At 33.8% G+C, this 144,179-nt stretch overlaps 1 protein-coding gene and 1 pseudogene across 5 annotated transcripts; one reads left to right on the top strand and one right to left on the bottom strand.

The window, feature by feature from the left end:
- The first annotated feature begins 24,380 nt into the window (after window positions 1-24,380).
- TECRL (trans-2,3-enoyl-CoA reductase like) lies at window positions 24,381-106,192 on the top strand. 5 transcript variants are annotated; one of them, XM_066386188.1, is made up of 12 exons: window positions 24,381-24,753; window positions 41,888-41,939; window positions 68,500-68,544; window positions 71,997-72,085; window positions 80,902-81,017; window positions 83,038-83,143; window positions 84,660-84,732; window positions 85,728-85,771; window positions 91,131-91,188; window positions 95,760-95,845; window positions 97,703-97,748; window positions 105,783-106,192. In XM_066386188.1, the coding sequence occupies exons 1-12, from the start codon at window positions 24,520-24,522 to the stop codon at window positions 106,025-106,027; spliced, it is 1,194 nt and encodes a 397-aa protein (XP_066242285.1). In that variant the 5' UTR covers window positions 24,381-24,519; the 3' UTR covers window positions 106,028-106,192. The 5 variants fall into 5 exon arrangements, with proteins under 5 accessions (XP_066242285.1, XP_066242284.1, XP_066242288.1 ...); XM_066386187.1 differs by having other exon boundaries at window positions 24,382-24,753; window positions 71,997-72,100; window positions 105,783-106,190; XM_066386189.1 differs by lacking the exon at window positions 105,783-106,192 and adding an exon at window positions 98,600-98,761 and having other exon boundaries at window positions 24,390-24,753; window positions 71,997-72,100.
- Window positions 106,193-110,463: 4,271 nt separating this feature from the next.
- On the bottom strand, window positions 110,464-111,075 carry LOC136406471 (transmembrane protein 101 pseudogene; annotated as a pseudogene).
- Between the last annotated feature and the right edge of the window lie 33,104 nt (window positions 111,076-144,179).

The following is a 144,179-nucleotide window of genomic DNA, read 5'->3' as shown; positions in this document are numbered from 1 at the left end:
ATTTCATTTACCATATTAAACTGATTCTAAGACACTTTTGTACATAACATTTTGATATAAGGATGCATTTATAATTGACAATGTCATGGTTTCAGTGAGTTTTAGGATCTATAATAATAGTTTATAGAATAATGGTGCAAAAGCAAAAATAAGAATAAAGTAGCTGTTGATTATTTTCTATGCAAAAATTTCTGAGTAGAAAGAGGGCACATGTGTTCAGATTGTCATCTTGACTGGAATGTTCAAAACAAGAAAGAAAACAAACATCACCACCACCCCCTTTCTTTCCAGCTTAGAATTAAGGCTTGTTGTTGCCACTCTGTGTTTGAATGAAACATACCTAATATTTAATTTGAAAGTTTCATATTCATAATCTCAGGACTGGTCTGGACTGACATGCTGCTATTCTAGGATAGTGTCAAGTGCTTCCTTTTAGCAGTGTCTGCTTACGTAAGGGTCGAGTCCTGGGCTTTTTTGAGCATGTTGTAACAACTGTCTGTTACTACTTCTGTCTCCTAGTGCCAGCATTCTTCTCACAGTGCTATCAGAGAGATTAATGCAAGAATGTAATCACTCCTCTCCATTAAGTCAGGAGGCAGTGAAAAGAACAAGTGACAGAGACCCATGAAGACAAATTTACATTTCCTTGCTAAGTGATGCAAAGTAAGGCTCTTAAAATATTCCCCATTTGTGTTTCTATAAAATTGAAAGTAGTGTAATAAAACAAAACATATAGAATGCAAAATTATGTGGTAATAAAAGAAACCCTAAGATATGTTTCTTTTTTAATGGAAAGTTACTCATGCTGAATGGATTTTCACAGGACTTGTGTTGATGCTGATGTTGGTGATATCATTTTTGATGCAGGCGGTTTTGGTCTATCCTTTGTTACTCATACATTCAAAATGTTATATTAAAATTACTTTAAGATACTGTATTTCTAAAGGAAGAAAAATAGGAAAAAAAAACACACAACTCAACTCAAAACTATATCAGATTCCGCAGGGACTAAGTAAGAACTCCAGGTGTGATTTCTTTTGTATTTTATGGAATATCAGATGATGTACAGAAAACAGGACAATCTCCACTTGGTGTGACCATTCCAAGCTACCAACACACTTTTCCTCAAGCAAGGAGTATGTTGTGATCTTGTCTTTCTGGTTTTGTCGTGTGAATTTTTATTTTTCAGTGGGCATTAGCCTCGCTACAGCAGACCAAGGATCCAGTATGCTTGTGGTAAACGAAGGGAACTTATAAGCCTGAGTCTGCTAATATGGTCCTAATGCATATTGTCAAAAATCCATAAATAGCAAAATTAAAACCACCAGATCAATTGAGTAGAATTTAGTAAGTATATACTGTACACATAAGAACATTTCTTAAACAAAGAATTCTCAAGCACACTGTGGAATGAGGCTCACAGGTAAATTGTTATAGGACAGTTTATAATATAAACTTTATATAGTGAAAATATAGTTTGTTTATTATTTACAATGATGGGTAATAGCAGTAGTGTTTTCCTAGCGATAGAGGATTGTTTACAAATGTGTACCTCTTGCCATTTTGGAAGGACAGCTTAAGTTCTATTTATGATTTCTCAAGTATTCATGAAAATAACTTGTTTTACTCAATGTTTTAGAAATAGTCTAGATTTATTTTGCTTAACGTGACTGAACTGGTTTGTCTGTTCAGAGAATTTTTAAGTTTCCATTTTGCATTTAATTTTATCTAGAGACTGATGGTTGTCTCACTTTTGTGACTTATGTTTTGGTTTACCTTGGTAATAGAGCCTTGCCTTGAACCCTGGCCTCCTTTATTAGTTCCTGGAGGTCTGCTTAGCTCATGCTGTCTTTTTCCCTATGCTCTGTGATCCCAAATTACTTTAATTTTAGGTTAAAATTTTTAAGCATTATTATTATTATTACTATTAGTTATTATAATTATTATTTTATTAAGTGAGAGTCAGGAGGCAGGCCGACAGACTCCTGAATGAGCCCAGACCAGGATCCACAGGAAATGCCCCATACAGAATGATGCTCTGCCCATCTGGGACCACTGCTCCATTGCTTCGGCAACGAAGCTATTTTAGTGCCCGAGGAGAGGCGAGACGATGGAGCCATCTTCAGCACCTGAGCCTAACTTGCTTGAACTATTCAAGCCATAGCTGTGGGAAGGAAAGAGAGAGAGAGAAAGAGAGAAAGAGAGAGACAAGGCAGAGGGGGAGGGGGTAAAGAAGCAGATGGTTGCTTCTCTTTCGTGCTCTGACTGGGAATCAAACCCAGAACTTCCATAGGCCAGGCCAATGCTCTCTCTACCATTAAGCCAACATGGCAGGGCCACAGTTATTATTTTTTGATCCAATGATTAGTTATAGTGTTACCAATATCACTTCTAATATTGCCTTCTTGCCATAATGTCCATTATTCTCTACCACAGTAAACTTATTGGATATAAATCAAGCGTGCACGCGCACGCACACACACAAACACCAATCAAGATATAAAATCAAAATGTGACATAGAGGAATTAAGGTTTTTTACAACTCAAAGGCCATCCTAAGTGTTGGTTCAGTGCTAAAACCTCAATTCTATTTCCGAATTTTTCCTCTTATTTATCCTCTTATTTACTTATCTAAATAAGAAGTCCTAGAATGCTTCTTAGTCAGGAAGTGGTTAGACCTTCCTGACAAATAGGTTAGACCTATTTGTCACATTTATATCAGAGAATATTAATTCCAGATTCCTAATCAAATTCTAATATTCTCTCAGAGGTTGTCTGAAATGTGATGTGAATTTTATTGTATTTTATTTTATTTTTTATATTTTTACATGGCCTATCTGGAATACAATACAATTATTATGATAAATCTGCTACATATATCAACTTCAGCATATTACGTACTTATTAAAAACAAATAATAGAAATTGTTTGTGGATACAATCTACTATCCCATATTTAAAAATGTATTTTTTATATATTTAATTTGGTCTCACAAGTATTAACAGAATAAAAAGAGTTAATATAAATGCAATGATTTTTCAATTTTGTTTTACGTTAATAAATGAGAAAAGTCTCCAAACTTTCATATTCACTTTTGTATGCTTTCAAAATATACTTATTTAGGTTCTATTACATGGTAATGTAGAGCAAGAGTAAAAGAAATTCATAGCTTCAGTGTTTTATTTCTGAATCTAGAGCTCTGACCATAGAACATCTGCTACTGTATTTGTAGCTATCATATAATTGGTTCTGCTCTTTGGCCAAAGGTTCCCCTGTGATTAGTGTGAATACAAATATTCATCCTTTGGTACCAACATTCTTATAATTATGGCTCAAAGTTGTTTTACAATTTCTAAACACATTTACAATTTCTATGCAAACTACATAAATATCATGCAACCTAGAAAATATTTAAAAAAAGAAAAGTATGTCTGATTCATTCTCAAGAACACCATTACTATTAGGTTTTGGTTTTGTCTCTTGAGCATAGTTAATTAATAAAATCTGTATTATAAATACTTCATTACTGTTAGTAATATAAAGAAAAGAAAATAATTACAATTTTCATTTAAAGATTTACCTTAGTTTGACAGGTGATTTTCAACTGTGTATAGGCAAGTAACCTTAGAATACTAATAGTTATAACATAAAATATGTAGTCATGAAACATGTAATTATATTTAGGTCAATGATAGACTATATGTACAATGGTGGTCCCATATGATTATAATAGAGCTCAAAAACTCAAATCTCTTAGTGACACTATAGTCACTGTAATGTAATACAACACTTTACTCACATGTTTGTGGTGATGTGGTATTGCTGGTATAAAAAAACCTACTATGCTGCCCATTGTATAGAAGTAATGTATTCGTATTTTTATTGTACCTATTTTATTCCTAGATATATTTAGATATACAAATGCCATTGTGTTACAAATTGTCTAAAGTATTCAGTACAGAACATTTGGTACAGGTTCGTAGCCTAAGAGCAATAGGCTATACTATATACTATATGGTGTATATATATGTGTATGTGTACACACACAAACACATACACACACACAGAGTAGATTATACTATCTTGGTTTGTGTAAGTGCACTCTATAATGTTCACAATAGGATGAAATCACACAGAGATGCATCTCTCAGAACATATTCCAGCCATTAAGTGATGCATGATTTGGGTAGTAACTAATTAATTTTCTATGGAGCCTCTTCAACAAATATTTTATGAATGTTCTTTTAAAATTAAATTAGCAGATAGTTATTGTGTGTTTTAACAGCAATTTTCTAAAAACCATCAACAAAGATTTCACAAAAAAATTTTAAATCCAAATACTTTATATCAATTTATTAAATGAAAGATAGCAGTCAGAATATTTCTGTATTACAATATTTCAAAATAAATATAACATAGCCCTGACTGGTTGGCTCAGTGGTAGAACGTCGGCCTGGCGTGCAGGAGTCCCGGGTTCGATTCCCGGCCAGGGCACACAGGAGAAGCGCCCATCTGCTTCTCCACCCCTCCCCCTCTCCTTCCTCTCTGTCTCTCTTCCCCTCCCGCAGCCAAGGCCCCATTGAAGCAAAGTTGGCCCAGGCGCTGAGGATGGCTCTATGGCCTCTTTTCCTTGGTGCTAGAATGGCGCTGGTTGCAACAGAGCAACGCCCCAGATGGGCAGAGCATCGCCCCCTGGTGGGCATGCTGGGTGGATCCAAATCAGGCACATGCAGGAGTCTGTCTGACTGCCTCCGTGTTTCCAACTTCAGAAAAATACAAAAAAACAATAAACAAAAAAAATATAAAAAAATAAAAATAAATATAATATAAGCCAATTTTATTGATATATATTTAGATTTTGTATTAAAATGGGGAATATATAAACTCACTTTTATTTTCTGTAAGTTGTAAAAATTACAGTGTTTTTAGTGTACAAGAAACACATAAATCCCTTTGTCTTGATATAAAATCTGTATTGTAGCACTAGTGAGGCTACTCTCATTTACATGTTAATTGTAAAGAACGTAGTGGAAAAATGTTAGTAAGATGATAAATAAAGAAGCTTATTTATCCCACCTAAGCTTAGGTGTCATTTGTTCATTCAGTTAGATAGGAAAATGACAAGACCATCCAATTAATTACTCACACAGATTGCAATTTTGCAATATCTGCTGCCAAAAAATGAGAAATCTATTAATCAATGAAAATGAAATGAATCATAAGCTCCCCCACTTCTACACACAATTTTAAGTTTTGTCTCATATAGACTGGTATTTTCATATAGATTTGAAGATGAAGAAGCTCATTTATTTAGTCAGCATTCAGTCATTAAATTGTTCCCATCAATCTATGTTGCTATGAAGTCAAACTACTCTCGACAAAATCTTGTTCAGTTTTTAAGAGAGTGGGTTTAGTATTGCTAAACAAAATATGGCCAGGATGCTGAAAACCAATATGTGATATGTTTATAAATGCCTTGTTTTTGTGTAATTTTGAAAATACTATTTATAAAGTAGTGGAAATAGTAACTGAAGAAAACCTGGTGAAATTAATAGTAAGATTTGCTATATCTAATAGACATTGTGTATTTGTGGGAAAAGTAGTCTAGCTAACTGTTTTTGCTAAGTAAAACTACCTATTAATTATCTTTTGGTGGGAAAATACATTTGTAAGGACATACTTATTTCAGGTTGATTATTGTTTCAACTTCCACATACTCTTGTTATAATTTTGAGATAGACTGAAATGTTTTTCATTCAAGCCTGTACCTGATTGTAACAATAATTTCAATATTGTATCAAAATAGTAAGTGACAACATGTATAAATCATTTTAAGTTCATTAAAAAAAATCACTGTGATTTAGAAAGGGTACAAATGAAAAAATACCAAATCATTCCATAATATTAAAATTAATATTATTAAGCAACTGTATCAAACACCAAGTGGAGGCCTGACCTGTGGTGGCGCAGTGGGATAAAGCGTCGACCTGGAACACTGAGGTTGCCAGTTCGAAACCCTGGGCTTGCCTGGTCAAGGCACATATGGGAGTTGATGCTTCCTGCTCCTCCCCTTTCTCTCTCTCTTTCTCTCTCTCCCCTCTCTCTAAAAATCAATAAATAAAATATTAAAAAAAAAAACAAGTGGAGATATAAAATCTAACGAATAACATCAAATTTACATCTCTGGAATTTCATAAAATATATTAAGATTGAGTTAGTCTGATGATATAGATTTTAGAGGTTTTTATCAAATCTATTAGAAATATCAGCATAAGCTAGGTCTCTAAATCAGGGGTCTCAAACTCGCAGCCCGCGGGCCGCATGCGGCCTGCCGGACAATTTTGTGCGGCCCGCAGACTAATCCACGAAGTTCAAAATATTTTGGATAAAATTAAGTAAGCCTAGGAGCCTACTTGTATTTTTTCATTTCTCCAGCATCCTAGCTAGATATTAGCTTAGTTAACAGCAGTTGTGATGCGAACTACAGTTTCTGGTCGTTTTGTGACACTGAGTAAATTGCATGTACGATTGTGCTTGTTGTACTGATTTTTTTTTGTTTTCAACTGCAGTGAGAAAAGTGTTGCGTAACAGTTGCCTTTTGTAGACCTAGTGCGGCCCGCCGAACGTCTGTGACCTTGCTCTGCGGCCCACATGCTGAGTTGAGTTTGAGACCCCCTGCTCTAAATTGTTTGGAAATTTAATAGTAAGAAAAAAAATGTAGTCAGTTGACAATCGTTTCTATATCATGGGAAATTTGTTCTTACTGTCCCAAATCTTGAAGGCAAAATCTCAGTTCTTCTTATACTATCAATGCCTAAAGATAATTCTCTGAGAAATGTGTCCCCTCTCATGCCCCGCCCCCTCCTTTTTCTTCATCGTGTATCCATGCAGATCTCAGTAGGATTCCCCTTATTGCAACTCCTCGACCACTTCAGGTCTTCCAGCTCCCTTTGCTATTTTCATGCTACCCTTAGGCTTAAAATATTTTTTTCCCCCAGTACTGGTAAATCTATAAGGCTAAGATCTCCTCATATACACATAGTAAATCAACTTATACCTGGCATTTGCTTTATCCTTGGAGACTTAGCTTATAATTGGGACAATATCCTTTGTTTTTAAATTGCACAAGTGTTTCTAAAAGCTTTACTTACTTCTTTGTTTTTGACCTGCGGAGCAGTATATAAGTAATTATTTCTAATATCAAATCCTAACTCTAATCTACCCATCTATCCATCTATCTGTTATTTTAACAATATTTATTAAAAAAACTACTGTCTGTTGTGTTCCTGTCACAGGGGTTACATCATTACACAAAACAGAAGGGGAATATGATGTCAAGCAAAGTCTTTATTTATTTATTTCTTGTGTACAGGGATATTAAGTACCTATTGCTATCATTTGTGGCATTTGTGGTTCAATCAGAGTGACATTTTGGACAGATATAATGGTAACTAAGAGGAAGAATATAATATCTGGATTGTCTCTGGTATGCAAGAAGGAAGAGATCTAGTTTATAAAGAAAGCCAGCCTTGAGATTATAAAAGATGACCTTTCCTAACAGTATTTAAAGCAATATATATGGGAGCAAATATGTTTATTTGTGAGTTAAAGAAACATATGGAATATCTTTTTTGATTAGTTTTACTGTTATATAAGTAGCATGGTTATCAATACAGTTTTAAGGAAGTTCTAGAGGCTTGAAGAGATGACAGAACTTGTGAAAATAACATTGAAAAAAGTGAAAGAGTGGAGTAGGAAAATGTAGTAAGCAAGTGAAAGACACTTAGAGCTTATTAGATATTAGTGGTCCTCAATGTAAAGTTAGTACAATCAGTGAGGTTTTCTAAGTTTTTCAAAAATATAAACCTCTATGTTTTTCAAACATATACATAAGTTTATTAGGTACAAAGGGTGTAATACTTTGGAGTTAACCAGAGCCTGAATTAAAATAGGTAAAAATAATGGTTAAATTGATATGTGTGACTTGTAATTGATTGCTCTTTGGGCTCAACTGAATGAACTCCAATATAGTTTCTATATTACAAATTAATTTGAAGTTATTTTTCTAGAGAAAAGAGATTTTCCTTTTCTAAATTTGGATAAATAAAATCTGAGAAAAATACATATATTGAGAGAGAGAAATGGAGAGTAAGATTTCTCTTCTTTATTTTAAACCATTTTTAGTCATGTGTTATTTTAAAGCTTAACTGAATTGAAATCATTTTATCCTGACTGACTGCATATTGGGTTAGTTTTCCTAATTTCATCAGTGAATTTAAGCTCAACCCCAAGACTTTTTTTCTAACTTCAAACAGTAAAATTCTTCAAATACTTCATCTTTAGTTCAACATAAATTAATGTCAGTGATTAAAATAGCTACTTATATGTAATGATGAATCAAATCGGTTAACTTTGCTAGGTCATGATACCCAGATACTTGGTCAAACACTAGTCTAGACATTTTTGTGATTGCATAATTTTAAACTAAGATTAACATTTAAATTCATAGACTTTGTGTCAAGTGGACTATCTTTGATTATGTGAATGGGTTTCATTCAATCAGTTGAAGTCTTTAACATAGAAATGACAACTCTCTGGAGGAAGAGAAACTGCAAATTTTCCTGGGGTCTCCAACCTCCTAGCTTGCAGATATTGGACTTGAAAGCCTCCAAAATTACCTATCTGAGCCAATTTCTTAAAACCTCTCTCTGTCTCTCTCATTATATAGATAAATAGATAGAAATAAATATAGATATATGTACACAGGTATACACACATACACACACACACACCCTGTGCTCTGTTTTTCTGAAGAAACCTAATATATAACGAGCAAAATTAATTCCATTTCAAGGGAAACTTTTATTCTCTCCCTGCCTTGTCTGCTCCATTCTGGACACTGTAAATGGGTATAATTGGTTTTCTCACTAATTTTGTCCACTTTTATGCTTCTTTTCTTCACAAGTTCTCTCACTTGCTAAACATGGTTAATGATGTTTTCAATGTTGGAGCAGTGGCCCAGTCAGGTCCTAGCTGCCTAGCACTGCATGGCCTGTAAGTTTGGTAGGTAATCAGACTTGACCTCTGTGTAAAGCTTTCTGAACTGTTAGACTCTGTCCTCCATTGGCGATCCCTCACCTGAATTTCATTTGGGGGTAGATATATTTTTACCTGAGGGCCACTTAAAATTCTTCTCTTAACTTTTCTGATATACCTCTTTAAGGCAGTCAATTCAGAAAGATTTGAAAATAGTTGCCTTCTAGTTCCCCTACACTTTTTTTTTTTACCCTTGAGAGACAGCCATCCACATTCGTTGTCCCAACAAACTCTAGGAGCTGTCATCATGACTGCACCTCTTATGAAACTCTCATAAAGTCTTCATGACCTCTCCCGGTTAAGTAAACTGACTGCAGCAGACAAATATCAAATTCTGTTTGATGTTTTCATAAAGCTCCTTTGACAAGACCTGGTGTGAGATCGAAAATAATTCTCTCCAATTTTCCATTGTGAGAGAAAGGACTATATTACAGAGCTGTGATATTTACCAAAGAAATTTCAACATACAGTTTATTAAGATTTCAATTTCTAGCACTTTATGTCTAAAATATGAAAGAGCCACTTGTGTTACAAAATATTATATAAATGTTAAATCAAAGTGAAGCAAAATGTTTTCTTTTGATAATGTGTTTCTTTTGTGTGATTCAAAATTATAAATTATAAATTAAATGCTATAATATGCAATTTTAAATATAAATATATTTCTGATTCTTTCTATTCCAAATAAAAATTGTTTGGTTTTTTTTGATATGTATATGTGTGTTTATTCTCATTTTTAAATTTGGTCAATTCTGGTATAATGTTACTCTACTTTATTTTTTAGGTTTAATTATCTGATTCTATCAACCATTTGGGAGAAAAGTACATAACCACATATGAGAATAACTTAGATAACAATTGTGTAAGGAACCTGGCAATTTCTGCTGATGATCTGTAATGTGAGTGAACTCAGATGAGTGACTTTATGGCCACTCAAACTTAAAGAATTAAATTGGGACTTGGGTGTAAAGAACTTTATATAAATAATGAATTTGTACACGTTAATAAGAAATACAAAATAAATTTCTGTTGGAAGTTAAATTATGCATTTCTCCTTTTGAGTGTTTAAATATATATTTTTTTCTCTAAGAAGTTTTCATAAAAATTTTGGGTAGCTGTATTTACTTAAACGTATTATCCTGGCCCTGGCTGGTTGGCTCAGTGGTAGAGCATTTGCCTGGCTTGCAGGAGTCCCGGGTTCGATTCCTGGCCAGGGCACACAGGAGAAGCGCCCATCTGCTTCTGCACCCCTCCCCCTTTCCTGCCTCTCTGTCTCTCTCTTCCCCTCCCACAGCCAAGGCTCCATTGGAGCAAAGTTGGCCCAGGGCGCTGAGGATGGCTCTGTGGCCTCTGCCTCAGATGCTAGAATGGCCCTGGTTGCAACAGAACAATGCTCCAGATGGGCAGAGCATCGCCCCCTGGTGGGGATGCCGGGTGGATCCCAGTCAGGCACATGCAGGAGTCTGTCTGACTGCCTCCCCATTTCCAACTTCAGAAAAATACAAAAAAAAACAAAACCCAAAACAAAAAACACCCCATATTATCCTTATTTCTATGCTGATATTTTTATGGAAAAAAGTTCTCAGTTGAGAAAAGATTATTAATCAATGTATTATGAACATGATCACTTTTTAAAAGCTGTAGTTAGTACCTCTCTCACATGTTGTGTTTTATGAGAATGTAGCCATATGTCTTATCTTTTGAATTTTCCCAGAAAATAACCTGTTGGTCAAGGAGTAGAAGAAGGTTGAAGAATCAAATTCTTTACTAGTAAATGTGTACACTGTTATATATATATAATTTGTGTATTGATTTATTTTGCTTAAATTTAGCAAAATGCTTTTTTTATTTTTTATGCTACCAGTTTTACTGTTGAGATATGACCTAACAGTCCATTTTATTTTTTTTTTCAGAGTAATCTGAAAAAATCCCTACCCCTCTTTTTTTCCTTCAGGATTCTTTAAGGATCCTCTCTTTATTTTTGTTCCTGAAGTTTCGCTAAAATCTGCCTGGCAGTGGATTTCTATTTAACATTCTTGTAAGTCGCTGGGTTAACAGACTATGAGAGTTTATGTCATTTAGAGCAGAGATAAGTTAAATAGAAACTAGAATAACAATAGAAATATTTTCAAAAGTTAAACAAAAGTGACAAGTCTTTAGCTAAGCTAAGGAAAAAAGAAAAGTCTCAAAATAAGAAATAAAACAGGAAACATTACAACTGATTCTACAGAAATATAAAGGATCATATGAGATTACTATAGACAATCATACACAAACAAATTGGATATCCTAGAAAAAATGGGTTAATTCCAAGAAACATACAACCTACCGAGACTGAATCACAAAGAAATAGAAAAACTGAAGAAACCAATAATAAGTGGAGAGATTGAAGCAGAACTAAAAAATTTCCCAACAAAGAGAAGTTTAGAACCAGATGGCTTCTCTGGTAAATAATCTACCAAACTTTTAAAAAGGAATTAATTCGCCTGGCCTGTAGTGGCGCAGTGGATAAAGCGTCAACCTGGAACGCTGAGGTCACCGGTTCAAAACCCTGGGCTTGCCTGGTCAAGGCACATATGGGAGTTGATGCTTTCTGCTCCTCCCCCCTTCTCTCTCTCTCTCTTTGTCTCTTTTCTCTAAAATGAATGAATAAATAAATAAAAATAATTAAAAATAAAATCAATCAATAAAAAGGAATTAATTCTTCTCAATTTTTTTCAAAAATATGAATAGGAAAAAACATTTCCAAACACTTTTTACAAGGCCAGCATTACCTTGATACCAAAGCTATATAAGGACACTACAAGAAAACCATAGACCAATATTCCTGATGAATACAGACGAAAAAATCATCAGGCTAGCCCAAGATTCTAGTGACCTGTGCTTTTCTAGATCCCTGCCTTTATTCTCTGTGGGCCCCTGAAGATTAGGGTGTGCCAAGTCCAGTCAATACCCCAAAGGAGGGGGAAATCTGCACGCACACGAAGGCTCCCAGAGGGCTAATTGCCTGCACTGTCAGCTCCCAGATACAGGCTAATTGGAAGGCTGGCAGTAAGGCAGCAGCTGTGAAAAGTCAGACATTGCAGCTATGCAAAGTCAGCTATGCAGTTATCTCCTCTCCCGGAGGAACAGGCAGCTGGGTGTTTTTGGCTACTAGCTCTGTGCTAAACCTGGGGGAATAGCCACTGAAAGTGCTTATGTATACATATAAAACTACCTCTTTGTTCTCTGTGTCTTGGGTTACTGAAAATTACAGAGCTCTATTAGATGCCAGAGCTAGGTAATTTGGTATCTAGTCTCTTGGGTGGTAGCTTTACAAGTTGGGTTTCCGTCTGTTTGAACATGCTCCTACAGGGAGAAGCTGAAGACTGTTTTATTATTTGAGAGCACTAGGAGGAGAAGGCAGGGGAAGCATCCACAGCCCTTTCAGGCTCCCAAAGGATCCCAGTCAGCTCCCAGACGCAGGTTGATTAGAAGCTTGACCCCGGCAGCAGCTGGGAAGGTTTGAAGTCAAACCCTACCCTGGGAGAAACAGAGAGCCTTGCATTTTTGTTTGCATTCTGCACTGGTGGTAGTGGTGAAAAATTTTGTTTAAAACTGCTTCTTTGTTTAATATAATTTCTAGGTGACTTGCAAATGCAGAACCTCATCAGGTGACTTAGGAGCCAGTTCCCTGAGTGGCAGTCATAAAAGTCAGAGTACTGCCTTGGCCAGTGGCTCAGCAAATAGAGTGTCAGGGCACACATGAGAAACGACCATCTGCTTCTCTCCACCACCCTCTCTCCCTTCTCTCCCTCTTCCCCTTCTGTAGCCAGTGGATTGATTGATTCAACCAGGTGGTCCTGGGGGCTGAGGATAGCTTGGTTGTAGTGCCTCAGCCTCAGGCACTGAAAATAGCTCGGTACTCAAGCATCAGCCCATGTTGAGGTTGCTGGGTGAATCTGGGTCAGGGTACGTTCGGGAGTCCACCTCACTATTTTCCCTCCTCTCACCTAAAAAATAAATAAGTAAATAAATAAAAAATAAATATATACATATTTATTTAATATATAAATAAATATATATTAAATATAAATATATCATATATATTTTCTTTTATATTTTTATTGCACCTCTGTGAACATGCACAAATACATTTATTAGAGCCTATCAGGATAAAATCCTTAACATATATCTTCCATCAGAAAGGGAAATCTTTCTTTTGCTTTCAAACCTTTTTCACTTCTTCATTGTCTTCTACTAAACAAAGTTTTGTGTTGAAATACTTTTTATCATACAGTCATTAATTTTTTTTCTCAGAAAATTTGGAGTCAAGCCCAGATGTTCTCTCTATAAGTTTATCAGATTGATTAACTGTACTGTTTGCAGAATCTAATTCTATTTAATCAAAATAAAAGCTATTATATATGATTATTCTAAGGAACAATAAACATAGTAATGTTTTGTCTGAGATGTATATGAAATGGCATTACAAAAAATGTGGTGATTTTATTTTGTTTATTTTTCCTATTGGGATACCTCAGCAACATATGTTTCTCAGCAACCTATGTACTCTTCTGAAGTACATTTTGACATTGTATTAACATACTCTGAAGCAAGGACATAGCTATTCTTTTTTTTTTTCTATATTAAAAGCAAGCATTATCTCATAGCACATGACTCAGTCATTTGCAACACTAACAATGACACAATCACAATAACGTCAAGTGCTGGGAGTATTTCCACACAATGGAGCTTTCAAAGTGCAACTTGAGCTGCCACAAACAGTTTAAGATTATGATTAATGATAGTGCCTGAGAATTTATCTGTTTTGTGTTGGCAGGGGATTTTCAATTAAAATATGTAGTTATAAAGTAATACACAGAAAAATATGTATTTGTTTTTCAAAAATATCAGTGAAATAGAGTGTCCAATTAAATATGATCATTAAACAATATTTTTAAGTGAGCTTAGTGTTTTCTTAATTAAATTTGAACCAGAAAAATAAGATTCTATAACTCTGACAGGATTTTCCTTTAATCTCTTTAGACACAGAATTTATGAATTATGAAAAATAATATAAATAGATATTGCTGTTAATCTAAAGTGTGTGTGTGTGTATATATATATATATATATATATATATATTTAAAGTTAGCCAGACTTTATAAACTAGGGTAGGATGAATAGATAATTTTGAACAGTATGTATGTATAATATATATGTTGTTTTGAGCTAATTATATACTATACCATAAAACTAGTAGAGGCGAGCTTATAAAGGAAAGCAATTTTAAAACTTTAAACTGTTGCTTAATGGATTAGTTACTTAGTATTTGTCTCTGTTCTAAAAACCAAGGTGGCTATATTCATGTTTTTCTCACTTATTTTTATGGAAAGTTTAAGATATCTGTTTAGATTTACCACTAAAAAATAGTGGTAGAGTGTTGGCCTGGCGTGCAGAAGTCCCGGGTTCGATTCCTGGCCAGGGCACACAGGAGAAGCGCCCATCTGCTTCTCCACCCCTCCCCCTCTCCTTCCTTTCTGTCTCTCTCTTCCCCTCCCGCAGCTCCATTGGAACAAAGATGGCCCCGGCGCTGGGGATGGCTCCTTGGCCTCTGCTCCAGGCGCTAGAGTGGCTCTGGTCGCGACAGAGCGAAGCCCCGGAGGGGCAGAGCATCGCCCCCTGGTGGGCAGAGCGTCGCCCCCTGGTGGGCGTGCCGGGTGGATCCTGGTCGGGCGCATGCGGGAGTCTGTCTGACTGTCTATCCCCATTTCCAGCTTCAGAAAAATACAAAAAAAAAATATTTTTCTATATTATTCTGTTGCATAATATAATAAAGAGAAAACTTTGAATTTCAGTCTTCTAAAGAAGTAACTGCTACTAGTTTTTATTTTAAATATAAACTGTCACTGAAAAATGTAAGCAATCTTTTTTTTTTAGTAGTAGGGGAACAGTTTCATGGCTCCCTATAGCCCTGATTGTGTCAGATATTATTCAATATATTTATTTCCCACTTTAAATGGATTCAAATTTTTATGTCAAAATTTAATCAGTAATTTTCTTTATCAGAGTAATTGGATTAGCAGATAATTTACTTTTGACAATCAAGTAAGCATCAATGTAGAAAATATAAAATATTGAAGAATGAGAGAGATTAATTTTTATGACAGCAAATTATTATTTAGAAATTTGGTGAATAATTTTTATATAATTAGGATATGGAATAGGGGAAATTCAGAGGCTGTGAGATGGTGTATTAAAACATAGTATGTGCCTGACCAGGTGGTGGCGCAGTGCATAGAGCATCAGACAGGGATGCGGAGGACTCAGGTTCAAAACCCCAAGGTCGCAGACTTGAGCACGGGCTTATCTATTGATAGTTTGAGCAAGGCCACAAGCTTGAGCCCAAGGTCACTGGCTTGAACAAGGGGTCACTCGGTCTGCTGTAGCCCCTTGGTCAAGGCACATATGAGAAAGCAATCAATGAACAACTAAGGTGCTGCAATGAAGAATTGATGCTTCTCATCTCCATTTCTTTTGTCTGTTCCTATGTATCCCTCTACCTGCCTCTCTCTGTCTCTTTCACACATGCACACACACACACACAAAAAAAAAAAAAAAAAGGAAAGAAAAGAAAAAGAAAAACTACTACTAGGTGAAAAGTTCATTCCTTTCATAACTTTCTGTTTTTAAAAGAGTTTCTAGATATTTTTTTCTGATTCTTTTGGCTGACTAGATTATACAAATAATAATATAGAAGAACAAATATTTCTTAGTGATAAATCTAAAGAGATATATTGAATTTTCCATAAAAATAAGTGAAAAAAACATGAGTATAAGCCACCCTGGTTTTGAGAACAGAGACAAATGCTGACTAGGTAATCCATTAAGCAACAGTTTAAACTTTTAAAAAATGTTTGTGTCACTATTCATAAAGTTTTTAGTAATCATGAAAGCTTGTTAATTATATTATGTACATTATGTGTTTTATTTTATTTATTTCATCTTTAGTGAGAGAGAGACAGACAGGGACAGATGGGAAAGGAGAGAGATGAGAAGCATCAACTCTTAGTTGCAGCACTTGAGTTGTTCATTTATTGCTTTCTCATATGTGCCTTGACCAGGGGGCTCCAGCTGAGCCAATATCCCCTTGAGACTAAGCCAGCAACCTTAGTCTCAAGCCAGTGACCTTTGGGCTCAAGCCAGTGACCATGGGGTCATACTATGATTGACCCCACACTCAGGGTGGTGAACCCATGCTCAAGCCAAATGAGCCAATGCTTAAGCAGGCGACCTTGGGGTTTAGAAGTTGGTTCCTCAGTATCCCAGGCCAATGCTCTATCCACTGCGCCACTGCCTCGTCAGGATAAAAGTTTTTCTCATGGGGACAGCTATGTCTGTTTTTAAGTGTGATTTTTTATTTATATTTTTGGTCTATTCTGAGAGCAGTGAAAGAACTAAAACTTTGCACAATAGAATACTACTCGGCTGTAAAAAAGAAGGAAATTATACCTTTTGAAATAGTGTGGATGAACCTGGTGATTATTATGCTAAGTGAAATAAGCCAGTCAGAGAAAGACAAGTACCATATAATTTAGCTTACATGTAGAATCTAATGAACAAAATTAGCTAACAAACAACATAGACACAGACTCATATATACAGAGAACAGACTGACAGCTATCACAGAAGGAGGGTGTAGGAGGCTGGGTAAAAACGATGAAGGGATTAAGTAAGAAAAATTAGCTCATAGACTTTTCTCTAAAATTAATAAAATAAACATTTAAAAAAATAGAGAGAGGAAGGTAAAGGGAGAGAGACAGGAACATCGATCTGTTCCTGTATGTGTCCTGACCAGGGATGGAACCCACAACCATCGCATGTCGAGATAACGCACTAACCAATGATCAGGGTTACATTGTTACTTTTGAGGAATTTAGACTAGATATTTTATTTATTTTTATCTAATATTTCCTTATGATTAAAGTGAACAATTATTTTTGGAATCAATTTTATAGAATTACTATGTCCTTCCAAGTTCATCATATTAAGAGCTATTAGATAATAGTGTATCATACTTGTTTTGGTATTATCATAGGTCACTTATGGGAATGGTCCCCAACCCCTGGGCCACAGACCAGTACCGGTCCGTGGGCCATTTGGTATCGATCCGCTGAGAAAGAATAAATAACTTATATTATTTGCATTTTATTTATATTTAAGTCTGAACGATGTTTTATTTTTAAAAAATGACCAGATTTCCTCTGTTACATTTGTCTAAGACTTACTCTTGACGCTTGTCTTGGTCACATGATACATTGCTGCTAAAATTAAACCCATAAACTAGCAAAATGTGTGAAAAACAAAATTCCATCGAAAGTTTTTTTGCAAAGTAGAAAAGGGTCACTGAGGAGACAGTAGAAGAACCTATGACCTCGAAGAAAAAGAAGGCTTCATTTAACAGACAATACCAGGAGTCCTACTTGAAGTATGGATTTATCACAACTGGCGATTCTCGCGCACCAAGGCCGCTCTGAATAATATTATATGTGGCTACCGGCTAAGTAATGAGACAATGAAACCTTTAAAACTGCTTCGCCACTTGGAGACCAAGCACCCTACTTTAAAATACAAGCCTTCTGAATATTTCAAAAGAAAAAAGCATGAACAAGAAGGACAGAAACAATTAGTATTGATGTAGTGGTGGCCACTACATCAATAAATGCAAGTGCACTGAGACCATCATACTTGGTGGCTAATCGTATTGCTAAGGCTAAGAAGCCATTCACCATTGGTGAAGAATTGATCCTTCCAGCTACTAAAGACATTTGTCGTGAACTTCTAGGAGAGGCTGCAGTTAAAAAGATAGCACAGATGCCTCTTTTGGCTACCACTGTCACACAGCACATGGAAGAAATAGCAGAAGACACTGAATCACAGTTGTTGGAAGGATTAATAAATCACCGTGGTACGCTCTCCAGGTTGACAAATCTACAGATATTGACAACAAGGCAATGCTACTTGTTTATGTGCATTATCTTTATCAAGAGGATGTGCATGAGGATATGTAATGTGCACTATCATTGCCAACCAAAACCACAGCCGCAGAACTATTTAAATCGCTGGATGACTATATATCAGGAAAACTTTTTGTGTCGGCATATTCAGAGATGGAGCTGCTGCCATGACTGGAAGGATGTCTGGTTTAACTACTCGGATTAAGAAGTTTGCACCTGAATGCCAGTCTATGCATTGTGTCATTCACAGGGAAATGCTGGCTACCGAAATATACCACCGGAACTTAACAGCATATTGAATGATGTTATTAAAGTTATTACCACATCAAAGCACACGCCCTTCACTCGCACCTGTTCGAGCAGCTTTGTGAGGAAATGAACACGGAGCACAGACACCTTCTCTTATACACAGAAATAAGATGGTTATCCCGAGGGAGGTCTCTGGCCAGAGTGTTTGAATTATGAGAGCCGTTGCAGAGATTTCTCTCAGAAAAAAAGTCACACATCAGTGACAAGAAATGGGTCGCAAAACTCGCTTACTTGTGCGACATATTTAACCTCCTCAATGAACTCAGTCAGTCACTTCAGGGGAAAATGACAACTGTCCTCAAGTTGGCAGATAAAGTAGCTAGCTGCATTTAAAGCCAAACTGGATTTGTGGGGGCGACACATGAACAGGGGTATATTTGACATGTTTCAAACATTTGCGGGAATTTTGGAAGAGACTGAGCCCAAGCTTTCATTGTCCCAGCTGGTGCTTGATCACCTGTATTTGCTTTTAAAAGAGTTTGAATGCTTCTTCCCAACCACAAAAGACCCACGAATTGCCAAGGAATGGATCCGCAATCCATTTGTCAACGAACCAGGTGAATCTAGGGTGTCTATGCAAGAAGAGGTTCAACTACTGGAGATTGCAAATGACAACGGCCTTAAAAATACATTAGAGACTACAACTCTACCGGTGTTCTGGATTAAAGTCATGGCAGAATACCCCGAGATCACCACAAAAGCACTAAAAACCCTGCTGCCACTTCCGACCTCTTATTTGTGTGAAGCGGGATTTTCTGCAGTGACAGCAACCAAAACAAAATTACAGAATAGACTGGACATAAGCAACACACTTTGGGTGTCATTGTCTCCCATTACCCCTAGATGGGACCATCTCTTTGCAGAGAAACAAGCTCAGGGCTCCCACTGATTTAGTGTTATGGTTAAGAGATAGGCTACTATCTCTCATTCTATATAAATATTATAATAAATAACCCTTAACTTACAATATTCATAACAATGGTGAGTTGTATTTTTCATGCACTTTATATTTGTTTTTGTGTTGTATCTTATTTTTAAGGCATGTTTATTTTTTTATTTTTTTAAATTATTTTTATTTATTCATTTTAGAGAAGAGAGACAGAGAGAGAGAGAGACAGAGAGAGAGAGAAGGGAGGGAGGAGCAGGAAGCATCAACTCCCATATGTGCCTTGATTGGGCAAGCCCAGAGTTTTGAACCGGCGACCTCAGCATTCCAAGTCGACATTTGATCCACTGCGCCGCCACAGGTCAGGCTTTAAGGCATGTTTAAATGTTACCATAGCAACTGGAAAGTGTTTGGAGGCAGAGAGGATGTTACTCATGTTATGTTGTTGGTGCGATGTTAAGAGGACCCTTCTAATAAAGTTGCATATGAGTACACAGTGGATTCATGTTTATTTTTATTGTCGTAGATTCATGATTGGTAGTGAGCCTGAACCTATCATATTACATATTGATGTCAGACATGAAACGTTGTCAGAATAACAAATTTAAATACAGCCTGAATAATGAGGACATGCTCGTTCCTCCTTTAACTTAGCTCAATAAATATCGTAAGTTCGACAATTATATTTAAAAATACCAGTTTTTACGCTGATCACATAATTTTATTTTGTGCATTTATCTGTCCCACCCTAAAGGCCAGTGTGAAAATATTTTCTGACATTAAACCGGTCTGTGGCCCAAAAAAGGTTGGGGACCACTGACTTATGATAATGTTTCTTAGGTTTTATCAATGAAACACTATCATTTGCTCTCTTTAATTATTGTTTATTTTATGGGAAGATACTTGAAACTATATAAATATGCTATTTACTTGTCCACTGAAGATTATTTGCTAATAATTTTTAATGTGATGGTAGCAAAATACTGTCTTTGTGTCTCTATTATTCCTAATTAGTTGACATTTTACTGTAAAAAATTGTTATTCTTCATTATTTACGTGATTGTGTAGACTTATAAGACAGTGGATACAAAAAAATACTGAAATTTTATGTCGTCCTACTATATGATTCTACTTAATTTATCTATGCTCAGCTCATTCTATCAGGAGACAGATATGTCAAGTTAGTATAATTATACTTGACTGGATATTTTTAAAATATAATAAAAGGAATATTCTGGTCTCACACATATGTTATCCCAGAATTGGTGTTCACTGGGTGAATGGACAAAATTAAATCCAATTTCTTCTTCACGTAACTTATGGTCTGGTGAGTGACAGTTATTGGTTAAATGTCACAAACATATATAAATAATTAGAATTTCCATTAGTGGACTAGACTACTGACTTAAAAAATATTAGTACAGTGAATTGAACTACTCTCTAGAGAAAGGGACAAGAATCATTTATCTAATAAGAGGCCATAAATCTTTTTTTTTTTTTCATTTTTTGCCAGTGATTCTGAGAAAAGGTATATCAATTCTGAAAATTCACAACACTATAACTGTATGAGAATATCTGTTGTCAACATGCACCTATTTAGAAAAAAAGCTATAATTTAGAAAAATTTTAATGTCATTTTAAAAATAAATGTAGTATTTATAATAAAACAGAAGAAGTAAAAGACCTAGAATAGCCCTCACAACAAGGTTGTGTGAATGACATTACCCAAATTCAATCCTTATAAAAAAATCTACTGTAATAAAGAGAATGTAGTATTAGCAAAAGATTAAACAGATTAATAGAACAAAGTAGAGTCCTGAAATAGACCCACATAAATGGAATCTACCCAATACAGACAGTTCAATGCAGAACAGATACACTTTTTTTTTCTTTTCTTTTCTTTTTTTTTGTATTTTTCTGAAGCTGGAAACGGGGAGGCAGTCAGACTCCCACATGCACCCAACCAGGATCCACCCGGTATGCCCACCAGGGGGCGATGCTCTGCCCATCTGAGGCATCGCTCTTTTGTGACCAGAGCCACTCTAGCACCTGGGGCAGAGACCAAGGAGCCATCCCCAGCGCCCGGGCCATCTTTTGCTCCAATGGAGCCTTGGCTGCGGGAGGGGAAGAGAGAGACAAAGAGGAAGGAGAGGGGGAGGGATGGAGAAGCAGATGGGCGCCTCTCCTGTGTGCCCTGGCCGGGAATTGAACCCAGGACTTCCGCACGCCAGGCCGACGCTCTACCACTGAGCCAACCGGCCAGGACCGAACAGATAGACTTTTTAACAAAAGGTACTAGAACAACTAGACATCCACAATTAATAAGAAAATGAATACATACAAACCTTACATCTTTGACATAAATGAACTCAAAATGTAGTGTAGACTTAAATGTAAAATCATACAATTTATAACAGATAATATATGAGAATGGCTAAGTGGTCTTGGGTTTGGGCATGACTTTTCAGATACAATGGCGAAAGCATGATTCATGAATTATAAAAAAATAGATGTTAGAATTTTTTGAAAGTAAAATCTTTTGTTCTGCAAAAGGTTTTCTTAAAAGATGATAAGACACAACTGGTATTTGGAAAACTCATATGATTAAGGACATATATGAAATATACAAAAACTTTTAAAGCTCAACAGTAAGGAAACACTAAATTACAAAATGGACAAAATATCTGAACTGATACCTCACCAAAGAAGATCTACATTTGGCAAATAAGCATAAAAAAAGTTGCTTTAAAAAGTGCTCTTCATTTATTATTAGAGAATTGTATATTTAAAAAAAAACACATTAGGACCATGTCATACCTATCAGAATGGTCAAAATCTGGAATGCCAACACCAAACACTGGTAAGGAAGTGGAGCAACAGAGCTCTTATTCATTACTGGTAGGAAAGCCAAATGGTATAGCCACTTTAGAAAGACTCTGACATCTTACAAAGCAAAACATAGGTCTACCATTTAACCGGGCAATCACAATCTTAGTTATTTATTCAAATAAATTAAAATTTATATTCAAACATAAATCTGAATATGAATGTTTATAGCAGCAACTAAAATATCCTTCAATAGAGGAATGGATAAATAAACTATGTAATATCCATGTCATGGATATTAAGTGATTAAAAAAGAAAGCTCTCAAATAATAAAAAAATCATAGAGGACCCTTAAATACACATTGCTAAAGAAAGAAGTTAGTATAGAAACACAACATACTGTATGATTCCAACTAGTGATATTCTGGGAACGGCAAACTATGAAAACAATAAAGAGATCAGTGATTGCCATGGGTTTAGACAGGAGGGGGTGAGGACAGAAGGATAAGTGAATCACAGAGCATGCTCTGGTTAGTGAGACTATTCTGTATGATATTGAATGGTGAATATATGACTTTACGCATTTGTTAAAACTCATACAAAAGTGAAAAACAAATCTAAACTTTACATGTAAATTTCAATTAATATTTATTAGTATAGTTGATCAATTATAAGAAATATTCCACATGAATGCAAGATATTAATAATAATAGAAATTGAGGGGGATGGGGAAAGGTTATATATGAGACCTCTGTACTCTAAATTACAGTACTCAATTTTTTTGTAATTTTTTTTTTTTAAATGTAAGAGGAGGGGAGATAGTGAGACAGACTCCTGCATGTGCCCTGACCAGGATCTACTTGGCAACCTGAGCTATTTTTAGCACATAAGACTGTCACACTAGGACCAACTGAGCTAACCTCAGTTCCCAGAGGTCCACACTTAAACCAATTGATCCACTCACTAGCTGTGGGAGGGGAAGAGGGAGAAATGAGGGAGAGAAAGGGGGACAGAAGCAGATGATTGCCTTTTTGTGTGCTCTGATCAGGAAATGAAACCCGGATGTCCATACACACAGCCAGTGTTCTATCCACTGAGCTAGCCAGCCAGGGTCTGTAAATTTTTCTAACTAAAATTGCTCTGTAATTAAGGCTATTAGTTCTTTAAAATAGCTTAAGAAGAAGTAACACTTTAAATGGTAAATAAATTAAAATATAATATTTTCTGTCAAAAAGATATGCACAATATGAGGGTAATGGGTACTGATAGCCTAACTCCTTCTTCATATTTGACTACTGATAAATGCAGTTAGTATAAAAATTCCTACTTCAAACTGTGTCATTTATGAGTTTTTTATTTCATTTAATTATAAAGTAAAATTAGTCTGCTATAGATATACAGATTTCACCTTCAATAATTTTAGCCATTTTCCTTTTAATGTTTTTACTGAAAATAGCTTCTCAAAATATTTTTTTGTAATATCTCTTTGAATCAGTGGCAATATATTTTGGATTTTTTTAGTTGTCTCTTCACCGGATTTCCATGTTTCAGAGTACTTAGGTCTTTTTCATAAACCTGTCTTTCTGGATTGTTTATTATTCATCATTGTTTATTGGGACTATTTAAATTTCCAAAACTTAGTGTTGTGGTAAATATAATATTTAGTACTGATTTGGCAGATATGTTCAATGATTTTCCAGTAATATGAAATGTATCATAATGTTAAATAAGGCTTAGTTCCTTTTCTTTAAGTTATAAAATTAATCTTTACATATTCCAAACTCATAGACAACTCACCATATTTCTTATCCCATATGGGGCAAAGTAGTTATCCATTTCGGATCATATATATATATATATATATATATATGATCATATATATATATATATATATTAAAAATATGCCAGAAGTCTTTATCTTAGGCAGCACTTATTAAAAAAAAATTTGTTATGTTATAATGTAATAGGTGTTTGTAAATTTACTATGAGGTAGCACTAAGCTAATTTAAAATATGTTTAAATATGAATATGTGCATAATTATATACATGTTTGAAGATGAGTGCATCCAGAATTTAGAGATAATAAAAACTCTGTCTATTCCTTTCTTGCTTCAGAATTTGCAATACCAGAGCTCCTATGAAGAGGCAGAGATAAAAGGAGAAAGCAAGAAATAATTTGAAAGCCGGTAAAACAATCCTCTACCCGGCAGCAATTTACAATGGTGTGTTATATATAGAAATAAAATCAGTCATTGTCTTCAATCCTGCTAAATAAAACTGAACTATTGGAATGGCATGCCACTTGACCTTCTGGTTTCACCAGAAGTATTTAAGTGGTGAGAAGCAAACACACTTGCAAAGTGTCCCCTGTTGACATGTAACATTCTCCTGAAAATTCACACAATGTTGAACAGGCAAAAGTCCCTTGCTTCAGAACGCAAAAGAGATTTTTTCCCCCAAGGAGCTACACGGTCCATACCGAAGAAGGATACGAGAAATTTTCACTCTTTTTCGCAACTTGTGCTTTCAGCAGGCCCTCTAAAGTCAACTGCAGCAGCTAAACAGTCAAAGACAACTTACTTTGAGATTGAAATACTTGATGCTCAAACAAGGAAGCAGATATGTATCGTGGATAAGGTGAGTTTATTTATTTAAATTTCTCTTATCTGCCCCCACAATTATAAATCTCTTAATGAAATGCTGACAAGATTCTTGGTTAAATATATTTCTGGTTTTATTGTTAATTTTTTGATGAGCAGAATAGACACTTAATATGTTGGTTTAATAGAAGATATTTACTGCATCTTAAACAATCAACTTAAATGGTAGCTAATAATTACTAGGTTCTGGTTTTCCTGCTAGCATTCACCATTGTCAAGAGGCAAATTGTCAGTACTCACCTTCTCACTGTACATTGAAGAAATGCCTGTAGGTTTTTCTCTTTATGCACTTTGTTTTATATTCATATTTTCATTAATAGTATGTGCAGAAAATAGCAAGCAAAATCCACTGAAGGTACCAAAAATTATACTTCACATATACGATGAAATCCTGACATTAATTATTTTAAATTAATTTAAGTTCATCCTGAAAAATGAACATCTTACTTTAATGAAAGATTTACTTATTTCAAAGCTACAGGATTCAAGTTTCTAAAGAGAATTTATTGCTTGACGTTATCCACTTATATTCATATCTCAGTTGTTTTACTAAGATAAAAATATATACTTCCAGTATCATATAAGTACATCTACATTGCAGATGTACATGTGTATGTATAATATTCTAAACACTTCTAGTTTTCAAAAGCTTGAAAAGATACTAGTTAATTTATCATGAGAAAGATTAATATTTTAAATAACTATATTTTCATTTATATTTCTTTACTGACATGTTAGGTTTTGTGATATTGTTCTAAAAATAAAATTGAATCACTGATTCCACTTAACTGTGCTCTAGCCCTCTTCCTAGATAAGGATGAGAAGGACCTGTTTACTTTTTTAGTTGCCAAGAAATTATTATACTTTCATAATTAGAAATTATAACATTATTATAAGCCTATTAGTTGGGAAATATTCACTGTTTTTTTACAGATGGAAATGAAAGATAGAATTTTTACAAGTTCATATAAGACATAAATGGAACGGATTTAAAACCACTTTTATGCAACTTTAAATCATATTCTTTTTCTATAGTACTACCGGGCCATATGTAAATGATGAATACATATATTATGTATAAAAATTTAACTTATGAATAACATCTCAGTAAAGTTTTTATAGTTTTGAATCATAAAAATAAAAGAAAAAAATTATCATTCAGAAGTTACTGACATATGTAATATCTCACCATTAAAAATTCAAATATTTTAAAATAATACATTTAAATTAAGGGAAAAAAGGCAATCAATCAAATGGATATTAAATCAGTCAAGGATTTACAAAAATCAATATTCTAAGATGAGATTGGTTATTGTGTCCTTTCTGATATATATCTAAACCTTGACACAAAGTTATCTTAAATAACGAGAAATAGACGGGCTCCTAATTATTTTCCTCAAACATTTACATTTCACATTTGAAGCTAAGACATGGCATTTTACATTCTAGTAATATTAAATTGCAAAAAACCCAAATTCACCATGCAGAAATCCAGCATTTTTTAAAGATAAAAATTTTGTTCAGGAATCTCATATTTGAGTTGTAAGAGTACTAGTATTTGTATTTGTAGTAGTAAAACCTTTAGGCAAACTCAGTAGGTTAATTCTGGATTCTCACCAGACTTTATTAGACATTCAATACCATATAATATGCAACTTACTATATCCAAATCTTTGAACTGTCAGTGAAACTGAATTTTATTTTATCTTATTTTAGCTTTGTAATTTGGTAAATTATCTTATAACGATGACCAGTTATATTTTTAAAAATCTGAAATAATTTACTTTCTTTTTTCATTATGAATCTTAACAGTTCCAATTTGTAACTACAAGAAAAAGATTGACTTTGTTTGCTATTCAAGAAGTTATCTTTATTAGACAACTTAACAGCTATATTAATAGTAAGGTTATGTTAAGCATCTTTCATTGTATTTGGTTCTCTCCAGTATACAAGACGTATTTCTTATGATTTATCCCTTATATTTCAGTAAGTACTGTCTAATAAAGTTGTAAAAGTTAAAGGTCGTGTACATTAGAAGCAAACATATCTGAATTGAATCTCTGCTACATCAATCCTATTTATCAAAGCTCAGGAAAGTCATTTAATAGTGGGTCCCAGGACTCTTAGTTAGAATATAAACTAATACAATCTATTTTGTTAGCATATAGTAAATAGATAAGTGATATGTAATAGGCTTAGCATAGTGCCTTGAACAGAATAGGGAAATATTTTTGTAGTTTTAATAAATATTTGGAGAGATAAATTTAATATATGTACAAATATGAGAAATAATAAGTGAACCTTGTGATACTGGCACAAAATTTCAATTTGACTTTTTAATAATTATTCGATGACATTTGTTATAATACTTAGGTTAAATAAAAATATTTATATATCTTGAATTGGATGTCAGTATCTTAGTAATATATGCTGAGTTCTTGTAGAAATTGTGTTTTTCTTCTAGATATTAAAATCTTAACTTCAGAATAAACAAAGTATGCACTCATATATTCATGAGACAAAACCATTGAGAGAATTCTTAGGATTAAAGAAAATATATTGAATCATGTTCTTCTACACACACACACACACACACACACACACACACACACACACACACACACACACACACACCATACAAACTAAACACTTTCTATTGCCTTAAGTATCTTCTCCAGCTTCTGTCGGTTCCTCTCATTACTCTAATTGTGTTTATTTCATCTGCTCCTATTTTTCTCTTCTCATATCATCCTAAAAACACTCCATTCAAACATTTGCCTTCATTACTTTCTAGAAGATGAACTTGCTGAGGTCACCAGAGGCCGTGGTAAATACCTTGCTAAATCCAAAGGCCAGTGTTTGTACTTTCTCATATTCAGTATATCAGAAACATCTACCAGTTAAGTACATCCTTCTTAACACAACTTTGCTCTTTGAGTTCCAGGATCATACTGCACTCATTATTCAAAACCTCCTTTATTGGTTTTTCTCTTTCCTCTCGCTGTTTGTCCATTATCTGACTTATTTGTTGTGAACTGCCACCAATTCTGTCATTAGGATTTTTCCCATATTAGGTCATTTACTTTATTGAGTCCCATAGTTTTAAATATCATCTGACTTTTGATAACTCATAAAATTTTAACTGCAATTTACACTCTCCCCTAAACTTCAAATCAATTTACGTATGTATGTATGTATTTATCTATTATCTATCTATCTATCTATCTATCTATCTATCTATCTATCTATCTTTTTATCTAAATGTTTACTAGGCATCTCAAATTTAGTATATCTAAAACTGAACACTTGGTCTTTTCAAAAAAGTTTCCACAAGATTTTTCAGGTCAATAGGGGAATCACATTCTTCAAATAGCTCAAGCCAAACACTTAGAGCATCACAACTCATCTAATCTTACAATATATATACAATGTATCTTCACAGTGATGCCTTATCATATATCTAGACAATGAAAAATTTTAACTACGTTTCCAGATAGAACTCCTAAATTTTACTTGTTTCTGCCTTTAATACTATACAGCACAAGAACTAGCCTGTTAAATTGTGTCAGATAATATCATTCACCACTCAAAACTAGTCTATGTCCTATTTCAGGTCTTGATTTAACAGTCACATTTTTTCTTGGGAAATATTCTTACTGCTTATTTAAAATTGCAAAATCTGGCAATATTTTCTATTATCCTTCCTTTCTTTATTTCTTTACTAGGACTTATTTATTAATTGCTTTTATTATTTACCCTTCCTTTTGTTTGCCTGTTTCACAAAATCAGGGATTTAGTTTTTATCATTCCTGTATCTCCAACATTGAGAACAGTGCTTGGCGTGCACACACACACACACACACACACATAAAAAATAAAAATATTTAACGAACATGTATTAAATATATAAATCAATGCCTGTTCTATAGACATGTGGATTATACAATCCTCACATGTTTGGCACTGATAATATTAAGGGAGAGAAGTATGATATCTGAAAATATTTATACTTTTTCTAAATCATATTATAATTGAAATAAATGTAAATATGCTCATAGAAAAAAAACATTTAAATAATCCATTTTATTGAATGCTTATATTTCTCCTGAGTTGCTCCCAACAATGATGTATAAAATTTAACTTTGTATCAGTGTATAATTTACTAACAGATCATTATGTTATGTTTACAAAATCTAACAAGATTTTCATAAAGAAGACAATACAGATGGGAAATTTAATTAATTTAATTATTTCTCATGAATATTTAAAATAATATGACTGACTAAAATGATAAACTGGAAAACATTTAAAATATATTCTTAAGTGTTATTTGTAAGTATTAATTGGAATATCAAAAATATATTGCAAATATACATTTTAAAATTTTAACAATACATTTTTTTCTAGTTTCTAACTATCCCTGTCTCACTTCTATTTCATAAAATGTCAAAAGCTTGTCTTGTGATAAGTTGATGATTCAAAACCATAGCAAGAACTCTAAAAGGTAGAGTTGATAAATGTTTCCAATATCATCCTCTTCTTTTTTTGTTAATCTTTTGTTCAAGGAACTTGACCACAAGTGCCTTCTTTCAACTATTGTTTAATTTGCTCTATGTCAAAACTCTCAAAAGTATTTAAAAACTCTTACAAATAAAATAAAGCACTCAATTTTCCAATCCTTCTAATGGTAAAAATACCAGTTTTTACCAGAAACAGTAGAGAGATTTATAGTATAACAAGACTGTATAAAAATTTCACTTTTAATAATTTAATTAGACATTTTGAGAATTCTCAGTTTTTGGCATTACCACTTTTAATATTTTCTTGGGCCAGTTAGTTAGCACCTCCATTTGTTCATATGTAACGTGAGATGGCACCTGTTTTAAAATGGCCTCATGACAGTTTTCTGAATTTCATGTATTGTAAATGACATTTTTTTTTCTTCCATTCTCCTTCTCCCCCTACTCCTCCTCCTCCTCCTCCTCCTTCTCCTCCTCCTCCTCCTTCTTCTTCTTCCTTCTCTTCATTGTTTTTCTTTCTCCACTCTCCCACCCTTTCTTCCCATTCCTGTCCCTTTTCACTCCCCTTTTCAGTCCCCCATATTATGTAGTATGATGTATTTGAAAGTTCATAAGCTTCCATATGATTCTGTATCTCTGACCTTTACAATTCTTTTCTATAAAATAATATAAGTACTATTAATCTTGTCCTTTACAGAGGAGAAATTGTAGTACACAGAGTTGAAATGAAGAAACTAATGTGAATTAGAACTAAGTTTTGAACCTGGCTAATGTATGTTTAGTACCTTGCTCTTTTTTTTCTGACAGAGAGAGACAAAGAAAGGGACAGATAGGGATAGACAGGAAGGGAGAGAGATGAGAAGCACCAATTCCTTGTTGCGGCACCTTAGTTGTCCATTGTTGTGCCTTACTCTTAACTATTATTCCCCCACTTGACAGATACTGAGTTGTCATCAGCCAGAGTTCTCATGTTCAGTTTAATTTCTTGACTGGGGTGTCTGATACCTGACAGAGACAATGTGTTTCAGGATAGAGATCATGTTTTTAAGGGATGTCTACCTGCCCTTCCATTTGAGACAAAAGAAAGTTTTTATGCATCCTTTCTATTTTTTTATATGTAGACATAAAATAACATCAGTTGGCATTCAAACCCAGAAAAAAAGAAATGTGTTTAAAGTCCCTTTTAATAATAAATTGCCTATAAAATGTACTATCAAAATTGAATATCACCAAATATTACAAAATTGAGAGTTTCTCTCAAAAGAGATAATGGCCACGATCATTTTCTGTAAAACTAAATCAAGTGCATGCTCTATTAGAAGCATAGGCATGACATATGTACTTTTCTAGAATTAGCATAATGATGGCATCTAAGTTCAACACAATCCAAAATGATACATAAATGTGAGTGATCTTAGATTCATGTATATTTATATTATATCTTACCTTCTGTGGTGAAAATCATGTTATTTTCATGACTATATTACAAGAGCTCAAATGTTTAAAAGGGCAGTCATGTTTGAAGCCATTACTTCTTAAATACTTTCAATTGATTTCGGTTAAATACTACCTACTAGAATAGGGACATAATCCTAGAAAGGCCTGGTCCTTCGACCTTCGCTCCCTTTGTTCTTTTCTTCATTGCTGCTTGTTTTTTCTTCATATACATTGAAAAAGACCAATCTTCCTGGAAACACTAGGATAAAAAACAAGCCAAACCAAACCAAACCAAACCAAAAGCGTATTCTTTTTTCTTCAGATGTTCACTGTATTGTGACCTCTGATGAAGTATAGTCACAAACAAGATCATATAAACATTCAAAAACAGGCATGAACAAAGTGTTGCTGAGCCCAAATAAATAATTTTCTTTCTTACTGAAGAAATAGAGAACGAACGGCTATAGTAATCTCTTCCAGTTATAAACAATCCCAGCACTCTGTAGGATCATCACGGGGATATATCTGAGAGAAGAGGGTAATCTCAGAGTAGAAATTATCTCCTCTAAATGCCTCACATTCTCAGCCTTTCAGGCTTTGACTGAAGGCACGTTGTCAGAGAGACACCTCCAGAGAATTTAGGAAGGAGGTGAAAATGAATTCCTGACCCACTTCCTACTTTCAAAGGCTCAAACTTGTCTGCTTTGATACATTAGTATATTATATTTTATTAGTGGATTTCTAACTGGCAGTCATCAAATAATTTTCAGTCCCTGTTGATCCACTGGGATTCAGCTGAGTAATCTGAGCTGCCAGTCTGTAGCCACATAAAGCCTATAAATGTCATACTCATTTATTTTCCTATGAGAAGTTAATTCTCTTTTAGGCAGATTTATTTTGAACTGCCTACTACAGCTAGATAACAGATATTTTATTGGAGAATTAATCTTAGTCTTAAATCAAAGAATGCTGTACCTCTGCCTTCTTATAAACTCATCATTCTAACATCATTTTGTGAAAAGTATAATATAAATCAATTATTACTTTTCTCATTTTAATTGTTCTCATTTCATCATATTACTGATTTCAAAATAAATGTTTAATATTGCTTCATGTTCGGGTGTTTTTAACTTTGCAATTATTAGGGGTTTTTTTCCTTTTTAATAAATCAAAGTGTAATTAAGAATTTATTTTAGCAAAACATTTGATGAGTTGCTGGCTGTGTAAATGAGTCCTTTATGTGTCAACTGGTCTCTATGCCATTGAACAAAGATTTATTATCCACTTCTCATAAATTTCATTTAATAAAATTCTGTTATAATCTAAACTTAATGCAATCAAGAATTTAACACTGAATCCTGAGGCCTTTATTCAGATAATATATTCATTTTTTTAAATAGAAGGATAGTTTTTAATACCTATCCAAAGAAATTACTTTTATCTCAAGAGCTATTTTATGTAAAATTTTTAACTCTTTACATTATAGAAAGAACATAAACAGCAGAGCAGTCACAACACCTGGGTCTTGTTTGCTAAAATAAAATCGGATTCATTTTAATATATGAAGATATAAATCAAATACATTTATATAATTAAAGTAGATTCATAAGTTTACTAATTTGCTTTTAGTTTTCAGTCAACATATCGGACATCGTATAAATATAATGTCTTCCTAGGCCTTTGCTGATAATAGAATCTCCATAATATAATGGTCCATGTATGTCACAGTTTAAGTATGTAGACACAATTTGACTAACATACATAATTTTCAGGCTAACTGTTCTTGGGTCTATACAGTGCTATTATAAAAAAAAAAATCTGTATTCAAAATTCTTTGCTTCTACACACAAAGATATCCATTTCTCTTTTGCCTGATTATGTCCCTTGTAATTATTCACACAATCGAATCATTCTTAAAAGTAAGAGACAATGTGTACAGCTGTATGATACATAATGTATATGTGATGGAATAAGCAATTGTTTTTCAGATCTTCCCATAGCCTCACAATTATTTATCTGTGAGATTGAAGAGGCCAAGACACGGCAAGTGATTGCAAGATGATCCAAGTGTGCCCTTCAATGAAGAATTCACCTATGAAACGAATTCTTTAATTAGTTACGGAAAAAGTCTTACCTTAGTTTATCAATCTTCTGACTCTCTAGAATCTCTTTCTGTTTGTGCTGTTGTATTTCCCCATGTATAGAGCACATCTTTTTTTTTTGAAAAATCTGGGATCTAAAACCTGGGTGCGTCTTATACAGTGGTTGTAGGAGTGTGGCATTTCAAATGCCACAGATGGAACTGAGGATGAGGCAATATATGAAGACAGTGATTCGTCATCAGACACAGATGAGAACAAGTTAATGGATAGGAGCTTTATCAGTGATGAGGAGTTATATGAATTTTATGATGAATAAAACTTGAGTTCAATAACTTTATGCAATACATTCTTTTTTTTTCAAATTTCGGGCCCCAAAATTAAGGTGCATCTTATACATGGGAACATCTTACACATGGGGAAATATGGTATATCCAATCAGTCAATATATCATTTTATTATATATATATAATATATCTCTGTGAACTGTTACCATCCTAGTTTTAGTCATCATCACCTCTAAAATATGATCTAAGTGAGTCCTTGTTGAACACTCACAGTGTATATAGGAAAATGGAATACATATACTATAGAATATGTTTATAATGATCAAGTTACTATCTGAATATATCTGTATCTATCAAGTGTGTAAGATATAAGGTCTCTTATCATTAATAAATTTAATCCATTTACTGAAAATAAATCTTGCTACTATTTGAATATAAACAATATTCAATAAATAACAGTACTGTTCATGATAGACTAAGTAATGACTAAATAATCAATGATTTGTAACAACAAAGGTTTATTGTCACTCACATGACATGCTCAGAGGATGAGCTGGGGCTTTACTCAGCTCCATTTATTCTGGAACCAGGGAAATAAAACAGTATTTGTCATTGTCACAGTTCCCAAGTAAAGTGAACAGAGAGGTGGTATCTTCAGGGCTACTATAATAAATCATCATAGAGTGGTGGTTTATAAATAACAGAAATTTATTTCTCAAAGTTCTGGGGGCTGGAAGTACAAGATCCAGACACCAGCATGGTAGGACTCTGGCAAGTATCATTTTCCCAGTTGCAGACTGTCATCTTCTCATTGTGTCTAGAGGGCTAAATAGTTCTCTGGATTCTTTTTCACAAGGACATTAATTTCATTATGAGAGCTCCACCTTCATGACTTAATGACTTCCGAAAGATCCCACCTCGTAACACCATCACGTTGCAAGTTAGAATTTCAGTTTGTAAATTCTGAAGGGACACAAATATTCAGTTCATAATGGTTGAGGAAGAACATATTGACTCTTAAAGCTTCTGTTTGGATGTTAAACAGCTTGTTCTCACATTTAACTGGTTATCAAGTCACATGACTAAATCAGAGTTCAACATGGTGGATATACAAAACATTCTTTTGAGTGGCTAATTCATTGAGGGAAAAAATATATTTTAAACACTATAAATCCAGCAAAGTAAGCAAAGACTACAACAAAGATATTTACTTTAAAATTTATGTGCTTAAGTCAGGGGTCCCCAAACTTTTTACATGGGGGGCCAGTTCACTGTCCCTCAGACCATTGGAGGGCCGGACTATAAAAAAGACTATAAACAAATCCCTATGCACACTGTACATATCTTATTTTAAAGTAAACAAACAAACTGGGAACAAACACAATATTTAAAATAAAGAACAAGTAAATTTAAATCAACAAACTGACCAGTATTTCAATGGGAACTATGCTCCTCTCACTGACCACCAATGAAAGAGGTGCCCCTTCTGGAAGTGCGACTGCGGGGGTGGGGAGGGGCGGATAAATGGCCTCAGGGGGCCGCATGCGGCCTGTGGGCCATAGTTTGGGGACCCCTGGCTTAATTTATTCGTTTTAATCACATATGGAGTCTCATTTTTTTTCATTTAAAATTCCATTAACTTATTTGTTTAGTTTTAGTAATCTTAACTGCCTGGTTTCTAAGCAGGAAGATAAGTAAACTTGTAGCAAGTAAGTGCAGGGACAAGTCCCAGTAATAAGAAGAGCAAGCAACTTCCAGAACAAATGAGTATCCTGGTAGGTCCCAGATGGATATGTGAAAACTCACATTTTTCAAACCTATTACTTAAAATGGACAAACTGCCTCTTCTGCCTATATTTCATTTCCCAAAGTAAGCCAGGGAGTGAAGTCCAACATGAACCAACATCACTTCTGACAGAAGTGGGGTCCAGGAATGCAACAAATATGTGCCAAAATAGTCTATTTGCCACAAAGCTTCAGATTCTAAGAACCGTTTAAATTATTCTTCTCTTGGTAGGGCAGGAAAGAGAAATATTCAAACTAGATAGCTTAATAATATTTGATGTTTATGTAAAAATCCTACTTTTTGATATAACTAGCTACCTATTTTAACTCACTTCTCAAGATATACTCTGTCCTAGAATGAGAATTACCTTGATTCATCAGGGGAATAAACTACACACTTTAATATTTTATACATAATAAGTTTGTATGTGTCTGCTACAATTCAGTTTAACTGCAATGTGCATTTTTTAAAAGTAAATATTATATAAAGTATCTTGAATACCAATATTAACTATCTAATATTTGTGAATCACAATAGTTATAACTAAATGCATGACATATTTCACAGTGCTATAGTTTTTGTACATTAAATTTAACTGTTTGGTGTATTTTTTAAAGGTAATTAACACATCTCTTAAAAATACCATCCTAGAACAAAAAGTAAACAAGTTAATTACCCAACAGAATTAACCTTTCAAGTGATTAATAAGTCTAATATACATATTTAAATGTAAAGTCATATTTTTTAATTTGTTTGTAATTTGTACAATAAAATAATTGAGCTATAGTCATGAGCTACTTAAGCAGGGGAATCTTCAAATGAGTCATTAGGTCATTTCATTGTTGTATGACTGCCATAAAGAATACTTATACAGGCCCTGGCCGGTTGGCTCAGCGGTAGAGCGTCGGTCTGGCGTGCGGGGGACCCAGGTTCGATTCCCGGCCAGGGCACATAGGAGAAGCGCCCATTTGCTTCTCCACCACCCCCCCCCCTTCCTCTCTGTCTCTCTCTTCCCCTCCCGCAGCCGAGGCTCCATTGGAGCAAAGATGGCCTGGGCGCTGGGGATGGCTCCTTGGCCTCTGCCCCAGGCGCTAGAGTGGCTCTGGTCTCGGTAGAGCGACACCCCGGAGGGGCAGAGCATCGCTCCCTGGTGGGCAGAGTGTCGCCCCTGGTGGGCATGCCGGGTGGATCCCGGTCGGGCGCATGCGGGAGTCTGTCTGTCTCTCCCCGTTTACAGCTTCAGAAAAATACAAACAAACAAAAACAATACTTATGCAAACCTAAATGGTCTAGTCTAAATGATTAATATATATTTTTTCTTTTTCTCCTTTTTCCAAATGAGAGGTGGGGTGATTGAGAGGCAGACTCCCACATGCACCCATACCAGGATCCACCCAGCAACCTCCATCTAGGGCCGATGCTTTGCCTCTCTGGGACCATACTCACAACCAAGCAATTTTTAGCACCTGAGGTGGAGGCTCCACAGAGCCATCCTCAGCGCCCAGAGCGATGCTCTAGAACCAATCGAGCCATGGCTGCAGGAGGGGAAGAGACAGAGAGAGAGAGAGAAAGGTATGGAGAAGCAGATGATCGCTTCTCCTGTGAACCCTGACCAGTAGTCAAATCCAGGACAACCAAACCATACACTGGGTTGATGCTTTACCACTGGGCCAACCGGCCAGGGCTTAAATGATTAATATTTTTAATAATTCTTTATTGGTTAATAGCAAAGTATTCACCTGACCTGTGGTGGCGCAGTGAATAAAGCATCAACCTGGAAACACTGAGGTTGCCGGTTCAAAACCCTGGCTTGCCTGGTCAAGGCACATATGGGAGTTGATGCTTCCTGCTCCTCCCACTTCTCTCTCTCTCTCGCTCTCTCTCGCTCTCTCTCTATCTCCCCCCTCCTCTCTAAAATAAATAAATAAATTAATTAAAAAAAAAAGAAAAAAAATAGCAAAATATTCAAAAACTTAGTAGCTTAACACAAAGCCCAATATTTATCACCTTATTCTGTTATTTGGTGATTTAGTTCTCTGCTGGACTCACTCATACATTTGTGGCCAGTTGCCAAGTAGGTGGGTGACCCTCACCAGGGAGTTAGCTGGGGGAATAGGAGCAACAGGGCTGTGTGTCTGTTATCATTTGGGAGGCTAGCTCAGGCTTCTTTATATGGTGCTGATCAAGGGTGTTATCAGAAGCAGTAGAAATGCATGGCATCTTGTGTCTTAGATCTGCAACTTATGCATTCTCACTTTCAACACATGTTTTGATTAAAGCACATCAGAGGTCAAGATAAATTTAAGGTCTGGAAAAAATTTTCTATCCCTTGATGGGAGAATCTGCAAAATACTGTGGCTCTTTTCAAAATTACAACAATAGAATAGTATAATATAGTATAGTAAGTATACTTTTATTACAAATAAATAGTATATATACATATAAACAAAAGAGATTCATAGATAATACTGTAACAATTTTTTACCACTCCTCACAAATCCTATTAATACTGAGCCAACTATTACTTATGACTCTCATTTTATTTTCACTGTATTTGTGCCTTTATTCAAAATATAACTCATAGCAATACTAATTGAAGGTATCTATAAATGTTATATTTTCCTTTTACAATTGAAGACAATGTGACTTTGGCAAATGTCCCTGTCATTTTTACTGTAATCAACAATTAGAAACCAATGCTTTAATAAATAACTTTTTAAAAAATTATTGTTCAGTGAGGGGCAGGTAGGCAAAGAGACAGACTCCTGCCTGCGCCCCAACTGGGATCCACTGGGCAAGCCCCCTCTGGGGCGATGCTCTGCACATCTGGGGCTGCTGCTTCGTTGCTAGGCAACTGAGCTATTTTTCACTTCTGAGGCAAGGCCATGGTGCCATCCTCAGTGCTCTGGGCCAACGTGCTCGAATGAGTCATGGCTGCAGGAGGGGGAAAAAGAGAGAGAAAAAGAGAAAAACAGAGAGAGAGAAGGAAGGGATAGGGGTGGAGAAACAGATGGTCACTTCTCCTGTGTCCTCTGACTGGGAATCGAACCCGAGACTTCCACATGTGGGGCGACGCTCTACCACTGAGCCAACCAGCCAGGGCAATCAATAACTTTTCAACAGACTTATAAATCCTTTCTGATTCTAAAAAGTCTTTTTATTCTGGTCACTAGGCAATTATATCAGTTAATATAAACCCTGAAATTTTACAGGTTATAATGAAAAAAATTCAAACAAGATATAAAATTTACAACATAGATACTTTCTTTTTCCAGTTTCATCTGTACTTATATTTGGTAAACTATATTATCAATATAGAAATTTTGTATTTAAGAAAATATATCTTTTTAAACAAAATACATATAAGTTAACTTGGCATATACACATGTACATTATGTCTTTTTCCTATAATCATGAAGCTTAATAATTAATCCACGGATAATAGACCAGTCATTTGTTGATTACTTTCTTCACACTGCAGTTAATTTTCATATAAAATTCCTGTAACATTTTGGGAAAAAAAATGACTGTCATGTGATACTGGTGTTTTAGCATATTTTTAAATGATTATTATTTGGTACTCATAGAGGTAATACTATTTTATTTGAAAGGGTACCTCAGTGTTTATATAGAAATTATTTAATTTAAACAAGGCTTAGGTTTTCTTACTTATTTCAGTAATACAATTTACATGTCAACTTCTCTGAGTGCAAGCATTTTCTTGGTTTCATAAACTTTTTTTTTTTTTTTTACAAGGACAGAGAGAGAGTCAGAGAGAAGGATAGACAGGGACAGACAGACAGGAACGAAGAGAGATGAGAAGCATCAATCATCAATTTTTTCATTCCGTGTTGTGACACCTTAGTTGTTCATTGATTGCTTTCTCATATGTGCCTTGACTGTGGGCCTTTAGCAGACCGAGTAACCCCTTACTCGAGTCAGCGACCTTGGGTCCAAGCTGGTGAGCTTTTGCTCAAACCAGGTGAACCTGCACTCAAGCTGGCGACCTCGGGGTCTTGAACCTGGGTCCTCTGCATCCCAGTCTGACGCTCTATCCACTGTGCCACTGCCTAGTCAGGCTGGTTTCATAAACTTGCAATAAGAAACTATAATAAAAGGCATCTGAGAAGTAATTATAAATGTTAATTTCACTAGGCTTTATTTTATTTTTTAAAATGTTTTTAATCCTGTGTGTTCTCAAAATCTGAATGTTTCTAATTTATATAACATTTGTCCTTTTTGTATTTTGTTAGGATCTCAAGCTCTAATATTAATCATAAATTTTTATTTTTATTATTTTAAAAATATTTTAAATATGTTATAATTTTATATACATGTTATTTTATTACAATATCAATAATGTGTGAGCTATATTCCTGAATAAAATTTACACATAATTTATTAGGAATAATAGTATTTACATAAAAGTACATAATTCGGATGAAAACTTTTATAAAAAATTTATGGTGCCTATTGTAAAGAAATTTGTTTATACATGAATGTTATTTTCTCTTTGAACTGAAACTACAATAACCAAATGTGTTATTGCTATATATAAAAAAATATTTGTTATAAAAAAAATTCTAATATATATATATGTATATAAAACTTTGAACACAACAAAGAACTCATTTTAAATAATTCATTGGTATATAAATAAATAAAATTATTATAATTTTCCAGTTTCTTAAATGGTAACTAAAATCGAATGAAACAATTTTATTTATTTTTTTGTATTTTTCCGAAGCCAGAAACGGCGAGGCAGAGAGACAGACAGACTCCCGCATGCGCCCGACGGAGATCCACCCGGCACGCCCACCAGGGGACGATGCTCTGCCCACCAGGGGGCGTCGCTCTGCCGCAACCAGAGCCATTCTAGCGCCTGAGGCAGAGGCCACAGAGCCATCCTCAGCGCCTGGGCCAACTTTGCTCCAATGGAGCCTTGGCTGAGGGAGGGGAAGAGAGAGACAGAGAGGAAGAAGAGGGGGAGGGGTGGAGAAGCAGATGGGTGCTTCTTCTGTGTGTCCTGGCCGGAATTGAACCTGGGACTCCTGCACGCCAGGCCAACGTTCTACCACTGAGCCAACCGGCCAGGGTCAAAACAAAATATTTTAACCCTATTAATGCTGATTTTTTTCCACATACAGTGGTGTTCATTTTATTCATAGTAAAAAATTCTTGATATTCTATAAAATACCATATATATTCTTAACATAAAAAATTCAATGATTGTAAAACTGTCTAAAAAGTAAAAGTTATTATGAATAAACTTCTGGTGAAGCTACTGCACTATTAATTAGCAATCATAAAGTCTTACATGCTCCATTAACTATATTTTTGTTTCTTTGTTCTCTGAATACATCTAAGGGCCTGACAGAGTTAATCAAACACAGACTTGTGGCTACTTGAACAACAACGTCTAAAACAATTAATGGTTAATCTTTTTTTTCCTGCTGTATTTAACTAAAATTGCTCCAGAAAGGGCAGTTTTCAAAGGTTTATTCAAAATCTGAACTCTCCTAACATGTGAAAGTCAAGTGTAATTAAAAATAAATAAATAAAATTAAAGATTTTGTTTAAAACTTGCAATAACATCTATCTCTCGTGTAGGTTTCTTTCAGGAGCACATAATAATCTTGAAAGTTGGTAAATTCAGAGAAAAATTCATATACATCATATTAGAAGATTATAATTTAAATTATTCTGGTTTTAAGAAAATCACACACTGTTTCCACAAAAATCTACCCATGAAAGAATTTTCATATGAGATTAAAGTACTTCAGTTTTCACACATGTATAGCTTCATTTTTCATTTTAATAAAAGTTATTTTAAAATTATTATGTTCTGGTCCTGGCTTGTTGGCTCAGTGGATAGAGCATCAGCCTGGTGATGGATGTCCTGGGTTCAATTCTTGCTCAGGGCACACAAGAGAAGTGATCATCTGCTTCTCTTCCCCTACTTCTTTCTCTCCTCTCTCTCTTCCCCTCTACCATCCAGGGGCTCGACTGGTTCGAGTGTGGCCCCTTGCACTGTGAAGAGCTCAACTGGTCCAACATGACAGCTTCAGGTGCTAAAAATAGTTCAGTTGATTTGAGCATTGGCCTAAGAGAGCGGGTGCCGAGTGAATCCTAGTCTGAACGCACGCAGGCTTCTGTCTCCCTAACTCAGTTCCTCTCACTTAAAATAAAATTATTATGTGCTATATGTATGGTGACCCTCGTTTTGAAGGGCAAACTACAGTAACACTAGGTCTGGACCTTCATAGCTTCACAGATTGATTACCAGCCAGAGTGCAAACACAAGACTTGTGCCTCCTTAAAGTGACAGCTGACACATAGCAAACCTTAATTGAGGAGTTATTGATAATGATTATTATTAATTTTTCTAAATTAGCTGGTCCTTGAAGTGACTGATGTACAGATATTTGTTACAGTAGAGAATTGCATGTGGATTTTAGGCATCCCTGTTAGAGGAAGCATTAAGATTGCCGGTATAAAATATTTGAAAATTTTATACTCAAAGAATTCTTTAGAGTCCTTTTGTTAGTTACAACATGACACAAACAAAAACTAATGTCATTCTTCAGTGCTTAAATCTTAGAACTTTTTTACTTAGAAAATCACATACTATATAGAATAATTCAGAAAAAAAATTTTTTTCAGTAGTATAGCACACCTTTGGTTATGGTTCTATTAAGCAGTGAGTGGAATATGGTACAATTAATGTATTTATTGTTATACTTTTAATATATTTTAATAATAAAATATTAAATATAATATACTAATGTTAATAAGACCTCGCCAGGTATTATTGTTATTATTTTCTTTTTAATTTTCAAGTTGTCAAAGCAATAATGACTAAAAAGCAAAGAACAGAATTTTTGTAATAACTTTCAATATATTAAATTATTGTTAAACAAAATATAGCAAACAGATGAATATGTTTTCCTTATATTTCTCTCTATTTTCTTTTCCTTTACAGGTGATGCAAACATCTACTATTCATGATGTTAAACAAAAATTTCACAAAGCATGTAAGTTTTATAAATACTTTAGAATTTATATTACATTCTTATTTTTATCAAATTGGTGCAGAATTATCAGTAAAAATAAGCTCAATATTATGACAGAAAGAGCATTTGGAAACCATATTTTGATGTAGAATTCAGAGATAATATTATGCTAAATACCTCTTAATCATGAACATACTTGTATCTTACTCTCTAATGCTTAAATTCTCATTTTTTTTTTCACAAAACTCTTTTTTAGTTTATATCAGAACAATTTTCATCCTGACAGGACACTTCCTGTATATAAAAAGCAGTAATCAACACGAATTATTTCTTTATATTTAAGCAAAATATTGTTTTCAAGTTTGTAAATGGTATTTTAAAAAAATTCTTACTTTTAATTTCAAAAATTACATGTTTTTACTTTAGATTTGCACTGTTTAGTCTGTTTTTTTTTTCAAGTCTCCTTCCATCATCATTTATCTCTCCAGTACCCTCCACTCCCTCCCTCCACCGCAACCTCCCCCCAGCAATCACCTCTCTGTTATTTGTGTCCAAGGGGATTTTCTTCTTTATCTTTTAAAATATTAGGCAAAGTTTTTACCCCATGTGTTTATACTTGTCAAACTGCTTCCACATATGAATTCTTTGTACATTTAAATTATATTTTTAATTTGATTAACAGCCAAATATATCCTATTAAAGTATCTCCTATTATTATTTACTTGGACATATTTATATGGAGTTTGTATAATTAGATTTTTATTTTTACAATTTTTTAACATAGTTAACTCATAACTAAAAAACTGAATACTGCCCCTGGCCAGTGGCTAAGTGGATAGAGCATCTGTCCAGCATATGGACATCCTAGTCAATTGCCGGTTAGGGCATATAGGAGAAGCAACCATCTACTTCTCATTGCCTACTTTCCTCCTTCTCTCCCTCTTCCCCTCATGCACCAGTGACTTGATGGGATTAAATGTGGCCCAGGTGCCGAGAGTGGTTCCCTTGCAGCACATCAGCCTCAGGCTCTAAAAATAGCTCAGTACTTGAGCATCAACCCTTAGATGGGGTTGTCAAGTGGACCCCAGGTAGATCCTAGTTGGGGTGCATACAGGAGTCTGCTTCACTAGCTCCCTTCCTCTCACCTAATAAATAAATAAATAAATAAAATAAACAATTGAATGTTTTTAATTGCTAAGGATAATTTTAAAAATTTTTTTAAGAGCAATTGTATAGATTCATAGCAATATTGAAAGAAAATATGGGGTTCCTATTTACCCTCTACTCTCTTACATGCATCATTAGCATTCCACATCAGAGTAGTACAATTTTTATAACCCAGTAATCTACACTCACACATCATTAATTATCTAAAGTCTATAGTTTATTTCAGAGTTCATTCTTGTTCCACAATCTATGGATTTTCTAGGAATAATTTTTAATCCTTTCGGTTTAGTTGAGTAATGTTTCTTTCCTGAAAAATACTCCTAAATCGTACAAATTAGAACATTAAACTGTTTAATACTACTTAGAATAAAATAGGCAGAATTGTTTAATTATTATTTCAGAAAAAAATGATAGAATATATACTGAATACTTTGTGTACATATGATATTATGCTATTCATAATAACTAAATGAAAGTAAAGAATATCTCTGTGACCCTTTATAAAAGTAGCTTCATGAGGAAGAAAAAATAGTTAATGTATCTAACATTAATAAACATTTGGGGAAAATAATTTGGAATTCTTAATAGGAATAGTAAGCCTAAACAAGTTGGAATAGAATTATTTAAATATGTTTGAAAATCTTATAGAAATTGAGTTCTGCTATTTAACCATAAGGACATGTAAGATTCAAATATTGAAGAGAACTAGACAGTGATTTTAGCAAGAAAAAAAGAACAGAATAAGAGATCATAACAAATGTTCTGCATGGATGAATTCTATATTTTTAGCAATAAAATTCTGTGTGCATTTATGTAGATTATGTGCAATTTATAAATTTTTGAAAATATTTTCAAACTCCAAATTTGCATGTTATCACATAATCTATGTGAACTATGTTACCATAATTACTTCCACAGGTATTTCCGGTTTAATTACATTTCATATACCAGGGGTCCCCAAACTACGGCCCGTGGGCCACATGTGGTCCCCTAGGGCCGTTTATCTGCCCCCCGCTGACTTCCGGAAGGGGCACCTCTTTCATTGCTGGTCTGTGAGAGGAGCATAGTTCCCATTGAAATACTGGTCAGTTTGTTGATTTAAATTTACTTGTTCTTTATTTTAAATATTGTATTTGTTCCCGTTTTGTTTTTTTACTTTCAAATAAGATATGTACAGTGTGCATAGGGATTTGTTCATAGCTTTTTTTATAGTCCGGCCCTCCATGGTCTGAGGGACAGTGAACTGGGGCCCTGTGTAAAAATTTGGGGACCCCTGCCATATACATTTGAGTTTAGTCATTCCTTTTCTGCAAAAAATATTATTCTCATTAAAGTAATATTTGTATTGCCATCTTTAAAAAGATTTTAATCAATTTTATCTAATAAAATGATTACAGAAAATGTAGATTGTAGTAAGAAGTGAGAAGATATTGGAAAATGAGTTTTTCCTATAAAATAGAAAGGTGCAAGAAAATGTTTGCATTTAAATTAATATGACACTATGAGAAATACGTTATTTCTATATTTGTTTGGAAATGAGATAAATGAATCAAGGGCTAATGTAGGTGTAGAAAGTATGTGAAGTCACCTTGATGTGTGAGCCTATGACTCCTTTTTGATAGCATATATCTACCTAACAATTACATAACATCTTAAAATTATAGACCCAGATGTTTTATATTTATGTGGTCCAGAGTCCATTTATAGAAATTAGGTAGGTGAAGTTAAATAGTTAAGGTTAAATTCTATAAATGTCCTGTTTCAGAAATGGGTAATTGGCTATGACAGTAATATGGTTAGTTTTTTTTTAATTTTAATAATTTTATTTTTTTAATGGGGTGACATCAATAAATCAGGATACATATATTCAAAGATAACATGTCCAGGTTATCTTGTCATTCAATTATGTTGCATACCCATCACCCAAAGTCAATTGTCCTCTGTCACCTTCTATCTAGTTTTCTTTTTTTTTTTTTTGTATTTTTCTGAAGCTGGAAACGGGAAGAGACAGTCAGACAGACTCCCGCATGCGCCGGACCGGGATCTACCAGGTACGCCCACCAGGGGCGACGCTCTGCCCCTCCGGGGCATCGCTCTGCCGTGACCAGAGCCACTCTAGCGCCTGGGGCAGAGGCCAAGGAGCCATCCCCAGCGCCCGGGCCATCTTTGCTCCAATGGAGCCTGGGCTGCGGGAGGGGAAGAGAGAGACAGAGAAGAAGGGGGGGGGTGGAGAAGCAAATGGGCGCTTCTCCTATGTGCCCTGGTCGGGAATCAAACCCGGGTCCCCCGCACGCCAGGCCGATGCTCTACTGCTGAGCCAACTGGCCAGGGCCCTATCTAGTTTTCTTTGTGCCCCTCCCCCACCCCCTTTCCTTCTCCCTCTTCCCCCTCCCCCCGTAACCACCCCACTCTTATGAATGTCTCTTAGTCTCACTTTTATGTCCCACCTACATATGGAATAATGCAGTTCCTGGTTTTTTCTGATTTACTTATTTCACTTCGTATAATGTTATCAAGATCCCACCATTTTGCTGTAAATGATCTGATGTCATCATTTCTTAAGGCTGAGTAGTATTCCATAGTGTATATGTGCCACATCTTCTTTATCCAGTCATCTATTGATGGGCTTTTTGGTTGTTTCCATGTCCTGGCCACTGTGAACAATGCTGCAATGAACATGGGGCTGCATGTGTCTTTACGTATCAATGTTTCTGAGTTTTGGGGGTATATACCCAGTAGAGGGATTGCTGGGTCATAAGGTAGCTCATCTTCTTTAGTTATTAGAGAAATGCAAATCAAAACGGCAATGAGATACCACCTCACACCTGTTAGATTAGCTATTATTAGCAAGACAGGTAATAGCAAATGTTGGAGAGGCTGTGGAGAAAAAGGAACCCTCATACACTGTTGGTGGGAATGTAAAGTAGTATAATTATTATGGAAGGAAGTATGGTGGTTCCTCAAAAAACTGAAAATAGAACTACCTAATATGGTTAGCTTTAATAGCTGATTATATCAAGGCTAAGGAGTATCCTGAAAACTATTAACTTACTTTTCGAAGCATAGTTTTAGTCTTTAATAGTTTTAGGTAAATTTTAACTTTTACAAGTACCTTTACTGGCCCTGGCCGGTTGGCTCAGTGGTAGAGCATCAGCCTGGCGTTCAGGAGTCCCATGTTCTATTCCTGGCCAGGGCACACAGGAGAAGTGCCTATCTGCTTCTCCACCCCTCCCCCTCCTTCCTCTCTCTCTCTTCCCCTACCGCAGCCAAGGGTCCATTGGAACAAAGTTTGCCTAGGCGCTGAGGATGGCTCTGTGTCCTCTGCCTCAGGCGCTAGATGGCTCTGATTGCAGCAGAGCGACGCCCCAAGATGGGCAGAGCATTGCCCCCCGGTGGGCATGCCGAGTGGATCCTGGTCGGGCGCATGCGGGAGTCTGTCAGACTGCCTCCCCGTTTCTGGCTTCGGAAAAATACCAAAAAAAAAAAAAGGTACCTTTACTTTGAAAGTATATACATCACATTGAAAAAAACTCAGAAAAATTTTCATTTATTATACTACATTTTAAAAAAGAAATCTATCTTCAAAATTTACAAAATACAAAATGTATGGCTAGTGGCCGCCGCAGTCATGGCCACGTAGGTTCACATTGGATTCAGGCAGACGGTAAAGAAACAGTGGAGACAAAAAATGGAGAGCCATTCTGTTTTATTAAAGTCTCACACCGCCAACAAGCAAAGACACGGGGTAAACTGCTTCACCCACATTCAGGGCGCTGCAAAACCCTGACACATTTTCCTGTTCCTTCTGGAATCAAAGGCCCCCACAAGCCTCAGTAGGGCTCCGAAAGCCCCCTCAACACACTTGCATCTTCACTCCTTCTGCTCTTCTGCAAAAACTGGCTGGGACAACCAAAAACACCTCCTCCAGCAAACATTAGTGAAACAATGGCACTTTCTAAGCAGGAAAGTAATTCTTAATTTGCAATCTGCTGTAGCCTTTCACAGATGACGTACACCTGGTGCTGCCCAATGCAAACTATAAATATAAGCGAGCAAGAGCAAACTTAAACATTTGTTATTATTTGCCCAACATAGACACAAAACATTTTTGTTTGTATTACATTACAGAAAAGATCTTGAAGTTAATTAAACTGAATATTTTGTTTGATAGTTTTGCAAAATTAAAAAAAAAATGTTAATACTAGCAACATATGACTATGTGCAATGGTTAAAAACGGGTTATGTGCTGAATGTCTTTATATTTTTCTTTTAGCATATTTTAAGACCATGTAACATTAATTTTCTCAAATTTATAAATATATTCAAACAGTAATAATCACATATATATTATGCTATTATGCATATATTTATATCTATATAGCTACAATTGTTAGAGTTTTTAAACTATTTTTTGATGCCAGATAACATTTTTTTATTATGACATTTCTCATGTTGTTTATTTTCAGGCCCTAGAGTTATAATAAGAATTTTTAATCTCGTAAGAAAAAAATAACTTATCAGAAGACTGGTTTCCCGAGGGAAGCGTGCCTCTCTTTCTCTAGCCTTTGTTCTCTCAGGTGTTCGCAGTGAACTCGCTTTCTTGTCTGCCAGCTATTTCTCTGACTTCTGCAAGCTTTACGTTTTTCCTAGCCTCATTTAGAACTTTTACGGTGATTTTTCTTGTCCTATAAACTGACTATGTATGCTCTTCCAAGGTTCATAATTTTTCAATTCTGCTTTGTTATAAGAGTCATTTTTTAGAGTATTCTGGTGACAGCAGCAATCAGACTGGTGAGGAAATGAAAATCGAGGAGAATGCAATTACAATGTCAGCTGTTAAGGACAAGGAAAATGAGCTATGGTTTTTATGAAAAACCTATTAATCTGTAAATTATACACACACACACACAAACACATACAATCATACTTTTTTCACTTATTTCCATTCTTCTCATTTAAGGTACTAGAAACTGGTGAAATGCCCTCAGCTGCTATTTCTCTATTAGTCCTTCTTTCCCTCCATCCACTTATTTGTAACACTTACAGTTATGGTACCTTCAAGTTTCTTCTGGAGAGCTTTAGCAATCTCCACACTCATATTACCCCTTATTCACCCCATCTTCTCACAAAGGCTGCACAGAGGAATTAAACCTTGTCAAAACAGGGATTTATACAATGCCAGGTGACACTGTAACTACAAGAATGTGAATAATTTCTGAGATATCAAGAGAGATATTTTAAAAGTATCCATGTATGTATACTGTTACATATTCAGCTGAGTAACATTATTTTATTTCATGTTACTAAATAAATTGTTCCATGTATTCTTTATTTTAAATGCAATTTATTTTCTCTTAGGATACAACAGGACTTTAGTGGAGTAATAATTATTAATATTTCTGGAAAACATTAGAACTTACAAAGAGCCATGGCCAACAGCATACTAATTTAAATCTGCAATGACCTATTCTTTTAGTAGATTTAATTAAACAAAAATCAAAATCTTTACCAGAATAACAAATAATTTCTAGTGGAAATACTCTGCATGAATGTGAAAAGTTATTGCACTATGCTTTATTATACTCAAAATTATTTGAATTCCTACAGTTTAGACCTGTAAAGAGAGGGATGAATGTGGCACTTTGCATTGATAAAACAGAAGATAGATTAATAAAAATAAAGAAATTTCAAAGCAAAGGCGGGATGCATAAATACTATAGGAAAAAGTCTTTGTAAATCAAGCAATCTCTAACAGAAATTGGAAAATGTCATTGTTGTATAAATTTATATAAAGGTAGTATTTCACCCAAATAGTTCTTTTTAACCAATATTTTTAACTTTTTAAAATTTTTTATTGATTTTGTACTTATAACTTGTTTGCTATCATAACAAGGTACCATGAAAGTTATTCCAATACTATGCATAATCTCTAAAAATTAAACTAGCCAGCAACCAACTATTAAAAAAAATAACTTTTATGATTGTTTAGTGGAGGTAAATATCATAATTATATTTAAAACCACAGTTTTAATATTGGGTTAGATAAAAATAAAGACTGTTTCAAGGATATTGAATGAGATTTAATATTTATGCAGTAACAAATCATATAAAATTTAGTAAATATTTTTAAACTTACATCAAAACGTATTTTCAAAGCTTACATCAAAGCTTGTACATAATATGCAGGACTATGTAATTATGTAAGATTTTGATTCTGGCAATCATGTACTATCATTTGATAAATAGTTTTGAAATAATTCATTATAAATATTTTGAATCTTATTTGAGACCAAAGTTTTAATAATCTTTTTGATAAAATTTTAAGTAGTATATGTAGTATTTCTGGCTCATTTTTCTTTCTAAATTATAAAAATAAATAATGATGCTGTGATATTATGATTAATAATAAGAGTTATATATTTGGTCTAAGTCCCCTTTTGGCACAGAGCTCCTAAAACATTTGGAATTTGCTTAGTAATGAAAGCAATACTGAGTCTTTCTATTATGTTAAGGCGCTGACTTTTGGAGAACACCTAAGGGACTAAGGGGTGGGGGTGGGGGGCATTGGTTGCCAGCAGAACCAGTTATGTTATTAGAAAATTGAAACTTTCAGTCTCAGCCCACGTCTTGCAGGAGAAATAGAAACTTGAAGTGGACTCAGTTGCCAACAGCCAATGATTAAATCAATCATACTTATGTGATAACACCTTCATAAAAACCCAATAGAACTGGGTTCAAAGGGATTCCTAGTTGGCAAACAGGTGAAAATTTGGGAACAGGTGGCATGCTCTGAGAGAGCATGGAAACTTAGAGACCTTCCTCCATGCCTTGCTCTTGGCATCTTTTCCATCTGTCTGTTTCTGAGATACATCCTTTTTTTTTAATTCATTTTAGAGAGGAGAGGGAGAGAGAGAGAGAGAGAGGAGGGGGGAGAGGAGCTGGAAGCATCAACTCCCATATGTGCCTTGACCAGGCAAGCCCAGGGTTTCGAACCGGCGACCTCAGCATTTCCAGGTCGATGCTTTATCCACTGCGCCACCACAGGTCAGGCAGGTACATCCTTTTATAATGTACCGGTAATCTAGTAACCAGCATGTTTCTCTTAGTTCCGTGAAATATTCTAGCATATTAATTCAATCTGAGGAGGGAATCATGGGAACCTCTGGTTTATAGTCAGTTGGTGAGAAGTGCAAGTGACAACCTGGATTTGTAATCAGTATCTGAAAGGGGCAGGGGCAGAGGGTTGTAGGACTGGAATTTTAACCTGTGGATGATTCTACCTCTGGGTAGATAATGTAAGAATTGAGATAAGTTGTAGGACACCATCAAGGTCATGTGCTGAACATTGCTTATTGGTATGGGGATGAGAAGCTTTCCTCATACATGTTGGAATTTGTTGCAGAACCCCAAATACATGCTCAAATATTGATAAAAAAAATACCATCATGAAATTAGAATGGTAATCTATAAAAAATTTCTACTCACAAATTTTGAGTGAACCAGTAATATATTTGTCAAAATTAGTCACTATTTGTATCTAAGAAAATTGGAAGAAACCATGAAGAGGAAAGAAAATGAAATAAAAGCTCTCACTTTGTATATTTATCCTGTTATAATTCTTCCTTCGTTATTAAAATCTGGATATCTCTAATTATTAGTATCCTTTCCTTATGCTATTGAGACATTATTACTCAAAAATATAACTCAGTTTTTATTAATATCTGAGTTGGAAAACTCTATTTTTATTGGAGAACCTGCTTCCCAAACCTACAAGATATATCTCCACATAATTGTCTTTTGATACTTAAAATCTAGATTTTTCTTTCACATTAATTTTTTTGTTAAATTGTATATCTTCTGCCAATTATTATACCATCATTATTGACTTTGTTTCTTGAACACTTGAATCTTTATTTTAAAATGGTTTATTGTTTAAATTTTCTATTAGAGTATACTTATTCCTTCTGTCATATTTGCTCACACCTTTTTAAAATTACTTGGGTTAATCTTTCCATTTTTAAAGAATTCACTGCTTATCAAACATAAATGACTTTTTGTTCTCTACGATTTTTTTTATTTCTTCTATCTATACTCCCATTTTTAAAATTTAAAAATGATAACCAGCATTAAATTTAGCATTTATTATCAAATATTTGGCTTTATAATATTTTTGCAGATTCTACTTTAGTTATACTGCATTAATATTTATAATATATATAGTTAGTTTTTATGAAATACCCATTTTGTGTTATGAATATCCTAACATATTTTATGTAGAAAAACTTAAAAATACAGAAAATCTATGATTATCTAATATTATAATTTTTCACTTCTTTTTCCAAGTGAGAGGAAGGGAGATAGAGAGACAGATTGCCACATGCGACCTGACTAGGATTCACCCAGCAAACCCTGTCTGGGGCCAATGCTCTGCCCATCTGGGGCCATTATCACAATCAAACTATTTTTAGCACCTGAGGTAGAGGCTGAATGGAGCCATTCTCAATGCCCAGGGCAATGTACTCCAACCAGTTGAGCCATGGCTATGGGAGAAGAGAGAGACAGAGAAGGAGGAGGGGAGTGGAAAAGTGGAGAAGCAGATGGTCACTTCTCCTGTGTGCTCTGACTGGGAATCAAACCTGGTACATCTACATGATGGGCCAATGTTCTACCATTGAGCCAACCAATCAGAGTTAGTATTAAAATTTTGATTTTACAGATGACAGTCTTTAAAAAAGATTAGATAAGTTGCCAAGGTCACATATGTAATAAGTGGTTGAGCTAGAATTTACGCTCAGGGAATATGATTCTATACCCTGTACCCTAACCAATAACCTCCATTGCTTTTATTTTACTGAGTTGTATTTTTCATTAATTTCCTCAGGCATAAACATAAATAATACCTGTCTGTTTTATTTGGAAAAGGCTATTATTAATCCCCATTTGCAAATAAAAAACAAACTAGAAATTTACTTTTTAAAATTGTGTAATGAGTGATAGTGTTATTAATCTAAATATAGTTCACAATTTGTTACAATGACTGAAATCCTTTTCTAATATTGTATGTCACCATAAGACCAAACATTAAATTGAAAGTAATAGTTAATATGAATAAAAGGAAATAATGCAAATATAGCTTAGAAGTGCTAATTGAAATTTCTCCTGTGAGACTAATCTAAGAATTAGTAGCATGTGAGTTTAAATAAAAAATGAATGACAATCAGCTAATGTGTAACTTGTGCACTGTGTCATAAAAGAAGTTTCTGAAAGAAAAGCAAAATCATTTTGTCTATGACTTGTGTGTTATTCATTGGTTGACAACACCATAAAACGTTCCAGTGTTTATAATCTTTTAAGAGTACTTGTCTCTGAAGTTCCCAGAAAAAGCCCTGGGAAAAAAGCAAGAGAAAGAACAATAAAATTAACAGACAAATTGTAGTTTTAGCCACATGAAGGTATATATAGCTCATTGTGACAGTTGAAATGCATATAAATATTTGCCAAAAAGCCAGGGAATATAAACAATGCTAAACTTTGACAGGTTCAAGGAGAGTAACCCAAAACAATGATAACAGACTAAAAGGATTTATCATATCTAGTCTAGAATAATAAGTATTCTCTAGGCAATTTAAAAGGAGTCTGCTGGTCTAGGCTGAAGAATATCCTGCTCTCTCAACAAAAGAAGCCAGAAAAATGATAAATGGAACCATGGAAAGAAATGACAGAATGCTTTTCTTAGAAAAAGCTCCCTTCTCTGTTACTATCCCATGAAGTAGCTAACATTCTCTAATAGTTTCTTTGGCAAAATGAATTATGAACTTTGTCAATAATTTATGGAGAAATGCCATAATTTAGCATGTTATTTTTGGTAATGATCAAGGGTATATTTTGTGAAAAATATTGGAATTAAGTGGCTATTCTCCTTCTATGAATTTAATCACTGTGGTCTAAATACGACCCTTTATTAGTGGACTATGATATACCATTTAAAGTGTTACATGTGGATTTTAAGAATGAGATAGGTTAATAAAAACTGTAAGTGTCAATGTTCTGATCATTGAAGAAATTCTAATAAATGTGCCAAATAAACACAAAGAATCTGAATTATATCCCCCACCTACTCAGATGATAATAACAGAAGAGTTGCATTAGTTATTTGCATCCTTGATGACATTCAGGCAAAATATTTCAGGAAGAGAGTAAAATTTCATGTATTATATTTTACCAATTTAAATTTTAACACAATTTTTCAAAATATCTCATTTATTTAGCATACTGTAAAGAAATAATATTCATTTTATGCCCTATATTGATAATTTTTATTCAGTTTTAGAGATCATTATAAATTTGAAACCCAATTTTTTTTAATTTACAAATTTTATTTCACAGAAAATGTTTTCTAAGAAGGTACATAATTATCTTACAACATTAAAGTAGAAATTGTTTGTTTTTTCAATTTCATCTTTAAAACAACCTTTTCAAAGCTCATTGAGTAGCAAAAAATAGTTATTTAATTCAAATTAGGTCAACAAATACTCATTAATCAAGGCATAGGATCTAGTACTATGCTAAACTACTAAAAGATGAATATCTATAATGAAGCCATCAAGAATTTTTAACATTTAGAAATACACACATGTGCACACACACATACACACATATTAAATGTATTCTAAAATTGATTAATCTTGAATTATAAAAATTTTATTTTACATGAGAGTTCATCTTACTCTGAATGGCCACAGATCCTCTTTTGATGCTAAGAATAATTGGCAGGATATTTCCAACTCTCTTTTTTTAAGCATATTTCAAAATAGTTCAACAACTTTATATGTTAATGGAGAGAAATGTTAAATGTTAAAACAAAAATTCCCAAAAACTAATAATAGAAGATGACTTCCCTAATTTTTAAATTAAAATAAATATTTATTTGTTTGCTTTTAAAGTGGCAACTTGAGATTAAAACAAACAAAAAAAAACTAAAACATGTATTTTCCACCAACATATTAAGAGCTGCAAACATTGTGAAATACTACTTTGATAAGAAATGTCAGTTCAAATCTATCTCCTCATGGTATGTAATATGTACTATACATCACAAAGCATAATAACATATTTTTTAAAACATAGCTTCTTACTATATATATCTCATTGTTTTCTGTTTTGAAATTTAGCTAAACATGTATAAAAGAATACAATTAATTTTTGCCTCTAAACCTTCTGATTAAAAGGCCCTTGCAATATGTTATATCTCTTAAATTTCTTACCTAAGCCAGTGTTTTCTTTGTGGCTTCAATCTAACTCACAGTGTAAACCACCAGCACATATTAATGTCCCAGTATTGAAAATGTATAGTACCTCTTCTCTCTGTGACTACTTCAGATTTTCATTGCTATATACTTAATGTCATCGGATACTCACAAAAGTGTTGAGGATTCTATTTACCTAAATGATATTGCTTGTTCACAGAATCTGACTAGATCATAATGTTAGGAAGAAATGGCTGTCTTGCTAGTCAAGTTTCATGTAATCAAACTGTCATAACAAAAATTTCTAAAGTGCATGAGGTGTGATTCTGTATGTAAAATGTTTTTCCTTCATAGCACAGCCTTTAAATCTGCACATTGCAGTGTAATGTCAGAGTAAATTTTGATAATCTTTTATTACACTGTAATGTTACCTATGCTAGATACTATGAAACAAAATTGTTTTATAATTCTCAAGAATCAAAATGTCTGAATTAGCAACAATGGAACTTGAACAAATATCTACATTATAGATGCACTGTATATTAAAAAAGACACTCTATAGCAAATGATAGATTTCTAATTTATACTTGAGTATGTGATTGTGTGAGGATATTTACATTTCCAAAGGAGATAGATGTCTAGATAGTGAGAAAGGCTGGTCATCATAGTCTAAAATGGACTGCCCTCAAATAATACGAATCGATGAAGCACACAGATCACTAGAACCGCAGGTACAAAGATCGTCTCTCTAACTTTAATGAATAATACATTTTCTTTTTATTTTTTCTTTTACTTTTTTTTTGCATTTTGGAAGCTACTATTTCCAGTTAAATTTTATTCAGTAACAGGATTATTGACATAATGTATGATGTGTAATATAAAAACCCAATGAAGTCTATTAAGATATAGCTTGAAGCAGCAATATTTTTCTCTCTTCCCTGAGATTTTCTTTCTTAAGGAAGTTTTCAGAAAGACACAAAATATATCACACTGTAATTCTATGGAAACAATCTAAAGCAAGCACATTAGCTTTTAAAATGCTTTATTAATGACTCCATTACTGTAAGAAAATGACATAAAGTAAGTTATTTGTTTTATACATTTTCCCATTTACCTAGTTAATGGAAAATATCTTTCATTTTTACATTTTATAAAATAGTTCATATTCAAATAGTTACTTGGATCTTGTTATAAATTCTTGAAAAGACAATCTCATTGAAAGAAGGTAAAGGGATTAAGCGACAGACACAATGCCATGTGTAGGTGAGGTTCTGCTGAGCTATGCACTTGAAACGTGCCTCAGTACATTAAATTTAAAATATATAAAAATAAAAATTTATCAATTGTTAAATCCAGATGTGATTAATTGTATCACACTATTTTCTATAATTTCAAAAGATAACAGTATGCCAATATCTCATTTTCATGTATGATTTCTTTCTTGACTTGTATGTACTTGGTTAACTCAGCATCAGATTCAATAAATGATGTTGTTTTTGCAAGATAATCATAACTTCACTTTTTACTATAAGAAAATCAATATGCAAGGCAAATTTCCTAAAATGCTAAAACTGAAAAAGAATAAAGCATTATCTTTCTATTATCACCATTCTCACTCATGACTAGAGATACCGCTGTGTGCCTATGCATAATAAACATTAAATGGTCAGTAAGTATTTTCACCACTCAGAAAATATCATTGACTAAATAAGCATATATTGCTTTATTTTAGAATAAAAGTGTATATTCATACAATGTGTTTTACACACCCAAGCCAAAGTATAATATATCTACACTATTATTGATCATGTAGATCAATATATATGTGTACAAAAAGATGTCAAGAAAATATTTTTATAGGGAAAGCTTTTTAACATGTAGGCTTTAGATATATGTGTTTGGGTGTGTGCATGATTAATGTTAGGGTATTTTCATAAAATGAATATATAGTTAGATGTTTACTTTTTGACTATAGAGCTAACAAAGTATAGAAATGATTAAAGTCGGTTTTCTGAAAATTATTAAATTTTCTATTTGAATTAAGAAATCATACCCAGCTAACTTCTTTTATGCAAAGTATTTTCAGAAACTTCAAACAATGATTAACTGAGTTCTTAACATTAGAATATTTTATTTCCCTATTACAGTACCTTTTGAGCTTATAAGACTAAGTTGGTCATTTCCAAGCTGTACCTAAATGATTTAAAAAATCAGAAGCAAAAGATTTAATCTAGGAATAATATTTTAGATTAAAATTCTACCGTATCATTTGGAGTTTTACAAAATATTTATCAAGTGAAATCATTACATATATTTAAAATTAAATTCACTAGGTGACAATAGTTAATAAGGTTACATAAGTTTCAAGTGCACAGTTCTATGATAGCAGCTCTGTATATTACATTGTGTGTCTACCACCCAAAGTCAATCTCCTTCCTTCACCATATATTTGACTCCCTTTTCCCCTTATTGCTCATGACTCCTCTTTCCCTTTGGTAACCACCATATTGTTGACTGTGTTTATGAGCTTTTGTTTTTCTTGTTCCTTTGTTACTTTCCATCTTATAACCCACATATCAGTGAAATCTTATGATTCTTGACTTTTTCTGACTTATTTTGCTTATCATGAAATTCTCAGGATCCATCCATGTTACAAATGGCAGTATTTCATGTTTTCTTATGGTTGAGTAGAATTCCATTGTACAAGGACACCACATCTTTTTTATTGAATTATCTATCAGAAAAGCACTTTGGTTGTTTGCATGTATTGGGCACCATGCATAATGCTACAATAAAAATAGCAATGTATTTATCTTTGCAAAAAAAAAAAGAGTTTTCAAATTTTTGGTTAGTTGTCCAGAAAAGGCATTGGTGGGTTATATGGTAACTATATTCTTAATTTTTTGTGGAGCCTTCAACTGTTTTCCATAGTGACTCTACCAGTTTACATTCCCACCAGCAGGGAATAAGGGTTTCTTTTTCTCCACAACCTCTCAAAAATTATGTCTTATTGATAACAGCCACTCTAACAGTTATGAAGTGGTATCTCATTATAGTTTAGATTCCCATTTTGATTCCCTTTTCCCTAACAGCTAGTGGAGTTGAACATCTTTTCATATGTCTGTTAGCTATTTATATGTCTTTTTGGAAGAAGTGTCTGTTCAGGTACTCTGCTTATTTTTATGTTTGAATTGTTTGTTAGTTTAGTGTTAAGTTGTATGAGTTCTTTATATAACATTTGTAACAATCCATAGTGCATCATTCATCTAGTGTACTTTTAAAATTTAAGTCATTTATTTCATAAAAACTGCTCCAATTATAATTTCTATGTCATTCTGGTATATTATCTCCTAATTTTCCTTTTTTTCCCCTACTTACCTACCCACCTTTTCTTTATTTTCTTTGAGAGGTTTTATATCAGGTTTTCAGGTATTTTTTTCATTCTAAGCCCTGACATTACTTTGAAAATTACATCTGAATGATAACTATACAAATATGCTAATCTTAAAATGACTTGTTTCTCTGAAACTTTTACTTTTTTGCTGTTTTACCTCCTTACCCTTTTATTTAAACTGTGAGGTTTGCCATAGTTATAATTTACTATTAATATAAAAGCTGAGCAAAGCACATGGCCATTTACCATTCTAAACACTTTATTGTAACTTCAGAACTCTTAGTTTCTGAAACTTACTGAGATTATGTACATTTTCTAAAATATCACCCTTCTTCTGAGGTGTCACCTAGTTTAAAACTGTAGTTTGTACTTTACCTTAACTGCTCGCCCTTTCTCCCTTCCTTTTTTCTTCCTCCCTCCCTCCCTCTCTCCCTCCCTCCCTCCCTTCCTTCCTTCCTCCCTTCCCTCTCTCCTTTTTCTCTCTCCTTTCTCTCTTTTCTTTCTCTTTCTTTCTTTCTTTCTTTCTTTCTTTCTTTCTTTCTTTCTTTCTTTCTTTCTTTCTTTCTTTCTCTCTCTCTCTCTCTCTCTCTCTCTCTCTCTTTCTTTCTTTCTTTCTTTCTTTCTTTCTTTCTTTCTTTCTTTCTTTCTTTCTTTCAGGCAAAGTGAAAGGGAACATCGAGCTACATCAAGCTGCTCATGTACATGCCCTGATAGGGGAATCAAACTGGCAACCTCCATGCTCTGCAACAATGCTCCAACCAACTGAGCTATCCAGCTAGGGATCTATCTATCATCTATCTCTCTATCTCTCTATCTATCTCTCTATCTCTCTATCTATCTACCATCTATCATCTATCTATCTATATCTATCATCTATCTATCTATCTATCTATCTATCTATCTATCTATCTATCTATCTATCTATCTATATCATCTATCTATCATCTATCTATCTATCTATCTATCTATCTATCTATCTATCTATCTATCTATCTATCATCTATCTATCTATCTATCTATCTCTATCATCTATCTATCTATCTATCTATATATCTATCTATCTATCTATCTATCTATCTATCTATCTATCTATCTATCTATCTATCTATATCATCTATCTATCTATCTATCTATCTATCTATCTATCTATCTATCTATCTATCATCTATCATCTATTTATCTATCATCTAACTATCATTTACCTATTATCTATCTATCTATCATCTATCTATCTATCTATCTATCTATCTATCTATCTATCTATCTATCATCATCTATCTATCTATCATCTATCATCTATCATCTATCATCTATCTGTAATCTATCTAGAGAAAGAGAGAAATGGAGAGAGAGAGGAGGAGGAAGGGAAGCATTCATTTGTTGTTCCACTTAGCCATGCACTCACTGGTTGCTTTTCATGTTTGCCCTGTCCAGTTATTGAACCCACAACCTTGTGATTTGGGAACAACAGTTTTAACTGGCTGAGCTAAGCAGTCAGGAACACTTCTTTGTTCTTTTATCAAAAATTTCCCAACTTAAAAATCACTATGATAATATCATCATTCCTTCAACTATCTAAAAGTTAGGACTCTCCTCAAAACAGATTTATTTGTTAGCATGCCAACATCTTTCTAAGATCACTGGCATTTTTTTTTTTTTTTTTTATCCACTAAGGCAGTGGAACATTTTTGGTCAATTGTAGCTTGAATTGTCAATTGCATTTGACATATATACTACTTTTCTCTTTGTTTGACTCCTGTTTGATTGTAACTAATTGCCTACTTGATTTTATACTTTCTTTATCTTTTCTGTCCTCTCATTCTCAAACCATTAAGAGAATTTCTCACGATGCCTCTTAAATATTATTTCTCTATTTTCAACATTCTTCCCTTTTAATTCTACATTTTTCTCTTTTTGAGTACTTTCAATGAATTCCATGGTTTAGAAAACATCATTAAGGAATGTATGAAATAAAACCTGTCCCTTTCTAAAACTTTTAAATGTATATTCAATAGCCAATGTATCATCTCAATATCTTGAATAATTTTCAGATATATCTGCAGGGGTTCAATAGAATTTGACAGAGAAAGCTGTGGCAATATATTCACTCTGAAAACATTCAAGGTTTTTTCTCCAAATTCTAAGCATTGGTTAAAACTGAAATGAAGTAATTCTTGGGACAATAAATAGAAAAATGTGCTTTATACAAAATTACCTTGCAGTGTAGAAATGCCATTATAGTGCCCTATGTTTCATGTGGAAGATTTTTGATTTCTAAATTATTTATCTGGCTCCCCTAACAACTGTTTTTGGATATAACAGTCCTAAAAATAGTGTAATAATGAGAAACCATATTTACCCTAGGCATTTTGTTTATATTTGAAGATATTAGGTTTCAGGAATGGTAAATATAAACTTGCCCAATCCCAGAACAAATGAAATATCTCAATTATAGGAATAACTATTTGTATATGTGTATATATACATGTGGTTGTGTAGGTTTCTGTATACATAGTAATATATATTTTTAATTATTAGATTGTATATTACAATGTAATTTTTGGAGTGGATTTCTATTAAGTAAATGAGTACTACTGAAAAAATTACAAATTCTATGCCAATGGTATATCTAAAATTTCACAACCACAGTTTAAATATTTAAAATTTTAAATCTAGATACTTATAATAGTCTTCTGTTCAATACATTTTCTCATATATTGACCCACTTTACTATCTTACCCTTACTACGCTACTATATCCAGCACCAAGTTTAAGCTCCTTATGGTATATAAGGCTCTAATAATGTTGTTATACTCATGTGTGTGTATGTGTGTGTGCATGTGTGTGTGTGTATGTGTGTGTGTGTGTTTACCTTGTTGGGAGCAACAAAAGAAAATAACTCTTTAATAGATAATTGATATAAGGAGATCCTGCCAATGACAACAGACTATGAGTGCTGTAAGTACATTAGGGGAGTGTTCGAAAGCATGGAGAGGTAGCCAGGTTTAATTAGTAGTTCTTCAAAGCAAAATTGGAAGAGTTGTCATGGTGATGTTTGTTGTCCAGGAGACTTGGACAGCTAATGGGGTCTAATGGAAATGAAAATGTAGCCATGATGGATCCATCCTGGTAGTTCCCTACAAGTACGGTGGGCAATTAAGTGAATAAACTGACTATAAACGTAAACCAGTGAGGATAAAGAAATAGGTGTGTTGTGCTCTGTATGCTCTTCTTGTCCCACATTTTTCTTGTTTTGTGTCTTGTATTTTACAAAATATATTTGTGAAATTGGCTTGTTATTTTATGCACCTTGCTTTCATGCTTTTTTATTTTATAATTTTGAATATATGTTCATACAGCTGTAAAATTTTCCATTTTTAGAAACATGTCTGTTTTCCTATGGAAGCCTTGCTCAGAGATTGCTGATTATACAGTGTTATAGCACTTTGTCTTTCTTTTTTGAGTGCTTTGTAACAGTAAACTCTAGCAGATACATTTTCTTTCCAAGGACAGCAAAATTACATGTTTGTTGGTGCTGGTTTGAGTGTCAAAATTGTTTGTTGTTGTTGAGTATGGGATGAGAAACCATTCTCTTACTTTTCTGATACATAAACACTATCATACATGTCATATCTTACTGGCTTTCTTTATTCCATTTTAGCTTGATTACTTAATTAACTAGGTGGCTCTTTTAAGACAGTAAAAAAATGGTTTACAGAGAACTAAGTGGTTCATTCAGTTCCAATGAAGAAATGTAATAATTGAATCATTTCTAACAAATAAAACTGATTCAACAATATTAAATCAGCAGCCAGTATTTTAGTACATCAAGACAGAGTTTTGTATAATAATAGTTTGTTTATTTCTTATGAAAAAGGAAACAGAATTCATGTGCCTACACTTTTTTTCAGACACTTAGGCTTTTAATGTTTGGAAAATGTGTAACAGTACTGTACTAATTAATAAAGCAATACAACCAAAATAATAATAGTCTCTTGCAATGCACACATTCTGTCATGCTATCATGTATTTTATTTATCATTCTATTCATTGTTTAACACTTCATGTCCCTTAATTTTGTTTTATACACATGAGAATTTCCAGTTGGAGCAACCTTTTACCTGATAGAAAAGGAGAAAGTTGTATACTTCTGTGAGTGCCAGAACAAAGAAAATAAATGGAAGAAACTAAAAAAAGTTTGACTTCATAGAAGCATGACATTTATTAATAAAACTTTATTTACAAGTAATTTAATCAAAATCTATGATTGATCACTATTTCTCCACTCTTCCTAAAAACACAAGATATTTAAAATGCTTTAAATACAAATACCTATTATTTTGTACGTTACTGTCCAGTTTCTTATGTTTATATATCAATATAAATTATCATTATCTTTATTATTTTATATAATTAAGTATATGCATATTCTATCATTTTATTCTGAATTATCTACATCTATGCAAGTATCTTTGCTCAATATCATTTAGTTTATATCACCTGCTAGCCCTGGAATCAATTTGTTTTTCTCAAAGTTGATTCATTAGATTTTCATCTACTAAGAAACGGTCTGCTTGGTAAGATTTGGTAGTTGGACTAATAATGTCATTATTTTCCATTTTCTTTAAAAAACATTCTATTTCACTTTTTTCTCCTACAAGAAGTTCTGAAATCTTAAGGGATTGAAGTAAGCCATGTAGAAACTTGTAGAGCTTTGTTTTTCTTTCTCCCATTAAACTCTTGAACAGAGCTAAATCTGCATAGCATATTTCTCAGAACAATGTTTTTTCTATTTAAATTTCATCCCAGCTCATGATACCAGCCACAGAAAGCACAGAATGTAAACAATAAAAATTGGTCACCACAACAGTGTGACAGGGGAGTGAGGTGCAGGAAAGTATAAGGGAGATTAATGGTTATAGACAGACTTAACTTGGTAGTGGCAAACACACACAATACAGTGTTCAGAGATGTGTTGTAGAATTGTGCACCTGAAACCTATATAATATTGTTAACCAGGATCACCTCAATAAATTTAATTTAAAAAATTTGCCACCATTTTCTTTCTCCATGGATCACTATAAATATTTCATTACATGAATTAAATAGTGTCTTTTAATTCCTTTTTACCAATTATAGATGACATACAATATTATATTAGTTTCAAATGTATAATATAGTGATTAAACTATGTTATAAACAAATCATATAACTTAAGGCTTGATCACCCAGAGAAGACTAATACCTATCTGAAACTTATTACAGTATTACTGACTATATTTCAAGTATGGTATTTTATTTCCCCATGACTATAACTGACACTTAACTGTTCTTAGAATTTCTTCTTCTTGGTAGTACTGGTGATATCAAGAAAGAGTAGGGGTTAAGAGACAAGTTTTAGAGTCTTAAGTAAAGAATTCAAGGTTCTAGGTCAGTGGTTCTCAAACAGTGCGCCGCACTGATGTAATTTCCAGGTGCACCCTATGGTATTCCAGAGAAATATGTGCCTGTTTGAGACCAAAAAACCAAGAAGGTTTTTGGAGTTTAGATTTTTGGGGAACAGAGGTGTGTGGAATTAGCTGTAAACTGACAGTCTGCCCAACCCCCCACCTCACTTGCCTAATTAGGTTGCAAAAGCCTGTTAAGCTGTGGCGCTGGATTGTTTACACTACCCCCCATGTTCCCCAGAAAGACTGGAGGCAAGTTTCTTCTATCCTTTTTTTGGTGTAAAGTTAAGAAGATATATGTATGGTGGGGGTTTTGGATTGATGACTAAACATAAGGAATTGTCTCTTGAAGCCTTTTGGATTTCTACAAAAGAAGAATATGTGGCAATATCTACAAAAGCTTTGAACATTTTACTACAATTTTCAACATCCTATTTATGTGAATTAGGATTTTCTACCCTCAACACAAGAGTAAAAAGAGAGGAATTCTTCAGTGTTTTGATGAGGAAATGAGAGTTTGCCTTTCAAATATATGCCCAAACATTGAAAAAATCACTAGGAAACATCAGGCTCATGTTTCTCATAAACACAAGAATGAAAAAACAACACATTTGTGCCGGGACTTGCTGAATTTACTAAATCTTACTAAGAATGTATCTATATATATATAAAATGATAACGTTTTTGTCATTTAATTTTTAACCTCTTTTTTATGAATTCTAAAAGTAACTCAAAAAGTGTAACATAAAAAATGTATTTTAATGTCCGAATAAATTTAATTTTGTCATATTTATTTAGTTTAATTACCATAAAAGCACGCTTGAACTTTTTTTTCTTTAATATTTTATTTAATTTTATAACATATTTCTCAGAAATTTGTATATAATGCACCTACAATTATTTGTAGGATGTTAAATGCATCCTGACTTCAAAAAGTTTGAAAACCACTGTTCTAGATTATCAAGGATAATAATTAACTCTAAAAATTTCTCCATTTTTTCTTTTGTATGTTTTACTTTTCAGCAATAATATGACACACAGGTATTGGTTAAGTATTTTAAAATTTTTCTTAAGAGTTTATTCCTTTTAATGAGGAAAAAGAAAGATGGACATAGATAGGTAGAGAGAGAGAGAGAGAGAGAAAGAGAAGATGGGGAGGAGCAGGAAGCATCAATTCCCATACGTGCCTCAACCATGTAAGCCCACGGTTTCAAACAGGTGACCTTAGTGTGTTCCAGGTTGATACTTTATCCACTGCACTACCACAGGTCAGGCTTTGGTTAAGAATTTATTACTATTTGTAATCAAGGGTTATCAGTAATAATTATTATATTATAAATTATGTATTGATATTATACAAAATAACTTAATATTTGTATGCTTTAGTCTGTATGTTTTGGTTACTAAATGGCTTTATATTTTCATTTGAGCAAAGAAATAATGCATGGAACCAGTAAGTCAAGAATAAAATATTTCACTTGTTTAATGCTGCCTTTAATTACTTTTATAATTAAATCTCTAAAAACACAAGGGGTGTATTTAAGTTAAAATTTATACTGTTGACCAATATCTTATTAAAAAAATCTGATCATAAACAAAATGATAGCAAGTAATACGTTCTTAAGTTAAAAAAAAAAACAGACAGGCATCTACTATATGCACTTGAGTGAATGATGCTTATAACATTTTAGATTATTTAAATCTAATATAATTTATGTCTTTTTCCTTAATCACTTAAAATTTAAAAAATATCTTTTTGAAGAAATAAAATATTTAAACAATTCAAATATTTTTTCTTACAGGATTTAATTAAATCACTAATACCAATTTTTATGTATAAGTTCTTTAATAAATAATTTTCCAAAATTTAAAAATATATAATTTTAGAACCATGAAGTTCAAACATTTTTACTATAATTCAGAATAAAAAATGCATATTAGTCCTATTAAAAACACAATATTCAAACTATTGAAATAAAAGTTAATAAAATAATACTAATCCTGTCAAACCAGAATTTGATCCAATATCCTTTGCTGGGATAATTTATTTCTATTATTTATTTTATATTTTATCTCATTAGACTGTATTCCATGTTATTCCTTTTATTTCCTTTTCTTTCTACAATGCTGAGAACCACACACTGATTCCATTTTTTAACTTACTAATAGATCACAACCAACAGTTTGAAAAATGCCACCTTATTAAAATAAGTACATTTGAATTATATGAAAACATTACGTATTTAGAACATTATTTTCCCTGGCCGGTTGGCTCAGCAGTAGAGTGTCAACCCAGCCTGTAGATGTCCCAGTTCAATTCCCAGTCAGGACACACAGGAGAAGCCACCATCTGCTCCTCCACCCCTCCACCTCTCTCGTCTTCTTCTCTATATCTTCTCCTCTCGCAGCCATGGCTCAGTTTGAACAAGTTAGCAGTGGTTTTTGAGGATGGCTCCATTTCCTTGCCTCAGGCACTAAAATAGCTCAGTTGCTGAGCAATGAAACAATGGCCCCAGATAGGCAGAACATTACCCTATAGGGGGATTGTCTGATGGATCTTAGTTGGGGCACATGTGGGAGTATTTCTCTCTGTCTTTTGATTGTCACTTAAGGAAAAAAATAAAATAAAATTATCATATAGTGATATGAACACTTCCACTTATAAAGAAAAAAATATACAACAGCTCCAGAGCATGGCTAAAATATAGTAAAAGTTACACAAATAATGTTAGTTCAGCAACTTAAATAATTGAAGATACTAGCCAATGCATATTTTTACTACACAATTGTAATTAAACTGTGAGCCAGTTATTCAAGTTCAGTATACTTAACATTATAAACAACCTTCTAGACTATTCATGCAAGCTAAAAAATCCTTTTGTAAACTACGTCCTTTTACCTTTATAACTGTCTTTTTTGTCTGCCATTCTTTTTTTTTTTTTTTTTTTGTATTTTTCTGAAGCTGGAAACCGGGAAAGACAGTCAAACAGACTCCCGCATGCGCCCTACCGGGATCCACCCGGCACGCCCACCAGGGGCCATGCTCTGCCCACCAGGGGGCGATGCTCTGCCCCACCGGGGCGTCGCTCTGACGCAACCAGAGCCACTCTAGCGCCTGGGGCAGAGGCCAAGGAGCCATCCCCAGCGCCCAGGCCATCTTTGCTCCAATGGAGCCTTGGCTGCGGGAGGGGAAGAGAGAGACAGAGAGGAAGGAGAGGGAGGGGTGGAGAAGCAAATGGGCGCTTCTCCTATGTGCCCTGGCCGGGAATCGAACCCGGGTCCCCCGCACGCCAGGCTGACGCTCTACCGCTGAGCCAACCGGCCAGGGCCTGCCATTCTTTTAGCCTACTTTACCTTACTACAAGTACAGAACTTTTCAGAAAATGTATGTTTTGTTCTTTTAAAATATCTCAGGTAATAAAAAGATAGTTAAAACTAATCTAAAGGTTTACACAGGCAGTTAATAACTTTCTTTCACTAGCATATGATGATCTAAGATCCAATATATATATAAATGTCATGTTTTACTTCAAAAGTAGTTTTATAGTTTATCCATGTTGAAAGAGTTGGAAGAACAAGAATTTTCCTGAGGGTGTTCAGAGCTTCTAAGTTCTCTGGCTCATCAGCATTGTGACTTCTGTCTGAATTCACTCATGTAGTTATAGACAAATATATTTGCTTAACAGTGGTCAGCAAACTGCGGCTTGTGAGGCAGATGCAGCTCTTTGGCCTCTTGAGTGTGGCTCTTCCACGCTTAATTAGGAGTACTCTAAGTTAATAACAATGTACCTACATATATAGTTTAAGTTTAAAAAATTTGGCTCTCAAAAGAAATTTCAATCGTTGTACTGTTGATATTTGGCTCTGTTGACTAATGAGTTTGCCGACCACTGGGATGATAGAGTTAGTTTTGCATTGACATTTCCACCATTAAATGCATCATAAAACATTATTGAAAGTAATGTCTAACATGATTATTAGAATGGTCAGAGTACGACTACTTATTTATACTAATCACAGCTGTTCAATGACTATTTGTCAAATACAAATGGATGCTCTTACGGTTTGTATTTTTTCCAATAACCAAAATTGGAAACTTAATTAAAACTGTAGAAATCGCTCTTGCATTCATTTGCATCATATCTTCTCTGGAAGCAGATTTTCACTGTGAGTAATCATGTAGCTCTTTTTAAATATTTTTCCACAAATAATGGTATATACATTCCCATATGGGGATATAAATAACTCTTTTAGTAAGTTCAAAAACAAAAGAAAAATAATGTGACTTTATCTGCATATTTTCTAATATAAAAGAATCAAATGTCAGAATTAAATATTTATGCTTTCTTCATTTGCCATGTTATCACTAAATTTTGTTTATATATAATCCTAAATAGCTTTTAACTGGTGATTAGAATTTTTGACTTATGAGTTATTTTTTCATTAGAACTTGTAAGTATAAATTGTTTTTTTGCAGTAAATTTAGAAAGAATGGATGGCAATAGTCTAGTTATGTCTCATTATCATCACTCTTACTGACACTTAAAAAAATGTTTTGAAGACAAAGTAATTGTGGAATATTTCTTTGACAATACTTTTTTTAATTTATTATATACCATAGTTCTTTGCTTAAAATTAGACCTCATAAGCAAAAATAAAATTTTCAATAGAGACTTTAAAGTAACATAGGATTTATTTTAAGAGAATATTACTGTATGCTGGTAATTTTAAACCAATATTTTTATTAGGCAGTATATAATGAAGATGCTTTGATTTTTCTATCATGAAAGAATTCTTTAGTAATCTATTTATTCCTAATGGTATTATAATTAGCAGATACTGAAGTGATATTTCTACCATGTTCAATATGCCCATAATATTAAAAGTCAATAATACACATTATTGTGATAGAGCACCTTACTTTTAATAGAGAAAATAACCCACTTTCATATGCCAGTATTAAATACATATTACATGAGAACAAAGCCCTCCATTGTTAGATGAGGGTGCTTAAGTTTTTTTACTGAAAAATAACTTGCATAAAGTACATGTTATACATATCCATATATTGAATGCATCTACATAACCAGTCCCAAGATCAAAAGGAAGAAAATTACCACCACTAAAGCTCCCATCATGCTTTCTTTTAGAACTATCACTGCTTCTTAGTGTCCTGCCCAGGGTAACCACAGTCCCCATTTCTGACACTGGATAACCATGTCATTCCCTTCCTAAGATTCAATCTGTCTTCCAGTGAAAACATCTAGATTTATAAATGTGTTTGCTTTTGTGTTGACAATTAAATATTATTATTTGTCACTGAATAGGTCCTAAATGGTACCCTTCCCGAGTTGGACTGCAGCTAGAACATGGTAAGAAACAACTGTCATTTATCTATTTATTTAACGTGGAATCCCTTTTCTGTCACCAATAGCTAATTTTTATCACTTAGTAAATGGCAAGCTCTATAGTAAATTCTATGACTATGTTATTGCATGTGATCTTTCCAACAAGCCAGTGCTCCACTTTTATGGATGAGGCATTTTAATTTCAAAGGGATAATTTTTGCCACTCACTATCAATGTGTATTGGAGGCAGCATCTAACCAACATATTTCTGTTTTGAGCTCTTCTTATTGATTTATTCCCTCTTTTTCTCCTTTCTCATATATGCTTGGGAATACAGGTTAGCTGTTTGATTTCTTTTTCTGTTTCTGCTGTCCTAAAACAGGATAAGTGAGTTATGTGGGAACAGAAACAAATGAATTAGAAGGAGAATTATTATACTCATTCTAGAATTTTAAACCCTATTCTCTATTCAGACAACTTATAAATAGATACATTTAGAAATGAATCCTGCTAAGAACCACTGTTATTGACATTGGATCAACAGAACCCTGAAATTGAAATTGTTAAATAAAAGTTGTGGGCAGAAGGTAAATTTTGGAGAAATACTTAGTCAAAGGCCATAAAGGTAACAAGAGGTGTCTATTAAGAAATGTCAACCTCTAAGTTTTTTCATACTGTGTAGGGAACAGCATTTATTTCCTGGTGTTTTTTAAATATCATATTCAGGCTATCACTTTTCAGCTAACCAAAGTCAGATGTGGACAAATGATGATCTCCCTGTATCTCTCTAAGATGTTGCAGTTGCTCTCATTGTTATCTTAGACATTCTATCCTGCCTAAGATGTCTATGTTGAAAACAGGAATCCATGACATTCTTAGAGTCACATTTTCTTGAAGGGCTCAAATTCTTCCAAGTTCAAATGTTCCAGACAGATTCCCATCTGGCTAGAGTTTAAAAGAGACGAATCACTGTCTTGTTTATTTTTGTCTCTTCAGGGCCTGGCATGTGCCAGGCACGTAAATGCCTTTCAACACATGGATTATGAAATAACATAAAATGAAAAAATGGTTTTGTTTTCTGACCTTGACTCATATAAAGAAGACTCTGAGAATGCCACAGGCATCAATGTCAAATGTAATTTCAGTCTGAAGGACACTATGAGGGACTGGGAAATTTCTGTTAGATCAATCTTTTGAAATATGATTTTTTACATTCCCCTCATTGATTTGCCTTGTTGGGCCCACCAGTGTGTGATCTGAATTGAATAGAGTCAGGTATCTTTGGATAGAAATGTGATGATGTATTTTAAAATTTTTTCAATGAGTGAGATAAGTAGACAATGATGTTCTCGGTTCTCTGTGGTCTCTTAAGTTTTGAAAAAATATTTTACACTTGTTCTCATGATGGAATCAGGAGTATAAACAAATAAGTACAAGCACTCAAGAATTTCTGAGGTCCAGGTTTGGAACAAGCATCTGATCCCTTGCCCTGTCTCCTGGTTTGTTAAAGCAAATCACTGGGCTAACCTATAGTCAAGTGGTGAGGAAGTAGAAACCAATTCTTATTGGGAGAAACTAAAAGTCATATTGTTAGTGGTGTGGATATGGAAATTCTGAAGAACTGTGGCCATCATTGCAATAAATATGTCATACAAACTGGCACCTAAAATATGTTCTCTCTTTCCACCTGGGTTAATTACCAAGAGTTCATAATATCCTGGAAGTAAACGGTTGAATTTCTGATTCTTAGAATTATTGGTTTTCTACAATAGAAAGGTGAGACATGGGTAGAGCTAGCCCTTCTGTTTGTTCATATTACTGATCCCACTGTCCACACTCTGTATACAACAGCCTTGATAAACCCCTAGGCTTAGAAGTATACACCTTAGAATCTGGCCAATTCTTGAGAGGAAATATTCAAGGAAGATGTATTACTTGAATTATTTTATGCAGAAAAACTCCAGAACCTTAAATGGCTGAAATATGATACAGGATGTAATGGCATGGCTCAAATTAGACATGTTCTCTTGGTTCTACATATTCCTCTCTCTTTAGAAAAAGACATGGGCATGGAAGGCCAAAGAGAGTAGTCTCTGATAACTGAATCTAAGAGTGCTATAATTAATGATATGTCTGAATTCGGTCAGGTTTTTTTTATCCATATGTCATATTGATGGGACCACATTTTAAAATATAATACCAGTGCTTTGTCTCTTGAAGTTAGCAAGGGTGTAAGAAGCGTAGAAACTAATCCCTGCCTCTAATGTGTCAATAGGTGCATGTTGGAAAGATGTTTTCAGCATCTTTCAAGTAGTACATTAGAATTTCTTGTCCTTATTAACATTTCAAGCTATACATGATTGTCATCACTGACCATTTGGATATCAGTTTTTACTCTGATCCATGTTGTATTAACTTCTTATTGTTGTGCCACAATTTACCATAAATAAAGCAGCTTAAAATAACACTCATTTATTAGCTTGAAGACACAGTGTGTCTGGATTCTCTGTTCTGTATTCTTTGCTGTGTTTCTCTTACTATTTCGATATCCTAAGTGCTAGAAAGCTCTGTATCTGTTTCTATTGTTTTCTTTTTTAACTGAATACATAAATAATCTCAACAAATCTGATGAGATTAAATTTAAAACATTTTGAATACCTATAGACACATCTACCCAAATACCTATTTGATAGCTCCTACTAAATGTCTGATAGTTATCACACACAAGATACCCTAATTGAAATCTTAATTATCACCCATCAGTCTTGCTCCTTCCTCAGGCTTCTTCATGACAAGATGGAATACACTCAGATCAAAGATCTAAAACCAGTCTTAATCTCACTGAATCTTCTCCTCTTCAGTTGAAGCTAGTCTATGTTCAAAATATATCCAGAACTGATGAATTTTAACATTTCCACCACTGCCACCTTAATCCAAACAAATACCATTCACCTCTTGACAAATTCTAAGTTCTTTCCAAATTATCTCCTTGCGTTCTTTTCTCCCACTTTCTACACAGTATCCAAGTGGTCTTTTAAAAAGTAAGCCCCTACTCTCCCCTGGCACTTTGCAATAGCCATTTAAATCATTTTACCTAAACTAATTTATATTATAAAAAAATAATTTAGGGAAAAGCTGAGAAGTATATTTACTGACACCCAAAATTATACTTTAACAATACCTTGCATTATATTTGATTATGACATTATCTAATATTACATTTTTTGAGGACACGATAGGATGATAACTGTTGTTAGCTTACTTTATTTAGATAAAATGGGGAAACCACTGAGCACTTGAAAATTTGCTAGATACATTTTGTAAAATGGTATCTTTATATATTATTTTTTTCAAAGTTTATTATACATCACAATTTCTATGTAAAATTCATCTTAGCTTTTATTGGTTTCTCATTAAAATTTATTTATCATTTTTCCTTGAAATTGTATTAAAATAAAATTTTCTTATTATTTAAGGTGGGCCATTTTTGAAGGACTACGTAACCATTCAAAGTGTTGCAGCTTCTTCCATTGTTACACTCTATTTTACAGACCTAGGTCAGCAGGTCAGTTGGACTACAGTAAGTATGATATTTATTTGAAATGCAATATAGGTCCTACATTCTGATGTAAACTATTTGCTAATGTGAAATATATATATAAATAGTCTATAGAGAAACAAAACATTGTACTGACAAGTATTTAAGAATTGGAGCAATGGAATAAGGAACAGTTGAAAATAGGAAGACAAGTTTATTTTCATACGTCAGTCTATCCAGTGACTTATGGCCCTATTTCTGCTCCCCCTGTACCTTGTCAGTTTGAATGATATTTCTTCAGCTTTCTTTCTTGGAGTCTGGTGATAATGAAGATATTTTTCATATTGAAAATAAGGGAGATAAAACATTTATTAAAAATGTTCTAAGTCGAGGAGTGGGCATTTTGGAAACTAAGAGTAAAGTAGTAAGACTTTGGTCTGGGAAGAGGGTGTCAAGTGTTGAATTCTTCATGAGCGATTGGAATATATTCAGCATCAAGGAGAAATACTATGTGATATTTAGTGACAGAGGCAGTGAAAATTTTAAACTAATAAATTTTGACATTGCTATACAAAGAATAGTGCTATCATTCTATATTTCAGTTTAAAAATGTATGTTGTAAATATTTTCAAAGATTTTCTTTCTGATTGCACTTTATTAGATATCTGTGATGTAATTACACTTTTAATAATTTATTTTTACATTTTATTTATAAAGTAAAATTTATCAGGGTGACAGTGATCAGTAAGAGTACATAGGTTTCAGGTAAACATCTCTATAGCATTTGAACCGTTAATTGTGTTGTGTGCCCATCACCCAAAGTCAGATCATTTTCTGTCACTGTATATTTATCCCTCTTTACTCCCCACCAATTACCATCTCACCCCCAACCCCCTACCTCTTATAATCCCTCACTTTTATCTATGTCCACGAGTCTCAGTTTTATATCCCACCTATGTGTGAAATCATATATAGTTCTTAGCTTTTTCTGATTTACTTATTTCTCTCAGTATAATGTTTTCAAGTTCCATCCATGTTGTCATAAATGGGACTATGTCATCATTTCTTATGGCTGAATAGTATTCCATTGTACATATGTACCACATCTTATTTATTCAATCCTCTATCGAGGGACACTTGAGTTGTGTTCATATCTTGGTCATTGTGAATAGTGCTGCTACACATGGAGGTGCATGTGTCATTGTCCTCCATTTGGTTTTGAATTTTTGGGATAGATATCCAGTAGAAGGTTTGCTGGGTCATATGGTAGTTCTATTAATTTTTTGAGGAACCATCATAATAATTTATATTAATAATGCTTTTTTCTTTTTACCAGCATCAGTGATCAACATTATCATTTTTACTACTTTGGATTTTCCTTTTATAGTTCCCTTTATAGTTAAGCAATCAATTTTTCAAATGATTACAAATGAAGGATACCTTATGCATTATTATTTAATTCTCGAAGAAAGAAATTCAAGATCATTAAAATATTGCCTCATTCTCTACTTTTCTAACAATATCTCTCACACAATCTCTTTTTAAATATTTATTTTGTTGATTTTTAGAGAGAGAGGAAGGGAAAGAGAAACAGACAAGAACATCAATCTCTTCCTGTATGGGCCCTGACCTGGGATAGAACTGGCAACCTCTGTGCTTGGGACGATGCACTATTCAATTGAGCTATCTAGCCAAAGCACAATTTTTCTTTTAACAAAAAAAATCTTTCTGTCTGTTTTTTTGGTTAAATAGTTGCTTTATATTCCAAAGTGTGTTGCCACTTTTGCATACTGATTTGCTGCACTAAACACTGAGTTTATAATATTCTGAATCCTTGTGAAATGTATTATAATGTTTACAAAACAACCTATCAGTGCAGATATTGGGTAAGCAAAGGTACTTAAATGTGATATCTACAGACCTTTGCTAAAAGAGATTTTATATAAGCAGATTTTGATCTTCATAGGTTAAAATATTCGGTCTTTGCCTGCATTAATGAGAAAAGGGGAATCTTGTCTACGGAAGTTGTGTCAGAGTAAGCAGCATTCACTGTGAGTCAGTTAGAAATTCCAGCTGCATCAGTTGGATAAGCACTGAGAAGAGAATGTGCTAAGGTGGAATTCTATGAAAATTGTACTGGAAAATTATAGCTTATTTGAGAGGAAAGTCATTTATGTAACAAAGAGAACTCTGGAGATAGGCAGAATATTATTTAAATTAGCCCTCTGTTCACACACATTTTTGCTCCAAATGAGTCAGTCCTATTAAATGCTAAAAGTATACACACTACAGCACAATCACACCAAATGTATATCAACTAAATTGTACAATAAAAGCAATATTTTACCACATATAATATTCTGTATACTTATAAATATAAGCATATACTACTAGAATAAGAGCATTATCATAGTGGAATGTTTTTAGAACAATCTCTTTAATTTACCAAGGTAAAAATTAATATTTAATAATATATCTTATCATGTAAGTGTATGTTATCACATAATTATTGAAAAAATTGAATTTATTAAAAGAATTAGAGAATGGGTTTATATAATAATATAATAATCCTCACTATATAAATCCTAATAACTAAACTAAAGATCTTAGCTTTCATCATTATACATTCATTCTTGTATGTACATAGAGCTCTGTGCAGTATACTTGTTGCATTGATTGATATGCCTACCAAAAAAAATTGGAACAGAATTGTTCCACTCCCACAAAGGAACTCCAACATGTTACCCCTGTGTATTCACACATACTCTTCCCTGCCTTGAGACAACCACAAATCTCCATCTCTATATTTTTGTTATGTAGAGAATATTTCATAAAGAGAATCAGACAGTGTTTTGAGATTGATGTTTATTTCTCTATAAGCATGGTGCCTTTGGGATCCATCCCAGTTATTAAGCAAAAATTCTCAGGTTTTTTGTTTGTTTGTTTGTTTTTTAATTGAATAGTATTCAGATGTATAGATGTAGCAGAGTTAGTTTAACTATTCACACATTGATAGACATTTGGGTGGTTTTTGGTGTTTGAGATTACAAATAAAGCTATTATCTCTAAGTGTGTGATATTTGTGTGAATATAAGTTTTTATTTACCTGAGACACTTGATTTTTAAGAGTACCTTTTTTTTATCTAGATACAAATTCTCCATATGACACATGGTTTTTATAAATATTTTCTCTGTTTTTAACTTGTCTTTTCAACATCTTAACAAAATTTGTTGATATTTGCTATGGTGCAAAATATTTTACCTTTAATGCAGTCTAATTTATTAATAATTTATTAATTTTTTTTCTTAAGGATCTTGCCTTCCTTCTCACATATACAAATGTTGCCTAATGCTGGATCCGGAAGATTTGCTTCTATATTTTCCTCCAATAGTTTAATAAATTTATGTTTTACATTTTAACCATAGTTTATTTTTATTGTAAAGAAGTAATTTTTACTGTCAAAGTTAACATTTTTTTTCAATTTGCCTCATGTATTTTATAATCTGTATTCTCTTTTTTTTTCTTTTTCCATTTTTGATTAATTATCCTATTTTATTTTCTATTAGCCTCGTTTATATTTTGGTATATATCTCCTGGTTTAGTAACTCTAGTGGTTACTCAAGACATTACACTATACACCTTAAAGTATTAAATGCTAACATAATTATCTTAACTTAAGTTTACTAATGTGAATATATTTCATAGATAGCTGGATAAATTTTAACATATTTGAGCTTCTTCTGGATCATCTATTGTGTGGGATATTTTAATTTATATATCTTTGAAAGAAATATTAAATGAACAATATTTATTTAGATTTATCATTTAATGCCAATTTAGTTATTTTTAATGGTGAGCTTACATCTATTAAAATTATTCTTCTTCCTGAATAATATCTTTACTGTAGTTCTGCCATTAATTACTCTTTTTTTTGTCCATGATAAGATGTATTTATTTAAATTTTGTGCTTTGAGAATGTTTTTGCAGAAAAAAACAATCCTATATTAGCAGTAATTTTTGTATTTAATTCACAAAACTTTATCATTTTGATTTTTACCTCCCATTGTTTCTGTTGAGAAGTCTACATGGCTTTGAAATGAATGTTTCTGACTTACTTTACAATTTTCTGTTGTTTATCATCAGCAGTTTGGCTATGGTGCACACAGTTTCTATTTATCCTATTTTGGGTTCATAGTGTAATCCTGAATCTTTACATATGTATTTAATCTGATAAAAGTATTTAGGATACTTTCTTTACCTTTTAATTCTCTTTGTATTCTCCTTCTGGAACACATGTTAAGTTTTTATATATTTTTGTTTGTTTGTTACAGAGTTTCCAAATATTTGAAAAAATTCTCAAACTTGTTTTTTTATTCCTTTGAACAAATAAAAGGTAGTTTTATAAAGTATGTATCCAATAATCCTGTAGGATGAATCTTTAGATCACCTGTTTTGAATGTCTGCTGTTTCTCTTGGTTTTGGTCACAATATCTACACTCCTTGAATATCTGCATATGTCAGCCTTAATGCAGGAAGATTTGTGAAAAACTTTAAGATAAGATGTGGCTTAGAATATTATCTTTTTTATAATTTATCATTCTACAGATGGACTAATGGCCCTATTGGGTCACGTCATCTTAATTCAATCAATGCTTAAAACGATTCAGGCTGAGTTTCAGTACCTGTAGAGATGCATCTATCTGAGCTTCATCTTCACTCTTAGGGTGTAACTCTTCTATTTCTGCCCCAAATGCTGTAGATTACATAAGGCCAACTCTGCCTTTAAAAGATAGCAGGAAACAACTTTTATTCCTTGCACTCTCAGGCAACCTCACAAGAATTGGTGCTTTTATCAGGCTCATATTAGGCTTCATATCTCAGATCAATCAGTACTCGAAAGCTCTGTTTAAAAAATCTTAACTTTCTAATTTTTCAATGACTTAGTAGCCCTTTGAGGCCTAAAAAACATTTTGTTCAAATTTTCTCTCTGATCTCATTAAGATGGTTTCCTTGAATAAAATTATTGATTACATGTTATTCATATAATTGTTAGAGTAAACATACAAAATAAAACAAAAGATAAAACCTTTCTTCTATCACAGTTGCTTCCATAGTACTCTTTGAGAACAAAGTGATATTACTATTGGGAAATGCTCTCATAATTTTAATTAGTAGCGCTCCTATCTTTAGAAGATTAAAGTTGGCACTACTTTATTTTGTTGTTAATTTTCAACAACTGTGACATGTGCAATTCATTTTGTTCTCCACTATCCATTTATATTTGAGAAAATCAGTAAAGTCAGCAGCACCCTAATATTAATTTTTTTTTCATGAGAGGATGAAATACATAAAGTACAGTCTAAATACAAGGGTTCTTTTCAATAACAATTCAGTTGCATATTTTATTTTTTTTTCCAGAACAGCTTATCGTCTACTTCCTTTTTTGATTAGACAGATAGCAATTTGAATATGCCACAGATTACCAAACAAAAAAAAAAAATCCCAATTACCTAGTTTTCCTAGTGGAGGTAGTGAATTTTATATTTAAAGGAGGACATTAGTTTAATTCAGAGAAGTTTCTCTAAAGGGAAGCATGAAAATAATTTAATATTGTAAATAAACTGTAATTTACAAGTAGTATAGATCATCCAAGTAAAAAGCAAGTTTATTTGCTTATTTTGATAAAAGAAACTCTACTAAATTTGGAAGTTATAATACAGCTTCTTGTCCTTATAAATTTGTCTAAATTGCTGGGGCTTAGACCTGTCATATTTGCTTATTATTTTAGTTTTGGTGTTTCTCTTTTCAGAAAAGAGCAATTTCTTTTTCAGAAGGCTGTCAGTATTTGTCTATCTAGCTCTTGATTGTTTTTATTCTGAAACTATTTTCTGATTGTTTTACATTTATTAAAACATCTCTTCTGATTTCTTCTATATGTACCCAGAAAGATTTTTTTTTTGAAAGATGCATTGTCCAAAAATTGATTATCATTTTTAAGTACTTTCAGATTAGGATTTATTCTTCATTTGTAACTATTGTTTTAATCCACATGTTTCAGCATAAATGATATTTTTGATTGAAAGCTGAACCTCCTTAGAACATGCTATTATAAGCTAAAAGTCTCTTTCAATTTAATTTTAGGAGATGAAGGAGATAAGACTATAATTTAATTTCCTCCTATCAAAAGAAACTTCACATTTGTGATACTATTTTAAATAACTTCATAAAGAATGACATTTGGTCCAGGTTAACTGTTCTTTACAACATTTTTCATATCTACTATAGTAACAGAGAATTTACTCAAATTTGATTTGACTAACTCAGATGGCATTGCCAAAAATATTTTAACTTTTTATTGTAATAAACAATCGCTTTCCTCATTCTCTGTTAGTAGATATTCAAAGGAGGTAAATATTTTTTGTATCTGAATAATTGGGCCTGTTGTATGCCATAAATTATTATTGTCTTTTTGTAAGAATGTTGCTTTTACACTGAATTTATCAAATGTTACATTGTTTTTATCCTCATGTACAGGTCTTCCTTGGCTAGTGAGCTGATAAATATTGTTAAAAGGATGAATTATAACTGACAAAACCAATATATATAAATAGCTATTTATATGTGTGTGCAAACACATACATATATGTAATTTCATATATATATATGCATATACATATATGACTTACTTAAATCTTTATTATATGCAGCTTAAGTGTCTGTTTGTTGCTGATAGCTTATTGGTTGCTTGCGTACCTGTACTAGCCAATGGGGTGAAGTTGCCATGGCTGAACACAAATTGAGCGGGTCAGGGGGAAGGTGGACATTTGTTTGCATTGGCAATCATCTACTTTTGAAACAATTTAAGGCTGAATGCAAATTGAGCGTGTCAGGGGGAAGGTGAACATTTGTTTGCATTGGCAATCATCTGTTTTACATAAAAACTACGTCTTAACATAATTTCTTTTAAGAATGCCTCCTAGAAAATACAGCACTGAAGAGGAGAGAAAAGGAGCTAAAGCTGCACAAAAATGGCTTTTTCGACAAAAAGAAACCACTGAGCAGAGAAAGTCAAGGCTTGCTTCAGTCGCAGAGCAAATGTGTCTTTCTCGGCAAAATGAGACTGATGAGCATAGAGAAACAAGGCTTGCCTCAGATGCAAGACAAAAAAGCCTGTCTCAACAAAATGAGTCCCTTGAACAAAGGCAGGAGAGAAATGCAAAAAAATGACAGAGTAATGCTGACCAAAACGAGAGAAATGCAAAAAAATGACAGAGTAATGCTGACCAAAATGCAAAAAGGATTAAAACAGTTTTCTTTGACATGTGAATTAACATTTAATTATTTAAATCACCTTTATTTATTGAGCTAGTGGTGGCTCTTAAGAAATGTACCGCCAGTGGTTTCCTTCATTGCACTCTACTTTAAGCAATTAAGCAAGTAGAAGGGGAAACCCCGTGGGGCACTAAGCAAAGGGACATCCTCGCCACCTGCCCTGGGTAATTCAGTTTGAATTAGCAGATACCTTTGCACAAATCATTTTAATTACAATTTATAATATCTAGAACAGCGGTCATTTCGTATGACCGCTGGGCTTTCTAGTGTCATATATTCTAACAATATACCTATACAACATTTTCATCACATATAAAGTATATATTTTCTAATCAATGTTCACAGTTGCATAGTTGAGAAAAATGTACAAGTTTTCTTCCTGATAAATTAATGAAAATTGGCAAAACAATGTAGTAATGCTGTCAAATTTATCACTGTCATGTATATATCCTTAATCTTTTTTTGAATGCACAGAAATAAATAATACTGCTCACAAAAAATTAGGGGATATTTTGAAATGAATATGAAGTGATAAAATATCTCCTAATTTTTGTGAGCAGTATGCTTTCATTTCTCTGTATGAAAATATAAGAGAATCATTTTACCAGATTTTAGTATCAAAATAAAACCAAATAATGGACAGTTACTTAATTAAAAAACTACAAGCAACCTGTCAGATGAATAATCTTTTTGCACTCACCACTCACATGGTCTTGTTTCCATTGATCTTTCCTAGTCTTCTGCTTGTCTCTCTGTAGATGGAAACTTTTCTCCACCTACCTGGTTGTCCCTTACCTCCTAAAATCAGAGGAAAACCCCTCTTATTACTCACACAGACTGTTTAGAATTAAAGTCTAGAACTTCCAAAGAGAGAACTGAATTATTTCTATTTGAATGAAAGTCACATCAATTGAGTTTAGCATTACATTGCAATTAAAATATTTTTTAAAAAAATATACCAAGAAACAACATAGGCACAGTAGCCCATACTATTCAATTACAGGGATTGTCCCCATAGAAGCAGGACTGTGTATGTGGCTGGGGAGACATGAAAAAGTACATTTATAATAGTTTTATTATTAAAATAAAAACTTCCTGTATTATTTATGAAGATATTATTATATTTTAATAAAATTATACATATATTTGTATATAAAATTATACTAATAATTTTATATGTATATAAATATTTTATTTTAAATCAACTATTTATAATTGTTCTCCTTATCCCTTGGCTAGTTCTTCCAAGGATGCATTCTTGTTACATGTATCAGCAATTAGTCTAATTCTTTTTTAAAATGATGCATGCTTGTCCATTTCACCAGTTCATGCTGTAGTCTAAGTCTGTAGACATGCCTGTGGTCCTATGTATACCTTAATAACATCTATACAACTTTGTTTAATCTAAATCATCTTTTTTCAGGTATATTAAATAAAACTTGTTCATCAGTAAACCTTAAAAACTTCTATAAAAATTATTGTTTAATCTAAATTATCTTCTTATTTTTAGGTATTTTTGGTCGAATACACGGGACCTCTGTTAATATATCTCCTCTTTTATTTGAGGATCCCATATATATACGACATAAAAGAGAGCTCTAGAAGATCACGCCACCCAGTGGTACAGTAAGTAATACATATAGTACATATAAATCAAGGAGTTGAACTAGTATGCAGATATTATGTTAATAAAGGCTGTTATACAACCAATTAAAATGCACTCAATTTTAGGGAAATGTATTTTAGGTAACTATGAATAATCTAAACACAACAACTTGCAAATTTATAAACAAGGAACTATCAAGTGTACCTTAAAATAGAGGTAAGTTAAATTACTAATAATTAGCAAGATAAATCTGGAATACAGAAATATCAAAAAAGCTTAAAATTATAAAGTTGAGAAGCCTTGTATAGAGTGGAGTGCCTTCATATTCTTCCTCAGTAGAAACCTGATACATTGCCTCCCATGCAAATCTGTAAAGTTGGGTCTGCCTTCTTTCACAGCCCCTATAGCTTAAATTTTAGTTAATAAAGAATAATATATTTTCAAATATTATGATTGGAAAAAGAGTTGAACCCAAGCCTATTTGAGGATGTTCAGATAGTTAAGTGAGTTACAGAGAAAGAATTGATATTTGAAGGGAAATTAATCACTATTAAATAAAATAGAAATATTTAGAAACAGAATAAACTTAATGAGTTACCAATAATGCACAAAGTAGCATGTAATTAAGTATAAATGCATAGTGGTGTATGCTGTTTTGGCCTCTATGCTCCCAAAGTACAGTATAAAATAAATAAGTGAATTAAGTAATAGGTATCATAGCTTGAACTAAAATTTTTAATTTAGGGCTCCGCTACATTGTTGGGCATAACTTAATTTTTCTTTTTTCATACAAAATGAAAAAAAAATTACTCAGGTATTTATAAAAATACTTACAGAAAAGTTTCTACAAGCTAGGAGAGATGTCAACTTACTCATCAGACTTTTGAACCCTTAAGGCAACCTCCTATATCAAGAGCTTTGTTTTTGTCTTACTATCTAGAAAACTCTGCCCCCAGAAATCCACGCTGTTCATTCTCTCACATGATTCATAAATTGTCTGTTATTCATTGATATAAGCATCACATATAAAATGTCTATCTCATAATATGTTCACAATTATATATTCATGAATTAATGAATAATAGTAAATTACCTGATGACTGAGCCAAGTAGGTTTGTGTTTGTTTATATTTTGTTTTCCTAATGTTATTATTATTAATATTAAAAAGTAATTAATTTACATTAAAATAATTTTCTAGTAGAACTCAATGTTTTATTTTACAAAGAGTGATTGGCATGCCAATTTTTATACTTAACCTTTATTGGTTTGAGTATGCAATCTTTGATCCATATCAATTTTCTTGAATAATAGCCAAAGGTTTTGAAATTTTACATTATTTATAGCAAAATAAGTACATATATTAATGGAAATATTTTAAGTACAAAAAGAAAATATACTTCTATAAATCACATTTGACATTTACTTTTATAATATCAGTCATAAAAATGACCAAAAGGGGTAGTAACTTAAAACAAGAGGAACAAAAACAAACCCACAAAGAGACAAAATACTGCAATATATTAGACTAGCAAAAAAGAAATATAAAATAAACAAGACACAAGTTGCGTTGACTTCATAAAAAATGAAATTCAAACTTTAAATTTATGGTACTTGCTAAAGGACAACCAGAAAATAAAAAAAGTTACTCTGAATATTATAAAATGTCAAATGAATTCCAAGTAGGTTTTGGATATTTTTAAAACTTATAAATTATCTGCTTCAATTTAGAGTCATTTTGATATAAGCACATTTATAATTATTATATTCATATATAATCTGGGGCAGGTGTGAGCATATAGCATTTGATGAGTATATTTCTAGTGTCTTCAAAAGTAAATTGTAATAGTATTGTCAGTACTAAATAATTTTTTAAATTTCTACAAAAAATATTAAAACAAACACTTCTATTTTGGTAATTGGAAACAGCATTTTCTTATATGGAATATCATAGTGAACTTAAGTAAATAAAAAACTTATACATAAAGCAAGACAGATTTTCTAAAGGGAATTAATGTATTTATGTTTTATTTTCTTTCTAGCTTGGCCTGTTTCTGTCATTGTATACACTATATCCGGTATCTTTTGGAAACCTTATTTGTTCACAAAGTTTCTACAGGCCATACACCTTTGAAAAATTTGATAAAGGTGGGTATTGATGTGCTCTGTTATTTTAATTACTGAGATATTCTGTGCTTTGAATCATCTATATAATAATCCAATTATGTTTATTTCCATCAAGCTTAGTTTTTTCTATTCAATTTATCAGCATATCTGAAACATTCTGCTCTAAATACCATTTCCTGGAGCTGCCTTCAATCAGTAACAGTACATAAAGAGCTTTTATTTTGGAAATACTTAGCATTGATTTCAGATTCTTTGAGGAGGAATCTCACATATCAATCTTCTTTTAAAAATACAATACATTGGTGCCTGACCAGGCAGTGGCGCAGTGGATAGAGCGTTGGACCCGGGGTCGAGACCCTGAAGTCGCCAGCTTGAGTGCGGGCTCATCTGGTTTGAGCAAAAGCCCACCAGCTTGAACCCAAGGTCACTGGCTCCAGCAAAGGGTTACTCGGTCTGCTAAAGGCCCTCAGTCAAGGCACATATGAGAAAGCAATCAATGAAGAACTAAGGTGTTGCAATGCGCAATGAAAAACTAATGGTTGATGCTTCTTATCTCTCTTCATTCCTGTCTGTCTGTCCCTGTCTATCCCTCTCTATCTCTGTAAAAAAATAAATAAAAATAAAAAATAAAATAAAATAAAAATACATTGATGTGATTAAAATGATATTATACCTATATTTATGACATCTTCTCTCTTCAAATAAGTGGGAAGTGCAATAGTAATTAACACATAACTATCCAAAACTAGGAAATTTTTTGAAATATTGAAGTGTAAATGTACATTAGATAACATGTCACAATTCAAATGTATAATAAAATTTATTTTAATTCATTTTCCAATTTAAAATTTATTTTCAATATCATTTATGTCTTTACTAAAATCTTCCTTTTTTCTTGCAAATATCTGTTTTCTAAAAATTTGAACAAGGTAGAAATTCTGCTGTCATCATTGTAAGGGAACACTAAACTCTAAAACTCTTAGCAAGCTCAGAAATCATTTAGACTAGCTTCCCTTTTGACAGAAGGCATTAAATTTAATTATATGGGGCAAGATCAGTGTTATAGCCAAAAACTTCTGAAACTAGCACATTGCCCTTTTTAATTAATCACAATGCATTTCTACTAATATTTTAAAAATTCATTATTTTATTAATTTATTGTTGGGAAATGATTATTAATATATTTTTCTAATAAATAATTTATTATTTTTATTATTCCATTCATATTTTGTTTCTGGATAGACAAATCCATTCTTGCAAAATATACTGTTACACTTACCCTGTATCATGAATACTTATTTATATTAATAAGGGTTGAAGAAAGGAATGCATTTCTGAGTGATATTAAATATGTACTTTTAAAATGCTAATTTACTGGGTGAAGACACCTTCCATTTATCCAACTTAAAAAATTTACACCATTTTTCATATAAAACTATTTCAGTGTGGCATATAAATGTATGGAATGGTTTAAAATGATGGAAATATATTTTATATGTACTGTACATTTCTTAACTTTTATTTTGTATATTTGTAGGGTTGTGCTTTTTATTGGGGATTCACTTCTTGGATTGCCTACTACATTAATCACCCACGGTATACACCACCATGTATGTAGTCTTTTTAACTAACGCCATACTAAATTGCATGTATACTCATAGGAAACTAGGATAAAGAAATAGAGCTGTTGCCCTGGCCGGTTGGCTCAGTGGTAGAGCGTCAGCCTGGCGTACAGGTATCCCGGGTTCGATTCCCGGTCAGGGCACACAGGAGAGGCGCCCATCTGCTTCTCCACCCCTCCCCCTCTCCTTCCTCTCTGTCTCTCTCTTCCCCTCCCGCAGCCAAGGCTCAATTGGAGCAAAGTTTGCCCAGTGCTAAGGATGGCTTTGTGGCCTCTGCCTCAAGCTCTAGAATGGCTCTGATTGCAGCAGAATGACGCCCCAGAGGGGCAGAGCATCGCCCCCTGGTGGGCGTGCCAGGTGGATCCCGGTGGGGCGCATGCGGAAGTCTGTCTGACTGCCTCCGCGTTTCCAACTTCAAAAAAATACAAAAAAAAAAAAAAAAAAAGAAATAGAGCTGTTAATACAGATGGAGAGCATATCATATAATTCTATCTTTTAGTACTTTTGTATATTCTAAGTTCCCCATGATAAGCAAGGTGCCATTAAGACACTGTATTAAATTTCATTTTAAATATTTTTAGATTGCATAATTGTTGTAAAAGCTCAATTACATTTCACAGAGTACATTTTTATTGAATTTATTGGAGTGACATTAATAAAATTATATAGGTTTCAAGTATACAATTATATAATACATCATCTGTATATTTTATAGTGTGTTCACCCCAAGTCAAGTCTCCTTCTGCTGCCATTTATCTCCTCTTTAATCACTTTTCCCCCACATATTTTTCTTTATGCAATCACTGTACTGTTGTTTGTGCCTATGAGTTATTTTATTTTTCTTGGATATGACTGTCTTCTAATCATTGGTAGTACTTTTTGATTAGAAGATAGTTATATTCTATGAACTTTGCCTGAATCATGTGTATAATAGAAAATTTTAAAAAATTAATGTTTGCAAAATGTCTTTTTATCCTTTCTAGCATTTGGAAACAGGCAAATCACAGTATCTGCTATCAATTTTATGGTATGTATTATTTATATTATTTGCTAGTTATGCTCTAATTGTGATATTATTAAAAATGCAAAACAAATTATATTTGAGTATTTGTTATGTAGTGAATATAATCTATTTTCATACAATATTCATAATGTTATTAAATTGAAGTTAATCAAATAACATCCCATAATTAAGTCATTAGCTCTTTAAATCACTTAATCAAAATTTTCTACTCATCCTGAAGGATAATTATAATAAATATAGAAAATTTGAAAAAGAATTAACACAGTAATTCTTCCTATATTCTGAAAACTTACCAACATATAAAATTCTCTGAGAAAAAAAAAGTTTTAGAAATTTGATGAAGAACTCTTATACAAAATATAAAAAGAACTCTTAAAATTTCACAATAAGATGACATATAATTGAATTTTAAAAATGGGCCAAGACTTTATCAGACACATTACCAAAAGATTACAGATGGTAAAAAGAATAAAAAAAACTTATAAAAATGCTCTGTATTATCTGTCATCAGGTAAATGCACACTAAAACAATGAGATACCACTATATATCTATTAGAATGCCAAAATCCAGAACATTGATAACACCAAATGCTAGAGAAATTGTGGAGCAGTAGGATCTCTCATTACTTGCTGGTGAGAAAGCACGATGGTATAACCAGTTAAAAAAAGTTTGGTAGTTTTTTTCAACTAAACATACCATTACCATATGATCAAGTAACCACATTCCTTGGTATTTACTCAAGTTAGTTAAAAACTTATGTCTACACAAAATCCTATACAAGGATATTTACAGAACTTATTTATAATTGCCAAAACATGAAAGCAACTAAAATGTCCTCAGTAGGTGAATATATAAAAAAATAAAGTAGACCTAGACAAGGGAATAATATTCATATTTAAGAGAAATGATCTATCAAGCCATGTAAAAACAGAAATGTAAAGTGCAGCACACAAATACAGTTAATAGAATTGCAACAATGTTGTATAGAGCCAAGTGAGTATTGGAAATATTGGGGGAAATGCTTTCTTTCTTTCACTTATTTTTATTTTATTTTTTTAGCATAAGAGAGCAAGAGAGAGAAAGAGATACAGGGACAGATACACAGGAAGGGAGAGAGGTGAGAAGCATTAGTTCTTCAGTGCAGCAGCTTAGTTGTTCATTGACTGCTTTCTCATATGTGCTTTGACCCAGAGCTGTGCTCCAACCAAGCCAATGACCCCTTGCTCAAGTCAGCAACCTCAGGGTTTCAAACCTGGGTCCTCTGAGTCCCAGACCAACAGACTATCCAATGTGCCACCACTGGTAGGGCAGGAACACTTTCTAAAGTATATGATTGTAAACTGTAATTTAAAAATAAGACATAAAAAAGACACAGAGGAACCTTACATGTACATTTATAAGTAAAATAAATCAATGTAAAAAAGGCAATATATTGTATGATTCCAATTATATCACAATATGGAAAAATTAGAAGTGTGGGGCAAGTAAAAATTATCATTGATTGCCAGGGGATTGAGAAGAAGGATAAACAGGAGGAGTCAAGAGGATTTTTAGGGCAGTGAAAATAGTACATTACCATAATGATGGGTACTTGTTATACATATATCCGGACTCTTAGAATACACATCACAAAGATTGAACCATAATGTAAACTATAGATTTTGGGTGATAGTGTTGTGTCAATGCAGGTACATCAGTTGTAACAAATCTTCCACTCTCTTGAGTAATGTTGATAATGGGGAGGCTATGCATGTGTCATGGCATGGGATGTATTTGAAATCTCTTCATCTGCCCTACATGTTGCAGTAACTTTAAAACAATCTTACAAAAAGAAAGTCTTAATGAAAAGAAATGTATTAGTTACTATATATATTTTCTGAGGCGGAGGCCATAGAGCCATCTTCAGCTCCTGGGGTCAACTCGCTCCAATATAGCCCTGGCTGCAGGAGGTGAAGAAGAGAGAGAAAGAGAGAGAAGCAAGAGGGGAAGGGGTGGAGAAGCAAATAGGTGCCTCTCCTGTGTGTCCTGACCGGGAATCAAAACCAGACATCAAAATGCCAGGCTGATGCTTTACCACTGAGCCAATGGGCCAGGGCCTGTACACTGAGACTTAATGGCAGATACTTTCAGAAAGAAAATGTAGAGCATAACGTATTATGTGATATATTGCTTATAATATATTAACTCAAGTCCCTCATGGACTATTAATTTGACATCGCCATACTTTACATTGTTAGGCACTTAGTGTAACTTATTAAAATAAAGTTAAAATGTAGAGACAGGGTGCTGAAAAGAGTAAAAGTATTTGTTTATTTTCTAAAGGCATGTAAGAGACAAGAGTCAAATTACTCAATAAAGATTATAAATAATAAGCACAAATGAATATTATTATTATTATTATTATTATTATTATTTTGCATTTTTCTGAAGCTGGAAACAGGGAGAGACAGTCAGACAAACTCCCGCATGTGCCCGACCGGGATCCACCCGGCACGCCCACCATGGGGCGACGCTCTGCCCACCAGGGGGCGATGCTCTGCCCATCCTGGGCGTCACCATGTTGCTACCAGAGCCACTCTAGCGCCTGAGGCAGAGGCCAAGGAGCCTTCCCCAGCGCCCGGGACATCTTTGCTCCAATGGAGCCTTGGCTGCGGGAGGGGAAGAGAGAGACAGAGAGGAAGGCGCGGCAGAGGGGTGGAGAAGCAAATGGGAGCTTCTCCTGTGTGCCCTGGCTGGGAATCGAACCCGGGTCCTCTGCACGCTAGGCCAACGCTCTACCGCTGAGCCAACCGGCCAGGGCCATGAATATTATTTTTTAAGCCATACTTTTGCATCCAAATGTAAAGACTATTTGAATTTTCACCAATTACCATTCTATAGTTTATTATCATTTAAAACACATCCTTAGAAATTTTATTATTTTTAATTTTGTTTTAAAAAAACCTCCAAACAACATGTAATTTATCTAAACAAAGTTTCTTTAGTATTTTTCTTACATTTCTATATACTTAATACCATCTTTGTTACATAGGGACCATACATAGCTCGTAATAGCCCGATAGCTTATACATAGATAGCTCTACTGCCCAAACTTTATTTATTAAATTTTTTCTTAACATATAATATGAAGACATCTAATTTTAATGAGAATCAATTCAGCAGAAATGTATAAATGATGTGAAAAAAATGTTATTTCACGTTTAATGTGAAATTTTAGTCAGGGACTGGACCATATATTGAGTTTTTGGCAGTGACTGAATTTTCTAATTTTACTCAGCCCTGAGCCAAGAGAAAATTATATCAACCACTCTTATCTAGGTCAATTAGTTGTCAGACTCTATTAACCTCACTCCCCAAGTTTTAAATCCAATGCTTAAGGTAAAAGGTACATCCACAATTGCTCTTAAAAATCCACAAGACTTGTTAGTTGATGATAAATTAAGTATCTCTAAGCATATAGATGTAGTTGATTTTTTTCTTCCCACACCCAGAATATATATTGATAAGCATTTGTCATTATAACTACTATTGGATTGAAGAAAGAACACCTAATAGTAAATTATGACATTAGTGCAAGGCTACTCTACTGTTCTAACTGAAACCATAATGATATTTATTCATGGCTCATACTTTGAGTAAAATATTGTTTTTATATTTAGTTCTGATTAGATTAGTAGAAAGAATAAAATATTTTATAGTTGAATGAATATAAAATACTGATAAATGCGTTTTACCAGAAGAAATAAACATTTTTAAAGATATAATTTGTTCCCAAAGATTCAGTTGGTTAATTTTCTCATTAATAAATAATTGTATGTTTTTCACTATCAGTGAAAATAAGTAAAAAATAAGTATGAGAGGGTGATTAGCCAACGACATGAGGATCAGACATATAATAATTACTTTGGTAATTGTAGCATTGACAATATGTGTGATAGAAAGAGAAGTGATATAAATATAGACAATTCTCTGGGCAAGTTTCTATTGATGATGTTAGCAACTAAAATGATCATAATAACCTCACCTGTGGTGGCATACTGGAAGGAACACACACCTGCAATGGTGGGGTCACCAGTTCAAAGCCCAGGACTTGCCCAGTCAAGGCATATGCGAGAGGCAACTGCTGCAAGTTGATGCCTTCTGTTCCTCCTCCATCCTTTCTCTCTCTCTGAAATGGAGAGAGAAAAGTCTTAAAGTTATCTTAATAATTTTATTGAACAATTTATGCCAATACTTGATTTTATTAAATCATTAAATGCCTATGAATCAGAAATTAATACTTGCATTTAAAGGTATTTAAATCTCTTTAAGTAGAAGTGAAGGATACTCCATTTGAACACAAGACCATCCAATCAAAAGCCCACACTCTTAACAGCATTAACATATAAATAATTTCAACTGTAACATTCTTATCTGAAATAAAAAGCTCAGCTTTGCATTTTAATAATTTGAGAAACTAGGAGCATCTTCTACAATTATTCAAAATTATTGCAATAATGTTATACATAAAAATGCATACAAAAATGTTGGAATAAAAAAAAGAACAAAATCAGTTATATTTTAAGAGATTGACAACATTCAAGGCATTAAGTAAAATGAGATATATTATAGAGAAAAATGGAATGTATACAATAAAGATTTTGGATAACATAACCTATTATTAACAATATAATATTTATACATTGAGTACATCTTTGTGTTTAATAGGATACAGTGTATGTAGCAGTCAAAGAAAAGGGTCTTACATTTCAAGAATATATGTTGCAATTTTGGAGCATTCACCCCAGGATATGTTGGTAAGGCTTGAGCTTCTTAGAGGGTCATAGTGGTCTACCAAAAAGGACAATTAGTAGAATGTACATGAGCAAGGGGTCAGATGACAGACAAGCCAGTGTCTGTGAAGGACAGTACTACTTACACAGGGTTTTTCTGAAATGATCTGAAACCAGTTGGGAACCACTATCAACCTTGCAGTAGAAGACTCCTATCTAGAATACATAATCCTAAATCTATCTTCAGCATCATAATTTGTCTTTTCATGACATAAAAATGTACTCCCTGTAATGAGTAAAGCAGATAATCAGTATGACTTGATTCACTAGGCAATTTGAACCTGTTATCAAACAGGGTCAAGAATATCTTTAGAATTTCTAACTCAATGTAACATTATTTTGATTATATATATGACTACAACCAACTTATTTTAATATAATGATGCCAAGTGTTCTCTTCTAACAATTAGACTAATAATATATCTATTGAATATTTGGTATTAATATATTACATGGATAGTTATATATCTACAGAATACATTTTTAAGTGGCACTGGTATATTGCACTAAAAAATAATATGTTTTGCAGATTTGTGAAGCTGGAAATCATTTCATCAATGTAGTATTGGCTCATCCCAATCATATAGGTTAGTCTCCTTTTCTTTTAATCTTCTCTAGAGTGAATTATGTTCATTACCATTTTTAAAATCATTAAATAGAAAGACAAATTCTATATGGTTTCACTTACATGTGGAACCTAAAAAAACAACAAAACAAACCAAACACAGAGTCACAGAAACAAGAGACCAAGGGATGGTTACCAGAAGGGGTTGGGGATGGAGTATGAGTTAAAAGAGGAAGGAGACTATATTTAATAATATTATAAATTTGCATAATGACAAGTAACTACTAGATTTAGCGGTGTGATCACAATGAAATATATAAATATGTTGAATCACTATATAGTACACATAAAACTAATATAACCAGTATAAGATAGTATACAAACTATATTTAATTTTTAAAAAAGCTATTTTTGAAGGGCAAATAGCAATTGTTGGAAACTTTTAAGATATATGCCAATCTTTAAACTTTAATGCCTAAGTTATTAAACAATATAAACTAAGTCATAATATACTCAAAAAAGTTAAGTAGCTATTACAGTATTACTTACTTATACTAAAAAAAGTTAATGTTATAATAGAAAAAATATATTGTAGCATTTTTTAATTTATTTGTAAATATTCTAATATAATAAATTTTATTTGTAATTGTAGATATTTCATTATATATAAAAATTATCCTGGAAAATCATCATATTATTCTCTAACCTGCCAGAAATATTAAAGGCAAGAAAATATTAAGGAATTCAGGTAGACATTAAAACACACTTGTAGAGACATATACTTCTTTATAGTTTCAGCTGAATTGATCAAAAAATGAAGTAAAATTTTTGACTATTGCTATTTGAAATGTACAATTAACTTATATATTTTGTAAGTATTTGTGAATCCCTGACTATAATTGAACCTGAATGGAAGGATTGATTTACCCAAAATGTCTTTACATGATATAGACTCTAAATTTTTTTCAAATATCTCTAATTACCAAATTCCAAATGTACTCCCAGGCATTATTTGCATCAAACATTTTGAAAATTAGATCAAGATTGAGCATTAGTTTAAGTAATCTGAATATTATTCAACTGATTTTATATTACCTTTTTTCTTAATAATGTGTTTAGTTTTTTCACCTCTAAAATCATTGTAATGTGACTTTAAAATATCTGAAGTTTCTTTGCTGAAAAAATTAACAGATTAGTTAAACGCTATTGTCATTTGTTTTTATTTTTATAAAAAAAAGCCTAAATTTCATTAATAGATTAAAACACATTTTTATCTAATACAAAATCAAATATCTACTGAATTCTCTTTGGAATTATATAATGAAACCCAGCTGAAAAACTGATTGTCCCAACTCAGTGCTTATATCTGTACTCAAACCTTGGTTAATCTGCTCTAGCAAAGACACCATATCTAGTAATCCACTGCAATGGTGGATAATGTTGCCATACTCAGCTGTCATCCTCCAAAATGCATCTTGCTCTTGTGGAGACTATGAAAGTTAATTAATGGCAATATAAGGGAGAACATTGCCAAAGCATACCTCATATCTTAAGTGTGGCACTAATCTGCCCCTGGGATACAATCTGCCCCTGCTTTATATTTACGGAAGAATGGGTGCAATATCAGAGGCTCCCACTAGGCTTTCCCACTGCAATAGCTCTTGTCCCAAAGGCTAAGGAGCCAATGTGAAAGTTGTGCAAACTACAAAGTATGTATAGTCCAGATATTTATTCAGTGACTGAGGAAATGATTGCTTTGGACCTAGAGGACACACTGTGTCTAACAGTCCTTAAAAGGTAGTGAAATTCTACATTTATTAGTGTCTAGTTCTCCAAACAAATGACCATTGATCATTTAGTAAAGTTATTTTAGTGAGGGAATGTGAGAATCACCATGTGTACTTGTTTTTTGTGTTTTAGGGTCTTTCTTCCTGTGATACCAGATTGTTCACCCCAGCAATAAGTTTAGTGTCTTATGACTGGTATAAGTCTAAAAACTGGGAAACAAATAGTGATTTTTTTAATATATATAATGAGCCAGCTGCCTCAAGGGTCTGGACTCTTCATCTCCAATTTACTTCCTTTGTCTAAATTTAGAAATAGTGTTGGTACAAATCCATCAATCCAGTTTCCAGGTTCATCGTGTTCTTTTAAACAGCCATAACCTTCTGTGCATCAAGCCTTTTCTGAACCACTCATTCTGGTTTATGACAATAAGTTACTGAAATTAGAACTTTTTTTTTTATTTGAAGGTGATGGAAGGATCCTTTGATTCAATCACTACTATTCATCACAGTTAGTTCTCAAATGATATCATTTCTAGTCAGCCTGGAACTGTAGCAAGCCAACTCTAATCGTAGTGATGGTAGTGTCCTTTCATGAACACATTTCTTGATAGTTTAGCAAAATGATGTATCTTTTAGGTCCTTCCATGGAAGAGAAAAAAATATGGGAATATAGAGAATGGAAAAAATATTTCTTCCCATGGAAAAGAGCCTTCCAATTTCAGCTTTAAGCTCTCCATACAAGATCCTTATTTTTCTAAGCCATGTAATACATTCTTTTTCTGTCTGTCACGGGAATTATATTTCTTCCTCCCTTACTATGGGCTATTACTTTGCTCCTGTTTCCAGGTGCGTGTTAGATTATTTGTGCCATTTTAGCAGGACATTTTATTTTCTATGAGGGTGCTCCAACAAAATAAACCTACCTTTGTCCAATTTTATATTTTACGCTCTTAATAAGCACCCTTAGAATTCAATTGCATGTGCATTCTCCTATAATTTGCCAGTTCATGCTAACTGGGCCCTGCACCTCCATTGGGAAGTAATCCTTCCTTTCTCCTTATCAAGCCCAGAACTACCTCAGGCAGGTTATATTGTGATGTAATCCTAGCTGTTGCATAGGGGTTAAGAAGGAACATGGGAAAAATCCTAAGGGGATTTTCTTGTAATATAGTAGCCTCAGTATTACCTTTAAGCAAGGGGATATACTAACTTTTAATAGGGAGGAGTGGGCCACTTTCCAGACTCAGGGAGTCTATATAGCTATATATGCTAAGATTTTTTGTGGATGAAAACCTTGGCTTAGCAGACCTACTTTGGATTGGTGTTGGATATTCTGTGGGTATTGACTACTCTAGCAAAGTTTTGGACCTGGTCGTCAGCTTTCTCTGACTTTCTCTTTGTAGGAGATTAGAACCTCTCTGTATGCTACTGAGGAGACCCTCTAGTTTGCACAGTTGGCCTTTCATTGTCAAGTATCGGTTTCAGTTTTAAATACATTTATCAGGAAAATTGATAGTAATCACCACTTAAATCCACCACACCTTTCTACCAGTATAACATACCAGAATACCACTGGTAAATGGTTTTACACTTGTACAGCTACCTCAAACCAGCAGCTGTCTGTTATGAAACAACCATCTATAATGGGGTACTCACTGCTGGTCCTTCAGTAGGCCTTTCAACTCTGAAATGTCATTTCAGCATCTGCCCTTTGGGCCACTCATGTGTCAATTACTGTAGGTTTAGATTCCTGGGATGCAGATGATAAGTTGAAGATTAGCAGTTAGGGTTTGTTAAGAAGTGATTTTATGTATGGAAAGAAGAAATCATGTTTAGGTAGGAAACTGAGAGCAACATAGTATCAATGAGAGTCTCAGATGAATTTATGGATCATTATAAACCTGGGAGGAAATAATAACTTTGTACTGAATTGAGACATTAATTTGTCATATTGGTTATATATGGGATTAGAACTAAACAAAAAAGTGAGTGTAACTTTGGATGAGTTTGCTTTGAATATATATTTGCCTTTATCTTAAAATGAGCAGTGCATGAAATCTGTACAGAACCTAATATATTTTTACTTTGATATTTCAACCATAGTTACAGTTTTGAAAACATATTGACATTTCATTTTAATTTTAGAATTAAATTAATTTATGTGTTCATCTGATTAAATCTTGCTATGGATAATAAACAGTAATATCATAATTTACATTTACTTTTACAAGTGTCATAGCTCAAAGTTCAACTTGAAATTATTATAAATTTGTTATCTAAAGTGTTTCTTAAAATTTTGAAAAATTTTGAATATCAATGTGGTATTTCTGAATATTAACTACACTGAAAGTAAGTGGAATTTTCTTATACTTTTATAATTTTCTCATTTAAATGACATCCTTATAAATTTCCACCTGAAATTTTACTAATATAAAGGGATGTTTGATATATTTCATAATCTCAACAAATGGCAAAATAGTTGCTACTGCAACTATTATATTAAAAGTAACACACACACATATATATGTAGTTTTATTTAAATTCTTAAAAAATAATTATCATGGTGAAGTCTGCAGCTTACACCAACATAGCTATATAAACATTGTCAAAAATGATAGTTATTCTATTTGAGTCAAAAGCTCATAATATTTGAAAATGATTATCTTCTGACAAATTTTCAAAATAAGTTTCTATAAATATATAACTTTCCATGTGGTATATAGTTCTAGGGAATTTAGAATTTTAAAACAAACGTTCAAATTTGCAATATGTAGCTTCATTGACATTTTACTCTCCTTTCTAAAAGGTACTAATGCCTGTTTTCCAAGTCCCAATTATAACCCCTTCACATGGATGTTTTTCCTGGTTTCATGTCCTAACTATACCTATGAGGTATGTTGTTATGCATGTAAATAATTGTACTTTATTTGATGATATAGTAATAAATGTAGGCATTTATGTATTTACATGTGCTGTGGATTAATATATGATAATTGAAAGGTAGAAACCACTGGCTGAACTGAAAACACAAGGCTAGTGTTCCAAAAGGAACATTTATTTTAAAAGCACCTGTGCACAAGAGGGCTGAGACCAGCAAAGGGTGTCAGCCCTGAGCTGCAGGAGGGAGCATTAGATGTAGGAGTTGTTGCAGGCATTTGTTGGCATGGGATTGGATGCACCTGGACATACTCAGATTAGCATATTGGGGTTGGTGGCTTTGGTCACTGACTTGAAGATGAGCAGGAGAGTGGGGTTCAGCTACAGAAACACAAATTCTTTCTGATGTAGCACAGGCCTAATCAGCATGGTCCTTTCCGGTGTCCTTGGTAAATTGTGAAGACAGCCAAGAGGCCAGGAATCTCCCAGGAACAGCAGGGACCTATGTCTCTGGGCCTGTGGCTATGCTTTCACAAAGAACTATTTTGATATAAACTCACCTAATGATCAGGTCCCTCCCTAATGTAAGCTTTCCCTGACATTCCTGCAAAGGTAAACTTTTTGCTGCATTTCAAAGTAAAGACTAAGAAGCCATTAAGAAAGATAATAGCAAGCAAATTACAGTCACTACAACCTCACAGTGGGGGATGAGAATGTTGTTTTGAGCCGTAGTGGGAAGTTGGGTGAGGGGAATTTGAGTTTTGAAAGGGGTCTGGATTTAAAGGAGCCCTGAACCTAAACCTAACAATAATGTATATGTTTTATCTGTAGATAAATCATGGACACAGATATAGAACTTATGATACCGATTTCAATTCAAGTTTATTTTACTTACTATTAATACATAGAATGTATGCTATTATTCTAAGATCATAGTAATTAAAATATTTTCTAGACAATAATAAATCAGTTTAATATGTATAAATATAACATATAATATATAAATATATATTTACATCATTATAATATATAATATATATAAAATATATATTTAATATATCAATATAATACATATGTAAATACATTTATTGAATATATTTACATATATAAATATATTTATATATGTATTATATTGATATATGCATAGAAAATTGAGACATTTCAACCACAACATTTTCCTGAAAAAAAAAAATATTTGTGCATAGATTTGTCTATATTTAAATAAAATTTTACAATCTTCATGTAAACTGCCTTGAAATTGTTTGGGATTTTATTTTTTTTATAAAAGTTTTTAGAACAATGTCTTCCATCTTTTATTTTATTTTTTTAATAATGAGAAAGGGGAAGGAAGAGAGATGAGAAGCATCAACTTGGTTTCATCACTTCAGTTGTTCATTGATTGCTTCTTGTATGTGCCATGACTGGGAGGCTCCAGCCAAACCAGGGACCCTTTCTCAAGCCAGTGACTTTGGGCTCCATGGACATAAACCAGTGACCATGGGATCATGCTATGATCTCAAGTTCAAGCCAGCAGCTCTGTGCTCAGACTGGTGAGCGTATGCTCAAGCTAGATGAGCCTGTGCGCAAGCCAGTGACCGCAGGGTTTCCAACCTGGGACCTCAGCCTTTCAGGAAGAGGCTCTATCCACTGCACCACCACGGGTCAGACTGTCTTCCATCTTCTTGTGAATATGATAGTGTTTCATAGAATTGCTTATGATGATCGCATTTAACACAAGTTATTTTGAGGAAATTTATTTCTACTTATCATTTTTTTACTGGTTTTAGCTTTGAATTACTTATTTAATGTTACAAATGAACAAGTTACTAGGTTACTCATAGTTAAATATTAATTTATGTTTAAATCTATCAGATTGGAGCATGGATTAGTTTCACAGTAATGACACAAACACTGCCAGGTAAGACATAGATTTATTAACAATTGAAATAAATGTATCTTTAGAAGTGATTTCTGAGTATAAAGTGCTATATAGTATTAAGTTTGTCATGCTTGCAAAAGGATTTTATGGTTTTACTTTTATTTTTATTTTGGATTTTTAAGCAGTTTTAAAGTACAATGGAATATTATTTACTATATATTGCTATATATTGTGGCCCGATCTAAGCCAGAAAGTGTGCTTTAAAAGACATAGTAGTAATAATACATTTAATTTGAAACTCTACTTGTGCATGTGCCCTGACACGAGTATGTGCTCTTCATGTCTCCATAAGTGTCTGTGAAGGGAAGGCTGAGAGCATGTGTGTATAATTTTGAATGCTGGGCATTTTAACACATGCAAGGAAGCAACAATTCAATTAACTTCATCTATTAGAAGGAATAGTTGTTATATCTAGTAGATCCATTTTCTGTTCCACTGTACAAAAATTTTGAATCAAAATTATTTTTGTTTCTCATATGTATTTGTGTGTATGTGTGTTGAGGTATATTTTATGTATATGAAAACTATTACTGGAAAGTTCAGAGAAAAATATTCTTTATTTTGTAGTATTTTTGACAAAGATATGAAAAATATGGATATAATTTGATCTCTGCTATATACTTTCTATGTTTACAAAATCATGCAATAAATATTGACTAAGCATATATAAGCAAGGCAATAAATATGAGTAAATAAAATTGATATAAAAATCTAAAACTTTTGAGAAATATTTTAAGAACAATATATGATATTAATTTTTTCTAATATAAGTTGCTATATCCATCACAGAAATAAGAAAAAAAAAGATAATTATGTCTTTTTTCTTCTAGTTGGGATTTTTACACTTCTGATGAGTATCCAGATGTCTTTGTGGGCACAAAAGAAACATAAGATTTATCTGAAGAAATTCAATTCTTACATGCATAGGAAATCAGCAATGATTCCATTTATATTGTAAAAAAAAATAAATTATCTTATATATAGAAAATGTATACATAATCTCATGAATTCAGACTTGGTCAAAGATGATTGACTACTATGTTCCACCAGAAATTCACAAACCACAGGAATTTTACTAAGCAAAAATTTAAAATGGTATAATATAGCTAAATTTAGGGTAATAAACTTGAGGCAAATGAAAAACAGAAATTATAGACACAAGAAACTAAAATAGCATCAAGTACACTTTCAAGGGATTGGTCCTTGAACAATATTTTCTAACTTCATTAAATATTCTATAATACTATATGCTTAAAACAATTAAAATATTTGAAATCTAGAGTAGACATTTTTAAAAATTGTGGCATTTAAATCACTTAATTTTTACATTATTTTAATAGTAATTAATATGTTTTTATTAGTTAAAATGTCATTGAGAAGTATCTAATGTCTTACATTTAGACTAATTTTCTTATAAAACTTTTACCTATATTAAAAGTGAAACACTTGCCTGACCAGGCAGTGGCACAGTGGATAGAGTGTTGGACGTTTAAAACCCCAAGATGGCCGGTGTGAGCACAGGCTCATTCAGCTTGAGCACTGGGTCGCTGGATTGAACATGGGATCATAGACATGACCCCACAATTGCTGGCTTCAGCCCAAAGGTTGCTGGCTTGAAGCTCAAGGTTGCTGGCTTACCAAGGGGTCACTGGCTCTGCTGTAGCCTCCCAGTCAAAGCATATGTGAGAAAGCAATCAATGAACAACTAAGGTGACACAATGAAGAATTGATGCTTCTCATCTCTCTCTCTTCCTGTCTATCCCTGTCCCTCTCTGTCTCTCTCTCTGTCTCCGTCACAAATGAAAAGTAAAACACTTGTAATTAATTGTTTACTTTACTTATATTAATACATAGAATATATGCTATTATTCTAAGATACAGTAATTAAAATATTTTCTAGACATTAATAATAAATCACTTAATATGTATAAATTTAACATATAATATATAAATATATATTTATAGCATTATAATATAAAATATATATTTAATATATCAATATAATACATATGTAAATGCATTTATATATGTATTATATTGATATATTAAATTTACACATGCATTTATATTTATGTCATGTTTATATGTAAATATATACTGAAATATATATATTTCACATTAATTATGTGTAATGATGAAGAGAGAGTACATTGAAGATTTTTTGAGATGTAAAATGAAGATTTTTGCTTTATTTTTATATTATTATTATTAAGTTTTTGTATTTTTCTGAAGTGAGAAGTAGGGGCGGCAGACAGACTCCCACATGCCCCCCAACTGGGATCCAGCCAGCATGCCCACCAGGGGGCGATGCTCCACCCCTCTGGGGCATTGTTCTGATGCAACCAGAGCCATTCTAGCGCCTGAGGCCTGAGGCAGAGGCCATGGAGCCATCCTCAGCACCCAGGCAAACTTTGCTCCTATGGAGCCTTGGCTGTGGAAGGGGAAGAGAGAGATAGAGAGAAAGGACAGGAAGGAGGGTGGAGAAGCAGATAGGCGCTTCTCCTGTTTGTCCTGGCCAAAAATCAAATCTGGGACTTCCACGTGTCAGGCCGACGCTCTACCACTGAGCCAACCAGCCAACGTCTTACTTTATATATTTTTTAATTCCAACGTTTCTTCAAGCCTTGTGTGTGTGTGAGTATACGCATGTATTTTGACAAGGAAATGCTTGTTATTGCAAAAATTAAGACAAATTAGTCAAATATTTAAAACAAATTTCCAGTTGTATCATTTTAAATTCTTTAGATTGGCTATTTCCAAAATATTTCTAATTCATATATATATATATATATATATATATATATATAATAGATATAGCTATATACATAAATATTGTCATAAAAACTTATATGTATTTGAAAAAAGTATTCTTGATAAGGTAAGTTTATTTGCATTCTGTAGGTGTTTATTATTAAAATATGTGGTCAATTATTTAAGAAATAACAAAAGAACCTTTTAAAACCACTGTTATCATTCTCAAATATATAATATTATAATATTTCAGGGTAAGACAACAACAAACTTTAACTCCCTAATACCCATTTAGCAAAATAGCATGGAATTATGCAGAGGTCTAAAGAAAGCACTAATGCATTAGACCACATATATTTGTACATCTATGTAGGGAATTAACAGTGATAAATGTCTCAGTAAAAAGACAAAGCATTTTTTTCTGTTTTCTTAACTGGTACCAGATGATGCCAAACTAGAAGTTTGCACATGTTTCAGGACTAAAAGATCTTTGATGCAGCAAGGATGCATGAGATGCATATACTCTTCCAAACGAGCACTGGAAATCATTCTAAGCAGGAGTGGAAAGATATAATCACAGCTCTCATCTTCTAACTCCAGATCTCTTAATTTTGTATTTTTTATTACCCTGGATGGGCCATAGCTTTGCACCTTTCACATAGAGTTTTGTTAAGAACAATAGTAAATGATGTATTTATATTTTGTGAACATAATTAAGCATGCATAATTTAATTTAATACCATATATTTAGCTCTCACACAATTCTTGACATATTTCTTATTTAAAGTAGCTGGAGAAGGAGGAAAATTAAAAGAAAAAGTACAGCTGAGTCAAAGCCACACCACTTGTATTATCACAGTATATCTCCCCCACCCCTTCCATCCTTTCTACCTCAAGCTGCTACTTTAAAGATGGTTTTGTTTGTTTGCAAGTGTTTTCTCAAACTTGTTTGACTAAGGTTGAATAAAAATAAACCTGTAGTGCAAATTGTTTTTCTGCAAAAGTCTCAGAAAACAAAAGTTAGTCTCTGACTCACTTGCAGATATACAGAGCAATTTTAAATGATGACATTTCTTTAATGAGACAATAAAATACAGTACTGTCAGATAAATTTTAAATAAAATTTTTATTTTTAAAATATGTTTATTCAATCATCTCTATAAAAATGTTATGTCTATTATCTAAGCATAATCAAATAAAAATTAATGCTATAGTAGAAGCTTTTGTACATTGACCTATAATTTTCCAGTAGTTATACATATTTATAAGATGTTTTATATTCAAATTTAAGTAGCTATTAATATATTTAAAATGTTAGCAGTCAGTGCATTTCAATGATAACATTTGTGTTCATGAAATAAAATAAAATGACCTGTGAATCAATAATTACGATTTCTTCTATTTTTAATTTAATATTAAAATAAAAGAAAAACTTTTTGCTTGCTCCTAGATATCAGAGGTGATGATAGCAAGTGTTACTTTAGAAGTACAATTAAAGGCATTTATACAGCTTTTGCATAAGGATAATAATTAGAAACCATTTATTTAATGGTTGCTGAAAAGTAAATTTTCACCCAGGTGCATATTGAAGTCTATAATTATCTTTCCTTCAGAGGAGGTTTGGTTGTGGAAGTGTACAAAAGCATTTCCAGAGGCAGAAGATTCCTGCTAAAATGAGATTTTGTTTTTTAACTGTAGTTTGATAATGCAGCTTAAAACGTGAGAAAAAAAATGCTCGGAAATATGTGAAAACACAAAATGTAGAGTATTATGCTAAGTGAAATAATTCAGACGGACAAAAACAAACAAAAAAGACTATATGATTTCACTTATAAGGGAAATATAAAAAAAACAACAAATGAAACAAACAGAAACAAAGATGCAGAGAACAAACTGATGATTGTCAGAGAGGAGAAGGGGAATAGAAGGTATAAAACTGCACTCATAAAATAAATAAGGCATGGGGACATAATGCACAGTACAGGGAATATGGTCAATAATACTGCAATGATTTTACAGTGACAGATTGTTAAAAAATTTATGGTGCTGATCACATCGTAAGGTATATAAATGTCAAATCACTATTTTACATCTGAAACTAATACCATATAGTATGCCAATTATACTTTAATAAACAATTATTTTAAATCTGTAATTACTCGTTTCACTTTCTTGATAATATAAAAGACATATTTCTATAGTACTTGTTTGAAAAATGAAATCCTATAAGAATAGTGTATGGAAATCTTTATTATTTATATTAAATATAAGGAATATTCACAATAATTACAAAGAATAATTTCCAGTTATTCCATTGTTTACTGGCCTGGAAATCATGTTTTTTCTTTGACAAAATCTTTCTTACAATTTATTCTTTTTCTATAATTATCTTTTATTCGATATCCATTTTTCAAAAGCTGTCTCATACTTCCTGGCATTATCTCCAAGTAGAGGGAATTGCTACTCCTTACCTAATCACTATTGGCTAATTCAAAAGAGAATACAGTAAAATATATAATCCCATTAAGAAATTTTTAAATCTAAGAATAGTTAATTTAAGTTTATAAAATTTAAAAATATTATATAAAAAGTATTTTTAAATAGCTGTCGCTGGCTAAGTTTGTCTACCTGTTTAGGTATCAGTTTTCTTACCTATAAAATAAAGTGTTTGAGGTAAGTTGTAATATTTTCTGCATAAATGTTCTTAGAGAAAATTATTGCAGATCTAAATGATTGCTAACTTTCATGGCTTCTAAAATAACATATAATAAAAGCTATGTCTGAATTATATGACTAATATTTAGTTTTACATAATAAATCTTTTACTAATTTATTGAAAATATTTTTCAATGTTTAGTATCTGAAAATGAGTGTTCTAAGCAATTCTGCACAAAGTAAGCAGGGTTTTTTCTTTCAAGGAACTTTCCATTTGAGGCTGAAAATGAGAATATAACAATTAAATAAATGAGTGGCAAAGTAATTTTAGACTCTGATTAATGCTGTACAGGAATGAATTTTGTGATATGACAGAGTAAATAGCAATAGAAGGGCTACTAGGATGAGGTAGGTGGTATAAACATGAATTTCCTCTCTAAGCTGATACTTGTATTTAGCCAGCTGAAAGGTTGCAGGCAGAACATTTTAGACTCCTGAAATTGATGTGTATAAGACTCTGAGACAGGAAAATCTCTCAGGTTTCCCAGTGAGCTATATTTCATTTTATTTTTGGTTAACCATGCACTGATATATCATTGACTATTGAACTTACTTATTCCTCATGTCTAATAAAGTTGAGCTCCTTTTTATATGTTTAATAATAGTCACCTGTGTATCTTCTTCTGTGAATTGTTTGTCTTTTATCCACAAAGCTATTGAATTTTCGTATTGATATGGAAGAAATTTTTATGTACTGTATTAAAAGCAAATTATCCTTTTAGCTATTTTACTATTTTACATAGTTTGTTTTCAATAGCTGTTTTTTCTTGCCAAATGATTCTCTACACTGTGATAAATTAGAGATGAATAGGTACATATAATTTTAGATGTTAAGACCCTGATTATAATTATAATGACACTATTTATTCAGCACTTATAACTCAATTTACATGTGGATTTAAATGAACGTGAAAATAATGCTCTGCTTTCTGACGGTAGCAGACTCGAGGTCAATTATAGAGAACAATATGGGGCCAAATGTTAAAATTCAAAAGGTCCCTTAAAGGGATTTGTCTGTTCCAACTTTCACCAGCCTTCATCTTCATTACTGTGTGTATGTAAACACACACACACACACACACACACACACACACACACCTGTGTTTACACCAAAACCATAAAGCTATAAGACCATCTTTAAACTAAATTGACAACTTCTCTATAAATCATTCCACAACCTAACCTACTCTTTCTTTCTTTTCCTCTGGCAGGTTCTGATTGTTATTTCTTCTAAACTCCCAAATATAATTATTATACTCTATTATATACAAATACATTCTAGTATACCTGTTTATATACTGTTTATTATATTTTATATACTTACTATCTTTTTCCCTTAATAGAGAGTATATTTTACACATTTTTGAAGGCAACAATAAAGCCTTAGTCATACTTGATTTTGTAGTAATGAACAATGATTTAGAGCAGTGGTCCCCAACATATTTTGGGCCACGGACCAGTTTAATGTCAGAAAATATTTCCACGGACTGGCCTGTAGGGTGGGACGGATAAATGCACAAAATAAAATTATGCAACCGGCATAAAAACTGTGGTATTTTTAAATATAATTGTTGAACTTACGAGACAAGAGTAAACAGTGAGTCTTAGACGGATGTAACAGAGGGAATCTGGTCATTTTAAAAAAATAAAACATCATTCAGACTTAAATATAAATAAAAACGGAAACAATGTAAGTTACTTATTCTTTCTCTGCAGACCGGTACCAAATGGCCCACGGACCGGTACCAGTCCACGGCCCGGGGGTTGGGGACCACTGATTTAGAGAGTTCAAACTGTAGATGAAACACCTTCAAGAGTTACATTTTCGGTCTCTACTTGTCAGTTAAGAATTTGAATCTAAAATTGTTAATGCAAGGCCATGGTTGGTTGGCTCAGTGGTAGAGCATTGGCCTGGCATGTGGATGTTCTGGGTTTAATCTCCAGTCAGGGCACACAGGAGAGGCGAGCATCTGCTTCTCCACACCGCCCTCTCTAACTGCTCTCACTTCTCTCTCTCTTTCTCTCTATCTCTCTTCCCCTCCTGCAGCCATGGCTTGATTGATTTAAGTATGTCCTCCCTGGCACGGAGGATGACTCCCTTGAGCCTCCACCTCAAGCACTAAAAATAGCTCAGTTGAGAGCATCAGACCAAGATGGGCAGAGCATTGTCCTCAAATGGGGGTGGCCTTGTGGATCCCAGTTGAGGTACATGCAAGAGTTTGTGTATCTCCCCTCCTCTCACTTAAAAATAAATAAATAGGTAAAATAAGTTGCTAATGCAAAATCAGTTTCTGTTCAGATGAATTATTATTCTGGCAACTTCTACATGAGGAAAAGTCCAGTTTTAAAACACTAATACTTAGATTTTTACACAGTATTTAGAGAAAATGATCATTTCTATTACCTACAACTCAATTCATGAAAGAAGAGTATGTCTGGACATGTACAATGGACTAATAGGTAATGGTGAGCAAAGTAAGCAGTTTTATGTTCTGAGTATTAAAAAACATATTATGTGATAAAAAAAATTATTATTTTATTTTTCAGTGAGAAGAAGGCAAAGACAGACTCCCACATGTGCCCAGATGGGGATACACCCGGCAAACCCTAGGGGGAGATGCTCTGCCCATATGGGATATTGCTCCATTGCTCTCAGCAACCAAGCTCTTCTTAGCCCTGAGGTGGAGGCCATGGAGCCATCCTCAGTGCCCGGGGCCAACTTGCTCCAATTGAGCCATGGCTGCAGGAAGGGAAGAGAGAGAGACAGAGAGAAAGGAGAGGGGAAAGGGTGAAGAAGTAGATGCTTGCCTTTCCTGTGTGCCCTGACTGTGAATTGAACCAGGGACACTGACATGACAGATCGATGCTCTACCACTGAAACAACTGTCCAGGGAGAGAAACAAATTTTAAATGTTGACATTTCTAGAAAGAATATAGGGGATAATCACCTTGTTTCAACACTATTATTTATGTATAGTGCATTACAAAACATGAAAAGTTTGCCCCTGAAATCACTGATAACATTGTTTTAGAAATATTTCAAAAATGGAAATACAATTGTTTTTCTCAGAATATCCAAATACTTTGATGACATATATAATCCACAGATAAATTATAATGCAGGAAATAATTATATCATCAAGTGAAAAACTGTAGACAAAGGAGAAGAGTCATTCATGGGGTTCTTTATGGATTAAATAAATTAACAGGCTCATGATACACTAGGCAGTTTGTTAAAATTTTCCAAAATACTAACAAATGTTTCTGGTATTGAATGAAAGTCTAGGTAATATTAAATAAATATTAAGCTTTAATAAAATTGCCATTTCAACATTTATCTTCAAAAACCAGTGATATGGAATTAAAAACTGAATCTGTGAATGTTTCTAGTATACACATAATTAAAATAACATATCCCATTTTTGGAACTTTAGTTGCATTGTGTATTTTTCTGAACTTTTTTGACTCTTTCATTTCATGAAAGTGTTAGGTAATTATTTTTCTACCAAAGGATATTGGTGAAAATATAAAGGTAAGATTCACATATAGCTTTATTGACAAAATAAGTATGCATTAGAAGCTATCTACTCCCAGATTGATTAGATCTCCCTTCCATCCACTGAATCATTGGCTTCTCTAAAATACAAGAAAACTATTTAAAAATCAAGAGAATATTTTTAAGACATAAATGAAAATATAGTTAGACTCATGAATTATCAAAGAAATGTAACTGAAAAAGCAGTGTCATTTAATATATGTTTACTTCAAAAATACATGAATATAAACATCAAGAAGCTCAATGAACTCCATGTAGGATGACTTCTAAGAGATTCATACCAAGACATGTTTGACTGAAATTGTGGATAGACAAAGAAAAAGTGAGAATCTTGAAAGCCAGAACTCAATGGGCTAATATGTTCAATGTACTATAAGAAAAAAACTGCCAAAATAAATCTCATATCTAGCAAAATGGCCCTTCAGAAATAAAGAAATGAAGACATTCTGTGATAAAATTTGAGGGTTGATTATCACTAGGCCTGCCATGAGAGACACTCTAAAGCTATTCCTTTAGGTTGTAATGCAAGAATGCTAAACAGTAACTCAAAGCAATATAAATAAAAATATGAGTTAATACACAGGCAATTATTGAAGCTAGCATTATTGTAACAATGGTTTATAACTCTATTTTTTGTTTCACACATGGTTTGAGAGACTATTCCATTGAGAGACTGTTTCACTTAGAGACTATTAAAAAAAATATTAGTCTAAAAGGTAATATTATAACTCTGGTTTGTAACTTCTCATTTTGTTTTTTAAAGAATTTAAAAGAATAAAGCATTACATTATTTGTGATTTGGGACACACAGAGTAGAAATATGTAATTTTGTCATTAACAAAGTGAGAATGAAACTATAAATGAACAGTTTTTGTATGTTAAGACAGTATAAATTCAACTCCCAATGTTATAATTGAGGATTGTTATATATAACCACCATGACAACCAGAAAGAAAATAGTGATAGAATATATACAAAAGTTAATAAGAATAAAATTAAAATGTTTCATTAGAAAAAAATCAGCTAAATACAAGAGACAGTACTGTAGGAAATGAGGATAAAAAATGCTATAAAAACATATAAAAAACAAATAGAAAAATAACAATAGTAAGCCCCTCTTTATCAGTAATTAATTTAAATTTATATGGATGAAATTTTTCAATCGAAGGACAGAAATTAACAGAATAAACTTAAGGAAAAACACGCTGCAACTGTCTATTGTCTACAAGAGACTCACTTTAGATTTTAAGACACAAATAGACTGAAAGTAAATATTTGGAAAAAGATATTTCATGTAAGTGGTAATCAATGAAGAACAGGTATGGCTTTACCAACACAAGACAAAATAAACTTTAAATCAAAAAAGTTCAGAAGAGATTAAGTTTAAATAAATCATTATTTATTAATAAAATATTGACATTAAAAATATATAGCAACTATAAACACTTCTGTCCCTAATAAAAAAAATCAAAATATATGAGCCAAAAATTTATAGGATTGAAAGGAGAAATAGGTGTGGGTGGAGTGCAGAGCACATTCCTAGCAGCTGTGGCTGATGCAATGCTGTGAGAATACTCCAGCTCCTAGAAGCCTCCTGAGCATACCCAGGAAGGAAGCTCGCCTGCTATAAGGAAGTGACTTATTGCCAACCACACAGCTCCCTGTTCTTTTCAGCCATTGGCTATGAAGGACACACTGTAACATCCTATTGGCTGAACCCATGAATATAAGCTAGTTTACTTCCTGAATAAAGTGGATCTGTGTCACTGAACCTGGTCCCCGAAGTTGGGTCTTTGCGTCTCCGTCGTCTTCACCCCCAGCAGGACTTGTCCACAAATAGGTGTATCTACAATAATGGTTGGATAGTTTAATATCTGAGTTATTTTTTTCTTTTGTTTTAGCAAAGGAAAGAGATAGAGAGGGGCAGACAGGGCAGACAGAAAAGGAGAGCGATGAGAAGCATCAATTTGTAGTTGTGGCACCTTAGTCGTTCATTGATTGCTTTCTCATACATGCCTTGACTGGGGGCACAAGCCTAGCCAGTGACCCCTTGCTAAAACCAGTAACCTTGGGCTCAAGCCAGCGATCTCGGGCTTCTAGTGAGTGACCTTTGTGTTCAAGGCAGCAACCATGGGATCATGTCTATATCACACACTCAAGCCGGTTGAGCCCATGTTCAAGCTGGTGACCTCTTGGGGTTTCAAACCTGAGTCCTCAGCATTCCAGGTCAAAGCTCCATCCTTGTGCCACTGCCTGGTTAGGCAATATCTTATTTTTTAATAGTAAACAGAACAATCAGACACACAAGACACTAGGGAAGTAGAGGAATTGAACAACACAATGAGCCAACTATATATAACAAATATATTAGACACTATCTGTGGAGCAGGAAGATAGCTCTAGCTACCAATCACAAGTAAGAATTCCCATTGTGAGGGACAATAAAATCATGACAATGCCAGCCACCATAAGTAGGAGCTCACAAACATCAGTCTACTCAATTTTCTACAGTTAAGGTGTAGCCAAGGAAGACCCAACACACACATCACTCACAGAAAGAAGAGATACAAAAATATCAGTTTCTGCAATGTGCAGGTCTCCCACTGCCAGTAAGCCCTTCCCAGTAGCTGACACAGGGAGATGGACTGCACACGCTTCTATGTTGATACAGGTAAAGACCCTCTTCCCTCCCTATAAAAGGCAGCTATTCTGATGGGGCTGACCAAATGTCATATTATAATGCATCCTCTTAAACAACACAAGAAAGTTGACTGTGTACTCCGAATAGGGAATTTTTTTCTAATGAGAGAAAAGTAACTGACCAATGAAAGATTAGGACAGAGCTTACCTATGTATAACGCACCTGCTACATAATAAGCACTCAGTAGAACAAGCTACTTTGCTACTCATCCCCACTTAAACTGACAATTGATAAATTCTCAGGGCATAGCACAATGAGCTTTAATTTTTTTTTTCTATATGAAATGTTTATTTTTGGAGGACTGTGTGGTCTGGTGTTTGGGAGGGCACTCACCGCCACCAGGCCAACCATCAGTTGGAAACAGAAGGCAGCAGGCAAGAAGTTGGCCCCTGCCTGCCCCGCCCCTCACTCCTGAGTATACTGGGGCCTGCTCTGATCTCAAGGTTGGTGACAGCTAGTGTTATTTCTGCCTCTGGCAATATCCTGAGAATCCACATGGCTTCTGTGGAGTCTAGCCCCTCTGCTCCTCCCGGCCCGATCCACATGTCAACACGCATACTCAGTCTCCGAAAAGCAATGCAAAGCCTGGCTGCATCTGCCAGGTTCAGAAGGAATTTTTCACTTTTGCTCATTTCTGATTCTTAGTCTTACTTCCTTGGTCTCCCACTCTCAGTACTCCTACCCTAGCTCTGCCGTACTCTCTTCTCTGGGACATGAGTCCCAGGGGAGCAGCTGGACTCAGCTCTCCTCCTAACAGGAATAAAACCCCTACAAGGCATCATCATTAGGGGCCCTCCATCAAGGGCTGAACCCAGAAATTAGAGAACAGACTTGCCTCTTACCAACAACACATATACATACACACAGAGCAAAGAATCAAACAAATTGATGGAAAAGCATAAACAAACATGAATGGGCCAGCAATGAGGAAGGCAGAGTGGCCCTCAGTGGTTCCCTGCACCCATTTCAACTTATCCCTGTGCAACTCGGCCATCAATGGCCAGGATGACAGTGGCCCCAAAGATGCCCACACTCTCTCCAAGGAGCTTCATCTGGTTCCAGAACTCAACGCGCTGTGTGTTGTGCCAGTAGGCAACATTGCCACCAATGAGCAGCATGACCGGGGACAGCAGTACAGCCAGGCTCTGAGAGGCCAGGGTCCGGTAGTAGCCAGACAGGAACGCCATGGCCAGGATGCCATACAGCACGAAGAACAGCTGGATCCTGAGCTCCCCCACTGGGAGACGGTTCATACACGCAAGCCGGTCCTCCTTGCTGTGCTGCAGTGAGTAGGCCACACAGATGTGGTGGATGCCCAGGAAGACCTGCCCGGTAGACTGGAGGGAATGACTGCGGGGTTTCCGACAGTAGAGCTCTGCAGCACCACTATCAGCAAATGTACGTGATGATGCGGACCTTCCGCCAGTCCCCGTAGTGGACATAGCCCCGATGTAGGCGGCGTAGGTGCTAATAGCCAGCTGTAGTGCGGACCCCAGCGCGAACCAGCGCAGCTTCACTCCAAAAGACATGAAGCTAGCGTAAAGCACGGCCGCCCCCATGTCGAAGTACAGATAGGGTACTGGGATGTCGGCTTCCTTTGCTGCCATCTTGGGAAAGGGCAGCCCGCTGCCTCATTTTTTTTTAATGTATATTTTATTGAAATTAGAGAGAGGACAGGAGAGAGCAGGAAAGAGACAGGAACATCTGTTCCTGTATATGCCTTGACGAAGGACCAAATTGGCAAAGCTTTAATCTTTCCCCTTAATTTCCATATTCTCTCTCTAGGTAATTTGATGAACATTATATTTATTCATGACTTACATCATTTTAATTCGGTCTTGAATCTAACCTGAACATGAAGCCCGTTTGGTATTAAAGAAAAGTATTTATTGGATTCATATCACTGCAGACCTCCAAATTGCATGTCCAAATGCTGATAGAGAATTAATAGAACAAAATGCAATGTCTGAAATTTACACTACAATACAACATACTAAAAATACAGTGGTCCCTTGTTTATCACGGGGGGTGGGGGGGTTAGGTTCCAGAACCGCCCGCGCGATAGGCGAAAATCCGCGAAGTAGCAACCTTATATTTATTTTATTATTTATTTATATTTTAAGGCATTATAAACCCTCCCCACACTCTATAAACCTTTCCCACACTTATTAACCTTACCCACACTGTTTTAACTTTTCCCACACTCTTATAAACACTTTCTATGCTCTTAAACACTTTCTACACTCTTAAACCTATGTAATTTTAATAACATATAAAATTCTATATGGGTACTTACCAGTAGTATTTTATTTCGATTTAATATTATTTTAATATGTGTTAATTAATATTTTTTATATTGTTTTCAATTTTTTAGACTGGAAAAATGCGTATTTTACCACCAAAATAATTAGTAAATATATAAAAATACCCATATAGCACAAAATCCCGCAATATAGCAAAAATCTGCATTACAAAATTAGATACATGCAATTTAAAAATCTGTGATACAATGAGATCGTGAAAAGTGAACCGCAATATGACAAGGAAAAACTGAAACTCAACTTCCATGTACTAATGTTTCTCTACCAAGAGAACCTCGTAAGCCATACGACTACATCCACGTGGTTTGAATGTAACGGTTTGCCTTAAAAACAAAGCTTTTTGATATAAAAAATATATTTGCATTTTAGGCTTATTCTGTCTCATATAAAAATAACTGATGTAATTTACTTAGAATTTGTAGTGTCATTCTTTAGATATTAACTTGTATTTTTCACATAATAGATTGTCAATCAAAGGTAACACTACAAAAAAGGAAAGCATTGAAATGTAAGGCAGAATTATATTACCAGTTAAATAGTATTGTCCATTAATAAGACAATTATTGCATCTCTGTTTTCTCATAAAGTGAAAATATGGAACTACAGCAGTTATTTTTAAAGACTTTTTAAATTATACTACTCTTACATATTTGAACAAAATTATGTGATTATAGGGACAATGTTTTCTTGTTTTTTCATTAGAAACAACTTAGTCAATGTCTAAAAATTTTTGTAAAATAATTTTCTTCTAGGGCCCCTGGGAAGTCACAAAATAGAGAATTGCTTTTCTGAGTGGAAAGGAAAGGCACCTAAATATCTGTTCAGGTATTTATTTTTTCAAAGGTTTAATTCTAATGGTAGCTCCTCTCACAAAAATATTACTTTCATCGTTTTTTCACTTTCTATTACTTTCTAGATCTGTCACTTTTCTATAATAAGTAGATATATGATTCTCAATATAAATCAGTTTAGATGTTTAATTTATATACATATTTATTTATATGATCAATGCTCATACTCTCCACCTGGTAAAAATTTTTAAAAATAATGTTCAAAAATGCTTAAAGGAAATATTAGTATTAACAAAAAAAAAGTCTTAGAGCTATTTATTCCACTAAAGGTGACCTTAAAACACATTCTATGCTGTTTGATTATTGTTGCTTTGAGGTATAATTTGAAGTCAGGGTGTGTGATACCACCAGCTATGTTCATTTATTTCAGTATTGCTTTGGCTATTTCAGGTCTTTTGTGGTTCATACAAATATGATGATTTTTTTTTTAAGTGCCATTATGATTTTGATGGGGATTGCTTTAAATCTTTACATTGTTTTGCCTGACCAGACAGCAGTGCATTGGTGAGAGTGTCATCCTGGAACACTGAGGACTTTGGTTCAAAACCCCAAGGTCACAGGCTTAAGCACAGGCTCACCAGCTTGAGAATGGGGTTGCCAGCTTGAGCATGGGATCATAAACATGACTGCACTGTCACTGAATTAGCACAAAAGTCACTGGGTTGAAGCTCAGTATTGCTAACTTGACCTCAAAGTCACTGGCTTGAGCAACATGTCACTAGCTAGACTGAAGCCCCCTGGTCAAGGCATAAATGACAAAGCAATCAGTGAACAACTAAGGCGCTGCAAGTATGAGTTCAAGATTGTCATCTCTCTCCCTTCCTGTTTGTCTGTCCTGATCTCTCTCTCTCTCTCTCTCTCTCTCTCTCTCTCTTTTGCTAAAAAAGAAAAAAAGAATCTGAACATTTTTTGAGTCATTGCATTTTAACTGTTGATTTTTCCAATCCATGAACACAAATCATTTTTTTAATTTCTTTGTGTCTTTTCAATCTCTTTTTATAATGCATTGTAGTTTTCAGTGCATAAATTCCTCACATCCTTTGTTAAATTTATTCCTAATTCTTTTATTCTTTTTTGTTGCAATTGCAAATGCATGGTATTGGCAGAAAAACTGACACACAAACTAATGAAACAACTAAGAGCCAAGAAATAAACCCACCCATATGGGGGGAAAAAAACAACAAAAAACTTTTGACAAATGAGCCAAAAAATACATGTGAAGCTTGACCAGAGAGTGGCCCAGTGGATAGAGCATCAGACTAGGATACAGAGGACCGAGATTCAAGGTCCAAAGGTCACCAGCTTGAGTGTGGGCTCATCTGGTTTGAGCAAGGCTCACCAGCTTGAGCCCAAGGTCGCTGGCTTGAGCAAGGGGTCACTCAGCCTGCTGTAGCCCCTGGTCAAGGCACATATGAGAAAGCAATCAATGAACAACTAAGGTGCTGCAATGAAGAATTGGTGCTTTTCATATCCCTTCCTGTATGTCTGTCCCTATCTGTCGCTCTCTCTGTCTCTGTCAAAAACAAACAAACAAACAAAAAAAAAAAACAAAACCCTCATGGAGAAAACATGAAAAAATTAGAAAAGTAGCTGCAAAAATTAGAGAGCCACATGCAGAAGAATAAAATTAGAGAACTGTTTGTCACAATGGAACCAAGACCTAAATTTAAGATGTAAAACAGTAAATTACATAGAAGAAAACATAGGCACTAAACTCATGGACCTTGATTTTAGGATTTTATTAATTTAACCCCAAAGGCAAGGGAAGTAAAGGCAAAGGTAAATGAATGAGACTATATCAAACTAAAAAAACTTCTGCACAACAAAAGAAACTTAACAACAAAACAAAGAAACAATGAACCAAATGGGAGATAATATTTACAAACAATGCTCTGACAAAGGGTTAATTTTCAAAATAGAAAAAGAACTCATAAAACTCAAAACCAAATGAACAAACATTCCAATTAAAAAGTGGGCAGAGGACCCAAATAGACCCTTGTCACAAAAAGACATACGAATGGTCAACAATAGAAGTTCAACTTCTTTAGCTGTTAAGGAGATGCAAATCAAAAGTACAATGAGGTACCACCTCATACCTGTTAGAATGGCTATTATCAACAAGACCAGAAATAACAATTGTTGGAGGTGTTATGAAGATAAAAGAACACTTATTCACTGCTTGTAGGAAAGTAAATTGGTATAGCCACTATGAAAAACAGTAGGGTTGTTTTCAAAAAAAGTTAAGAATAGAGTTACCATATAATTCAGTAACCCCTCCTCTGAGGATCTAAAAACTTTTGAAAACATTTAAACACAAAGATATATATACCTCTATGTTCATCGCAGCATTATTCACAATGACTAAGACATGGAAACAACCAAATTTTCTTTGAGAGGTGATCATAAAGAAAATGAGGTGCATGTATACAATGGAATTCTAACCAGCCATTAGAAAAAATGAAATATTTCCATTTGCAAGAATATAGATGGATCTTGAGGATATCATGCTAAGCAAAATAAAGTCAGAGAGAAAAGTAAAAAACCACATGATTTCACGATTTCACTCATACTTGGGATTAAAAATTGAAAGCAACAAATGAACAAACAAGAAAAACAAACAAAAACTTACAAACACAGACAATAGTATGGTGGTTACAGATGGAAGGGAAGAGGTTTCGGGGTAGCTAAGAGGTCCAAGGTATGGTGACAGAATGAGATTGATTTGGGGCACTAAGAAAATAATTAAATATACAGATGATATATCAGAATTTTTCATGTGAAACCTATAATTTTATTAACCAAAGTTACACCAATAAATGGAATAATAAAAAAGCACATTCTAACTGAAAACAAATGATGGCAATGCAAGATATGCTGTGCCAATTTTTATTCTACATTTACAGTTATTTTCCCCTGGTGCTTTTTATTGTATTTATATTTCTTAACCTTAATGATTCATTTTTATTTTAAAATACATTTTGATGGAGACAACTTTCTCATTAACATACTTGAACTTATTTTAACTAGGTTGACAGTTGTAGCTGAGTATTATTTTTCCAAAACAAGCAATTATTTGTGCCATTTCACTCAGATAGATGGAGTCAGTTCTTCTGGCATGAGCTCATATAAACAAAAGCAAAATAAGCTTTTATTTAACTAAAATAGCTATACATTTTAATATTGAATATATAAGAAAGTGTTTCAATGTAGTTAAAAAGAATAAGAGAAGTTGTGTTATTCTTTTTCAACTGACCATCTCAGTTGGGAACCATTCATATATTTATTTCAGAGGATCCATGTTTCTGAGATAGCTGCTGGATTCTGTTGTCCCTCTTGCTCTATGGCACTGAACAGTGGGTTATTCTTCCAACTATAACATTAAACAAGTACTATTCTTAGCGCAACTCAATAAGCTGGAGGAATCAATGGGTTGACTGCCTCATTAGTATAAAAAATGGTACCTAAGTGTGTTTCTTATCCAACTATGTTAATTCAAGTACACAGGCCAAGATTCTGCTCATATTCATTTATGTGATATCTGAACAGAAAAGATCTGGGTAGCTGATGGCTGTAATTGACCTTTGGTGTTTAATAGCTGGATTCTTCTGAGATGGAATCACTGATACTCATTATATCTCATTCAACCCATTATCATAATCAATGCAGTATTGTTTCTATGGTTCATTTACCAGACTTTTTGAAACTAAAATCATAGCACTATTAAGCTAGAAGAGATTTTACAAATGATGATTTTACACAGGAAATTAAGCGTCTTCTATTTTATTCATTCTTCTGAAACTAGACTCTATTTTTAACTTGCATGTTATATAAGGATAATTAGAAATACGCTCTTTTCTTAGCCTAGCAAAGACCCATTTGCTAGATGAACATGCTCTATCTAAAGGCTTGATTTTGTGCTTTAAAAGTGCTTTGAGGACCTGGCTGGTTGGCTCAGTGGTAGAGCACTGGCCTGGCATGTGGAAGTACAGGGTTCAATTCCTGGTCAGGGCACAGAGGAGAAGCTACCATCTGCTTCTCTACCTCTCCTCCTCTCACTTCTTTCTCTTTGTCTCTCTCTTTCTTTCCCCCTCCAGCAGCCATGGCTCCATTTGAGCAAGTTGGCCCAGATGCTGCGGATGGCTCTATGGCCTTGCCTCAGGTGCTGAAATAGCTCGGTTGCCAAGTAACAAAGCAACAGCCTCAGATGGGCAGAGCAACGCCCTGTAGGGGGCTTGCCAGGTGGATCCCAGTAGGGATGCATGCAGGAGTCTGTCCCTCTGCTTCTCCATTGCTCAGGTAAAAAAAAAAGTGCTTTAAAGGAGAAAACCATCAAACAAAGCCAATCAGGTAGTCAACAAAAACTTACCTATGCTTTTACAAATGGCGCATAGTAAAAACAGTGCCCTGGCAGAGACTTTTGAAAAATTGATTATATGACACTCTAAAAAGAACTGCTTATAGCCATCTTATATCACAGTGTCACGTTATTATTAGAAGCAAAATAAAATATTTTGGCTTACAATATATTTATTTGTTACATAATATTATTTATTGATTTTAGCAAAAGGCAGGGTTCGGCTGTCATTTCTTTTAAATCTTGTTCAATACCTTCTTGAATAAGATATGACATGAAAATTGTCTCTAAATAATAATTTAAAGGCTTTTCAACCTGAAATAAAATAATTTTGAAGTCTAACTTACCACAGTTGCCATATTAAGGTAATACATATTATTATTATTATTATTATTATTATAGGAAGTGAGAAAACTGGAAACAAAGTTATATTTTAATTTCTAATGTCTTAGCAACAATTATTTTTCTATTAATGTTATTTTGGCTTATGGTTCCATTTTTAAATCTACTGGTATCTATAGACCTTTTTATTCCACCTGGAAAAAACAACAACTCATGTGCCCAATTGTACATACAATTTCAGAAGATTTAAGGGTGCTAAAATATATCCATGTGTATCAGTGAATCACAGATTATAAAAAAAAAAATCTAAGTTAAATTCAAAGATGAAAATATTATTTTCTTAGAGAAAAGGTAACATTCACTTTAAGCACCTAAAATTGAAGCTCACTATAATTGAATAATAAACAGCTGCAGTTGACTGATAGTGCTTTAAAATTTTTAATAATGCCACGTCACAGGAGCAAAAAAACAAATCCTCTCAGCCAGGCACTGTTCAAAGTCAATAAATAGTGATATAAATATTCAACATTATTTTAAGTCCTTTGTATTGTCAAGAATGGCTTTTGTAATTTTTGAAATGTAATTCTGTCAGAGAAGTAAGTCATATTACTCAAAATTCACATTAGGAATATTTTCAGAAAAATATATTTATTGTTTGAGTGGCATAAATAGTGTGTGTGATGTTAAGTCAACTAGTGATCTTTCTGAGCAGTTTGATTATGGTATAAGAAAGGAACGGCGGGTTTTGAGCAGTGTTTATTTTGACTTTAACCGACAACAACAGCTACAGAATGCAGAGTCTTAATGAAGAAACAGCGCTAAAGTGCCTGCGGATTCAATTACAAATGTTTTGGGAATGTCACAATAATTTGTTTTCTTCAAAGGGTAACCAAATAAATCTAAGATTCCATTGCCTAAAAATAGTGAAGTCCACATGATGTGGATGTTAAAAAATTTCTTCAGGCCTTCTGAACACTAGTTTCATTTATTCTTTCTATTTTTCATTCCTTAAACACTGTATTATTAGCATGGAGTAAAGGGAATAAATCTTCACATTTGTTTGACAAGCTAAAGTTCAGTACTGTGAGGCTCCATCAATTTGAATTTCATGTATCACTATTTCCCTTGACACTTTACCATAGGGGGATCCCACATTTACCAGGTTTCCATAACAAATAGGCAGAATATTTGGATCATATAATGACTTGATACACAAGAGATTGTGAGAGTGTAAGTCAGTGTAATTTGCCACTTTAAACGTAAAGTTAGACTTTAATTGAAAATGGATTGAGTATTTCAAAAACAGAAGTGCAGTATCCGAGTTATTTCCTGTTAGAAGGAAGATGCACCTGTGATAGGAATTAGTTACTAATAAATGACCAAAGCAAGAGTGTGTAATAAAATGCTTTTCTTTTTTACATAGCAGTGTTTTAAAGTTAAAATTAAATTGGGCCTGACCTGTGGTGGCGCAGTGGATAAAGCGTTGACCTGGAAATGCTGAGGTCGCCGGTTCGAAACCCTGGGCTTGCCTGGTCAAGGCACATATGGGAGTTGATGCTTCCAGCTCCTCCCCACCTTCTCTCTGTCTCTCTCTACTCTCTCTCTCCCTCTCTGTCTCTCTCTCTCCCTTTCTATCTCCTCTCTGAAATGAATAAATAAAATTTAAAAAAAAAAGAAAAAAAAGAAAAAAAATTAGATTCAAAGTCAAATCGCATCTCAGGTTCTTCTCTTTTTAATTGCTTCATCATAATTCTGTAAATGATGGTTCAACAAACTATGATCCACTAATTCTGGACTACTAACAGTTTTACATAAACTTTTATTGGAACACAGTAGCAATCTCTCCTTTAGAGCTGAGTAGTTGTAACAGGCCTACTAACTCTAAAGAATTCATTACCTGAGCCATTACAAAAACTGTCAACCCCACTCCAGATGCAGGAAAATCACTGAAGGTTAAATTTATGTGTTTTAGTTAGTTTGTTTGTTTGTTTTTGCAGATTTTGTATGCTCATAATCTGATATCCAGTGACATAGCCTCTACTATAAGCTTGAAAATTAAAATCAGGTTTATATTTGCCACAGACATTTTAATATAAGTAATAAATTCATAATTGTACTATTATTGACTATATTACCTATGCTATAATTTACATCTCTGTGACTATTCTGTAACTATCAATTTGCAATTCTTAATCCTTTACCTTTTTACCCAGTCTCCTAATCTCCCTTCTGTCTATCAACTCTTAGTCTGTTCTTTGTATCTATGAGTCTGTATCTCTTTTGTTTATTTTGTTCTTTAGATTCCACATATAAGTGAAATTATGTGGTATCTGTCTTTCTCCATTTGATTTATTTAACTTAGCATAATATTCTGTAGGACCATTCATGCTGTTACAAAAGATAAGATCTCATTCTTTTTATGGCTGTGTAGTATTCCATTGTGTAAATGTACCACTGCTTTTTTTTTATCCACTCATCTATTGATGGCCCCTTGAATTGCTACCATAACTTGGCTATTATAAATAATATAACAATAAACATAAGGATGCATATGTTTTGCTTTTTTTCTTTGTGGGCATCTAATTATGTCACAACAATTACTGAAAAGGTGTTTTTTGTAGGATTGATTTTGTGCCTTTGTTCAAAATCAGATGATTGCAAAAGTGAGAATCTATGTCTGGTTTTTCTATATTAGTTTATTGATTTACTTATCAATCTTTATGCCATTACCACTCTGTCTTCATTAATATTGTTTTATAATAATACTTAGAGTCAAGTAGTATAAGTCTTATAAGTTTGTCTTAGTACTATTTGTTTTATCTTTATAAATAATGTTCTTCATTATCTCATTAACTACATTTTTGTGTTAAAGTATATTTTATCTGATATAAGTATAGCCACTCCATTCTTCTTATTCTTTTCATTTGTATGGCATATCATTGCCTTTCTATTTAATTTTGAACCACATTTCTTTATATTTAAAAGCCATTTCTCATATACAGCACATAGTTGAAACTTGCCTTTTTTGTCCACTCTTTTATTTCATTAACATTAAATTGATAAATTAAAACATGATCTATCATGTTTTAATTTCCTTTCTTTGTTTTATTTATTCTTTTTTTTCATTTTTGTTTTTGATGCCTTTGTTTCTGCCTTATTTTGTGATTATTTTAAATATATTTTAGAGTTCTTTTTAGTTTGTTTTTATTACTTTCAGTATTACAATATGCATCCTTAACTTTTCATAATGTACTTTGTTAAATTATTTTACTTCATGTGAAATATTGCCAAAGCATGGATCCATTTTTCTTTCTCTTTATTCTTTATGCCACCTAGGACATACGTATTACATCTGTATATATTATGCTATTAAATGTTTTTTGAAAGGACATATGAATATTGTTGGAATATAGAGGAGAAAACAAATCTGATATTCACTATGATAAATGCTATTTTTTCCTTTTATTGAATTTATTGGGGTGACAGTGGTTAACAAAAATATACAATTATCAGGTGCACAATTCCACATCATTTGTACACTGAATTGTATTACCACCCCAAGTCAAATCTCTGTCCATCACTATTTATTCCCCATACCTTCTTCCCCTTTTTCTCAACTCCTGCCCCAGCAATCACCACGCTGTTGTCCAAGTTCATGAGTTTTCCCTTTTTATCTTCTTTGTTCAATCCATCCATATCCCAGCCCAGCTCCCTAACTCCCACCTCAACACCAGTCCTCCTGCTCTCTATCTATGATTCTGTCTTGATTTGGCTTGTTAGTTCATTTTGTTCTAACAAAACCTAGTCCATATTAGATTCCACATACAAATGAAATCATATAGTACATGTCTTTCTGACAGGTTCATACTAAGTAAAATAAGATAAATGATACTTTTTTTTTATTTTTGAGAAAGAGGAAGAGAGAGAGAGAGAGAGAGAGAGAAGTATATCACGCTGCTCCTATATGTGCCTTGACTGGGAAATCAAACCAGCAATCTCCGCACTCTGGGGTGAGGCTCCAACCAACCAAGCTATCTAGAAAGGGCTTAATTTCTATTGATTTTTAGAAAAACAGAGAGAGGGAGGGAGAGAGGGTGGAGGGGGCTGAAAAGCACTTGCTGTTCACTCAGTAATGCACTCTTTGGTTGCTTCCCATGTGTGCCCTGACTGGGGATTGAACCCACAAGCTTGTTGTTTTCAAACAATCTTAACCAACTGAGCTAACCAGCCAAGGTGATAAATGCTTTGATGCTTTTCATTCATTCCTGGAGATTTGATTTTCCTTCTGATATGATTTCACTTCATCTGAACAATGTTCTTAGCATTGTTTGTAGTGCACATCTGCTGGCAGTAATACTTTTAATTTTCTTTCAACTAAAAATGTATTTATTTACCCTTAATTCTTATTTGACAGCCCCAAATTTAGTTCTTTTTATTTTTTTATTTTTTCCTCAAGGGTTCACTGTTTAGCAGTTCAGGCTGGCATGTTTCACGGGTCAATAGAAAACTTGGATAGAGTTTATGACATATTCTAGGCTCAGTATCTATAGTTTTCTTTTCTGAAACATCAAAAATATCTGCCCTATACAGTGCTATAATTGAGGTCAAACTTTAGCCTAAAATCAATAGAAAACAGAAATCCATCCTATGCTCATTCTGTCTTTGAATATTTTATGGTGTATATCAGGGGTCGAGAACCTATGGCTCCTGATCCAGATGTGGCTCTTTGATGGCTGCACCTGGCTCGCAGACAAATCTTTAATAAAAAAAAAACATTAAAAATATAAAACATTCTCATGTATTACAATCCATTCATTTCCTACCGCTTATGTCCATGGTTGCGGGTGGCTGGAGCCAATCACAGCTGTCCTCCCGGACAACACCGAGTTTTTATTGGATAATGCATAACATACATGGGTCATTGAATGGCTCTCATGGAATTACATTTTAAAATATGTGGCATTCATGGCTCTCTCAGCCAAAAAGGTTCTCGACCCCTGGTATATGTATAACAGCTTCATGACATATAATTTATAATACATAATGCTCACCCTTTAAAAATACCTAATTCAGTGGTTTCTAGCATATTCACACAGTTGTGCAATCATTGTCACCAATTAAGTTTAAAATATTTTCATCATTCTCAGAACCTCATGTATCCTTTAACAATCATTCTTTAATCATTCTCCTCAAAGATTTGACAGCCTTCCAGAAATGTCCCATTTCAGTTCACTATCCAGACACTCAAGATAGTTCTAATTGTATTTGTATTTAATTCAGTCTGAGATACTCTGTGAGAAATAGACAATTAGTTAGATATTCATACACCCATATCAGAAGTTGAGTTGCTTTCTATTATATATCAACTTTTGCTTTATGAATATATAATATAATCACATTAAAAACATACAAGTTTATACAGGTTTATATTTCTGTTGAATTATTTTTTCCTTACCCAGAAACTCCATTTGTTATTAACATTTTGTGAGTAAAAGCTAATACTTATATAGCCATATAAGCTTATTTTCATTAAATATTTTTATTTTCAACTTTCCAGGGCTCTTATCTTTAAGTGACTATATGTGTGATAGCAACAACATAGCTGGATTTTTTCTAATAGGCAATTATTGTCTTTACATTTATGATTTTTTTTTACATTTATCACATTTGTAATTATAGTGCTTATTAATGTTTGAACTTGTTCTTATCTTAATATTTTTATATTACAATTTTCTTGTTTTCTTTTCATAATGAGTTATTTGAGTTTGAAGTTTTATTTTGCTATCTTTTAATTCAATTTAGTCTTCTCTAGTTTAAAACTTATAGTCTGCATTCTTCGTAATGTTCAAATTTAAACTTTGGCCAATAATTTTGTAAATTACAAATATAAAGAAAAATAATGTCATGATTCTTCTCACAACTAATAAAGTGACCTTAGAACACCTTATCATTCTCCCTCAGTTAGATGTTTATTCCTTTTATAATTCAAGTTTTTTTATTTTAGCCTCAAAATTAGACATAAGTAATATTTTCATTTTATACAGTGTGTTATTTAAGTAAACATATATGCATGCTGTTTAATTTTTTTATTTCATTTTGATTTTATGTCATCTTTCAAGAATTATTTTTTTTACCCTAAAATGCATCTTAAGCTGCTTCAGGAAATATCTATTTGTGCTGCATGTTCTCAGTTTGCATTAATTTTTCTTTTAATCTTTTTTCAGCATAAGTGATATCTCATTGTCACATTTTTGGTGATTACTAATTAGCTTAAGCATTGCTTTATGTTATTTTTAGCATGCTTATTTTTTTGTTGTTGTTGTCAACTTTCCAAATGCTTTATGTATTTGATTCCATTCTATTGTCTTCATTTCACTTGACTATTTTATACATTTTAGATATTGCCTCCTTTTGATTCATACATTACACTTATCTTCCCAATCTGTCACATTCTCATAACTCTATTCATTATGTCTTTCAATAAACAGAAATTAAGTTTATGGTAATTAAATCATTCACTCTTTAGCCGTCATTGTTATGTTTCTCAAGCATATTTATGCAGCCCTTTGTACAACTATTTTACAAAAATATTCTCCTACATTTTCTTTTATTGATTTTTCACATTAGGAACCTACCTTTAACTCATATATATTTCACTTATATACCATATGTGAAGTTTTGAAGATACAATATTTAGTGTTTTTATTTGTTTGGCTTTCCTCTTTATTTTAGCCATTTTCTCAGCATCATACAATAATACATCCTTTCTTTTCCTCTATTGAACGAGGGTAAAAATTATACCATACATGAGTTGCCCTCTTTTTTTTTTCTTTTTTAGGCCATACCAAAAAATATGTCAATATTACTACTTTTTATTAGTTTTATTAAATTAGTTTTATTAAATTTTTGTATTTTTCTCCCTTCTGTTTCAGTTAACTACTGCTTTTTTTTTTTTAACATTGCTTTCTCCTATTTTTTTTATTTTTCTACAATTATTTTTCCCAATTCTGAATTAACTGCTCAGCTCATTTATTTATAATTTTGGTTGATTCCTGTTAAATTTATATAAAATCTTTTTTTTTTTTTTTTTTTTTTTGTATTTTTCTGAAGCTAGAAATGGGGAGAGAGAGTCAGACAGACTCCCGCATGCACCTGACCGGGATCCACCTGGCACGCCCACCAGGGGGCGATGCTCTGCCCCTCCGGGGGGTCGCTCTGCCGCTACCAGAGCCACCCTAGCACCTGGGGCAGAGGCCAAGGAGCCATCCCCAGCGCCCGGGCCATCTTTGCTCCAATGGAGCCTCGGCTGAGGGAGGGGAAGAGAGAGACACAGAGGAAGGAGAGGGGGGGTGGAGAAGCAGATGGGCGCCTCTCCTGTGTGCCCTGGCCAGGAATCAAACCCGGGACTTCTGCATGCCAGGCCGACGCTCTACCACTGAGCCAACTGGCCAGGGCCCATATAAAATTTTTATCAAGGCTGCAATTTAGTTTTGACTCATGAATTTATTTTTAGTAAATTATTTTACTTTTACTAAATTATAGAAACATAGATATCTCCAGAAAACTGCATAAATCATTGGTATACCTTCAGTGAAGTTTTACAATGTTAAAATACTCTTATAACTATCCCACATACCAAGATGTAAAATTTTACCTGCATCTCAGAAGCCCGGATCACGCCATCTCCCACCCTCAAATTGTTTCTGAAGATTCTACTACCATTTATTACATTTGTCTGTTTTTGCTTTTTTTTTATAAGGGATGAATCATACTACATATGATTTTGTGTCTGACTTACATGTGTTCCGACATTCTTCTGAGAGATATAAGCATATCATTTATTGTTGCTATATATTGGTCACTTCTATTGCTCTAATATTTTAGTGTAAAATGTGTATAATGTATCCCTTCTACTGTTCATGCCCACTTGACATTATTCAGTACCATGAGTCACAAAGTCTGTTCTCTTTTCCCAATCAGGGTCAGTCATTTTCCAAAGTAATTCTAGCAATTGACGCTCTCATTTCAGTGTACAGAAACACAATTACTCTGCATCCCTTTCAAATCCAATTTAATTCTTCATTTAATGAATTTTCTGCCACGCATATTTTGTCAGGATCATCTCATTTAATTTGTATTTCTCATAACTTTCAATATTTTGAGTGTATTTATATACACTTATTGGCCATTTTATAACTTTTTTAAATGCCTTTTTGAATATTCTGTCCAAAGTGTTAGATGTGTCTGTGCTCAGAATATATACCTAGAGTTAATAGGAAAAAAATGAAAGACAAAAAGTAAGTGGGATGTGGGCTTCTGTGTTAGTTTCCTAGGCCCAACCTAACTAAATACAACAGGAAATTGTTTTAGTTTTCGAGGTCAGAAGTCTAAAATCAAAGTGTTAGATGGCTTGGTTCTTTCTGACAGTCGAGGAAAGGATCTGTTTCAAGCCTTTCTCTCTGTAGATGGCCATCTTCTGCTTGTTTCTTTATATCAGGGTTCATCTATTTATGTCCCTGTGATCCAAATTTCCTTTCTATAAAGGACACCAGTAGTATTGGATTAGGGCTCTAAAGACTTCGGTTTATTTGATTATCTCTGTAAGGACCCTGTCTTCAAATAAAGTCACATTCTGAGGTTGTAGGACTTAGGACTTCAATAAATGAATTCTGGAGTGATAATTCAATGCATAACTGTTCCCCACATTATATTTGCATTTGATAATAAACTTTAATAATTTTGGTCATTGATGAGGATGTTCAATATAGTGAACTGTCTTTCTCCTTCATTCTTCCTCTCCTGCATGCCCTTCACTGCAAAGCATGGAAAACTTTAAATGCCTCTTTCAGGTTGAATCCTAAATACATATTAAATTCTAGCAACCAACTGTATCCATGGTTCAGTGAGGGTAAAGTTACTTCTAGATGACTTCCTTGTTGCTTGTTTATTTATCTATTGATTTATTTTTCTTTTCTTGTCTGTTCTTTTCTTTAGTCATTAGCTTCGTGGGTGTTAAAGGGCTGTAGTAAAGCCATTTGATGGTTAGAAACAAACATTCAGCTTTTTAAGGAATACATATATTCTTGTTACTAGTAATCTTGTTTGGTTTTCAAGCATTTTAAACAAAAATATAATTTCTATCTTGGAAAATAATTTATTTAAATTTATTTTCTTATTCTCTATCATTTAAAAAAATTCTAAGATCCACTAAATTATTATTTCCAAAATTATATATACGGTTATAGTTCCATGAGATCTTGGAAAAAATATTTTTTATGATTTTTAAAGGACCATTATTTTATGGTCCTTAAATTTTAGAAATAAGAAACACAATGCACATTAAATATTGCTGCTGAATCAGGCAGAATTAAATATATATAGTACCTTCCAAATTTACCAGGAAATAAAAACAATTTGTGATACTGTCCATGAAACATTCAATACAACTCTATAGTTTACTATGAGACATAATTTGGCAAATGTACTATGCTATCTTTCCCTTGTTAAAATGTGGCTATATTTATTTTTAGCAACTGAGTAGACTACAGAGAAAGAGCCCTCGTTCTAAATTGATATTAAACAATGTCAGTAGAAGACAGGCTATATTCCATTATAACTCAGAATAATGTTTTCATGTTGGTGAATATTGGTGAAAATAATGCATGTACTTTTATTATGTGAATGTGAAATGCTCAAAGTTGCCTTCATTCCCCAAATTTTAAGTTATATGATAAAAAGAGAAGTTAAAAGATACATTGTACAGATTATTTAGCTTATTAATATGTAACTATCAAATTCATATATTTTTCTCTCAGAAATATACTTAAAAGTTTTATTTGCTATGTAGAGTTAAAATATTTAAAAATGAATATAGAACCAGTTTTATATACAAACATGTAAATTAAATAGTGCATTTATCATTTAATTAAATAATAAAAACTAAAACTAAGTAGATAAGCAATCTTTTTAAAAGTAAAATATAGGTGAAACTGTTGATGAGAATAATATTGTTTTTATATTGTCAGCTCCAAAAATTGTATTTTATTTTTAAAGCTTGAAACATATTGATTGCTTAGGACTGTTTCTTAGAGGAAAGGAGTGTGAAAGAGAAAAGAAGAAATGTCCGGATGAACAGCAAATGAGGCTGTCACCGCTAAGTTGAATCAATGGAGAAAATGCCATGGAACATTATTCAACTAATCAGGGATAACATGATCATCCTCATTCTGTCAGAAAATATATGATATATATATAATTCCCTCTCTTTTTATCAGGAACAGTAGGATACAATAGCCTTGGCCATTATTTATGTATAGATAAGGAGGGTGTTTCTTTCTTCCTTTCTCAGTAATTCATCCTCACAGCTTTTTCTTATCATCTACTATTCTCCATGCCAAAAACATTTTCAATAAAATATTAATAGAACTTACAGAAGCATTTGTTTTATTGTACATTTTTTTTCACAAATAGGTTTGATATTAGATTTTAAGTCAATAGAAAGACATAAAACTTACTCTTTCAGTGAGTTCTTAAAGCAAACATAGACATATACAAGTGCTAAGGTTACCCAAACTTAACACCAATTTAAAAACGTGCTGGGAGAACATGTGAGACCAATGTGTTCTGGCTATGGTAAAATCATCGTTTTACATACTTGATGTACAGTATTAAAAAAACAAAAATATAGTACCCTTCATTTATATCAGAATATTAAAATATCAAATTATAAAATTATAGACTAAAGTGTTTTTATTTAAAAATAATATTAAACTTAAATACAGAGTAAGTCATTTTAGATATTTCTTAAAATTTTCTACCACTTTTCAGTTTTGAAAGATAAGAAAAATGTAAACTCGATCAACTGCATGAAAATTTTCCATACTATATGGGAAAGCCACAACTGAAAAATAAGTGTCATTTTCTTAATTTTAGTTATATAATAAGTCTTCTCAAGTCCATATAAAATGTTTCACTTACCACAAAATGGTAATACATACTTTCTTATCATTTAGATTCTATAGTTTATTATCTAAATGTCAATAGTTAATTTAAAATCACTTGAAAACTTGGTAACATGATGTTTATAATTCTATATTAGTATCTTCAATTTTTTTATTACATAATTTTCTAACTTCAGAATACAATGTTGCTTGTTTATGTTCTCTGGCATCTGCTTCCAACAGTATGTCTTTTTGTTTTTAGCTGAGAGGAGGGGAGAAGGTGATGCAGATCCCCGCATGCACCCAGACCAGAATTCACTTGACAACCATATCAGGGGCTGATGTTTGACCAAGCTATTTTTAGTGCCTGAGGCTTGTTGTGCTCTGATGGAGCTATTCTCAGTGCCAGGGGCCATGCTCACATATTGAGCCAATGGCTTTGGGGGAGAAAGAGGGTAAGAAGGGAGAGAAGGGAGAGGAGGGAGAAAGGGAGGGGGAGAGAAGTAGATGTTGCTTCTCCTGTGTTCCTGACTGGGAATTGACCCTGGGATGTTCATATCCACTGAGCCACTGGCCAGGGCCACCACATTAGTTTGAAAACACCATATTATATGTATTAAACATTGTATATCACACAAAAATTTACTCACTTTTAAGGCATTAATACCTCAGTGAAAATTTCTATTTCAGGTTAACATAATTTCTTAAATGTTATCTTTTCCTAGCCAGTTTTCAAAATTCTAGTCCCTTCATCTTCCAAACTATCTAACACATAAGATACACATAAAAAAGTTCTTCTTCTCAAACCACAATTTAGAATTTAGTGCTTCTACCTTGGGGAAAGGCAGATCAGAGTTCAAGCTCTGAAATCTAGCCTTTTGACTAAGGGTCAATTACGTAAACTTTCTAGATGCCAGATTTCTGGTCTCCAGCATGAAATAATTACCCTTTTATCATAAGAGTTTCTTAAATATTACATAAGTTGATATATGTGAAATAGTTAATAAAATGTTTGACATTAATAATTCATTTAGTAGTAGTTACTGTCAGAATATTTCTGTAGGACTGCAGTTTCTTTAGCCCTCAAATACTAAACTAAAATCAAATTCTAAAGTGTTCTGTCTGTTATTTTAACCAAGCCTATATCTCTAAATCTTAAATTATAACTATTTTGTTCAAGTATCTGTACTCCAGAAAAATTAAACTATGTGTCTTATTTAGAGTAGATCTCAAGCACTGGTGATATAGTGCATCACCGTTTAACATGATCTGTATCTTAGCTTATCTTTATAAAATTGAAAATAAAACATTTTGCTTTAAACTTTAGTAAATATACCAATCAAATTTAATTGCTTTCTTACCCATGATGTGCTATACTTTGTCTATACATCTTATATTTATTTGGAAGAGCTATATTAAATAACATGCTACTGGACAAAGAAAAATTTTTTTCACATGTATGTTTATATTATTGAATGAGCTTTTTCTGGTTCAGGAGAAATTTAATATTTAGAGAATAATAAGGAGCTACATGATGTTAACCTACACAAATCAATAAAATTAATTGTTCAATGTAGCAACCAGCATAGGTATAAATTTATTACACAGTAAACTCATTTTATATATTTGTAGCCTAATATATTTAATTTTACCTAAAATGCCACTACCCAAATGCATTTCATCTCTGATATTATTATAAGCTTTTTAAGGGCAGGGAAACGTTCTTATTTCTTTAGTGCATTCTTTATTGCTTCTCAGATTACAGTCTTTAAAATATATTTGTTAATTAAAGAGTAAATAAGAACAATAATTTTAAAATGCTTCAAATTGCATATTAATAGAAAATCCCTAATTAACATAACAATGAAAAGAATAAACCATTTAGACCTTAAATGTAACTAAATTTTTTACAACATAAATAAAAATATCTCCAAAAATACACAAATTAGATTCGAATAAAGTTTTAAATTTCTAGACTTTTGCAAAGAAAGACTCAGTTATCAGAAAAATATATCTATTCTCCCCCCAAAAATCAGTGTATATGTTTATAATTTGTTTTCTGCTTTCTCTGGAGAAAGATGATTACATTCTACCTATTGTCAAGTGACTTGCAATGCCTCACTAAGGGAGAAATATACTTCTACACATTATTGAAGGAGGCATAGCTATCTTTGGTCACTTGTTTTTCCAAAAGAAATAAGAAAAATTATCTGTGCTATTTTGTAGCAGAGACTTTAAGAGCTTTTCTATTGTTTCACCATGCACTTTTTCCTCTGCTTCATAAATGAGACAGAAATTTCATTAGCTTAATGTGGTTCCAGAAGAAATAACAAATGAAACATAGCCAAAATATATAGGTATGTATGTGGTACAGACATGTGGGTGAGTTCTGGGGATTGTTTCAGATTGAATGTTTGTGTCCCCCTGTAGGAATATGCTATGAAAACTTGGAGAGTTAGGATGACAATTAGAGACAGAAAGGCCTCTAAGACAAAAGCTCAGGGTGGACAAGAGTCCAGGGGCCTCTCTGATCCTGCACTGTAAACAGCAAAACAGCAGGATAAGATTCAGTAACAAAGAATGTTTAGGCTCTCAGAACAGAGATTAGAAGTCACATGTTCCTCGTCCTTTACTTCACCCCCTGAAAACTTCTACTGTCTACTTCCTTGAGTTATTTCTACTGGCTAATAAATATCTGAGTAAGGCTGGGGAATCGGGCTTCAGTCCTTTGGTTTGTTGACTGGGGCTGTTGCCTCCCCTCGGCTTCTTGGAGTATCTGGTTTCCAAGTAGTTTATTGTCATCATGACAAGTGGTGCCCTGTGTGAGCATCAGGAACCAATGACAGGTGTGCTACTCCGAGTAGTTCATTGTTGTCCTGACAAGTGATTCCCCATGTGAGGAACCAGAAGAAATGACCTCCCAAAGCCTGGCAAAGGCAAAGGACTTCCACTCATCCCCTTTGGTAAGGGACATGAGCAGCAAGAGAAAGCTTCTGAATGCTCGTGGTGAGGTCACTTTTAGGAATCAAGCCAGGAGATTTCCCTTTCCCCTCATCTCTCCTTCATCATGGGGAATTCCCTCTCCCCTGAGCAGTGGAGTCTCAAGTTACAGCTACAGGGACTCCTTTGAGCTACAGGGTATCTGATCAGAATTTAACTGCCCTCTTGCTCCAACAACAATGCCTTTAGTATCCAAAAGAAAACAATGTAGACTTAGAAGATTGGGAAAGCACTTTTACCATGACCCTTTGGGATTGGAAGGGGCTTGTGAAAGCTGTTCTCACCATCTAGCCTGCATCTCAAAGCAGCCTCTCCCCCTGGATATTTCACTAACCCTAACCAGCAGGAAATAGCTGCAGAAGAGACCTTCTCTTCCCCTTTTCCTCAAACAACAAAAGACTGGAATGTTAGGTTTAGATTCAGAGCTCCTTTATATCCAGAGCCCCTTAAACTCAAGTTCCCCTCACCCAACTTCCCACTAGGGCAACTTATTCATTAAGCATCTCCCTCACCCAACCTTCCCCTCCATTTAAGCAACTCCTCCCACTCTGGGAAGATTCTGGGAAGTGTCCTTGGGACAAGGCCATTCAGAGGGGCCTGAGGGTTGAGAACAGGAGACAGTCTGACCAAGGCCACAGACTTATTACAACTATGGGAAAGAAAGATATTTTCAGAAAGATTATAGGCAGAGCCTAAAAGCAACTAAGTAGCTTGGCTTTTGTGTGTGCCCTGAGAGGCTAATTACAACTCAATCTAAGAATTCCTTATAAAGTTCCAGCAAAGCAGATTGTAAAAGCCAATATAATCAATTGTTATTCTTACAGTATTTATGTAAATTACAAGGCCAAGTTAAAATTAGACCTAATACTATAACTAGGATAATTTTAATTTGGCTCCTTAAAAAAAACCCACAAAAAACTAAGAGTAATTTTAGGAAGAAAAAAAGAGAAATCAGGTCATTCAAATATCTGAAAACCTTCTCCTGAAGATCTGAGAAAAATAGAAAAATTATTAATAATACTGTAAAATATAATACTATTCTAAATTTTTTAACCAGGTGGTCTAGAAATAAATTTGATATCACTAGTTTAATTTAATGTATTTTAAAGTTCTTAACAAAAAATATGTTTATTTTCCCTAGGTTTACAAAAAGCTTCCTATTATCTCTATTATATCCTCTCTTTTTTTTATAGAGACAGAGAGAGAGTCAAAGAGAGGGATAGATAGGGACAGACAGGAACGGAGAGAGACGAGAAGCATCAATCATCAGTTTTTTGTTGCAACACCTTAGTTGTTCATTGTATGCTTTCTCATATGTGCCTTGATTACGGGCCTTCAGCAGAATGAGTAACACCTTGCTCGAGCCAGCGACCTTGGGTCCAAGCCGGTGAGCTTTTTGCTCAAGCCAGATGAACCTGCACTCAATCTGGCGACCTCGAGGTCTCGAACCTGTTTCTTCCACATCCCAGACCGACGCTCTATCCACTGCGCCACCACCTGGTCAGGCTCTATTATATCTTTTGAAAATAGGTTTGTTTGCCAATAAAAGAACCTGTTTCTAAAGGTCATAAAATATGTTCATAAAAGTATCAATATAAAATTACAGTGGCACCTTGAGATACAAACAAACCAACATACAATTTTTTTTTAAAGATATGAGCTGTGACTCAATCCATATTTTTGTTCGAAATTCGAATGAAATTCCAAGATACGTCTCATGATTTGGGAAGCTGCCACTAGTTGGCACATTGGTGCAAACTCTTAAATTTTTGAACATTTTCTCCTCTGTACTTACTGCAGTCAAGAGGCATTTTCTACCAGCTGAGCAAAGGCCTAAGCCTCTCATATTATACCAGGATGTATTAGCTGGCCCTGAGTGGCAGAATCCAATCAAATTATTAACCAGCGGGCGAGGATATGTTGCAATTTTGTCATCAACAGGTCCTCTTTGGATACCAGCGAGAATGTGAAGACTTATCATGAGTTGGCATCAGCCCCTAGAAAGCAACCCAGTTCCAGAGATCCAGAAGCTGATAGTGAAACCATCTCCAGAAATGAACCTGAAAAAAGAGGACACCTAGCTTGCTCCCAAGTGCTCAGGGAGTGCCTGATATCACCTGGGACACTTAGTAACATCTAATCAGGTGTGCTTAAGAAGTTTTGCAAAACACAGGCATGCTTGTGACCCCTAAAAACCTGTTTCTCTCTATGCTTGCCTTTCCCCTTTCCACTTCAATCACCTAAGCATCTTACTCTGTTAATCTTTACTAAACAAAAAGGGGGGATATGTAAGAATATACTATGAAAATGTGCAGAGTTGACAATTAGAGAGAGTGAGGCGCCCTTAGGCAAAAGCTCTGAGCGAATGAGAGTCCAGGAGCCTCTCTGAGGATAAAATCCAGTAACAGAAATGTTTAGGCTCTCAGAACAAAGAGTATATACATCAGCATGTTTCTTGTCTTTTACTTCACCCCCGAAGACTTCTGCTGTCTGCTTCCTGGAGTTATTTGTACTGCCTAATAAATATTTGAGTAAGCCTGGGGACGGGCTTCCGTCCTTTGGCCTGCTGACCGGGACTGTTGCCTCCCCCCATCCACTCAGAGCATGTCATCTGGTCTCAGAGTAGTAGTTCAGTGTTGTCACAACCCCCCCCAAAATTAATTTGCTAAAATCTAATCCCCATTTTGACGGTATTTGGAGGTGGGCATTTGGGAAATAAAATAGAACCATCATGAATGAAATTAGTGCCCATATGAAAAGAGGCTAGGCCCTGGCCAGTTTGTTCAGTGGATAGAGTGTTGGCCTGGTGTGCAGATGATCCCTGTTCGATCCTGAGTTAGGGAACACATGGGAGTGACCATCTACTTCTCTCTCCCTCTTACTCCCCCTTCTCTCTCTCTCTTTTCCCCTCCCACAGCCAGTGGCTCCACTGATTTGGCCGTTTGCCGAGTGCTGAGGATAGCTCCAGTGATTGGAGCATTGGCCCCAGATGGGGGTTGCCGGGTGAATCCTGGTCAGGGCACATACAGGAGTCTGTCTCTCTATCTCCCTTCCTCTTACTTAAAAAAAAAAAAGAAAAGAAAGAAAAAAATAAGAGAAGAGGCTTCAGAGCTATTCTGCAAGCAGGAAGCAAACTCTCACAAAGCACCAGATCTACCAAGACCTTGATCTTCTTGGACTTCCCAGCCTCTGGAAGCATGAAAGATAAATGTTTGCTTTCATGCCAGTCTATGATAATTTGTTACCACACCCTGAACTAAGAAAGCCATTGGTACCAAAAAGTAGGGTGCTGTTGTAACAATAGCTCAAAATATGAAAGCATCTTTGGAACTGAATGTTGCGTAGAGGCTGGAAGAGTGGTGAAGTGTAAGCAAGAAAAAGCCAGTACGTATGTGAAAGGAATTGGAAAGGTGACTCCAGATAGGACTCAAAGAAAAAAGGAGAGCTCCAGAGAATGCTTCCATCTTCCTAGAAGATATGTAAATAATTATGAACAGTGTTTGTAGACTTATGAATGTTAAAAATAGATTCTTCTTAGGTCTTAGATGAATATGTGGAGCATGTTTATTAAAAACTGAAGGAATGGCGGCGCTTGTTATAAAGTAGCAAATAACTTGGCAGAATTGTGTCTGAGTTCTAGTGTTTTTTGGAAGGTAGAACTTGTGAGCCATGAAATTGAATATTTAGCTCAAGAGACTTCTAAATAGAAATGTTGCAGGAACAGCTTGTTCTCCCGTCTGTTTATAGTGAAATGGGAGAAGAAGGAAGTAACTTGAAGGCAGAATTACCAAGAGAAAATGAACTAGAACTTAAATTTGGAAATTCTCAGCCAATCCATATTGCAAACAATGAGAAAACATGTTCGTGAAACAACAGTCGGAGTGTGGCTAAACAACCATGTGATAAGATTAGTGTGTAAACCAGGGACCTAATCAGCACCCAAGCAGGAAAACTTCCAGTTGGAACTGAATGGGAAGGAAACCAAAGGGAATGTAGGATGGTTGTCAGACTACTTGGATTATACAGGATAGGGCTATAATTCTATTTGGCTATGAATACACTGTATTCTTTTAGACAAGGGAAGAAATATGACCCTCCAAAACCAATTCAGAAATCATCAGGGCTGCCTCCTTAGTTTCAAAAGGAGTCATTGCCTGGCTTTCAGTAGACCACAGAGAGTAAAGCAAAAGGCGATTTTAAAGTACTAAAATACGTCCCAATCCACCCAAATAAGGTATATCACTTAATCCTTAAAACTGTTGGTTATATATATATATATTTTTTCTAATTTCTATGAACTCAGATTCCTTAAAGAGAAGTACAAAAAAGGACTATGTTTAAAAAATGGTAACTGCCTATTTTTTAATTGTATATGAGTGTTTACTACTATTTAGGAACTATTCAGAAATAAAATTTTCTTTACTAATATTTTTCATTTTTTATCTTTTTTAAAGTGGTATATAATTCTGTCAATTTTCTGTAGAAAATCATCACTTTATTTAAATTAAAAGTTTTTCATAATAATAAAACTAGATAACAGCTGTAAAGTTTCTTATTTAAATAAAATCATCATGAAATATGTTTTTTGATAAGCATGGTACCAAGAACATTTTTGTTTCAAATTGAAAAAACAAAGCTTTAAAACATGCATATTTTGGTCAACATTTTTCATAATTGTTTTTTATGTACCATAGTTTGGTTTTCATGTACCATATTTCATACAAATGCATGTTACAGAATTAGTTGTTTAGTAGATTAGATTTACTCTCTTACAAACTAGAATTTAAACAAAAGCAGATATTATTTCATAATGGAACACTGTGAACCTATTTCTGTAATGAGCATTCTGCATTTTATCAAACTTGTCTGTTATTAAAACCTTCAAGAATGCCACAAGTTTTAAATTGGTTCTTAATAAGAGGGCCTTTGAATTTTAGAACATAAAAAGACAGTTTTAAATTCCATGACGTTTCTGTTGAAGCATCAGTCTGATATTTTTATTGCCAATGGAGGAAACTTCACTATATCACATAATGACTAATTTCAGCAACAATCCTTGAAGACATTGAAAGATCCAAATAGAATGCATTGAAATTCCTCATTCAGCTGACTTTGGAGATAGGTAAATGCATTGCAAAGAATTTTCATAGAGAGCCTTAAGTTTGTTTATTTTTATGATTAAGACTTTTTACTATAGGTGTGTTAGCATTTAATAATAATTGGATTATTTCACCACTAGTTTTGTACAATCATAATTAATCATAGATACATAGTTTTTAACATCAACATATAATGTTAAAATGATAAATTTGGACAACTATAACCTTAGGTCTTATCTTTCATACGTATAATAAGCATTGTGAAAGTAGCAAATGTGAATAAAAAGGGCCCATACCCAACCTCTAAGAGAAATAGTAGGTAGTGAGTTGAAGGAAAATAGTTAATATTTGGTTGTGCCACAAAGGAAGTAGTGTCTATGTAAAAAAGATAAAAGGCAAAAAGGGTAAAGAGGACAAGCAGAGATGAGATTTAATCTATGAGGGGATGCTCAGGGAAATTTGAGTGAAAAAGAATGTAGTCATGTTTAGCAGAGATATGGATTGTTCAGAAATGTTGGGGATAAAGGGTTGCATAAGAATGTGATAAAAGAAATTCTAGGGCCTCATAACATGAGATCTTGTAGGACAACTCTATGGATTACCTACTGAAGAATCACTTCAATCCCCGGGGATGTGTGTAGTATTACTTAAAGATCTCTGACCTGGATGGGCATCCCTTAAGTCCTGGAGAACTTCCCAATTTATATAAATCAATGTTCTCATTTGAAATAGGTCTCCTTAAAAACAGAGTTTATAATATGGGAAGCTCTTATTGTACCTGTGTATGCATTATTCAATTGCTTTTAATATTCTGCTCTTTTATGGCAGAATTGCAAGACTACTGTTCTGTGTTATTAGCATAATGATACATAGAGGCTTGGTAAAAGTATTGTTAAGTAAAACAGTGAAGATTAAAAAAGTAAAAGTTGGTGTACATTGCACATACCTAGAGCACATATTATAAACTAGATGGATGTGTGGGGAGTGTCTATTAAATCTCCCCCTAGTGGTGAATTCTACTGTATATGAAACAAGGCAGGAAAAGTGACCATAAAAGGTATAAGATATTCAGAGAGTAAGAAGAAGAGGAAGTCAACAATGTCTGTATGTGAATAGTTGAGATGAGAATGGAATTTTTCCCAGATAGAGAATTAAATAGCATAAACGGGGAGAAGGAAAGAAAAAAATTATAAATGTATAGAGAATTCTTATATTTACATCTTCTTGCTAATTTTAGTTAAAAGATTGAGAGAGCAGAAGGAAATAAGTAATAGAGTAATAATATAGAGAAATTTAAATAGGAAAAAAGGAAGTTAGATTTTTGTTACAGGTTTTGAAGCAATAAAATGAAACTAATTGTGTATAGATCTATATACTGTAATTGTGGTAAATGTTGAAATACGAAAATGAAAAAAATCAACTTAATTAGACAATTCGTTAAAACAATTAGATATTAATGTGTTTGAAAGAAATAGGTAGATAACAATTTGTAAAATAAATTGATAATGCTTTATGATATTTTGACAAAAATCCTGAAAATTATTTGTTAGATATGACATTTTGAAAAAAAATATTTTTTTAGCATTTAAAAATACATCTAGAAGTATCTGTTATATACTATTCAACCAATACATAATTTCTTTGGGGTGATGCATTTGCAAAACAGATGTGATGGCAGATGGTAATAAACAATGCATTTTTTTTTTATAACTGATTAACAACTTTTGCCAAATGCCAGTGGTAATAAAAAAATCCACTTAATCTTGGACTACAAGGAATTAAATATTCAGTGATAATAAAGAGAGATATTTTGGGTTACCTGAATATCACTCATTTCTTGGTTTAGTGTTAAATAATAACAACTTGGTCTAAAATTAGTTCTGCTTTTATATTGTCATTTTTAACAAAATAAGGCAATTATTGTATTTCACAAAGCCAAGATATATCTTTAATCAATTTTGTCAAGGCTTGATTATTTAGAAAGCAGATGACAGAAAAGAAGTAAAATCAGTCCAGCATAAGGAAAAATTTATTGCTGTAATTTTATAGAAGAGTCCCATTGATGTCATAAACTGCAAGAAAAAAGCATGAGCAGTTTATTAAAAAAACATAAGAATGGTGAGATGAGATTGCAGCCTTTATAGTGTTCCACACTTTATATTGGATAATTCATTTCTGCCTTACTGTAGAAAATAGTAAATTGATTTTGATTTCATATGTAGCTGTCTCATTAATTTTCAAAGCATAACCTTATGAAGATCAAAGTAGTTGTGTTTGCTGGCATCAGCTTTACAAGTGAGAGTTTATCACTCCCTAAAGCGAAAAATGTAGTATTATCAAGAAACACATCTGCAAATTCAAGTATTGTCAAAAAAATGTGTGACTTATAAATCTATGTAGCACTTTGATTTATCCATTTCACTAAAAGTGTTAACAAAGTAGTTTAAAACTCAGAAAATAGGAAACTTGCCTTTGATGATACTATCAAATTTATAGTTTTTGTTATTGAAGGGAGGTTTTATATTTTCCATCTTAGCAATATCACATTTTCACTAGTTGTATGCCAGAGATGTCTAATGACAAAAGCTAATTTAGAGAAATTAGTTGAGATTCAAATCATTAAGCAATCTATTTTATAATAAGATTATTCTGTATTTGATTTTGATGCCTTTTCAGGGTCAGAAAATGTACCTTATATATATGAAATCTAAAAACAATCCGGACATTTTGGTAATAAAATAGATCTATTTATGAAACTAAAGAAATAACATTCATTTAATTTATTAAATCTGTAGTAAGAAGCATGTGCCCTTATGTAGTGGAGATAATAGTTTTATCTACCTCTCAGGAGTTCATTAGATAAAAATACTTCAGTAAGGTGACCAACTTTTTTTACAATGTAAAGGAGGACAAAAATAAATTGAAGAAAATATTATCATAAATAAAAGATTCATTTTATTCATTCAACAATCATATACTATAATATGATAAATGCATAATAAAACATTTATAATATTTTATATTATAATTATGCTTGCATGCCTAATAATTTTTAATAATAATTGTAAGAAAAAATTACTTATTTATTTATTTTGTATTTTTCTGAAGGTGGAAACGGGGAGGCAGTCAGACAGACTCCTGCATGCGCCCAACCGGGATCCATCCGGCACGCCCACCAGGGGTCAATGTTCTGCCCATCCGGGGCGTCGCTCTGTTGCGACCAGAGCCACTCTAGTGCCTGAGGCAGAGGCCATGGAGCCATCCCCAGCACCCAGGCCATCTTTGCTCCAATGGAGCCTTGGCTGTGGGAGGAGAGAGACAGAGAGGAAGGAGAGGGGGAGGGGTGGAGAAGCAGATGGGTGCTTCTCCTGTGTGCCCTGGCTGGGAATCAAACCTGGGACTTCCGCATGCCAGGCCGACGCTCTACCACTGAGCCAACCAGCCAGGGCCAAAAAATTACTCATTTAGATACAAATATATGTCACATCACACACAATAGGTCGACTCTGCATCGATCAAATACAGACATTTACAGATTAGTCTTCCAATATCAAAAAGGAGGACATGTAAGAGGACACTTTTCGAGGGAGGGCAGAACTTACAAAAGAAGAACTGTCTTCCCTAAAGGAGGACGACTGGTCACCTTAACTTCGGGGGGGGGGATAGTAAAATGCCCTTAACATGTCAATCATTTATTATTATTGTCTCATGTAAAGACCAGAGAAAACACTCAGAACTTTCATGCTACAATAGAAATATTTTTTATTTCAATCAGTTATTTATTTATTCTTATCAAAAAGATTACACCACTGAAACTGCCTATGAACATTTGGATGAGAACACAATTTTAAAAATATCTCAAAGAGAGAAATAGTTTTGAAAAATTATTTATCACTTGAGTATGTGTTCATGACATAGGTAAATCTAGTGTAAACACACCATAAAATCAATGACCTTGGCCAAATTCATTAATCTTCTTTTTGTCTTAACTTGCTTACTATTAAGGCTACAGTTTGAGTCTATTTCTTTTTAAATCACTTTTCAAGATTTATGAAACATGACTTAAAATATGAAAGTTAGTTCTATTTGTTCAATTACCAAAATCTGTGTGTAATCCTTTACTCCTTGACACTGTTTCATTAAACCCAAATCAATAGTCACTTTTACTCTAATTCCAATGTATTTCTGGAAGACGTTTGCCATTTTCCATTCTTATTGGCATTTTTGTAAGACAGACCACCTTCATCTGGTACACAGATTATTAAAACAGCCTGTAAAGCCAGTAGCCACGGCCACTGTGAAGCCAGTAGCCACAGCCACCATCATAGTCGCCTGGCCCATGCAGGTTCACATTGGATTCAGACAGATGGTAATGAAACAAGGGAGCCAAGAACTGGTGGGCCATTAGCTTTAATCCTAGCTTGCACCCAGCGGGCAAGTAAAAACACACACTGGGCTCCAAAACCCACTCATTCAGTGCTCACAAAGCCACTAACTTATCTGAGTTTCCTAGAATTAAAGGTTTCTAACCTCACCAGTCTCATTCACCTCTGCTCCTCATCTCCCCTCTGCACAAACTGGCTTCTCCCTCAACACTTGGCCATCTTGGCTGCTTCTCCTGGCCTCCTCCACATGGCCTTTCTCTGCTCTCCTCTCTAATGCTAATCTCAGGAACCTACAGAGAGCAAGCTCCCTGTCTACCCCACTTTATAGTATAGAAATCAAAACCCTTAATCCAATATACAAACGAGGAAGTCTCTGATACAAAGTCACTTATCTAAGGCATAATGGGATTCCTCATGAGAGTGCACCACCCTACAGCAAAAAGGGTGGGAAAGGATTAGTCCTAAAACCAAGCCCCAGGCTACAAGGATCCTGCCTGCCCACCACCCACCACCAACACACATTAATACAATCACGCCCATCTCAAGCAATCACATGGGCAATGAGCTTCCACATGGGCAGCTTCATCTTTAACAAAGTGAGCATATATATTTTATCTGCCCAACAAAGCATTTGAACTTTTGTATCTTCTCCATCTGTGCTTTAATCTTTTCTCCATATTAAAATTAAAATTAGTTTTGAGAACATTTTTATATTTTAGAATGATTTGAAGCTAGTACAGAGTTTCCATATATGTTGGGCAGATAAAATGTATTATGCTCACTTTGTTAAAGATAACACGAGGAGGCCGTCGCCCAGGTGATATTAATGTGTGTTGGGGTGGGCTAAAGGCAGGCAGAATCCTTTAGCCTGGGGCTTGGTTTTGGGATTAAGCCTTTCCTACCCTTTTTGATGTAGGGCGGTACAATCCTATCATGCCTCAGAGGGTGACTTTGTATTAGAGACTTCCCTGTTTTGTATATTGGATTAAGGGTTTGGATTTCTACACTATAAAATGGGGACGGAATGAGAGTTTGGGCTCTTGGTTCCTGAGGTTAGCATGAGAGAGCGGAGAGAGTAGAGCCAGCAGCTAAAGGAGGCCATGTGGAGGAGGCCAGGAGAAGCAGCCAAGATGGCGGAGTGCTGAGTGAGATGCCAGTTTGTGTAGAGTTTGTATCTGGGATAAGGGAGGAGATGGGGAACTGAGGAGACTGTGGCATGGAGTACTACAGTAATTTTATTGGACTTCCCTTGTTTTTGATGGCTTTGATGGTTTTGAGGAATACTGGTCAGGTATTTTGTAGAAAGTCCTTTAAAGGTGATTTGTCTAAGGTATTTTCATTATATCGGGGATGTATTTTTGGTGGAAGAATAGTGATAAAATGATCTTTTCCTTACAAGATATCGTGAGTACATACTATCAACTGGCTCCTCTTATCAAAGAACATATTAGAAACAAATAGCTGAATGATAGGTGGGCTTCTTGTTATTGGGTGTCAGTTTCTAGGCCTCTCAGCTGAGAAAGGAAGTTTTTGTTGGCAACCTGTTAGTCAAATAACTCTGTACATATGATATATATGTTTGCTCACTTAGAGTTTGCATTGGATGTGCGAGACAGCTGCAAGCTGGCAAGGTCCTTTTAGCTTGTTGGTCTTATAAATAAACTTGTAAATATGATATATATGTTTGCTCGCTTATAGTTTGCATTGGGTGTGGGGGACAGGCTGTAAGCAGGCAGGGTCATTATAGTCTATGGCTTAGTTTTAAGACTAAGCCTTTCTCACCCTTTTGAGGAATCCCATTATGCCTCATATAAGTGGCTTTGTATCAGAGACTTACTTGTTTGTATATTGGATTAAAGGTTTTGATTTCTACACTATAAAATGGGCAGAGGAGCCCATGCGGGAGGACAGCAGAGAAAGGCCACGTGCAGGAGAGGAGAAGCAGCCAAAAATGGCAGAGTGCTGAAGGAGAAGCCAGTTTGTGCAGAGAGAAAGAAATGGGGAACAGAGGTGAATAAGGCTGGTGAGGTGGAAACCTTTGTGTTGGGCAGATAAAATGTATTATGCTCCCTTTGTTAAAGATAACAGGAGGAGGCCGTCGCCCAGGTGATATTAATGTGTGTTGGGGTGGGCTAAAGGCAGGCAGAATCCTTTAGCCTGGGGCTTGGTTTTGGGATTAAGCCTTTCCTACCCTTTTTGCTGTAGGGCGGTACAATCCAATCATGCCTCAGAGAAGTGACTTTGTATTAGAGACTACCCTATTTTGTATATTGGATTAAAGGTTGTGAAGCTACACTATAAAATGGGGACGGAACGAGAGTTTGCGCTCTTGGTTCCTGAGGTTAGCATGAGAGAGAGGAGAGAGTAGAGCCAGCAGCGGAAAGAGGCCACGTGGAGGAGGCCAGGAGAAGCAGCCAAGATGGCGGAGTGCTGAGTGAGATGCCAGTTTGTGTAGAGTTTGTATCTGGGATAAGGAAGAAGATGGGGAACTGAGGAGAAGAAGTCTGGTGAGCTAGAAACCTTTGATTCTAGGAAACTCGGATAAGTCAGTGGCTTTGTGAGCACTGAGTGTGACTGGGTTTTGGAGCCCAGTGTGTATTTTTACTTGCCCGCCGGGTGCAAGGTAGGATTAAAGACTATGGCCCACCAGTTTTTGGCTCCATGGTTTCTTTACCGACTGTCCGAATCCAATGCGAACCTGCATGGGCCAGGCGGCTGCTTTGATAGTGGCCCCGGCCCTGCCTGCTGGCTCTACACTTTGATTCTAGGAAACTTGGATATGTCAGTGGTTTTGGGAGCCCTGAATGGAAAGGTATAAGGCCAGTGGCCACGGCCAGGGCCACCATCAGAGCAGCCCAGCCCATGCAGGTTCGCATTGGATTCGGACAGTCGGTAAAGAAACAACGGAGCCAAAAGCTGATGGGCCATAGTCTTTAATTCTAGCTTGCACCCGGCGGGCAAGTAAAAAATACACACTGGGCTCCAAAACCCAATCACATTCAGTGTTCACAAAGCTACTGATTTATCCGAGTTTCCTAGAATCAAAGGTTTCTAGCTCACCAGCCTTATTCTCCTCAGTTCCCCATCTCCTTCCTTATCCCAGATACAAACTCTACACAAACTGGCATCTCACTCAGCACTCTGCCATCTTGGCTGCTTCTCCTGGCCTCCTTCTGCTTCTGCTCTGCTCTCTCCTCTAATCATCCCAGGAACCAAGAGCGCAAGCTCCCGTTTTGTCCTCATTTTATAGTGTAGAAATCCAAACCTCTAATCCAATATACGAAATAGGGAAGTCTCTAATACAAAGTCACTTCTCTGAGGCATGATTGGATTGTACCACTGCACATCCAAACGGGTGGGAAAGGCTTAATCCCAAAACCAAGCCCCAGGCCACA

The sequence above is a fragment of the Saccopteryx leptura genome, chromosome 5 (assembly GCF_036850995.1).
Source record: "Saccopteryx leptura isolate mSacLep1 chromosome 5, mSacLep1_pri_phased_curated, whole genome shotgun sequence".
NCBI classification, from domain to species: Eukaryota; Metazoa; Chordata; class Mammalia; order Chiroptera; family Emballonuridae; genus Saccopteryx; species Saccopteryx leptura.
This window is presented reverse-complemented; position numbering and strand designations above follow the sequence as displayed.

Bases quoted from the DNA above. Each gene is read 5' to 3' on its own strand.
- TECRL (XM_066386187.1), top strand. From the start codon at position 24,520: ATGTTGAACAGGCAAAAGTCCCTTGCTTCAGAACGCAAAAGAGATTTT. The intron at 68,545-71,996 runs GTAAGAAACAAC...TTATTATTTAAG, and splicing joins TGGACTGCAGCTAGAACATG to GTGGGCCATTTTTGAAGGAC. The intron at 91,189-95,759 runs GTTAGTCTCCTT...CCTTTCTAAAAG, and splicing joins GGCTCATCCCAATCATATAG to GTACTAATGCCTGTTTTCCA.